Below are 144,179 nucleotides of genomic sequence, written 5' to 3'. Positions count from 1 at the left end.
TGGAATTGTCCAACACCTGACAACAGACAGGTTCAGCACAAAGCCATGAAGAAGGGACGACCTGAAGCAACATTCAGTTTTAATAAACAGGAAAGCCAAGGAAATGCAGATTTTGAAAACGATTGTGAAATGCAATGCCAGGAATAGTTGGAATTGTCCAACAATTGAGAATGGGGAGGTTCAGCACAAAGCCCCGAAGAAACTCAACGCACTGAAGACGAGATTAACTGAGGCAACATACAGATTTACTAGGGAAGAAAAGCGTAGAAATAGAGAATTTGAAAGCAATTGTGATATACAATGTCAGGAAGGGTTGGAATTGTCCAACACCTAAAAATGGGGAGGTTCAGCAAAAGCCACGTAGAAGAGATGAACTGAAACAACATTCTGATTTACTAAACAAGGAAGCAGAAGAAATGGAAAATATTAAAGCTATTGGGAAATACAATACCAGTAATAGTTGGAATTGTCCAACACCTGACAACAGGGAGGTTCAACACAAAACCACGAAGAAACTCATTGGAGTGAAGAAGCGATTAACTGAGGCAACATTCCGATTTACTAGAGAAGAAAACAGAAGAAATGCAGAATTTGAAAACAATGTCAAATACAATAGTAGTAAAGGTTGGAATTGTCCAACACCTAACAACAGACAGGTTCAGCAAAAAACCACGAAGAAAGTGAACGGAATGAAGAAGAGATTAGCTGATGAAACATTCAGATTTACTGAAGAAGAAAGCAGAAGAAATAGTGACTTTGAAAACAATTGTGATATACAATACCAGGAAGGGTTGGAATTGTCCAACACCTGACAACAGAGAGGTTCATCACAAAGTCATGAAAAAGAGACGACCTGAAGCAACATTCAGTTTTAATAAACTGGAAAGCCAAGGAAATGCAGATTTTGAAAAAAAATTTGAAATACAATGCCAGGAATAGTTGGAATTGTCCAACAATTGAGAATGGGGAGGTTCAGCACAAAGCCACGAAGAAACTCATTGGAGTGAAGAAGAGATTAACTGAAGCAACATTCCGATTTACTAGAGACGAAAACAGAAGAAATGCAGAATTTGAAATGATTGTGAAATACAATACCAGGAATGGTTGGAATTGTCCAACACCTGACAACAGAGAGGTTCATCACAAAGCCACGAAGAAGAGGTGACCTGAAGCAACATTCAGTTTTAATAAAAAGGTAAGCCAAGGAAATGCAGATTTTGAAAACGCTTGTGAATTACAATGCCAGGAATGGTTGGAATTGTCCAACAATTGAGAATGGGGAGGTTCAGCACAAAACCACGAAGAAGAGACGACCTGAAGCAACATTCTGTTTTAAGAAACCGAAAAGCCAAGGAAATGCAGATTTTGAAAACGATTGTGAAACAAAATACCAGTAAGGGTTGGAATGGTCCAACACTTGACAACAGAGAGGTTTATCACAAAGCCACGAAGAAGAGACAACCTGAACCAACATTCAGTTTTAATAAACCGAAAAGCCATGGAAATGGAGATTTTGAAAACGATTGTGAAATACAATGCCAGGAATAGTTAGAATTGTCCAACAATTGAGAATAGGGATGTTCAGCACGAAGCCATGAAGAAACTCATTGGAGTGAAGAAGAGATTAACTGAGACAACACTCCGATTTACTAGAGAAGAAAACAGAAGAAATGCAGAATCTGAAAACAATTGTCAAATACGATACCAGGAAGGGTTGGAATTGTCCAACACCTGCCACAGGGATGTTCAGCACAAAGCCATGAAGAAGAGATGAACTGAAGCAGCATTTAGATTTACGAAAGAGGAGAGCAGAGTAAATGCAGAATTTGAACATGATATTTTCTATGTTTTCTTTCAAGGTAGTATGCTGACCTACTAAAGGAAACTCTTAAAGAACTCTGAAAGAGGTCCAATCTTAAAATGTCTTCACTACCTTTTGCTTAATTACAGTTGCTGAGACAGGGTCTTTAGTAATTAGAGGACAAGGATAGGGAACTTCATTCAGTAACTCCTGAGGTTGAAAATATCATCTACTTACCTACTGTAGCAATTCTGCCCCACAGTCCTCATTTCAGTAGATCACACATTTGAGTCTCTTCCTCATTGTCACTGCCTTGACACTCATTCCCACTGGGATTTTAGCAAGAACATCATGCTACTTTACTACGGCAAGAAAGAATCACGGTAAGTTTTTTTTTTTTTTTTTTCCCTTTCATCTGGGCCAGAAGAAGAAGAACAGAAGTTACTGCTTTCTATTCCACAAATTTGATGTCAAAGGGAAAAAAGAAAATCCACAAATTCAGATATTTCTCTAGTACATACCAACAACTTTTAAGGAGAGTTATGTATTTCTCCAAAATTATTTTGCTACATTCACTTAAGTGGAGCCTGCTTTAGATGCTGGGAATAGCAGGTAGCCAAAGAAAATATAATCTCTAAAAGAATAATTTCTTTTAAGAATAACTTATTATTCATATAGCTTATATTATTTATATTGCCTATATACAGACAATCATCAGGAGGTTTTTTCTTAAACCTAATTCTCAAAAGAAAAAAAAATCCCCACCAAAATTCTTCCCTCAAATAACTTCCCCCTCAAAATAATTCCCTTTCAACACCCCTCAAGAACATTCCTAACAAATAATTTTCTATAAAGAAACACTAAAAAAAAATCCGTTCCAAAAAACTATGCCTGACCAAATATTTCCTTCTGATTTTTTTTTCCCATCCAGATCATTTTATCCTCTGAAAAAAATCACACAAAACACACACACAACTTTTATTTTTTGACAAAACCCTTTCCCTTCCAATAAGGTTTTACCCTCCAAAGGCTGTTGCACATGGCTCGGGATTGGGCAATAATCACGCAAAATCAGGTGGCTACGTCAAGCATTATTTCAGGTGAAAGCACATAAACGGAGGAGCAAAATACAGATAGTTGCTCACAACTTAGTACTTGCTAGCAGGATACTGAGCCTGAACATCCTCTCGAGCTGGTGGATTGGAGGGTTGCTGACAGGCTCCCAACTTGGCGGGCGTCCCTGCGGAGACAACGTAGACCTCGGTGTTAGGTGTCTCCCCGTTCCCCTCCCCGCACTGTCTTTTTACGCACGGTGCCTCCCGCCCCGTAGGGCCAGTACATGCCAGGAGGCAGGCCGGGGGGCGGACAAACTCCACCCTCAGCCACATAACCTTCCCTCCCAGGTGCGCAAGCGCGCATACTGGTAGGGGGTCCCAGCCCTCAGTCTGAGGGTCCTGCCTTCCTCATCTTCCTCCTCCTCCTGGTGCGGCTGACCTTCAAACTGGGTTAGAAGACATCTGCGGTTAAGCTGGCTGCAAGTCCGGTCCAGCAGCCACCTTCAACTGGTTTTGGACGGAGTCGGCTGTGAACGTGGCTGAGCAGCCGCCTCCATGATCCTTATCGTTCCGCCCAAATGGGCAAACATCTGATTTCTCAAGGTCTGGATTCTGTTTCGCACAATAGTCTTATGAGCTTACAGAGCATAAATAATCATAAAAATATCTACCTCCTATACATGCCGCCCCGTGATCTGTAGAGGTCAATCTATTGTAGCGAAGCACCCGAAGAGATAACATTTTCATAGCAGTTTCAACCATACCTCGTGTCAGCATCATTACACAAGGGATACAGTACATAACACAGACAAATACAGCAAATAGAAATAATAGCCCCAATAGCAGTTTCTGTAGCCATGGCCAACCCCACTTCCACTGTCCGACTGCATTCCAGTCATCAGCATCTCTCAGTTGATGAGTCAGATCCTGTAAGGCCTGGATCTGGCAATGTATAGACTTGGAGTGGTCGCTTGGATTCATATAGCACATGCCTCCTACCTCTTCACACCCATGGCCATGCATAAGCAATAACATATCTATGGCAGTGTGGTCTTGTACAGTTGCGTGCTGAATCGAGTCCACTTCTACTCACAATGAGGACAAAGCTGTCGTTGTAGCATTGCTGGACTTTGCTAGCCAGCATCCCAGTCTGCACAACGTGGTCAATGCTTGCTTGGCAGCGATCCCCGGAGCCAATGGCAACGCTATAATATTTTTCTCTGTTGTCCCAAAGTCATTTAGGTTGGTAGAGGCGATAGACACAGACAGATGCAACCATTTTAAGGGAAAGTTCCTTCAAGGTATCATGATTGCCCTGGGGATTCAAGGGGACTTGCATACCCCTTGGCATCTCCAGAGCTCTGGTACAGTGCGAAGGATGAATGGGAACATTAAAAGGCATCTTCTAAAATTGGTGTTAGAAGCTAAAACACCATGGAGACAACTTCTACCATTCAAGAATGAGAACAAAACCTAGGGGAGACATTTAACTGTTCTCCTTTGAAAGAATATTCGAGATTCCCCACCCTACTAACACCCAAGCTGCCGGGAAGGTAGAGATGAGTGATCAATATGTGGGCAGAATACTTTCCCGTGTAAAGGATCTCCAACAGGAAGTCCAGCTCGCACAGATCCTGCCCTTGGATTTTGCAGTACCAGGAGATCGGGTCTTGGTCAAAAAGCAGAAAAAGCACCACTGGCAGCAAAGTGCAGTGGACCTTAGAACCACAGAAACATCAGTCAATACAGCTGAGCATGGATGGCCATGATGCCTGAAATCTGGACTTCTCAGTTGAAGGAAAAGGATGGAAAGCCCCGGATAACTCTCCTTAGAGCTGTAACGCTGTCTGGGGTTGGGTCAGGAGAATAAATGCTGGGTCTGTGGGAGTCCAGGAGGATATGAAGACTAGCCATGGGTGCCAGCCCTATGGAACACAGGTGCTTAGTTAATAACTTATGCAGAGTTCACTATGCTTCTAAAGATGGGTGTAGAGGTTTGTAAAAACAAATATTGAAAAAAAAGAGAGGGAGGGATTGAGCAGAATACACAAGTTTGTGTATTCACAAATAAGGGGACTTCCCCACAGTCTTTGGCTGATGAGTGGGACAAAGGAATATATGCAGGAGAGGAGACTGAGCGGAGCCATGAGTGAGTGGGACAGGAGAGCATAGGCCAAAAAGAGGGTGAGCTCAGGTTGAGAGCAGATGGAAGGAGGCAGGAGTTTGGTGTAGGCAGGCCGGGAAGGATGTAACTTCTGAGCACCTTGGCCAACGGGGAAAAGGAGAGGGCGTCCCTCACTCGAGAAAGTAGGATAAAAGGGGGCTGCATCCTCCAGCAGTTGGAGAGACCCCACAGGAATATGCCCGGTGGACTCTTCCTTTATTCAAATAAAGTTTTAAGATTCCTCTGTCTCCTTTTTGGACATGCAGCTCTTGACAGTGAGATTTTCCGCACACAAGTTACTTACACTGTTGTTTTGCAGAATTAAATTAGCCTGTTAGTAACCACTGTTAATAAAGGGAACATTAAATCCACTCATATTCTCAATATTGAACAATGCTGACCATAATAGAACGGGAATGTAAAAGATCTTTGTGCAAGTATTCTGAGAGACCAAATTATCAAGTGGATATAGAACTGTATGTAACAACCATACTTAGAAAAGCATTTATAGAGTCTAGTGAAAAATGAGCTTCAAGCTGAACAAATTCTGCAAGGCATTGCAATATCAAAGAAAAAGACAGCTTTCAAGCCATGAATTTGAAGGAAAACTAACATTTTGCAGAGGCCTTTTCTGATACTTCTATGCCTCTTTTTCATCATAGTTCTTCTTGATAACATTCAGATCTATTTTTAAAATAAACTCTTTTTTTCTTTTTTTTTTTCTTGATAATGTGCCAATATTTTGTGAGAGAATTAATTATTCCTGAAGTGATTTAAAAGACTCAAATACTTTGTCATCTTTTTCCCCCCAAAATCCTTCCCATTCTGGCATGATGCATGTCACGTGCCTAAAAGTGTGGAGAACTACAGCATAAATCCAAAAATTATCTTCATTTCCTGATATACAGAAATAACATCAAGCTAGAAGAACGCTTCTGCATTAACAGGATAACTGAAAAAACACTGTAATGATATCCATTTAAAAAGAATTCTAGAACAGCAGTTACTGAATTCCATTCATTACAAATAACACTATAAAGCCATGAATTGGAATCAATTTACACGCTGACACCTGAGAAATGTATTGTTTGTATTTTTCCATCCTGTGCCAAGTGCATAGAGGTATTTTCTTTCATTCATTTCTCAAAAATACAAACATCTCTTCCTTGAAATTCTGTAAATTTGATGGCTTCACAAGTATATGCAAAATAATTTTCACAAGCTTGTTATGCACTGTTAGCAATGTTCTTCATGTGTAGATTTTATTGAGTATTTCATTGTTAAATTCCTACAAGCAGTAAAAAAGAGACCTGATTTACAGTGTTTCCATATCTGTTGCAGAAGAACAAATACTGGCATTGTGTCATTAATACAGAACTTCAATACAGAACTGCTGCTTGTTAAAAAAAACGCCCTATATAAATTGCCCTATATAGATAACAAAATACATAAAAAATACATGAAGAACACTGGCAGGTTACAGGAAAGATGTGTTGTCTTACAAGCAGCTCCGAAAGCATGAGATAAGTAGGGATCATAAATATGGATCAGAACAGGGTGATCCATAGGCCTCCTATCAGGGCCAGCTGCCAGGCCCCAGAAGCCCAGGCACCCCAAGGCCTTTGAGGCAGCCCCAAGTGCTTCTAGGGCTGCCTTTAACCACAACCCACCAGAGTCCTCTCACTGGAGGTGAAAACTGCACAGAATTCCTCCAGGGGGTACTGATCCCAGCTTCGGGTGTAGCCACACAGCTACAACTGTGATAGATACAGGAGCTTGGGATAAAGAGCTGTAACTCGGCCTGTGTAGACTTAGTCACGATGTGGCAGAGATGACTCACATCCTAATGCTTGCTTCAAATGGGAGATGGGTTTTCTTAACATTCAACTTCCTTAAGTAGGCACTGCTGTAATGGCAACGTTTTGACTATTGCTTTTTTCTCCTCTCAACCCTGGGCTTTTCACTCCCACTGCTTTTTGATCTTGGTTCCTATTTGCTATGGAGGAGAAAGTAGAAGGCAAGTATTTCTCAGTGAACAAATAACAGGGAACCGTAGAGAAAGATTGGATGCCACTTGTGGGATAGCTGATGGATAGCCATGTTCCGGAGAAAGAGAAATCATGACTTAAGAAAATGTTTTCATCCCAGAAACTTACATGCGTCATGAGAGTCCGGTGGGAATTCCTGAGGAGCCGGATCCCCCCGTTGTGGTGGATTACAGCAAGCTTGTGGTATGTCTGTTTTCAGTTTTCTTTAGAACAAGGTAGGGAACTTTCTCCCCTCACTGCTGTGAGGGAAGCGGAGCTTGATGGGCAGTTGTGGGCAGTATTTCCACTTGCCTGGTTGCTGTGTGTGGGTCCACTCCAACAGCCTCACTCCACGCACAGCTCCTGGACAGTGTTGGCAGTCAGTTGTGCTGTGATGGATTGTTTAGCTCCTGAAGCCTTCAAGAGCTTTTGCAGAAGGTCTCGTGCTATTTTCAACTCGTGTTGTCTCCATTTGGTTTTCAGCATCTGCTGGATTCTGTCACTAAGAGGACAAGGACCTTCAACATCTTTTACCTAGAAAAAAATATACGCTCTCTTCTGCCAGTGCATTTACAAGCACTGGAACAATTATGACAAAACTAAACTCAATATGGTAAATTTTATATATGTTTTCTAATGGTTATATATAGTATTCTGTCATGGTTACACAGTCTGCATGCCCTCTGAATATCATGCTTATTTCATATTCATTGCTTTAGTGCTTAGCTGTCATGTTATAAGACTTACTTATTTCCATCTGGAAGACATTTACCCATATTGCAAAACCATTGTTATATTTGGCATAACACTTTTCAGTTTCAGCAGGAAAAAGAGATTGGACTTGAAGACAACGGTTCCACCCACCCAGCTCCTTCAAAGCAATTAACCTTGGAGACTGTGGATGGCTGTTCTTGCTATCCACAAGTGTATCCAAGGTGTAGGGGGACCATGAAAGGAGGGTGCTCTTCTCAGTCTGTTACTTCCTCTTTCTCCCCCTCCTACAAGCAGGCAAACATTTGCAGATGTCTTCAGGAGGCATCCACCACCCAAGCCGGGCAATCCCAGTGTTCATTTGGTTTAGATATGCTGGAAATGGAGTGTTCAGGTCCAAAGAAGCCATGAGCCCACTCGTCCCTGAGGCACCTGTGTGTTAGAATAGATGAAATTCTTGGTCCCTCTGCAGTTTACCTTGAAAAGAAGGAGCCTCTTTGCTTAGGCACTGGTATCTCCATCTCTTCCCTCACATCTGATTGAGAGGTAGAACGGACACTCTGTTCTTACTGTGCAAGAATGGGGATATTTTGGATTCAGGGAGGTCACGCCTGACAGACGTTCCCTTCTCACCTGGTATAATGCCACGTACTAGCTTGAGAAGGGAAAATATTGATGTTATCCCAGCACTTGTGGGCTTCTGGAACTTAAAGTTGGAATGCTCAAACTAAATGTGCCTGGATTTCTTTGTTTCCTCCCTTTTTCTTTAGCTCTAAGTACAGTTCTCTCTTCTTCTGAGTGCACTGGGCAAGTAGCAAAGGTAAATTAATTATGGAGCATCCAGCAAGTAACTTTCTCAGCTTTTAGCTGTGGTTGCTCAGGGAGGATCTCTTCCGACCTGTTTTAACAAATGTTGCTCCAGGCTCTGTGTCCTCTACTCTTTTGCACACATAGGGATGTCTCTGAAGCTACAGAGAATAGAGAAGCATTGTGATGCTTTTAGCACATGATATAGCTAAATATCACCAACAGGGGAATGTATTTACAGATGCTTTAACTTTGTGTGAAGAAAGAAACTACCAGGTTCTTAAACTATTATTTGTGCTTATTGATAATTCTTCTTTTCTTTATTATCAGGAAATGAAGAAAATCATTAGGAACTTCTACTGTGCTTCATAATGTGATCTTGAGAACACTTCCACTTTATTTAAAATAAAATTTTAATTGCATTCTCTTATTAGCTGTGTATAGTTCAGTAAAGAGTACTTTTAAATATATTACATACATACAGATATGGATGTATAAGGCATAAATGTATATAAAATCTATATAAAACAAATTAAGATATATTTTATAGCTGTATTATAATTATAAATATTACATATTTTAATAGATATAAATATATAAAATACATATAAAATAAGTCTTAAGATATGTTTTTATACATCCATATTTATAAAACAAATATATATTTTTTATTGTTTGAATTGTATTGTTTTAATAAAAACCTATTTTAAGTGAAACAGCATTCAAGTTTGTCTGTTTTAATTGTAGAATAATTTCAGCAGTAAAAATCTTCCTTGTTCCTGGTATATTAAGTAGATCATGGGAAAGTTTACCTCCATCTTGGTTTATCAGTTATATAACTGAGGCAAACAAGAAAAATGCATAGGGAAGAAAACAGGAAGCTCTCATCTTGCCCTGGCTTGATCTCCAACTTAGCTGGCTGCTGCCTTCGATTGACAAGACTGGTCTGTATGGATCTTAGAGAATAGGACGGTTTTCCTTTTTTTTAAAAAAAAAAAAAAAAAAAAAACAGAAGTCAACAAACTGTGCAGTAGGGGTGAAGCTGAGAAATTATGAGAATGATGCCTGAAAGTAGCTTCTGAGAAGCCCGAGAGAGTACACACTGAACACGTCCAGTTTTGCTTCCCTCCTCGTTTGCTTTTTCTGTGTCCTCGTGTTTCTCCTCTAGTTGGGCTCTGCAGGCTACATTGCTGGGATGCTAAATAGCCCACAAGAGCAAGCAAGCGTTGGCTCTGCTTCCCAGGCCGAGCTAAGGAGCTTCTCCCACCCCTGAGACACGAGGCCTCACCTGCAGAGTGTACAAATTCACTTCTTAACCATTACTAGAGCTACTTGTCTCATATATTCTGGGTAAATCAGGGCAAAGCGTGTGCCAGATAAGCTCTGTGTTTTATATCTCAGTTGTTTTCTTGGATGGGTTACAGATGCAGGCTTTGTCCAGGCTTCACTTAAGCGTGGAAAATAAAATGTCCAGATTTCTAAAGTGGATGCCTGTAAGTTAAGTGAAGGCAATTCTTGTCTATTGGTGCTTTGTGTGAAAGCCACGGGCCTGCACGTGCTTGCACCACTGGGCACCAGGAAGGTTTCCTTGCATCTCCAGGGAGAGGAGAGGGAAAAAATTATAGAAGCAAAAATCTGTTTCTTAGCCCTTGAAGATGGTGTTGAAATCCTGACATCTTAAATGCACCTTTCACCAGGGAGTCGCTGTTGGTTCATTCTGTGGTAACAGGGAAACTTCTTACACTGAAAAAGAAGGGACAGGGTGGGAAAGGCAGACCCAGAAACAATCTTCTGGTAACACTTTTGCACTTCAAACTTTTGGTTCAACTTTTTTTGTACTGCTGCTCTCGGCAGGAAACTGTTGCTATGGTGTTTTAGAAGTGTATGTGTATAAATGGGCAAATAGCGGTGGTCTTCCCTCATGTGATGCTATGGGGGTGATCCTTCCTAAAAGTCACTCTTTGTTTCTTCCTACCTCTGCTGCTGTTCCCAGAGTTGGGTGTCTGACCTCAAAACCGCATAACCCTGTTAAAAACAGCGAGGAGAAGCACATCACTGCAGGAAGAGCGCGGGGCAAGAGCTAAAACTAAACCCTAAACTAAATCCTAAAACTCACCCTGTGAGTGCATATTGACGGAAGAGGTCCTCTCAGCTCTCAACAGGTATATACAGAAATGTTTTTTGGATCTGTATGGCTTTTCCCACCCTAAATCTTTAATTCTGGGCCAGTTCGTTAAAGGCCGTGGGTGGTGGGCCTGGGCCCTCCCAAACTCCCCTCCCTGCTGACAGACGCGGGGGAACTGCTGCAATCTCGGACTCGTGACGGGACAGCCATTTGTTGAAAACGGAATTATATAAAAGCACAATAAAGAACATGTATCATGCTGCTATTGCACATGGCATGGGACATAACACCTAGCAATGCTCAATGTCCAACTGTGCAATCTTTGCATGTAAGTTTTAGTCGTCGTGCCATCTTTATCTCTAGCATCTCTTTATCTCTATCTTTATCTATTATCTTTATCTATTATTTTTATCTCTAACATCTCTTTATCTAGCCACTTCCTAAGCTGATCTTAGGTCAAGACTGCCTGTGTGTAAATGGGAAGAGTCCTGCATTATAGCAAATCTACCCAACCCTGCTTTTTATGCTGGGGTCAGCGTTGTACTGCACAAAGCTTCCTTTTTCAGGTGAAACTTCTAATTGTGAACAGAGTTGCTGCATTAAGAAAGAGGTATTTCTTACATTCTAACTACTCTATGAGCAGTTCTTCTAGCGCTATTTATTTTTCTTTCATATAGGTTTTTTTTTTTAAAAAATGAAATGCTTGATGTTATTAGCTGCCCTGTAGATAGGGGCCTTCAGTAGTAGGCCCCTGCAGTGGGCATGGGAGGCAGGGGCTCCCCTTAGAGTGGGTCAAAGAATTGGATGTGTGAATATTGGAGAATTTTTGGGCAAAAGTCGTCTCTCTCTTCCTGTTAAGGTAAGGCATAAAAGGGGTGCGTGCTTTGGGAAGAGTTCCTGTTAGTGTTTTTGGCGGGGGGCGGGGGGGGGAGGGGGCGCTTAATTTGGCTGCCTAGCCGAGGCGTCCGGCCTCGGGGAATTCTGTGTGCGTGGACGAGCTCAGCTCAGCACTTAGTGCCCAGCGTGGCCTGCAGCGGTGCCGGCAGGCTGGAGTTAACGCTCCGCTTCCCGCTGGGAGAGGCTGGTTTCAGAGCTGGTGCGTGAGCAGGGTGGGCAGAGCAGGGGGTCCGAGCGGTGCCCGCTTGTGGTTCTGGGATTCTTGGTGCCCGCCTGTGGTTATGGAGCTGACCCTGCTGCTTCTTGGTGGCGATGGGCTCTTGCTTTTTCTCTTTGAGTAGAGGGTTATAAACTCCGTGTTTCCAGGGGAACAACTGCGGAACAACAACAAAACCCTATATGAAAAAAAAAGAATAAATAGCGCTAGAAGAACTGTTCATAGAGTAGCTAGAATGCAAGAAATACCTCTTTCTTAATGCAGCCACTCTGTTTACAATTAGAAGTTTCACCTGAAAAAGGAAGCTTTGTGCAGTACAACACAGCATAAAAAGCAGGGTTGGGTGGCCTTAGGCCTAGATTTGCTATAATGCAGGACTCTGCCCTTTTATACATGGGCAGTCCTGACCTAAGATTAGCGTAGGAAGCAGAGCCAACGCTTGCTTGCTCTGGTGGGCCATTTAGCATCCCAACAATGTAGCCTGCAGAGCCCAGCTAGAGGAGAAACACGAGGACACAGAAAAAGCAAACGAGGAGGGAAGCAAAACTGGACGTGTTCAGTGTGTACTCTCTTGGGCTTCTCAGAAGCTACTTTCAGGCATCATTCTCGTAATTTCTCAGCTTCACCCCTATGCACAGTTTGTCTTTTGTATTTTTTAAAAAATGGAAAGCCATCCTATTCTCTAAGATCCATACAGACCCATCTTGTCAATCAAAAGCAGCAGCCAGCTAAGTTGGAGATCAAGCCAAGGCAAGATGGGAGCTTCCTGTTTTCTTCATTATGCATTTTTCTTGTTTGTCTCAGTTATATAACTGATAAACCAGAAAGAAGGTAAACTTTCACATGAACAGGAACAAGGAATATTTCTAATGCTGAAATTATTCTACAATTAAAACAGACAAACTCGAATGCTGTTTTACTTTTAATAAAAACCTATTTTAACAATATTTTTTTAATTGTTTGAAATGTATATTTGCTTTATAAATATGGAGGTGTAAAAGACATAACTTATTTTAATAGATATAAATATATAAAATAAAAAATAAAATATGTAATATATATAATTATAGTACAACTATTAAATATATCTTATTTGTTTTATATATATTTTATATACGTATATGTCTTATACATCCATATCTGTATGTAATAAATATATTTACAAGTACTCTTTACTGAACTATACACAGCTAACAAGAGAATGCAATTAAAGTATAAAATTTTATTTAAAATAAGTGAAGTGTTCTGAAGATCACATTATGAAGCACAGTAGAAGTTCCTAATGATTTTCTTCATTTCCTGATAATAAAGAAGAATTATCAATAAGCACAAATAATAGTTTAAGAACCTGATAGTTTCTTTCTTCACACAAAGTTAAAGCATCTGTAAATACATTCCCCTGTTGGTGATATTTAGCTATATCATATGCTAAAAGCATCACAATGCTTCTCTATTCTCTGTAGCTTCAGAGACATCCCTATGTGTCCAAAAGAGTAGAGGACACAGAGCCTGGAGCAACAGTTGTTAAAACAGGTCGGAAGAGATCCTCCCTGAGCAACCACAGCTAAAAGCTGAGAACGTTACTTGGTGGATGCTCCATAATTAATTTACCTTTGCTACTTGCCCAGTGCACTCAGAAGAAGAGAGAACTGTACTTAGAGCTAAAGAAAAAGGGAGGAAACAAAGAAATCCAGGCACATTTAATTTGAGCATTCCAACGTTAAGTTCCAGAAGCCCACAAGTGTTGGGATAACATCAATATTTTCCCTTCTCAAGCTAGTACGTGGCATTATACCAGGTGAGAAGGGAACGTCTGTCAGGCATGACCTCCCTGAATCCAAAATATCCCCATTCTTGCACAGTGAGAACAGAGCATCCCTTCTACCTCTCAATCAGATGTGAGGGAAGAGATGGAGATACCAGTGCCTAAGCAAAGAGGCTCCTTCTTTTCAAGGTAAACTGCAGAGGGACCAATAATCTTATCTATTCTCACACACAAGTGCCTCAGGGACGAGTGGGCTCATGGCTTCTTTGGACCTGAACACTCCATTTCCAGCATATCTAAACCAAATCAACACTGGGATTGCCCGGCTTGGGTGGTGGATGCCTCCTGAAGACATTTGCAAATGTTTGCCTGCTTGTAGGAGGGGGAGAAAGAGGAAGTAACAGACTGAGAAGAGCACCCTCCTTTCATGGTCCCCCTACACCTTGGATACACTTGTGGATAGCAAGAACAGCCATCCACAGTCTCCAAGGTTCATTGCTTTGAAGGAGCTGGGTGGGTGGAACCGTTGTCTTCAAGTCCAATCTCTTTTTCCTGCTGAAACTGAAAAGAGTTATGCCAAATATAACAATGGTTTTGCAATATGGGTAAATGTCTTCCAGATGGAAATAAGTAAGTCTTATAACATGATAGCTAAGCACTAAAGCAATGAATATGAAATAAGCATGATATTCAGAGGGCATGCAGACTGTGTAACCATGACAGAATACTATATATAACCATTAGAAAACATATATAAAATTTACCATAATGAGTTTAGTTCTGTCGTAATAATTCTGGTGCTTGTAAATGCACTGGCGGAGGAGAGCATCTTTTTTTTCTAGGTAATTCAGGAATTCCCACCGGACTCTCATGACGTCCGGCCAGACTCTCATGACGCATGTAAGTCTCTGGGATGAAAACACTTTCTTAAGTCATGATTTCTCTTTTTCCAGAACATGGCTATCCATCAGCTATCCCACAAGTGGCATCCAATCTTTCTCTACGGTTTCCTGTTATTTGTTCACTGAGAAATACTTGCCTTCTACTTTCTCCTCCATAGCAAATAGGAACCAAGATCAAAAAGCAGTGGGAGTGAAAAGCCCAGGGTTGAGAGGAGAAAAAAGCAATAGTCAAACGTTGCCATTACAGCAGTGCCTACTTAAGGAAGTTGAATGTTAAGAAAACCCATCTCCCATTTGAAGCAAGCATTAGGATGTGAGTCATCTCTGCTACATCGTGACTAAATGTACACAGACCGAGTTACAGCTCTTTATCCCAAGCTGCTCCTTATCAGAAAGATGCACGTGCCATAAAAGAAAGCAAATGATTGTTGGTTTGCGAGGAGATAGAATTACAAAACTGATTTCAAAATCAGAAGAGCAGCAGCTTAAGAAAAATGACTTTGGTGGCATAAAGGAACATAATCTTAATGGAAGCAACACAGTGCAGTGATTTGTAAAGAAATAATAGAATGAAATTAAAGGAGGCTAATGTAAACCCCTCAGCAACAAAATTGAGCTAACTGGTCTGCTGGACCTTTCGCTTACCTTCTGAATCACCCTCTTGCAAACTTGCTGTATTTTGGGAATCCAAAGTGTCATTTCAATTTCTTAGCCCTGAATTGGGAGAAAACTGGGCTCTTTTCTTTTCAGAGCCAGATTTAGTCGCAGAGGAAAAATCTCTTGTTTTCTGTCTCATGTTTATTTTCATAGACATTTGTCTGTCGCCGTGGAAGACTATTGTGGCTTTCTTCCACACGAGAACCTCCTATGAACTCATCTTCAGTCTGCTGCATGCTAGAAGCACCGTTTTCCAGGAACTCTTCTCCCTCACTGTCTACTTCCTCTTGGTCTTCTCCACTTCTATTCACTTTACTCCACTGCAAAATCTTTCTCCTCTTTGTTTCACCACTGGAAGCGCAATTGTTCCTTTTGCGTTTTCTTTTGGACGGAACTGCAATAAGATATTAGGAAAAAACAACGCAAAATATAAGCAAAGAAGCTCCTCCTTTAAAATCTGCTCTTCTTATCTTCCTCGTATGTCAAGTAAAACAATCAAAGAACTGAACGTACTGACAAATCTCACTACACATGTAGGTCTAAAGAAAAGGTTGCAAGTTCATGTGGTCCATTTGCTGTTAGATTTTTAAATTTATTCAAGACTTTAAACTAGATTTGAAACTTTTAAGCCCAGAAAATTCCTACTTTAGCCTTGCTTTGCAGTCCTATTGTCTGCCTATTGGGTAAAGTTGCTTACTGTCTCATTACATGAACTAATAGAGATGAATAGCAAAAAAGCCTTTGGAGAAAAGCTCTTCTTCAAATCTCTTATAAAACCAGTAAAGATCAAAAGCAGAATGAATGCTGGGAAGAGTTAAAAAGAGACCATTTCAAGAAAGTAACTGAAGGATAAAGAAAATTCTCAGTAAAGTTTTATGATTCAGATAACCTGTTTAAAGCAGTCTTTGCCCTTCTGCCTTCCACAAAGGAAAACAAAAAACCCCACCCTTCTTTCTATTTACAGAATATTGCACAAAACAGACGTGTGAAATCCTTGGCATTGTTTCCACCGGCAGAAACCTTGTCACAAGAAGGATACGAATGGCATTAGCAATATCACCCAGAAAGACTGTTGGTGGGGAGAAAAAAAGAAAAAAAAATCTAAAAAGAAAAAGCAACTTGCCATTAGGCAATGGTGTAGGGCAGGCTCCAGGCATCACTGGCATCTCTATTCTTTCGTTACACTTGTTATCTTGTTTATTACATCCAGAAACAGAGGGCTGCTGTGGCATCACCTCGTAGTGAGATGGCACATCCTGTGAAGAGCTGCAGCCTTGCAATGAAGAACAGACAGCAAAAAAGTTGGTCTCACGTTTCTACTTACAAATACTGAGGCAAGTCTTCAAATCCCGAGGGTTGGAATACATACCTCTTTTCTCACGAGACTCTTTAATTTCTTCACAAAGTTGTTCCAAGTCTTTATCCATTTCCTCCTTCACTATGGCATGGGCAGCATCTCTCAGAGCACAAGCTTTGTCTCTAAGGAGACGATCTGAAAGTTGACAGTCAGAACTGAGTGTTTGCCACTAGCTAAGTGAAATCCTTGATTTGGATCATATGGAAAGGATGAACTCTTTTCCCAAAGAGGTTTTGCAAGCTATTTCAGTGAATAGTTTTGGCAGAAGAACATAAAAGTTAATAATGAAGGCAGAGGCACTACATCTTCATTAGCACCTATTGCACATAATTTCATCTCTAAATAATTTAACACTACACCAATTTTTAAAGTGGCAAGAAATGCTCTCTGTGGATGTTTCAAGTGAGCTAATCCCAAGGCCATTGTAAAGAGACGACTCTTCTCAATCTATACATTTTAAATTTTGTCTAAATGAGGGATAAAGAGCTATCCTCACCTCCAGCTTCTCTATCTGGCTTGAATTCTAAGGCACTGCTACAGATTAGATCAAGATCTTTCAGAAAATCTCCTGCAGTTACATATTGGTGCAAGTCAATTTTAGAGAGAATTGTCGAAAGGTCCATTGGCTGTTTAATAACTGTGATATAATCAGGCTCCTACAAATTAAATAGATGGGTTCAGAGGTTGTATTAGACTTACACAGTATCTACCCACATTATTTTAATAAATTCAAATAAATGACTTCTTAAAAACCCTGAATATTTGTGACATTATGAGCAGATAGTGGAACTAACCACTTAGCTGCTTGAAAAAGGAAGGGCTCTTTCAAACGGCTTTGAAGAGACACACTGGAAGGGAGAAGAAAAGCAGCAGGAAGCTGGGGAGTGTGTGTGGGACAGCGAAGGGAACAGACATGCAGAGCAGGATTTGCTTCCTTCAGCTTCAAAACATCACAGTAAATACACTGGATTGAGCCACCCGAGCCAGGCTCTGCTCTGGGCAGCAGGAAATCCGCTGCCGGAATTGCCCTTTGGAAGCAGCTGCTCTAGGCATCTCCCTTAGGAGGAGATACCTGGAGCAGAGCTAATTATGTCTTTACTGGGAGCGTGAGAGGAGCCTCAAGGCTAGTTTAGGTGAGGACACCTCTATTTGTTTAGACTATTCACATGTCAAGAGCCTGGAAGGGAAAGACGAGGGATGCCCAGAGGAACAGGGCCCTTGCTGATACACAGCTGTATTAAAATTGCATCTGACTCTGAAGTATAAGTCTGTTAAGATGGGGGCACAGTCAGTAAATTAAATGAGTAAAAGAGGGACTTGGAAGCTTTGGGGGAAGATGAAACCACATGTCATTTATGGCTGATCCTGTACTGGGGAGCCAGAAACAAAATGGCAGGCGGAATCTTGAATTTTTTTTCAAACATCTGCTCTTCTCCTGTTCCCAGAGGAACCACTGACAGCCAACAAACACGTAGCAATACCTTTAGGCTTTATTCCAACAGCCCCAAAGAAATCTGACTGTTTATTTCAGAGTTGTAGCATACCTACATATCAAAGTCTTTCCCCAGGCAAACTCTGGTGGTAGCTGCTCTGACTTTCTAGGAGGAAACCAGGGCTTCCAGTGACTACTCAAAAAAAGGACATTGAAGAGCCTCAGGGAGTCAGCAAAATAAAATACAAAATACTTTTTGCTCCTCCAAAAAGAAATTCTTCTAGTGCAGTGCTAAAGATAAGCCTTTCGCTAGAGCACACCAACACTGGGCAGTTAAAAATACACCCAGTATTACAGACCCAGAGCAGTTTACCTCATCTGCATCAACAGGGTTTGTGAAGGCCTTGAAACGTCCGTCAGTAGCAAGTCTGAGAGTAACATCCCTTAAGAAAACGCTAAGTGCACCAAGGGACTCCTCCTCCTGCTCCTCTGCCCCTTGCGTTTCTCCCCGTGGTGGTTCCCGAGGTTCAGGCGGCGGCGCCACCGGCAGCACTTCCAGGGCCTGCCGAGCTTAAGGGAACCAGAAAAGTTTATTCCATCCGCAGCACTCAAATAGGAGCACACACAGAGTTACTGATAGGAAACCCACTACCAAAACAAATACTGTAAGGCTGTTAACATACAGTTAGCAAATTTTTATCTATAGGATAGGCTCACCTGCTTTCTTTCTAGATGCAGGAGGTTTAGCAGCTTGATTTAAGTCCTCAAAAAAGTTGCTTCTCTCTTCCTTAGTAGGCAATGGGATATCGAAAACTTCTCCATAATCTTCAATAAACAACTCCTGTATCTATGGCATGAGAAGGAAAGACATTTCAGGCACAAGATCACTATGCCAAAAACAGGATTTTTTAAATTAAGCTTAATAATGATCTGAAAAATAATATCCTCCCCTAGACAGCTGAATTAGAGTTTTGTAAAGGTGTGTTACCTTGGGGGCTGAATTTTGAATTTCTCAACGACTTCCGGATAAAGCAGCGGAAAAATCACCATCTCTTTTAACATTGCAACGTGGTCAGAAAGACCACCCACACCAAATCGGACCTAAAGATCAAGACAACAGAATAAGTTTACACCTTAAAGAAAGCTGCAGCCTACAGAAGGTTCCATCAGAAACCCTGGAAAAATCCCTCTAACACAACGAGTTAAAATCACTTACGGCCCTGTCCATTTGCATGGCACCGGCATCAGCCAGACTTGCTCTCATGCTTGTTCGAGCCTCGTGAACCCCCTTTCAGTCGTCTTTCCAAACGTTAATGGGAAGACACTTGACTGGAATTAAAAAGAAAGTCTCCTCCTAACTGAAGGGAAAGCTGGAAGACTTTTATTTTTAAGCGTTGGAAAGCAAATGTGTGTAACAAAAGACAGGCATTTCAGAAACATGTGCCTGAAAACATATTTGCTAAACACTTAATACAACAAATGATATTAAAAGATATTAAGTACCAAAAATGCTTTTTCTGTATTTTTAACTTCATGCTAGAGTGGGTTTCATTCTAAATAAGCTAAAGAAGCAGGCGAAAAAAATCCCCACGGCAGCTGGCCATTATTATCATTATTATTATCATTATTATTAATTTCTTTTTCTAATTATTTCTTTTTAATTTTTATTATTTTAGTTCTTCTTTCAGGGGTGTCCCGCAGCCCTCGGTGCGAGTGATGTTGAGGGTAAGAAAGCATGTGTGTGGGTGCAGGGGAAGAACCACACACCTGGGGGGAAATCCGGGCTCCTTTTATGTCCCCGTTCTTTCTACATTCCTGTGTCGCAGCTTAAGTGTCGTGTGTTCTTTCCCAGGCAGCTCAGGCCCAAAAATGATCCCCAGCGGCCACTGGGGATTATTATTATTATTATTATTAATATTAATATTAATTATTAATATTAATTAATATTATTTCTTATTATTATTTCCTCTTATTATTATTATTTCCTCTTATTGTTATTACTTCTTATTGTTATTATTTCTTCTTTTTATTATTATTATTTTACTTTTTCTATCCACCCCAAATCCCTCCCGGTCCCGCTCTTCCCGCCCGTGTTTCCAGGGCGACAGTAAAGGCCGTTGCGCAACCGGCTCCGCTGTGTCCATGGCGACCGCGGGGGACGGGCAACCGCCTCCCGGTGCCGCGCGATCCGCCCCGCCCCGGCATGGAGGGGAGGGGCGCACTGCGCATGCGCGCACGTCCCCCCACCCCGGGAGGACTCCCTCCCTCCCCCGCCCTGCCCGCGGCTACCGAGAGGCCGCGTGCGCAGTGGGCAGGAGCCGCAGTCCCCACCCCCGCGCACGCGCAGTGCCCTTCCGCCATGAGGCGCGGCCAGCGCAGCCGCGAGCTGAGAAGCGGCCGTGAAAGATGGCCGAAAAACGGCCAAAAGAGAGCGAAAAGCACGAGGATAAGGAAAGCTGAGGAGGCCCCGCCAGGGGAAGAGGGCCCCCGCCGCGGCATTTTGGCGGAAAAGAACCATCCCGACCCAGTAAAGTGGTGGTGTGGGCGGGGGGGGGCGGTGCGGGACCCAGGGCCGGGCCGGTGGGAAAAGCAGTGGAACGACTAACGTGGGGGCGAGGGAGTGCGTGTGTCTGCAGAGATGGAAGCCGCGGTGTCAGGGCAGGTTTTGATACGATCCCAAGAGCGAGATTAAAACACAAATGGGTCAAATGTGAAAAAAGCTTGTAAGTTTTATTCTCATATGCGCGATAGGCCAGGGCGAAAAAGAAGGGAAAAGGAAGGAAAAGAGAAGCAAGCGGGAGAGATGCAGCAGGATTGCAGTTGCCACCACCCCAGTGCAGCTGAGTGTCACTGGCTACGCTTGGGTGCGGGCACAGGTGCCTGGGTGCAGGCGCTGTCCCGCAGCCCTCGGTGCACGGGATGTTGAGGGCCAGAAAGCGTGCGAGTGGGTGCAGGGGATGAACCACACACCTGGGGGGAAATAGCACACAGCGGCGGAGGGGGGAAATCCTTGCTGCTTTTATGTGTCCGTTCTTGCAGAGTCTGCCCCTTTGTGCGTGCTCTGGTGCTCCTCTTCCTCCAGCTCCAGTGCCAGCGCCGCTCCGTAGACGCTGCAGAGCATCATTTGGGCCTGGTGCTGATGGAGATAGAACACCTGGAGCTGATGCCACAGTCCTCCCAGAAGCAGAATCCCAAGTTGAAAAAGTCGTAAATCGTATGGAGATAAGAGATCCCGGTCTTCTCGGAGACGGGATGCGGAGGCCAAGGAGTCGTAAATTGTATGGAGATATCCCAGTCCTTGCAGAGACGGGATGTCAAGGCGTCAAGTGTCTAGAGACAAGACACGTGGAGCTGATAGATGGGAGGCCTGGGTCAAGAAGTCCTAAAGGGTAGAGCAACAACGTGGAGCCCACCACGATGCAGGGCTCAAAGCAGAGCCCCGAGCGGAGCCCGGCCTGTGGGCAGGCAGGCGGCAGCCGTGCCAGGGCGCTGCCTGAGGAGCCCTCCTTGGCAGCCAGCAAGGCTGAGGCTGCACGTTGCTCTCTGCCACCGGGCTCATCCGTGCCAGGAGGAGCCCAGCACAGCAGCAGCCTTCCTCACGGCGGCCCCCTGGCCCCTGCCGCTGCTGTCACCCCCCGGCAAGCACGGAACATTCCAGAGGGGCAGTTATCGCCACGGGAACACCGATGCTCCCCAGGGCTCCGTGGAGCAGTGGCCCCAGCGCTGGCCACGCAGCAGCAAGGCCAGGTGAGCAGCAGGTCTGCGCAGCACCAGGGCCACTCGTGGTGCCCACAGGGTGCGGGGCAGCTGCGGGGCTCCGGGGCAGCCTGCGCGACGCCTCCCAAGGGAGGCCCCAAAGCCCCGCGCCCCCCTCGGCGCTGGCACCGCTGCCCTTGCCCTGTTCTCTGCTCCGCTTGGCACTGGGCTCCCCGCGTCCCTGCCAGAGGGGCTGCCGGGGGAAGGAGGCTGCTGCGGGCAGGCCCGGCACTGCCTGCTCCGGGCCCCACCGCTCGGCACAGAGAGACCCCTGGCACAGAGAGCCCTGCTCTCGGGGCTGCGAATGCCAACGGCTCCTTGGCCCTTGCAGGCCACGGGCCCCTTCACCCTGGCTGCTGCCAGCAAGTGCTGGGCCCACAGACGCCGTCACGAACGTGGTATGGAAATGTTTCTTTCTTGATTTTTCAAGTAGTGTTTTTTGTTGCTTATGTTCTTGTTAATGTTCTTGTTATTGTTAAGGAGATGGTTCTTATTTGTATTCTTGTTGTTCTCTTTCATATTCTTTTCATGCTTTTGATTTCAATCTATATGTTGAGGTCAGGAAAGGCCCACTGTGAGGTCACAGGAGGCCCACTGCGAGGTCGTCCATTGTGAGGTCGTGAGAGGCCCATTGTGAGGTCGTCCATTCTGAGGTCGTCCATTGTGAGCTCACAAGAGCGCCATGGTGAGGTAATCCATTTTAAGGTCGTGCATTGTGAGGTCACGAGAGGCCTATTGTGAGCTCGTCCACTGTGAGGTCATCCATTGTGAGGTCACAAGAGGGCCATTGTGAGGTCGTCCGTTGTGAGCTCACGAGAGGCCCATTGTGAGGTCATGAGAGGCCCATTGTGAGGTAATCCATTGTGAGGTCACAAGAGTCCCATTGTCAGGTCGTCCATTGTGAAGTCATCCATTATGAGGTCACTAGAGGCCCATTGTGAGGTCGTCCATTATGAGGTCATCCATTGTGAGGTCCTGAGCGGCGCATCCTGGGGTCGTGCATCGTGAGGTCGTCCATTGTGATGTCATCCATTGTGAGGTCGTCCATTGTGAGGTCATCCATTCTCAGGTCGTGAGAGGCCCATTGTGAGCTCGTCCATTGTGAGGTCACTAAAAGAACATTGTGACGTTGTCCATTGTGAGGTCACGGGAGGCCCATTGTGAGCTCGTCCATGGTGAGGTTGTCCATTGTGAGGTCATGAGAGGCCCATTGTGAGGTCGTCCATTGTGAGGTCGTCCATTGTGAGGTCACGAGAGGCCCATTGTGAGGTCGTCTGTTGTGAAGTCACGAGAGGCCCATTGTGAGGTCGTCCATTGTGAGGTACTCCATTGTGAGGTCACGGGAGACCCATTGTGAGTTTGTCCATTTTGACGTCGTCCATTGTGAGGTCACCAGAGGCCCATTGTGAGGTCGTCCATTGTGAGGTCACAAGAGTCCCATTGTGAGGTCATGCATTGTGAGGTCGTGAGAGGCCCATTGTGAGGTAGTCCATTGTGAGGTCACAAGAGGGCCATTCTTAGGTCATCCAATGTGAGGTCCTTAGAGGCACATTGTGGGGTCGTCCATTCTGAGGTCGTCAACTGTGATGTCATCCATTGTGAGGTCATGAAAGGCCCATGGTGAGGCCGTCCATGGTGAGGCCGTCCATGGTGAGGCCGTCCATGGTGAGGCCGTCCATGGTGAGGCCGTCCATGGTGAGGCCGTCCATTGTGATGTCATTAGAGGCCCATTGTGAGGTCATCCATTGTGAGGTCATCCATTGTGAGGTCATCCATTGTGAGGTCTTTCATTGTGAGGTCGTCCATTGTGGGGTCGTCCATTGTGGGGTCGTCCATTGTGGGGTCGTCCATTGTGGGGTCGTCCATTGTGGGGTCGTCCATTGTGGGGTCACAAGAGTCCCACTGTGAGGTCGTCCACTGTGAGGTCGTCCATTGTGAGGTCATCCATTGTGAGGTCACAAGAGTCCCACTGTGAGGTCATCCATTGTGATGTCGTCCATTGTGAGGTCATCCATTGTGAGGTCACAAGAGTCCCACTGTGAGGTCATCCATTGTGATGTAATTAGAGGTCCATTGTGAGGTCATCCATTGTGAGGTCGTCCATTGTGAGGTCGTCCATTGTGAGGGGACAAGGGCCCCATTTTGAGGTCATCCATTGTGAGGTCGTCCATTGTGAGGTCATCCATTGTGATGTCAGTAGAGGACCATTGTGAGGTCGTCCATTTTGAGGTCATCCATTCTGAGGTCGTGAGAGGCCCATTGTGAGGTCACTAAAAGAACATTGTGACGTTGTCCATTGTGATGTCATTGGAGGCCCATTGTGAGCTCGTCCATTGTGAGGTTGTCCATTGTGAGGTCATGAGAGGCCCATGGTGAGGTCATCCATGGTGAGGTCTTCCATTGTAAGGGGACAAGAGTCCCATTGTGAGGTCATCCATTGTGATGTCATTAGAGGCCCATTTTGAAGTCGTCCATTGTGATGTCGTCGCTTCCACTTCAGCAGGAAACCTCGAAGGTGGGGAATGTCATCACTCTGTCAGTGCATCTCTGCTCGTCCATTCCCTGAGCTTAAATTCTAGAGCTTTTCCTCAAGAAGATATTTTATTTGCCATCCTGACCTAAAGAAATCTAGCCTTTGATCACCAGGAAGATAAGATTATTATTATTATTATTATTATTATTATTATTATTATTATTATTATTCAGATCATTATTAAGCTTAATTTAAAAAATCCTCTTTTTGATGTAGTGATCTTTTACCTGAAATGTCTTTCCTTCTCATGCCATAGATACAGGAGTTGTTTATTGAAGATTATGAAGAAGTTTTCGATATCCCGTTGCCTGCTAAGGAAGAGAGAAGCAACTTTTTTGAGGACTTAATTTTAAGTCAAGCCGCTAAACCTCCTGCATCTAGAAAGAAAGCAGGTGAGCCTATTCTATAGATAAAAATTTGCTAACTGTATGTTAACAGCCTTACAGTATTTGTTTTGGTAGTGGGTTTCCTATCAGTAACTCTGTGTGTGCTCCTATTTGAGTGCTGCCGATGGAATAAACTTTTCTGGTTCCCTTAAGCTCGGCAGGCCCTGGAAGTGCTGCCGGTGGCGCCGCCGCCTGAACCTCGGGAACCACCACGGGGAGAAACGCAAGGGGCAGAGGAGCAGGAGGAGGAGTCCCTTGGTGCACTTAGCGTTTTCTTAAGGGATGTTACTCTCAGACTTGCTACTGACGGACGTTTCAAGGCCTTCACAAACCCTGTTGATGCAGATGAGGTAAACTGCTCTGGGTCTGTAATACTGTACTGTCTGGGTGTATTTTTAAGTGCCCAGTGTTGGTGCGCTCTAGCGAAAGGCTTATCTTTAGCACTGCACTAAAAGGATTTCTTTTTGGAGGAGCAAAAAGTGTTTTGTATTTTATTTTGCTGACTCCCTGAGGCTCTTCAATGTCCTTTTTTTGAGTAGTCACTGGAAGCCCTGGTTTCCCCCTAGAAAGTCAGAGCAGCCTACCACCAGAGTTTGCCTGGGGAAAGACTTTGATATGTAGGTATGCTACAACTCTGAAATAAACAGTCAGCTTTCTTTGGGGCTGTTGGAATAAAGCCTAAAGGTATTGCTACGTGTTTGTTGGCTCTCAGTGGTCCCTCTGGGAACAGGAGAAGAGCAGATGTTTGAAAAAAAATTGAAGATTCCGCCTGCCATTTTGTCTCTGGCTCCCCAGTACAGGATCAGCCATAAATGACATGTGGTTTCATCTTCCCCCAAAACTTCCAAGTCCCTCTTTTTCTCACTTAATTTACTGAATTAGCCTGTTAAGATGGGGGCATATACTTCAGAGTTAGTTGCAATTTTAATACAGCTGTGTATCAGCAAGGGCCCTGTTCCTCTGGGCATCCCTCGTCTTTCCCTTCCAGGCTCTTGACATGTGAATAGTCTAAACAAATAGAGGTGTCCTCACCTAAACTAGCCTTGAGGCTCCTCTCACACTCCCAGTAAGGACATAATTAGCTCTGCTCCAGGTATCTCCTCCTAAGGGAGATGCCTAGAGCAGCTGCTTCCAAAGGGCAATTCCGGCAGCGGATTTCCTGCTGCCCAGAGCAGAGCCTGGCTCGGGTGGCTCAATCCAATGTATTTACTGCGATGTTCTGAAGCTGAAGGAAGCAAATCCTGCTCTGCATGTCTGTTCCCTTCGCTGTCCCACACACACTCCCCAGCTTCCTGCTGCCTTTCTTCTCCCTTCCAGTGTGTCTCTTCAAAGCCCTTTGAAAGAGCCCTTCCTTTTTCAAGCAGCTAAGTGGTTAATTCCACTATCTGCTCATAATGTCACAAATATTCAGGGTTTTTAAGAAGTCATTTATTTGAATTTATTAAAATAATGTGGGTAGATACTGTGTAAGTCTAATAAAACCTCTGAACCCATCTATTTAATTTGTAAGTACCTGATTATATCACAGTTATTAAACAGCCAATGGACCTTTCAACAATTCTCTCTAAAATTGACTTGCACCAATATATAACTGCAGGAGATTTTCTGAAAGATCTTGATCTAATCTGTAGCAGTGCCTTAGAATACAAGCCAGATAGAGAAGCTGGAGGTGAGGATAGCTCTTTATCCCTCATTTAGACAACCTTTAAAATGCATAGATTGAGAAGAGTTGTCTCTTTACAATGGCCTTGGGATTAGCTCCCTTGAAACATCCACAGAGAGCATTTCTTGCCACTTTAAAAATTGGTGTAGTGTTGAATTATTTAGCGATGAAATTATGTGCAATAGGTGCTAATGAAGATGTAGTGCCTCTGCCTTGATTATTAACTTTTATGTTCTTCTGCCAAAACTATTCACTGAAATAGCTTGCAAAACCTCTTTGGGAAAAGAGTTCATCCTTTCCATATGATCCAGATCAAGGATTTCACTTAGCTAGTGGCAAACACTCAGTTCTGACTGTCAACTTTCAGATCGTCTCATTACACACAAAGCTTGTGCTCTGAGAGATGTTGCCCATGCCATAGTGAAGGAGGAAATGGATAAAGACTTGGAACAACTTTGCGAAGAAATGAAAGAGTCTCGTGAGAAAAGAGGTATGTATTCCAACCCTCGGGATTTGAAGACTTGCCTCAGTATTTGTAAGTAGAAACGTGAGACCAACTTTTTTGCTGTCTGTTCTTCATTGCAAGGCTGCAGCTCTTCACAGGATGTGCCATCTCACTACGAGGTGATGCCACAGCAACCCTCTGTTTCTGGATGTAATAAACAAGATAACAAGTGTAACGAAAGAATAGAGATGCCAGTGATGCCTGGAGCCTGCCCTACAGCACTGCCTAATGGCAAGTTGCTTTTTCTTTTTAGATTTTTTTTTTCTTTTTTTTTTCTCCCCACCAACAGGCTTTCTGGGTGTTACTGCTAATGCCATTGATATCCTTCTTGTGACAAGGTTTTTGCCAGTGGAAACTTTGCCAAGGATTTCACACGTCTGTTTTGTGCAATATTCTGTAAATAGAAAGAAGGGTGGGGTTTTTTGTTTTCCTTTGTGGAAGGCATAAGGACAAAAACAGTTTTAAACAGGTTATCTGAATCATAAAACTTTACTGAGAATTTTCTTTATCCTTCAGTTACTTTCTTGAAATGGTCTCTTTTTAACTCTTCCCAGCATTCACTCTGCTTTTGATCTTTACTGGTTTTATAAGAGATTTGAAGAAGAGCTTTTCTCCAAAGGCTTTTTGCTATTCATCTCTATTAGTTCATGTAATGAGACAGTAAGCAACTTTACCCAATAGGCAGACAATAGGACTGCAAAGCAAGGCTAAAGTAGGAATTTTCTGCGCTTAAAAGCTTCAAATCTAGTTTAAAGTCTTGAATAAATTTAAAAATCTAACAGCAAATGGACCACATGAACTTGCAACCTTTTCTTTAGAGCTACATGTGTAGTGAGATTTGTCAGTACTTTCAGTTCTTTGATTGTTTTACTTGACATACGAGGAAGATAAGAAGAGCAGATTTTAAAGGAGGAGCTTCTTTGCTTATATTTTGCGTTGTTTTTTCCTAATATCTTATTGCAGTTCCGTCCAAAAGAAAACGCAAAAGGAAGAATTGCACTTCCAGTGGTGAAACAAAGAGGAGAGATTTTGCAGTGGAGTAAAGTGAATAGAAGTGGAGAAGACCAAGAGGAAGTAGACAGTGAGGGAGAAGAGTTCCTGGAAAACGGTGCTTCTAGCATGCACCAGACTGAAGGTGAGTTCATAGGAGGTTCTCGTGTGGAAGAAAGCCACAATAGTCTTCCACGACGACAGACAAATGTCTATGAAAATAAACATGAGACAGAAAACAAGAGATTTTTCCTCTGTGACTAAATCTGGCTCTGAAAAGAAAAGAGCCCAGTTTTCTCCCAATTCAGGGCTAAGAAATTGAAATGACACTTTGGATTCCCAAAATACAGCAAGTTTCCAAGAGGGTGATTCGAAATGTAAGCGAAAGGTCCAGCAGACCAGTTAGCTCCATTTTGTTGTTGAGGGGTTTACATTAGCCTCCTTTAATTTCATTCTATTATTTCTTTACAAATCACTGCACTGTGTTGCTTCCGTTAAGATTCTGTCCCTCTGATTATGCAACCAAACTAATTTTCTTAAGCTGCTGCTCTTCTGATTCTGAAATCAGTTTTGTAATTCTATCTCCTCGCAAACCAACAATCATTTGCTTTCTTTTATGGCACGTGCATCTTTCTGATAAGGAGCAGCTTGGGATAAAGAGCTGTAACTCGGCCTGTGTAGACTTAGTCATGATGTGGCAGAGATGACTCACATCCTAATGCTTGCTTCAAATGGGAGATGGGTTTTCTTAACATTCAACTTCCTTAAGTAGGCACTGCTGTAATGGCAACGTTTTGACTATTGCTTTTTTCTCCGCTCAACCCTGGGCTTTTCACTCCCACTGCTTTTTGATCTTGGTTCCTATTTGTTGTGGAGGAGAAAGTAGAAGGCAAGTATTTCTCAGTGAACAAATATCAGGGAACGGTAGGGAAAGATTGGATGCCACTTGTGGGATAGCTGATGGATAGCCATGTTCTGGAAAAAGAGAAATCATGACTTAAGAAAGTGTTTTCATCCCAGAGACTTACATGCGTCATGAGAGTCTGGCCGGACGTCATGAGAGTCCGGTGGGAATTCCTGAATTACCTAGAAAAAATATACGCTCTCCTCCGCCAGTGCATTTACAAGCACCAGAATTATTATGACAGAACTAAACTCATTATGGTAAATTTTATATATGTTTTCTAGTGGTTATATATAGTATTCTGTCATGGTTACACAGTCTGCATGCCCTCTGGATATCATGCTTATTTCATATTCATTGCTTTAGTGCTTAGCTGTCATGTTATAAGACTTACTCATTTCCATTTGGAAGACATTTACCCACATTGCAAAACCATTGTTATATTTGGCATAACTCTTTTCAGTTTCAGCAGGAAAAAGAGATTGGACTTGAAGAACTTCTTTACTGTGAGGGTGACAGAGCACTGCAACAGGTTGCCAAGAGAGGTTGTGGAGTCTCCTTCTCTGGAGATCTTCAAAACTTGCTTGGATGCAGTCCTGTGCCACGTGCCCTAGGTGTCCCTGCTGGAGCAGGGGTGTTGGACTAGACGATCTCTAGAGGTCCCTTCCAACCTCAACCACTCTGTGATTCTGTGACAACGGTTCCACCCACCCAGTTCCTTCAAAGCAATTAACCTTGGAGACTGTGGATGGCTGTTCTTGCTATCCACAAGTGTATCCAGGGTGTAGGGGGACCATGAAAGGAGGGTGCTCTTCTCAGTCTGTTACTTCCTCTTTCTCCCCCTCCTACAAGCAGGCAAACATTTGCAGATGTCTTCAGGAGGCATCCACCACCCAAGCCGGGCAATCCCAGTGTTCATTTGATTTAGATATGCTGGAAATGGAGTGTTCAGGTGCAAAGAAGCCATGAGTCCACTCGTCCCTGAGGCGCTTGTGTGTGAGGATAGATAAAATTCTTGGTCCCTCTGCAGTTTACCTTGAAAAGAAGGAGCCTCTTTGCTTAGGCACTGGTATCTCCATCTCTTCCCTCACATCTGATTGAGAGGTAGAAGGGATGCTCTGTTCTCACAGTGCAAAAATGGGGATATTTTGGATTCAGGGAGGTCACGCCTGACAGACGTTCCCTTCTCACCTGGTATAATGCCACGTACTAGCTTGAGAAGGGAAAATATTGATGTTATCCCAGCACTTGTGGGCTCCTGGAACTTAACGTTGGAATGCTCAAATTAAATGTGCCTGGATTTCTTTGTTTCCTCCCTTTTTCTTTAGCTCTAAGTACAGTTCTCTCTTCTTCTGAGTGCACTGGGCAAGTAGCAAAGGTAAATTAATTATGGAGCATCCACCAAGTAACTTTCTCAGCTTTTAGCTGTGGTTGCTCAGGGAGGATCTCTTCTGAACTGTTTTAACAACTGTTGCTCCAGGCTCTTGTCCTCTACTCTTCTGGACACATAGGGATGTCTCTGAAGCTACAGAGAATAGAGAAGCATGGTGATGCTTTTAGCACATGATATAGCTAAATATCACCAACAGGGGAATGTATTTACAGATGCTTTAACTTTGTGTGAAGAAAGAAACTATCAGGTTCTTAAACTATTATTTGTGCTTATTGATAATTTGTCTTTTCTTTATTATCAGGAAATGAAGAAAATCATTAGGAACTTCTACTGTGCTTCATAATGTGATCTTCAGAACACTTCTACTTTATTTAAAATAAAATTTTAATTGCATTCTCTTGTTAGCTGTGTATAGTTCAGTAAAGAGTACTTCTAAATATATTACATACATACAGATATGGATGTATAAGGCATATATGTATATAAAATATATATAAAACAAATTAAGATATATTTTATAGCTGTATTATAAATATTACATATATTAATAGATATAAATATATAAAATACATATAAAATAAGTCTTAAGATATGTTTTTATACATCCATATTTATAAAACAAATATTTTTTTTTATTGTTTGAATTGTATTGTTTTAATAAAAACCTATTTTAAGTGAAGCAGCATTCGAGTTTGTCTGTTTTAATTGTAGAATAATTTCAGCAGTAAAAATCTTCCTTGTTCCTGGTATATTAAGTAGATCATGGGAAAGTTTACCTCCTTCTTGGTTTATCAGTTATATAACTGAGGCAAACAAGAAAAATGCATAGTGAAGAAAACAGGAAGCTCTCATCTTGCCCTGGCTTGATCTCCAACTTAGCTGGCTGCTGCCATCAATTGACAAGACTGGTCTGTATGGATCTTAGAGAATAGGATGGTTTTCCTTTTTTTAAAAAAATAATAATAATAATAAACAAAAAAAAAAAACAGAAGACAACAAACTGTGCAGTAGGGGTGAAGCGGAGAAATTACGAGAATGATGCCTGAAAGTAGCTTCTGAGAAGCCCGAGAGAGTACACACTGAACACGTCCAGTTTTGCTTCCCTCCTCGTTTGCTTTTTCTGTGTCCTCATGTTTCTCCTCTAGTTGGGCTCTGCAGGCTACATTGCTGGGATGCTACATGGCCCACAAGAGCAAGCAAGCGTTGGCTCTGCTTTCCAGGCCGAGCTAAGGAGCTTCTCCCACCCCTGAGACACAAGGCCTCACCTGCAGAGTGTACAAATTCACTTCTTAACCATTACTAGAGCTACTTGTCTCATATCTTCTGGGTAAATCAGGGCAAAGCATGTGCCAGGTAAGCTCTGTGTTTTATATCTGAGTTGTTTTCTTGGATGGGTTACAGATGCAGGCTTTGTCCAGGCTTCACTTAAGCGTGGAAAATAAAATGTCCAGATTTCTAAAGTGGATGCCTGTAAGTTAAGTGAAGGCAATTCTTGTCTATTAGTGCTTTGTGTGAAAGCCACGGGCCTGCACGTGCTTGCACCACTGGGCACCAGGAAGGTTTCCTTGCATCTCCAGGGAGAGGAGAGGGAAAAAATTATAGAAGCAAAAATCTGTTTCTTAGCCCTTGAAGATGGTGTTGAAATCCTGACATCTTAAATGCACCTTTCACCAGGGAGTCGCTGTTGGTTCATTCTGTGGTAACAGGGAACCTTCTTACACTGAAAAAGAAGGGACAGGGTGGGAAAGGCAGACCCAGAAACAATCTTCTGGTAAAGCTTTTGCACTTCAAACTTTTGGTTCAACTTTTTTTGTACTGCTGCTCTCAGCAGGAAACTGTTGCTATGGTGTTTTAGAAGTGTATGTGTATAAATGGGCAAATAGGGGTGGTCTTCCCTCATGTGATGCTATGGGGGTGATCCTTCCTAAAAGTCACTCTTTGTTTCTTCCTACCTCTGCTGCTGTTCCCAGAGTTGGGTGTCTGACCTCAAAACCGCATAACCCTGTTAAAAACAGCGAGGAGAAGCACATCACAGCAGGAAGAGCGCGGGGCAAGAGCTAAAACTAAACCCTAAACTAAATCCTAAAACTCACCCTGTGAGTGCGTATTGACGGAAGAGGTCCTCTCAGCTCTCAACAGGTATATACAGAAATGTTTTTTGGATCTGTATGGCTTTTCCCACTCTAAATCTTTAATTCTGGGCCAGTTCGTTAAAGGCCGTGGGTGGTGGGCCTGGGCCCTCCCAAACTCCCCTCCCTGCTGACAGACGCGGGGCAACTGCTGCAATCTCGGACTCGTGACGGGACAGCCATTTTTTGAAAACGGAATTATATAAAAGCACAATAAAGAACATATATCATGCTGCTATTGCACATGGCATGGGACATAACACCTAGCAATGCTCAATGTTCAACTGTGCAATCTTTGCATGTAAGTTTTAGTCGTCATGCCATCTTTATCTCTAGCATCTCTTTATCTCTATCTTTATCTATTATCTTTATCTCTATCTATTATTTATATCTCTAATATCTCTTTATCTAGCCACTTCCTAAGCTGATCTTAGGTCAAGACTGCCTGTGTGTAAATGGAAAGAGTCCTGCATTATAGCAAATCTACCCAATCCTGCTTTTAATGCTGGGGTCAGCGTTGTACTGCACAAAGCTTCCTTTTTCAGGTGAAACTTCTAATTGTGAACAGAGTTGCTGCATTAAGAAAGAGGTATTTCTTACATTCTAGCTACTCTATGAACAGTTCTTCTAGCAGTATTTATTTTTCTTTCATATAGGGTTTTTTTTTTAAAAAAAATGAAATGCTTGATGTTATTAACTGCCCTGTAGATAGGGGCCTTCAGTAGTTCATATGAAAAAGAACCACAAGTTTTTAGTACGCACATCCTCTGCTACTTTCCATTTCACCCACAGCAGGTTCAAGCAAGAAGAACAAGAACAGGAGGAAGAAAGCAACTGCAAGATGGTAGAGGGAGTTCTGCTGGTAGAGTAGGCAGGGTTCATTCCAGGAAAAGAAAAGGAGAACCTGCAGGATTCTCTATCTCACCCACTAAGAGAGAGGGATACACTGCTGAGAATAGGAATATACAACCAGGGAGACCCTACTGGCAGGGAACTTGATTGTCAAATGAGAGGCTTTTGCAAAAAGGAGGAGCACTAGATGAAAGTATGTAGACAAATTGGCATAACTCAGTCCTCAGCGCTGCCCTCGCGTGCCCACAAATCAGCGCTGCTGCTCTGGCGCATCTAGAAAGCAGAACTGTGAGCGGAGGGGGCAGCAGCGCGGCCGCTCTGACAGCTCCTCGAGGGTGGCGCACGGCATGGGAAGCTCCTGCAAAAACAGCAGGTTCAGAGTGGGAGGCAGCCTTGTTCTTGGAGCCGCCCTTGAAGATGCTGCCTGCATCAGCCCAGGTAGGACTGGGGGAAACAGCCATAGCAACATGAAAGCACAGGATCTCATTATTGAGACGCTACTGGCTGTTAGACTGCAGCCACTGTTTTCAAGAAACAAAAGCAGAGACCAAAGCACAACCGCAGGCAGCAGCACCTGCGGGGCTGGAGAGCGCGTGGGGCCCCGCGCGGGTCGGTACTGCAGAGCGGCCGGGAGGAGGCGGCGCGCATGCGCCCTGCGTTGCGCAGGCTCCCTGCTGCCCCCCGCGCTCAAGGAGCGAGACAGCCATGGGGGGTGCGTGCATGCGCCCTGCGCGCCGCCGGGCTCGCTGCTGCCCTCGCGTGCCGGGGCGGAGGGGCTGCAGGAGCGGGGGTGTGCGTGTGTGCAGCGCCTCGGGCGGCCCTGTGTGGCGCAGGGCGCATGCGCAGCGGCCGGCAGGTGTGCAGGTGTCCCTGGAGGGCTGCGCTCGGGCCCCGGGACGGGAGGAGGCGGAGGGAGGCCGGGGAGCAGTGAGAGCAGGGGCAGCGCTGGTGGAGGATGTGGCCGCAGGAATATATTCCCTGGAAAAGTGACTTTCATCGACATTTTCATTTCCCATTCCCATGCCAAATGAAGGGGGTGGAAGCGCGTCTGAGTCGGATGTCATGTGTGAAGCGGATGGAGGCGTTTCTCCTGTTGCCATTGCCCTGTGTTCCGCGCGCCCGCATGCCCATACGGCAGGGACGTGGGGGCTGCTGCGCCCCGATGGTGAGGCGTAGCGCCGCGCGGGCCGCAGCTCCTGGCTGCGCTGTGGGGGCTGCGGGCAGGGCGGCCCCCCGTGAGCGAGCAGGGCTGGGAGGGCCGGGCCACGGCCTGGCCACGACTCCTGGTTCCCGGGGCCGAGAGGCCGAGGAACAGGAATGTGCGTGACGCGGCTGGGTTAGCGCCTGCGGTGCCTGGGGTGGGCTCGGGGGAGCGCAGCCCTGTGCCATGCAGGGGGGCGACTCTGGCGTGTGCTCGGCCTGCGGAGCGAGCTGAGGTCTGACGCAGCGTGACGGGCAGGCTTAGTGTTAAGAGCAGGAGAAAGCCTAGAGCTCTGTGGGGAGCGGTGCCAGAAAGGGCTGCCTGAGGAAACGCAGCGCGGTATCCAGCCTGGTCCTGGGACGCCCTTTAGCTTGGAGGCAGTCGGGGAGTGATGGCCTCAGCCTCCGGAGCGAGCTGGGGTTTGGCGTTCGGGGCCACGTGGGTGATTGTCGCTCTTTTCTTCCGAGCCGCCTCTCGGCTCCCTCCATACGTGCAGGACGCAGCCTTTCCGTGATAACCCTGCTGCGCGGGCACCCATGGAGCGCACGAGCATCTAAGGGCCGAGCTGTCGGCAGCGCTAGTGCTGAGGAGTGTGCTCGGCCGTAGGGCAGTGGCTGCAAAAGTGAGTTTGCTCTAGCAGAGAATGGGGCTTACACAGATCCGAGCAGCAGCTCCGGAGCCAAAAGGGCTGTTTGCCCAGTACTAACTGGGAAAAGCAGTAAGCACTTTAGTGTTGTAAGACTTTTAGAGGGGAAATTGATTTTGGAAGGGAAATGATTTTGACAGAGAAAGAAAATAGGAGTGGGTGGGTAACTTTTTCAGAGGATAAAATATTTGGAGGGAAACCAAATCACAGGGAGACATTTGGGGGGGGAACATTTTTTGGAAGGAATATTTTTCAGGGAATTTTTAAAGGAGGAATGGGAAAATTGTTTGGGGGAAACTTTCTTGCGGGTTGTTGAGAGATAATTATTTTGGTGGGGGGAAGTTATTTGAGGGAAGAATTTTGGTGCAGTTTTTTTTTTTTTTTAATGAGAATTAGGTTTAAGAAAAAGCTCCTGATATTTGGGTATGTAAAGGCAATATAAATAATATAGGCTCTATAAATAATATTTTGAAGGAAAGGTATTCTTTTGGAGATGGTGTTTTCTTTGGCTTTGTTTTGTATTCTCAACATCTAAAGTACGCTCCACTTAAGTGAACGTAACAAAATAATTTTGGAGAAATATATAACTCTTCCTAAAAGTTGTTGCTATGTACTAGGCAAATATCTGAATTTGGGGATTTTGTTTCTTTCCCTTTGGCAACTCTGTTGTCAAAGAGAAGCCAATAACTACTGCTGTTCTTCTCCTGAGCCAGATAAAAATAAAAGCTTTCTCGTGGTTCTTTCTTGTAGTTGTAAGGTAGCATTATGTTCTTGCTGAAATGAGTGGAATTGTTGGAATGAGTGTCAAAGCAGTGAAATTAAGGAGGAGACCCCAAATGTGTGATCTCCTGAAATGAGGGCTGGGGAGCAGCATTGCTCTGGTGAGGCAGTAGATGGTATTTCCAACCTCTGGAGTTGGTGGAAACAGTTCCCTGTCCTTGTCCTTTGAATTACTTAATCCCATGTGTCAGAAATTCTAATGAAGAAAAAGGTAACGAAGACCTTTGAAGTTTGGCTGGCCTTCAGTGTTCTTTAAGTGTTTCCTTTAGTAGGTCCAGATACTATGAAAGAAAAAGCAGAAAATATACCAATGCTTCCTCTTGGAAAGCTGGCACAAGCTGCACCGTTTAATTAGCAATGTTGAGGGTGTTAGTAATCTTCGTGCTTTGAGTCATTTTGTTCTTCCTTTACAGAGCTCCTATAGCCACCAGTAAATTCTGCTGGGAGGCTCCATGGGGGAGATTTCCTACAGAAGGGATGAGGGAAGACGGCTTTGGAAACGGGAGGAATGCGCCGTTGTGGCCTGCTCAGTGCCAGGACACAGCTGGGGCCTTCGCTAGCGGCGTTTTCATTTTCGCATGGCCCAGTTTGAGCTGTTTCTGCTGATGCCAAAGGAAGTCGTGCGGGTGGAGCGCCGCCAGCTCAGCAGGGCCGGTCAAGCAAAGAGCAGGAGAGAGCAGGTGAGAGCCGGGCACGGCTCGGTGGGGGTCAGGCCCCAGCCTGCGGGGAAGAGGTTCTTCCAGGTCTGCAGTGGTCATGGGAGGCAGGGGCTCCCCTTAGAGTGGGTCAAAGAATTGGATGTGTGAATATTGGAGAATTTTGGGGCAAAAGTCGTCTCTCTCTTCCTGTTAAGGTAAGGCGTAAAAGGGGTGCGTGCTTTGGGAAGAGTTCCTGTTAGTGTTTTTGGTGGGGGGGGGGGGCTTAATTTGGCTGCCTAGCCGAGGCGTCCGGCCTCGGGGAATTCTGTGTGCGTGGGCGAGCTCAGCTCAGCGCTTAGTGCCCAGTGTGGCCTGCAGCGGTGCCGGCAGGCTGGAGTTAACGCTCCGCTTCCCGCTGGGAGAGGCTGGTTTCAGAGCTGGTGTGTGAGCAGGGTGGGCAGAGCAGGGGGTCTGAGCAGTGCCCGCTTGTGGTTCTGGGATTCTTGGTGCCCGCCTGTGGTTATGGAGCTGACCCTGCTGCTTCTTGGTGGGGATGGGCTCTTGCTTTTTCTCTTTGAGTAGAGGGTTATAAACTCCGTGTTTTCAGGGGAACAACTGGGGAACAACAACAACAAAAAAACCCTCTATGAAAAAATAAATACCGCTAGAAGAACTGTTCATAGAGTAGCTAGAATGCAAGAAATACCTCTTTCTTAACGCAGCCACTCTGTTTACAATTAGAAGTTTCACCTGAAAAAGGAAGCTTTGTGCAGTACAACACAGCATAAAAAGCAGGGTTGGGTGGCCTTAGGCCTAGATTTGCTATAATGCAGGACTCTGCCCTTTTATACATGGGCAGTCCTGACCTAAGATTAGCGTAGGAAGCAGAGCCAACGCTTGCTTGCTCTGGTGGGCCATTTAGCATCCCAGCAATGGAGCCTGCAGAGCCCAGCTAGAGGAGAAACACGAGGGCACAGAAAAAGCAAACGAGGAGGGAAGCAAAACTGGACGTTTTCAGTGTGTACTCTCTCGGGCTTCTCAGAAGCTACTTTCAGGCATCAATCTCGTAATTTCTCAGCTTCACCCCTACTGCACAGTTTGTCTTTTGTATTTTTTAAAAAATGGAAAGCCATCCTATTCTCAAAGATCCATACAGACCCATCTTGTCAATCGAAGGCAGCAGCCAGCTAAGTTGGAGATCAAGCCAAGACAAGATGGGAGCTTCCTGTTTTCTTCACTATGCATTTTTCTTGTTTGCCTCAGTTATATAACTGAGAAACCAAAAAGGAGGTAAACTTTCCCATGATCTACTTAATATACCAGGAACAAGGAAGATTTCTAATGCTGAAATTATTCTACAATTAAAACAGACAAACTCGAATGCTGTTTTACTTAAAATAGGTTTTTATTAAAACAATATTTTTTTATTGTTTGAAATGTATATTTGCTTTATAAATATGGAGGTGTAAAAGACATATCTTAAAACTTATTTTAATAGATATAAATATATAAAATACATATAAAATATGTAATATATATAATTATAGTACAACTATTAAATATATCTTATTTGTTTTATATATATTTTATATATGTATATGCCTTATACACCCATGTCTGTATGTATGTAATAAATATATTTACAAGTACTCTTTACTGAACCATACACAGCTAACAAGAGAATGCAATTAAAATTTTATTTTAAATAAAGTAGAAGTGAAGTGTTCTGAAGATCACATTATGAAGCACAGTAGAAGTTCCTAATGATTTTCTTCATTTCCTGATAATAAAGAAAAGACAAATTATCAATAAGCACAAATAATAGTTTAAGAACCTGATAGATTCTTTCTTACACAAAGTTAAAGCATCTGTAAATACATTCCCGTGTTGGTGATATTTAGCTATATCATGTGCTAAAAGCATCACAATGCTTTTTTTTTTAAAGAAAAATGGAGGAAACAAAGAAATCCAGGCACATTTAATTTGAGCATTCCAATGTTAAGTTCCAGAAGCCCACAAGTGCTGGGATAACATAAATATTTTCCCTTCTCAAGCTAGTACGTGGCATTATACCAGGTGAGAAGGGAACGTCTGGCAGGTGTGACCTCCCTGAATCCAAAATATCCCCATTTGTGCACAGTGAGAACAGAGCGTCCGTTCTACCTCTCAATCAGATGTGAGGGAAGAGATGGAGATACCAGTGCCTAAGCAAAGAGGCTCCTTCTTTTCAAGGTAAACTGCAGAGGGACCAAGAATTTTATCTATCCTCACACACAAGCGCCTCAGGGACGAGTGGGCTCATGGCTTCTTTGGACCTGAACACTCCATTTCCAGCATATCTAAACCAAATGAACACTGGGATTGCCCGGCTTGGGTGGTGGATGCCTCCTGAAGACATCTGCAAATGTTTGCCTGCTTGTAGGAGGGGGAGAAAGAGGAAGTAACAGACTGAGAAGAGCACCCTCCTTTCATGGTCCCCCTACACCCTGGATACACTTGTGGATAGCAAGACCAGCTATCCACAGTCTCCAAGGTTAATTGCTTTGAAGGAGCTGGGTGGGTGGAACCGTTGTCTTCAAGTCGAATCTCTTTTTCCTGCTGAAACTGAAAAGAGTTATGCCAAATATAACAATGGCTTTGCAATATGGGTAAATGTCTTCCAAATGGAAATGGGTAAGTCTTATAACACGACAGCTAAGCACTAAAGCAATGAATATGAAATAAGCATGATATCCAGAGGGCATGCAGACTGTGTAACCATGACAGAATACTATGTATAACCATTAGAAAACATATATAAAATTTACCATATTGAGTTTAGTTTTGTCATAATTGTTTCGGTGCTTGTAAATGCACTGGCTGAGGAGAGCGTATATTTTTTCTAGGTAAAAGATGTCGAAGGTCCTTGTCCTCTTAGTGACAGAATCCAGCAGATGCTGAAAACAAAATGGAGACAACACGAGTTGAAAATAGCACGAGACCTTCTGCAAAAGCTCTTGAAGGCTTCAGGCGCTAAACAGTCCCATCACAGCACAACTGACTGCCAACACTGTCCAGGAGCTGTGCGTGGAGTGAGGCTGTCGGAGTGGACCCACACACAGCAACCAGGCAAGTGGAAATACTGCCCACAACTGCCCATCAAGCTCCGCTTCCCTCACAGCAGTGCGGGAAGAAAGTTCCCTACCTTGTTCTAAAGAAAACTGAAAACAGACATACCGCAAGCTTGCTGTAATCCACCACAACGGGGGGATCCGGCTCCTCAGGAATTCCCACCGGACTCTCATGACATCCGACCAGACTCTCTTGACGCATGTAAGTCTCTGGGATGAAAACACTTTCTTAAGTCATGATTTCTCTTTTTCTAGAACATGGCTATCCATGAGCTATCCCACAAGTGGCATCCAATCTTTCTCTACGGTTCCCTGTTATTTGTTCACTGAGAAATACTTGCCTTCTACTTTCTCCTCCATAGCAAATAGGAACCAAGATCAAAAAGCAGTGGGAGTGAAAAGCCCAGGGTTGAGAGGAGAAAAAAGCAATAGTCAAAACGTTGCCATTACAGCAGTGCCTACTTAAGGAAGTTGAATGTTAAGAAAACCCATCTCCCATTTGAAGCAAGCATTAGGATGCGAGTCATCTCTGCCACATCGTGACTAAATCTACACAGGCCGAGTTACAGCTCTTTATCCCAAGCTGCTCGTTATCAGAAAGATGCACGTGCCATAAAAGAAAGCAAATGATTGTTGGTTTGCGAGGAGATAGAATTACAAAACTGATTTCAGAATCAGAAGAGCAGCAGCTTAAGAAAAATGACTTTGGTGGCATAATCAGAGGGACAGAATCTTAATGGAAGCAACACAGTGCAGTGATTTGTAAAGAAATAATAGAATGAAATTAAAGGAGGCTAATGTAAACCCCTCAACAACAAAATGGAGCTACCTGGTCTGCTGGACCTTTCGCTTACCTTTTGAATCACCCTCTTGCAAACTTGCTGTATTTTGGGAATCCAAAGTGTCATTTCAATTTCTGAGCCCTGAATTGGGAGAAAACTGGGCTCTTTTCTTTTCAGAGCCAGATTTAGTCACAGAGGAAAAATCTCTTGTTTTCTGTCTCATGTTTATTTTCATAGACATTTGTCTGTCGCCGTGGAAGACTATTGTGGCTTTCTTCCACACGAGAACCTCCTATGAACTCACCTTCAGTCTGGTGCATGCTAGAAGCACCGTTTTCCAGGAACTCTTCTCCCTCCCTCTCTACTTCCTCTTGGTCTTCTCCACTTCTATTCACTTTACTCCACTGCAAAATCTTTCTCCTCTTTGTTTCACCACTGGAAGTGCAATTCTTCCTTTTGCACTTTCTTTTGGACGGAACTGCAATGACATATTAGAAAAAAACAACCCAAAATATAAGCAAAGAAGCTCCTCCTTTAAAATTTGCTCTTCTTATCTTCCTCGTATGTATGTCAAGTAAAACAATCAAAGAACTGAAAGTACTGACAAATCTCACTACACATGTAGGTCTAAAGAAAAGGTTGCAAGTTCATGCGGTCCATTTGCTGTTAGATTTTTAAATTTATTCAAGACTTTAAACTAGATTTGAAGCGCAGAAAATTCCTACTTTAGCCTTGCTTTGCAGTCCTATTGTCTGCCTATTGGGTAAAGTTGCTTACTGTCTCATTACATGAACTAATAGAGATGAATAGCAAAAAAGCCTTTGGAGAAAAGCTCTTCTTCAAATCTCTTATAAAACCAGTAAAGATCAAAAGCAGAGTGAATGCTGGGAAGAGTTAAAAAGAGACCATTTCAAGAAAGTAACTGAAGGATAAAGAAAATTCTCAGTAAAGTTTTATGATTCAGATAACCTGTTTAAAACTGTTTTTGTCCTTATGCCTTCCACAAAGGAAAACAAAAAAACCCCACCCTTCTTTCTATTTACAGAATATTGCACAAAACAGACGGGTGAAATCCTTGGCAAAGTTTCCACCGGCAGAAACCTTGTCACGAGAAGGATACCAATGGCATTAGCAACATCACCCAGAAAGCCTGTTGGTGGGGAGAAAAAAAGAAAAAAAAATCTAAAAAGAAAAAGCAACTTGCCATTAGGCAGTGCTGTAGGGCAGGCTCCAGGCATCACTGGCATCTCTATTCTTTCGTTACACTTGTTATCTTGTTTATTACATCCAGAAACAGAGGGCTGCTGTGGCATCACCTCGTAGTGAGATGGCACATCCTGTGAAGAGCTGCAGCCTTGCAATGAAGAACGGACAGCAAAAAAGTTGGTCTCACATTTCTACTTACAAATACTGAGGCAAGTCTTCAAATCCCGAGGGTTGGAATACATACCTCTTTTCTCACGAGACTCTTTCATTTCTTCACAAAGTTGTTCCAAGTCTTTATCCATTTCCTCCTTCACTTCATGGGCAGCATCTCTCAGGGCACAAGCTTTGTCTCTAATGAGACGATCAGTTGACAGTCAGAACTGAGTGTTTGCCACTAGCTAAGTGAAATCCTTGATTTGGATCATATGGAAAAGATGAACTCTTTTCCCAAAGAGGTTTTGCAAGCTATTTCAGTGAATAGTTTTGGCAGAAGAACATAAAAGTTAATAATCAAGGCAGAGGCACTACATCTTCATTAGCACCTATTGCACATAATTTCATCTCTAAATAATTTAACATTACACCAGTTTTTAAAGTGGCCAGAAATGCTCTCTGTGGATGTTTCAAGGGAGCTAATCCCAAGGCCATTGTAAAGAGACAACTCTTCTCAATCTATACATTTTAAATGTTGTCTAAATGAGGGATAAAGAGCTATCCTCACCTCCAGCTTCTCTATCTGGCTTGTATTCTAAGGCACTGCTACAGATTAGATCAATATCTTTCAGAAAATCTCCTGCAGTTATATATTGGTGCAAGTCAATTTTAGAGAGAATTGTTGAAAGGTCCATTGGCTGTTTAATAACTGTGATATAATCATGTACCTACAAATTAAATAGACGCGTTCAGAGGTTTTATTAGACTTACACAGTATCTACCCACATTATTTTAATAAATTCAAATAATGACTTCTTAAAAACCCTGAATATTTGTGACATTATGAGCAGATAGTGGAATTAACCACTTAGCTGCTTGAAAAAGGAAGGGCTCTTTCAAAGGGCTTTGAAGAGACACACTGGAAGGGAGAAGAAAGGCAGCAGGAAGCTGGGGAGCGTGTGTGGGACAGCAAAGGGAACAGACATGCAGAGCAGGATTTGCTTCCTTCAGCTTCAGAACATCGCAGTAAATACATTGGATTGAGCCACCCGAGCCAGGCTCTGCTCTGGGCAGCAGGAAATCCGCTGCCGGAATTGCCCTTTGGAAGCAGCTGCTCTAGGCATCTCCCTTAGGAGGAGATATCTGGAGCAGAGCTAATTCTGTCCTTACTGGGAGCGTGAGAGGAGCCTCAAGGCTAGTTTAGGTGAGGACACCTCTATTTGTTTAGACTATTCACATGTCAAGAGCCTGGAAGGGAAAGATGAGGGATGCCCAGAGGAACAGGGCCCTTGCTGATACACAGCTGTATTAAATTTGCAACTAACTCTGAAGTATATGCCCCCATCTTAACAGGCTAATTCAGTAAATTAAATGAGAAAAAGAGGGACTTGGAAGTTTTGGGGGAAGATGAAACCACATGTCATTTATGGCTGATCCTATACTGGGGAGCCAGAGACAAAATGGCAGGCGGAATCTTCAATTTTTTTTGCAAACATCTGCTCTTCTCCTGTTCCCAGAGGAACCACTGACAGCCAACAAACACGTGGCGAGAGCTTTAGGCTTTATTCCAACAGCCCCAAAGAAATCTGACTGTTTATTTCAGAGTTGTAGCATACCTACATATCAAAGTCTTTTCCCAGGCAAACTCTGGTGGTAGCTGCTCTGACTTTCTAGGAGGAAACCAGGGCTTTCAGTGACTACTCAGAAAAAGGACATCGAAGAGCCTCAGGGAGTCAGCAAAATAAAATACAAAACACTTTTTTCTCCTCCAAAAAGAAATCCTTTTAGCGCAGTGCTAAAGATAAGCCTTTCGCTAGAGCACACCAACACCGGGCAGTTAAAAATACACCCAGACAGTACAGTATTACAGACCCAGAGCAGTTTACCTCATCTGCATCAACAGGGTTTGTGAAGGCCTTGAAACGTCCGTCAGTAGCAAGTCTGAGAGTAACATCCCTTAAGAAAACGGTAAGTGCACCAAGGGCCTCCTCCTCCTGCTCCTCTGCCCCTTGCGTTTCTCCCCGTGGTGGTTCCCGAGGTTCAGGCGGCGGCGCCACCGGCAGCACTTCCAGGGCCTGCCGAGCTTAAGGGAACCAGAAAAGTTTATTCCATCCGCAGCACTCAAATAGGAGCACACACAGAGTTACTGATAGGAAACCCACTACCAAAACAAATACTGTAAGGCTGTTAACATACAGTTAGCAAATTTTTATCTATAGAATAGGCTCACCTGCTTTCCTTCTAGATGCAGGAGGTTTAGCAGCTTGACTTAATAAGTCCTCAAAAAAGTTGCTTCTCTCTTCCTTAGCAGGCAATGGGATATCGAAAACTTCTCCATAATCTTCAATAAACAACTCCTGTATCTATGGCATGAGAAGGAAAGACATTTCAGGTAAAAGATCACTACATCAAAAAGAGGATTTTTTAAATTAAGCTTAATAATGATCTGAATAATAATAATAATAATAATAATAATAATGTTATCTTCCCGGTGATCAAAGGCTAGATTTCTTTAGGTCAGGATGGCAAATAAAATATCTTCTTTGAGGAAAAGCTCTAGAATTTAAGCTCAGGGAATGGACGAGCACACGATGCACTGACAGAGTGATGACATCCCCCACCTTTGAGGTTTCCTGCTGAAGTGGAAGCGAGTCCCTTGACTCACAAAACAACCGAGACAAACGTTCTCAGCGCTGTTTTGTGTCTAAGCAAATCTACATGATTCAGAAGGGTGTCCTCGTAATAAAAGGATCCATTTGCTTGAGGGAGGACAGTATTTGTATACTTAAAAGATTCATAAAATTAAACTGAATAGAAGAATTGGGAAAAGTGTTGACAGAAATACCTCCTCTTGGAGATCCATGTACGATACGTTTGCTGTTGCAAGCAACAAATCCGGAGCAAATGCTGGAATGTTCTCTAATAACGTTGTAAAAGTAGTTTTCAATGCAACGCCAGCTGTTTCCCACCATACATCGATCCGTGGAATATAAATTATACTTGATGCTGTGCTCTGAGCTTCTCGGATAAACTAGTAAAATGAAAGCTTTGGTAAGAGCAATGAACCAGGAGCACAGGCTGCTCATAAATAACTACGCATCAAACTGGCCTAATAAAATAGAAGTGCATACAGGCAAAGTACAAAAAACAAAAACAACCAACCAAAAAAAAATCCCAAAAAAACAAAAAGCCCCACACACCTCACCATGCAAAACTTATTAATAGTAGAGTAAAATTTCTGATTTGACTCAAAAATTGAGAGAGCTACACAGACAGAGATCCAGATTGCTGCCTGATTGCAAGACTGCTTACATGTAAGTTAACTTCTAAAGAGCCGCACGACTCAATAGAACATCTGTGCTTACGTGTCCATCTCTCATCAAAGGTCATAATGTTATAATATAGTAGCAAAGTACAGTAAAAGCAGACCACCTCCATTAACAATTTCACTTACCTCACTTGAGCAGTTTACAGACAGACAGTGAATCTCATGAGATCAAAGAAAGAAGGAAAAAAAAAAAGATACCTGTGCACATATTTCCTCTGGTGATGAGGCACTAGCAAGCAGAACTGGCAGGTCCAGGGTATAAACTGGAAACTTTTCCAGGGCGTGTATGACTGCAGGGGCCAAGTGGGAGCTTTGCCCACGGTCTGGCTCTCCAGAGAGCAAGAGCCTTGGCCTGTGACACCTTGGCTGGTGAGAAGCATTTCTGGAACAAAATTAGAAAATAGCAAGTTTAAAACACATAGTGATGAATAAAGACATAAATGTTAATTTGCTCTGTTTCAAGTTTCTCTTGAGAGAAGACACAAGCAGCATAATCTCTTTCCAAAGACACAGCAAGCTGAAGATTCTGAACCTAAAAGGGGACAGGCATTTACCTCTTGAAGTCAAGGAAGTTTTTCTTCTTTCGACAAGTCTTTTCAGGAAAAGTCTCCTCATCTTCAAAGGCTGAAAGTGACTCCTCATCACTCCAGATGAAATCGCTTTGTAAAGTAGCATTCATATCATCTGGAAGACAAGAAGGGTTTGTTAACTTGCCTGGATAGTCTGCATGTCTCACTCTAATACAGCTTCCAAAGCAGCCCCAAAACCCACTGATCTTCTCTTTCTCCCTTGGATGGGCTCACACTAAATGCGATTTTTGAAGACTTGATCCTACCACAGGTCTAAAGAGATTGCTCAAGGCTCTACAAAGTTCGCCTAAGTCTTATGTTTTGCAAAAGTTATATTTCTTTATTGGGAAAAAGTCCCTTTTTTGCCCCAAGAACAAAGAAATGTGATTATCAGCAACAACTCCTGTACTTGCTAGACACCCACACAACCCACCAGGCTGTGTGTGTCTGGAATCTGTGTCCCACAGTAAAAGTATGGGAATTAAGTGAATGTGATGGCCACCAACTGGCCTTTGTCTCAAGACTCCTAAGCCAGGGTGTGTAGATCAACACATCTTCTGCATAAAGATCCTCCAAGATCACTCAGGGAGGAGAAGGTAGAAGCAGAGAAGAGAGAGGGGAAATAATTATGGATCACCTAGCATCTCTGCTTGCATTTGTTGTGGCTTTCTGCCTGTTCTACCAATAAAAATGAACCTAGCAAGTCTCCAGGTAGAAAAGCCAGCAGGATGTTGCCAGGAAATCTGATGCATGTGATCTCACACATCGCACAGTGTGATCCACAAATACTTCAATTCATATGAGGTGAAATGATGATAGCTAAAACAACAAGTAGTTTTAACCAGCTGTACATGTTATGGTCCTGCCTTGCTGCTGGTCCTTCTTTAGGACAAGTTCTGCGTGGGGAAATACTCTCTGCAGGACTCGTAAAGTTCTCTGAAAAGTCTTATTAAGCAGTGGTTTAAAAATGGGTGATAATGCCTGTCCGGGCAAAGCCGCAAACCTCTGTGAAACTGGTACAATTCTTTCCATAGCCATGAAAAAATCTTTTGCTGTTATTTTAATTGAAGAGACATCTAGCTGCAGTTTCTCAGGGGTTCTGTGTATCTGAGGGTAGCGGCGTCGCAAAGCACGGAGGGCGGCTTCAGCACATGCGGACTTGATATCAGCACCACAGTATCCTAATAAAACAGAACATCAAATGGAGCATTATGTCAGGCTGTGGCAACACAGAAAGGTCAAGGTGCCAAAGTGCAACATGCAAAGACTTTGCATGCAGGTTAAAACAGTCTAATAGGAAATGTGAAAAGTGTTGCTGCACTACAGAGGTTTTGTTAGCCACCCTGCACGCTTACAAACCAGCCAGACTTTTCTCCTGAACCTTCTAAGCAAAACTTTTCTCCCGAGGAAGTTGCCCCAAAAGCCACTTGCTGTTTGGAGAGACAGAAAGTAAAGCAATAAGTGGATGGAAGTGTCTCACTCTGATGGCTTTGAGGACACGCAGCTGGCTCCCTGGCTAGTTGTGCAGCGAGGTGCAAGAGCCTGGTTCCCCCCTGCCACGCGCCACGAGCTGAAACTCCTGCAGACTCAGTCACATGCAGGAACTCGCTTCATTTTTGAACTTACCAGCAGCTTTTTCAGCCAGCTCATCAAGGAACGTGTCACGTGGTTTAGGGGTCCAGTTTCGTGTGTGAATCTTGAAAATCTCTTTTCTAGCCTAGAAACAAAGTGCTTGCATTATAGCTTGTCTTGAGTCAAAAGGCAGAGGCAGAACCCCTAGTATTAATAGATTAAGGCAAGTGATACTCCCTTTTTATAGCACCACAAACCAGGTCTTCTATCATGCCAAGGCCTTTGCTTACATTTTGAACCTGTGTATACTCAAGATTTTATACATTTTAAATAAATTATTTTTACTACTAAAAAAAAAAAAAAACTCAACAATGCCCAAATGTTTGTAGCACAGAAAAAATATATTGATGCCTCAGTGTATCCTCCCCTAGACAGCTGAATTAGAGTTTTGTAAAGGTGTGTTACCTTGGGGGCTGAATTTTGAATTTCTCTTCCGGATAAAGCAGCAGAAAAATCACCATCTCTTTTAACACTGCAACATGCTCAGAAAGACCACCCACACCAAACTGGACCTAAAGATCAAGTCAACAGAATAAGTTTACACCTTAAAGTAAGCTGCAGCCTACAGAAGGTTCCATCAGAAACCCTGGAAAAATCCCTCTAACACAATGAGTTAAAATCACTAACGGCCATGTCCATTTGCATGGCACTGGCATCAGCCAGACTTGCTCTCATGCTTGTTCGAGCCTCGTGAACCCCCTTTCAGTCGTCTTTCCAAACGTTAATGGGAAGACACTTGACTGCAATTAAAAAGAAAGTCTCCTCCTAACTGAAGGGAAAGCTGGAAGACTTTTATTTTTAAGCGTTGGAAAGCAAATGTGTGTAACAAAAGACAGGCATTTCAGAAACATCTGCCTGAAAACATATTTCCTAAATACTTAATACAACAAATGATATTAAAAGATATTAAGTAGCAAAAATGCTTTTTCTGTATTTTTAACTTCATGCTAGAGTGGGTTTCGTTCTAAATAAGCTAAAGAAGCAGGCCCCAAAAAATCCCCATGGCAGCTGGCCATTATTATCATTATTATTATTATTATTTATTTCTTTTTCTAATTATTTCTTTTTAATTTTTATTATTTTTGTTCTTCTTTCAGGGGTGTCCCGCAGCCCTCGGTGCGAGTGATGTTGAGGGCAAGAAAGCATGTGTGTGGGTGCAGGGGAAGAACCACACACCTAGGGGGGAAATCCGGGCTCCTTTAATGTCCCCCTTCTTTCTACATTCCTGTGTTACAGCTTAAGTGTCGTGTGTTCTTTCCCAGCCAGCTCAGGCCCAAAAATGACCCCCAGCGGCCACTGCAGATTATTATTATTATTAATATTAATATTATTTCTTCTTATTATTATTTCCTCTTATTATTATTATTTCCTCTTATTATTATTACTTCATATTGTTATTATTTCTTCTTTTTATTATTATTATTTTACTTTTTCTATCCACCCCAAATCCCTCCCGGTCCCGCTCTACCCGCCCGTGTTTCCAGGGCGACAGTAAAGGCCGTTCCGCAACCGGCTCCGCTGTGTCCATGGGGACCGCGGGGGACCGGCAACTGCCTCCCGGTGCCGCACGGTTCCGCCACAACCCGGCATGGAGGGGAGGGGTGCACTGCGCATGTCCCATTGTGAGCTCATCCATTGTGATGTCGTCCATTGTGAGGTCATCCATTGTGATGTCATTAGAGGCCCATTGTGAGGTCGTCAATTGTGAGGTCATCCATTGTGAGGTCTTCCATTGTGAGGTGGCAAGAGTCCCATTGTGAGGTCATCCATTGTGATGTCGTCCATTGTGAGGTCATCCACTGTGAGGTCATCCATTGTGATCTCATTAGAGGCCCATTGTGAGGTCATCCAATGTGAGGTCATCCACTGTGAGGTCATCCATTGTGATGTCACTAGGGACCCATTGTGAGGTCATCCATTGTGAGGACATCCATTGTGAGGTCTTCCATTGTGAGGTCACAAGAGTCCCATTGTGAGGTCATCCATTGTGATGTCGTCCATGGTGAGGTCATCCATTGTGATGTCTTCCATTGTGAGGTTATCCATTGTGAGGTCACAAGAGTCCCATTGTAAGGTCATCCATTGTGATGTTGTCCATTGTGAGGTCAGCCACTGTGATGTCATTAGAGGCCCATTGTGAGGTCTTCCATTGTGAGGTCATCCGTTCTGATGTCGTCCACTGTGAGGTCATCCATTGTGATGCCTTCCATTGTGAGGTCATCCACAGTGAGGTCAATAGAGACCCATTGTGAGGTCATCCATTGTGAGGTCATCCATTGTGAGGTCATCCATTGTGAGGTCACAAGAGCCCCATTGTGAGGTCATCCATTGTGATGTCGTCCATTGTGAGGTCATCCATAGTGATGTCATTAGAGGCCCATTGTGAGGTCATCCATTGTGATGTTGTCCATTGTGAGGTCTTCCATTGTGATGTCACAAGAGTCCCATTGTGAGGTCATCCATTGTGATGTCGTCCATTCTGAGGTCATCCATTGTGATGTCATTAGAGGCCCATTGTGAGGTCATCCATTGTGAGGTCTTCCATTGTGCGGTCTTCCATTGTGAGGTCTCAAGAGTCCCACTGTGAGGTCATCCGTTGTCATGTTGTCCATTGTGAGGTCATCCATTGTGAGGTCATCGCTTGTGAGGTCACAAGAGTCCCACTGTGAGGTCATCCGTTGTGATGTTGTCCATTGTGAGGTCATCCATTGTGAGGTCATCGCTTGTGAGGTCACAAGAGTCCCATTGTGAGGTCATCCGTTGTGATGTTGTCCATTGTGAGCTCATCCATTGTGAGGTCATCGCTTGTGAGGTCACAAGAGTCCCATTGTGAGGTCATCCATTGTGAGGTCATGCATTGTGAGGTCATGCATTGTGAGGTCTTCCATTGTGAGGTCACAAGAGTCCCATTGTGAAGTCATCCATTGTGATGTAGCCCGCTGTGAGGTCATCTATTGTGAGGTGTTCTATTGTGAGGTCACAAGTGTCCCATTGTGAGGTCATCCATTGTGATGTCATTAGAGACCCATGGTGAGGTCGTCCATTGTGATGTCGTACATTGTGAGGTCTTCCATTGTGAGGTTACAAGAGTCCCATTGTGATGTAGTCCATTGTGATGTCATTAGAGACCCATTTTGAGGTCGTCCATTGTGATGTCGTCCATTGTGAGGTCTTCCATTGTGAGGTCACAAGAGTCCCATTGTGAGGTCATCCATTGTGCTGTCGTGCATTGTGAGGTCATCCATTGTGAGGTCATTAGAGGACCATTGTGAGGTTGTCCATTGTGATGTCCTGCACTGTGAGGTCTTCCATTGTGAGGTCACAAGAGTCCCATTGTGAGGTCATCCATTGTCATGTTGTCCATTGTGAGGTCATCCATTGTGAGGTGATTAGAGGCCCATTGTAAGGTCATCCATTGTGAGGTCATCCATTGTGTTGTCATGAGAGGGCTAGAACAATGGAAGACCTCACAATGGAAGACCTCACAATGGAAGTCCTCACAGTGGATGACCTCACAATGGACGACCTCACAATGGGCCTCTAATGACATCACAATGGATGACCTCATAATGCAAGACCTCACAATGGATTACCTCACTATGGACGACAAAACAATGGATGACCTCACAATGGACGACATCACAATGGATGACCTCACAATGGACGACATCACATTGGATGACCTTACAATGGGACTCTTGTAACCTCATAATGGATGACCTCACAATAGATGACCTCACAATGGACGACCTAACAATGGGGCTCTAATGACATCCCAATGGATGACCTCACAATGGATGACATCACAATGGATGACCTCACAATGGGGCTCTTGTGACCTCACAATGGAAGACCTCACAATGGATGACCTCATAATGGACGACCGCACAATGGGCCTCTAATGACATCACAATGGATGACGTCACAATGGACGACATCACAAAGGATGACCTAACAATGGGACTCTTGGGACCTCACAATGGAAGACGTCACAATGGATGACCTCACAATAGACGACCTCACAATGTGTCTCTAAGGACATCACAATGGAGGACCTCACAATGAAGGACATCACAATGGATGACCTCACAATGGGCCTCTAATGACATCACAATGGATGACCTCACAAAGGATGACCTCACAATGGACGACATCACAATGGATAACCTCACAATGGGACACTTGTGACCTCACAATGGATGAACTCACAATGGATGACCTCACAATGGATGACCTCACAATGGGCCTCTAATGACATCACAGTGGATGACGTCACAATGGACGACATCACAATGGATGACCTCACAATGGGACTCTTGCCACCTCACAATGGATGACCTCACAATGGACGACATCACAATGGATGACCTCACAATGGATGACCTCACAATGGAAGACCTCACAATGGACGACCTCACAATGGGTCTCTAGTGACATCACAATGGATCACCTCACAACGGATGACATCACAATGGATGACCTAACAATGGGACTCTTGTTACCTCACAATAGAACACCTCACAAAGGATGACCTCACAATGGATGACCTCACAATGGATGACCTCACAATGCATGACCTCACAATGCATGACCTCACAATGCATGACCTCACAATGCATGACCTCACAATGGGCCTCTTGTGACCTCACAATGGATGACCTCACAATGGGACTCTTGTGACCTCGCAATGGATGACCTCACAATGGAAGACATCACAATGGATGACCGCACAATGGGACTCTTGAGACCTCACAATGGAAGACCTCACAATGGATGAACTCACAATGGAAGACCTCACAATGGATGACCTCACAATGGACGACATCACAATGGACGACCTCACAATGGGCCTCTAATGACATAAGAATGGATGACCTCACAATGGGAGACATCACAATGGATGACCTCACAATGTGACTCTTGTGACCTCACAATGGAAGACCTCACAATGGATGACCTCACAATGGGCCTCTAATGACATCACAATGGATCACCTCACAATGGATGACATCACAATGGATGACCTCCCAATGGGACTCTTGTGACCTCTCAATGGAAGACCTAACAATGCATGACCTCACAATGGACGACATCACAATGCATGACCTCACAATGGGACTCTTGTGACCTCACAATGCAAGACTTCACAATGCATGACCTCATAATGGACGACCTCACAATGGGCCTCTAATTACATCATAATGGATGATCTCACAATGGACGACATCACAATGGAAGACCTTATAATGGTACTCTTGTGACCTCACTATGGATGACCTCACAATGGAAGACATCACAAGAGATGACCTCACAATAGACGACATCGCAAGGGATGACCTTACAATGGGACTCTTGTGACCTCACAATGGAAGACCTCACACTAGATGACGTCACAATGGATGACCTCATAATGGGCCTCTTGTGACCTCACAATGGAAGACCTCACAATGGATGACCTCACAATGGACGACCTCACAATGGGCCTCTAATGACATCACAATGGATGACCTCACAATGGACGACATCACAATGGATGACCTCACAATGGGATTCTAGTGACCTCACAATGGAAGACCTCAAAATGGATGACATCACAATGGATGACATCACAATGGGCCTCTAATGACATCACAATGGATGACCTCACAATGGACGACATCACAATGCATGACCTCACAATGGGACTCTTGTGACCTCACAATGGAAGACCTCACAATGCATGACCTCATAATGGATGACCGGACAATGGGCCTCTAATGACATCACAATGGATGACCTCACAATGGACGACATCACAATGGATGACCTCACAATGGGACTCTTGTGACCTCACAATGGAAAACCTCACAATGGATGGCATCACAGTGCATGACCTCACAATGGGACTCTTGTGACCTCAGAATGGATGACCTCACAATGGAAGACCTCACAATGGATGACTTCACAATGGACGACATCAGAATGGATGACCTCTCAATGAGACTCTTGTGACCTCACAAAGGAAGACCTCACAATGGACGACATCACACTGGATGAACTCACAATGGAATTCTTGTGACCTCACAATGGATGACCTCACAATGGACGACATCACGATGGATGACCTCACAATGGGCCTCTGATGACATCACAGTGGATGACGTCACAATGGACGACATCACAATGGATGACCTCACAATGGGACTCTTGTGACCTCACAATGGACGACATCACAATGGATGACCTCACAATGGGTCTCTAATGACATCACAATGGATCACCTCACAACGGATGACATCACAATGGATGACCTCACAATGGGACTCTTGTGACCTCACAATAGAACACCTCACAAAGGATGACCTCACAATGGGCCTCTAATGACATCAGAATGGATGACCTCACAATGGATGACCTCACAATGGGCGACATCAAAATGGATGACCTCACAATGGGAATCTTGTGACCTCACAATGGAAAACCTCACAATGGATGATCTCACAATGCATGACCTCACAATGGACGACATCACAATGGATGACCTCACAATGGGACTCTTGTGACCTCACAATGGAAGACCTCACAATGGATGACCTCACAATGGACGACCTCACAATGGGCCTGTAATGACATCAGAGTGGATGACGTCACAATGGACGACATCACAATGGATGACCTCACAATAGGACTCTTGTGACCTCACACTGGATGACCTCACAATGGACGACATCACAATGGATGACCTCAAAATGGGACTCTTCTGACCTGACAATAGAAGACCACACAATGGATGACCTCACAATGGATGACCTGACAATGGGCCTCTAATGACATCACAATGGATGACCTCACAATGGACGACATCACAATGGACGACATCACAATGGACGACCTCACAATGGGACTCTTGTGACGTCGCAATGGTTGACCTCACAATGGAAGACATCACAATGGATGACCGCACAATGGAAGACATCACAATGGATGACCTGACAATGGGACTCTTGAGACCTCACAATGGAAGACCTCACAATGGATGACCTCACAAAGGATGACTTCGCAATGGACGACATCACAATGGATGACCTTACAATGGGACTCTTGTGACCTCACAATGGAAGACCTAACAATGGATGACCTCAAAATGGATGACCTCACAATGGGTCTCTAGCGACATCACAATGGATGATCTCACAGTGGACGACATCACAATGGATGACCTCACAATGGGAATCTAATGACATCACAGTGGATGACCTCACAATGGGACTCTTGTGACCTCACAATGGAAGACCTCACAATGGATGAGCTCACAATGGATGACCTCACAATGTACGAAATCACAATGGATGACCTCACAATGGGACTCTTGCGACCTCACAACAGAACATCTCACAATGGATGACCTCACAATGGAAGACCTCAAAATGCATGACCTCATATTGGACGACCTCACAATGGGTCTCTAATGACCTCACAATGGACGACATCACAATGGATGACCTCAAAATGGGACTCTTCTGACCTGACAATAGAAGACCACACAATGGATGACCTCACAATGGATGACCTGACAATGGGCCTCTAAGGACATCACAATGGATGACCTCACAATGGACGACATCACAATGGATGACTTCACAATGAGACTCTTCCAACCTCACATTGGAAGACCTAACAATGGACGACCTCACAATGGATGACCTCACAATGGGAGTCTTGTTACCTCACAATAGAACACCTCACAAAGAATGACCTCACAATGGACGACATCACAATGGATGACCTCACAATGGACGACCTCACAATGGGCCTCTAATGACATCACAGTGGATGACCTCACAATGGACGTCATCACAATGGATCACCTCACAATGGGACTCTTGTGACCTCACAATGGATGACCTCACAATGGACGACATCATAACGCACGACCTCATAATGGGCCTCTAATGACATTACAATGGATGACCTCACAATGGACGACATCACAATGGACAACCTCACAATGGGACTCTTGAGACCTCACAATGGATGACCTCGCAATGGAAGACATCACAATGGACAACCTCACAATGGGAATCTAAAGACATCACAATGGATGACCTCACAATGGGACTCTTGTGACCTCACAATGGAAGACCTCACAATGGATGACCTCACAATGGGACTCTTGCGACCTCACAATAGAACATCTCACAATGGATGACCTCACAATGTACGACATCACAATGGATGACCTCACAATGGGACTCTTGCGACCTCACAATAGAACATCTCACAATGGATGACCTCACAATGTACGACATCACAATGGATGACCTCACAATGGGACTCTTGCGACCTCACAAAAGAACATCTCACAATGGATGACCTCACAATGGAAGACCTCAAAATGCATGACCTCATACTGGACGACCTCACAATGGGTCTCTAATGACCTCACAATGGATGACCTCACAATGGATGACCTCACAATGGGTCTGTAGTCACATCACAATGGATGACCTCACAATGGGACCCTTACGACCTAACAAGAGAACATCTCACAATGGATGACCTCACAATGGACGACATGACAATGGATGACCTCACAATGGGACTCTTGTGACCTCACAATGGAAGACCTCACAATTGATGACCTCACAATGGGTCTCTAATGACATCACAATGGATGACCTCACAATGGATGACATCACAATGGATGACCCCACAATGGATGACCTCTTGTGACCTCACAATAGAACACCTCACAGTGGATGACCTCACAATGGAAGACGTCACAATGGATGACCTCACAATAGATGACCTCACAATGTGCCTCTAATGAAATCACACTGGATGACCTCACAATGGACGACATCACAATGGATGACCTCAAAATGGGACTCTTCTGACCTGACAATAGAAGACCACACAATGGATGACCTCACAATGGATGACCTGACAATGGGCCTCTAATGACATCACAATGGATGACCTCACAATGGACGACATCACAATGGACGACCTCACAATGGGACTCTTGTGACGTCGCAATGGTTGACCTCACAATGGAAGACATCACAATGGATGACCGCACAATGGAAGACATCACAATGGATGACCTGACAATGGGACTCTTGAGACCTCACAATGGAAGACCTCACAATGGATGACCTCACAAAGGATGACTTCGCAATGGACGACATCACAATGGATGACCTTACAATGGGACTCTTGTGACCTCACAATGGAAGACCTAACAATGGATGACCTCAAAATGGATGACCTCACAATGGGTCTCTAGCGACATCACAATGGATGATCTCACAGTGGACGACATCACAATGGATGACCTCACAATGGGAATCTAATGACATCACAGTGGATGACCTCACAATGGGACTCTTGTGACCTCACAATGGAAGACCTCACAATGGATGAGCTCACAATGGATGACCTCACAATGTACGAAATCACAATGGATGACCTCACAATGGGACTCTTGCGACCTCACAACAGAACATCTCACAATGGATGACCTCACAATGGAAGACCTCAAAATGCATGACCTCATATTGGACGACCTCACAATGGGTCTCTAATGACCTCACAATGGACGACACCACAATGGATGACCTCAAAATGGGACTCTTCTGACCTGACAACAGAAGACCACACAATGGATGACCTCACAATGGATGACCTGACAATGGGCCTCTAAGGACATCACAATGGATGACCTCACAATGGACGACATCACAATGGATGACTTCACAATGAGACTCTTCCAACCTCACATTGGAAGACCTAACAATGGACGACCTCACAATGGATGACCTCACAATGGGAGTCTTGTTACCTCACAATAGAACACCTCACAAAGAATGACCTCACAATGGACGACATCACAATGGATGACCTCACAATGGACGACCTCACAATGGGCCTCTAATGACATCACAGTGGATGACCTCACAATGGACGTCATCACAATGGATCACCTCACAATGGGACTCTTGTGACCTCACAATGGATGACCTCACAATGGACGACATCATAACGCACGACCTCATAATGGGCCTCTAATGACATTACAATGGATGACCTCACAATGGACGACATCACAATGGACAACCTCACAATGGGACTCTTGAGACCTCACAATGGATGACCTCGCAATGGAAGACATCACAATGGACAACCTCACAATGGGAATCTAAAGACATCACAATGGATGACCTCACAATGGGACTCTTGTGACCTCACAATGGAAGACCTCACAATGGATGACCTCACAATGGGACTCTTGCGACCTCACAATAGAACATCTCACAATGGATGACCTCACAATGTACGACATCACAATGGATGACCTCACAATGGGACTCTTGCGACCTCACAATAGAACATCTCACAATGGATGACCTCACAATGTACGACATCACAATGGATGACCTCACAATGGGACTCTTGCGACCTCACAAAAGAACATCTCACAATGGATGACCTCACAATGGAAGACCTCAAAATGCATGACCTCATACTGGACGACCTCACAATGGGTCTCTAATGACCTCACAATGGATGACCTCACAATGGATGACCTCACAATGGGTCTGTAGTCACATCACAATGGATGACCTCACAATGGGACCCTTACGACCTAACAAGAGAACATCTCACAATGGATGACCTCACAATGGACGACATGACAATGGATGACCTCACAATGGGACTCTTGTGACCTCACAATGGAAGACCTCACAATTGATGACCTCACAATGGGTCTCTAATGACATCACAATGGATGACCTCACAATGGATGACATCACAATGGATGACCCCACAATGGATGACCTCTTGTGACCTCACAATAGAACACCTCACAGTGGATGACCTCACAATGGAAGACGTCACAATGGATGACCTCACAATAGATGACCTCACAATGTGCCTCTAATGAAATCACAATGGATGACCTCACAATGGACGACATCACAATGGACGACATCACAATGGATGACCTCACGATGGATGACCTCACGATGGATGACCTCACGATGGATGACCTCACGATGGATGACATCACGATGGATGACCTCACGATGGGCCTCTAATGACATCACAATGGATGACCTCACAATGGACGACATCACAATGGATGATCTCACAATGGGCCTCTAATGACATCACAATGGATGACCTCACAATGGATGACCTTACAATGGATGACCTCACAACGGGACTCTTGTGAGCTGACAATGTGAGACCTGCCAATGGATGACCTCACAATGGACGACATCACAATGGATGACCTTACAATGGGACTCTTGTGACCTCACAATGGAAGACCTAACAATGGATGACCTCACAATGGATGACCTCACAATGGGTCTCTAGCGACATCACAATGGATGACCTCACAGTGGACGACATCACAATGGATGACCTCACAATGGGACTCTTGTGACCTCACAATGGAAGACTTCACAATGGATGACCTCATAATGGACGACGTAACAATAAGCATCTAATGACCTCACAATGGATGACATCACAATGGATGACCTCACAATGGACGACATCACAATGGATGACCTCACAATGGGCCTTTAATGACATCACAATGGATGACCTCACAATGGATGACCTCACAATGGGACTCTTGTGACCTCACAATGGAAGACCTAAAAATGGATGACCTCACGATGGATGACCTCACAGTGGATCTCTAGTGACATCACAATGGATGACCTCACAATGGATGACATCACAATGGATGACCCCACAATGGATGACCTCTTGTGACCTCACAATAGAACACCTCACAGTGGATGACCTCACAATGGAAGACGTCACAATGGATGACCTCACAATAGATGACCTCACAATGTGCCTCTAATGAAATCACAATGGATGACCTCACAATGGACGACATCACAATGGACGACATCACAATGGATGACCTCACGATGGATGACCTCACGATGGATGACCTCACGATGGATGACATCACGATGGATGACATCACGATGGATGACATCACGATGGATGACCTCACGATGGGCCTCTAATGACATCACAATGGATGACCTCACAATGGACGACATCACAATGGATGATCTCACAATGGGCCTCTAATGACATCACAATGGATGACCTCACAATGGATGACCTTACAATGGATGACCTCACAACGGGACTCTTGTGAGCTGACAATGTGAGACCTGCCAATGGATGACCTCACAATGGACGACATCACAATGGATGACCTTACAATGGGACTCTTGTGACCTCACAATGGAAGACCTAACAATGGATGACCTCACAATGGATGACCTCACAATGGGTCTCTAGCGACATCACAATGGATGACCTCACAGTGGACGACATCACAATGGATGACCTCACAATGGGACTCTTGTGACCTCACAATGGAAGACTTCACAATGGATGACCTCATAATGGACGACGTAACAATAAGCATCTAATGACCTCACAATGGATGACATCACAATGGATGACCTCACAATGGACGACATCACAATGGATGACCTCACAATGGGCCTTTAATGACATCACAATGGATGACCTCACAATGGATGACCTCACAATGGGACTCTTGTGACCTCACAATGGAAGACCTAAAAATGGATGACCTCACGATGGATGACCTCACAGTGGATCTCTAGTGACATCACTATGGATGACCTCACAGTGGACGACATTACAATGGATGACCTCACAATGGGCCTTCAATGACATCACAATGGATGACCTCACAATGGATGACCTCACAATGGGCCTCTAATGACATCACAATGGATCACCTCACAATGGATGACCTCACAATGGATGACCTCACAATGGACAACATCACAATGGATGACCTCACAATGGGACTCTTGTGACCTCACAATAGAGGACCACACAATAGATGACCTCACAATGGATGACCTCACAATGGGCCTTTAATGACATCACAATGGATCACCTCACAATGGATGACATCACAATGGATGACCTCACAATGGGACTCTTGTGAGCTGACAATGTGAGACCTGCCAATGGAAGACCTCACAATGGACGACATCACAATGGATGACCTCACAATGGGACTCTTGTGACCTCACAATGGAAGACCTCACAATGGATGACCTCATAATGGACGACCTCACAATGGGTCTCTTGTGAGCTCAGAATGGATGACCTCACAATGGACGACATCACAATGGACGACCTCACAATGGGACTCTTGTGACATCGCAATGGTTGACCTCACAATGGAAGACATCACAATGGATGACCGCACAATGGAAGACATCACAATGGATGACCTGACAATGGGACTCTTGAGACCTCACAATGGAAGACCTCACAATGGATGACCGCACAAAGGATGACTTCACAATGGATGACATCACAATGGATGACCTTACAATGGGACTCTTGTGACCTCACAATGGAAGACCTAACAATGGATGACCTCACAATGGATGACCTCACAATGGGTCTCTAGCGACATCACAATGGATGACCTCACAGTGGACGACATCACAATGGATGACCTCACAATGGGACTCTTGTGACCTCACAATGGAAGACCTCACACTAGATGACGTCACAATGGATGACCTCATAATGGGTCTCTTGTGACCTCACAATGGAAGACCTCACAATGGATTACCTCACAATGGACGACCTCACAATGGGCCTCTAATGACATCACAATGGATGACCTCACAATGGACGACATCACAATGGATGACCTCACAATGGGATTTTTGTGAACTTACAATGGAAGACCTCAAAATGGATGACCTCACAATGGATGACCTCACAATGGGCCTCTAATGACATCACAATGGATGACCTCACAATGGACGACATCACAATGGATGACCTCACAATGGGATTTTTGTGAACTTACAATGGAAGACCTCACAATGCATGACCTCATAATGGATGACCTCACAATGGGCCTCTAATGACATCACAATGGATCACCTCACAATGGACGACACCACAATGGATGACCTCACATTGGGACTCTTGTGACCTCACAATGGAAGACCTCACAATGGATGACCTCACAATGGATGACCTCACAATGGATGACCTCACAATGGGCCTCTAATGACATCACAATGGATGACCTCACAATGGGACTCTTGTGACCTCACAATGAAAGACCTCACAATGGATGACCTCACAATGGATGACCTCACAATGGGCCTCTAATGACATCACAGTGGATGACCTCACAATGGACGACATCACAATGGATGACCTCACAATGGGACTCTTGTGACCTCACAAAGGAAGACCTCACAATGGACGACATCACACTGGATGACCTCACAATGGAATTCTTGTGACCTCACAATGGATGACCTCACAATGGACGACATCACAATGGATGACCTCACAATGGGCCTCTGATGACATCACAGTGGATGACGTCACAATGGACGAATTCACAATGCATGACCTCAAAATGGGACTCTTGTGACCTCACAATGGATAACCTCACAATGGACGACATCACAATGGATGACCTCACAATGGGTCTCTAATGACATCACAATGGATCACCTCACAACGGATGACATCACAATGGATGACCTCACAATGGGACTCTTGTTACCTCACAATAGAACACCTCACAAAGGATGACCTCACAATGGGCCTCTAATGACATCAGAATGGATGACCTCACAATGGATGACCTCACAATGGGCGACATCAGAATGGATGACCTCACAATGGGAATCTTGTGACCTCACAATGGAAAACCTCACAATGGATGACCTCACAATGCATGACCTCACAATGGACGACATCACAATGGATGACTTCACAATGGGACTCTTGTGACCTCACAATGGAAGACCTCACAATGGATGACCTCAAAATGGACGACCTCACAATGGGTCTGTAATGACATCACAGTGGATGACGTCACAATGGACGACATCACAATGGACGACCTCACAATAGGACTCTTGTGACCTCACACTGGATGACCTCACAATGGACGACATCACAATGGATGACCTCACAATAGGACTCTTGTGACCTCACACTGGATGACCTCACAATGGACGACATCACAATGGATGACCTCAAAATGGGACTCTTCTGACCTGACAATAGAAGACTACACAATGGATGACCTCACAATGGATGACCTGACAATGGCCCTCTAATGACATCACAATGGATTACCTCACAATGGACGACATCACAATGGATGACTTCACAATGAGACTCTTCTAACCTCACATTGGAAGACCTAACAATGGACGACCTCACAATGGATGACCTCACAATGGGAGTCTTGTTACCTCACAATAGAACATCTCACAAAGAATGACCTCACAATGGACGACATCACAATGGATGACCTCACAATGGACGACCTCACAATGGGTCTCTAATGACATCACAATGGATGACCTCACAATGGACGTCATCACAATGGATCACCTCACAATGGGACTCTTGTGACCTCACAATGGATGACCTCACAATGGACGACATCATAACGAACGACCTTACAATGGGACTCTAATGACATTACAATGGATCACCTCACAATGGACGACATCACAATGGACAACCTCACAATGGGAATCTAATGACATCACAATGGATGACCTCACAATGGGACTCTTGTGACCTCACAATGGAAGACCTCACAATGGATGAGCTCACAATGGATGACCTCACAATGTACGACATCACAATGGATGACCTCACAATGGGACTCTTCCGACCTCACAATAGAACATCTCACAATGGATGACCTCACAATGGAAGACCTCAAAATGCATGACCTCATATTGGACGACCTCACAATGGGTCTCTAATGACATCACAATGGATGACCTCACAATGGATGACCTCACAATGGATGACCTCACAATGGGTCTCTAATGACATCACAATGGATGACCTCACAATGGACAACATCACAATGGATGACCTCAAAATGGGACTCTTGTGACCTCACAATAGAAGACCTCACAATTGATGACCTCACAATGGGTCTCTAATGACATCACAATGGATGACCTCACAATGGATGACATCACAATGGATGACCCCACAATGGATGACCTCTTGTGACCTCACAATAGAACACCTCACAGTGGATGACCTCACAATGGACGACATCACAATGGATGACCTTACAATGGGCCTCTAATGACATCACAATGGACGACCTCACAATGGACAACCTCACAATGGACGACATCACAATGGACGACATCACAATGGACGACATCACAATGGACGACCTCACAATGGACGACCTCACAATGGATGACCTCACAATGGGTCTGTGGTGACATCACAATGGATGACCTCACAATGGGACTCTTGCGACCTCACAATAGAACATCTCACAATGGATGACCTCAAAATGGAAGACCTCAAAATGCATGACCTCATGTTGGACCACCTGACAATGGGTCTCTAGTGACATCACAATGGATGACCTCGCAATGGATGACCTCACAGTGGATGACCTCACAGTGGGTCTGTAGTCACATCACAATGGATGACCTCACAATGGGACTCTTGCGACGTCACAATAGAACATCTCACAATGGATGACCTCACAATGGACGACATGAGAATGGATGACCTCACAATGGGACTCTTGTGACCTCACAATGGAAGACCTCACAATTGATGACCTCACAATGGGTCTCTAATGACATCACAATGGATGACCTCACAATGGATGACCCCACAATGGATGACCTCTTGTGACCTCACAATAGAACACCTCACAATGGATGACCTAACAATGGACGACATCACAATGGATGACCTCACAATGAGGCTCTAATGACATCACAATGGATGACCTCACAATTGACGACCTCACAATGGGTCTCTAATGACATCACAATGGATGACCTCACAATGGATGACCCCACAATGGATGACCTCTTGTGACCTCACAATAGAACACCTCACAATGGATGACCTAACAATGGACGACATCACAATGGATGACCTCACAATGGGACTCTTGTGACCTCACAATGGAAGACCTCACAATGGATGACCTCACAATGGACGACCTCACAATGGGCCTCTAATGACATCACAGTGGATGACCTTACAATGGACGACATCACAATGGATGACCTCACAATGGGACTCTTGTGACCTCACAATGGAAGACCTCAGAATGGACGACATCACAATGGATGACCTCCCAATGGGAATCTTGTGACCCCACAATGGAAGACCTCACAATGGATGACCTCACAATGGGCCTCTAATGAAATCACAATGGATCACCTCACAATGAATGACATCACAATGGATGACCTCACAATGGGCCTCTAATGAAATCACAATGGATCACCTCACAATGGATGACATCACAATGGATGACCTCAGAATGGGTCTCTAGTGACATCACAATGGAAAACCTCACAATGGATGACCTCACAATGGATGACCTCACAATGGGACTCTTGTGACCTCACAATGGAAGACCTAAAAATGGATGACCTCACAGTGGATCTCTAGTGACATCACTATGGATGACCTCACAGTGGACGACATTACAATGGATGACCTCACAATGGGACTCTTGTGACCTCACAATGGAAGACTTCACAATGCATGACCTCATGACAATGGATGACCTCACAATAGGCCTCTAATCACATCACAATGGATGACCTCACAATGGACGACATCACAATGGATGACCTTACAATGGGATTCTTGTCACCTCACAATGGATGACCTCAGAATGGACGAAATCACAATGGATGACCTCACAATGGGACTCTAATGACATCACAGTGGATGACCTCACAATGGATGACCTCACAATGGATGACCTCACAATGGATGACCTCACAATGGGTCTCTAATGACATCACAATGGATCACCTCACAACGGATGACATCACAATGGATGACCTCACAATGGGACTCTTGTTACCTCACAATAGAACACCTCACAAAGGATGACCTCACAATGGACCTCTAATGACATCAGAATGGATGACCTCACAATGGATGACCTCACAATGGGCGACATCAAAATGGATGACCTCACAATGGGAATCTTGTGACCTCACAATGGAAAACCTCACAATGGATGACCTCACAATGCATGACCTCACAATGGACGACATCACAATGGATGACCTCACAATGGGACTCTTGTGACCTCACAATGGAAGACCTCACAATGGATGACCTCACAATGGACGACCTCACAATGGGCCTGTAATGACATCACAGTGGATGACGTCACAATGGACGACATCACAATGGATGACCTCACAATAGGCCTCTTGTGACCTCACACTGGATGACCTCACAATGGACGACATCACAATGGATGACCTCAAAATGGGACTCTTCTGACCTGACAATAGAAGACCACACAATGGATGACCTCACAATGGATGACCTGACAATGGGCCTCTAATGACATCACAATGGATGACCTCACAATGGACGACATCACAATGGATGACCTCACAATGAGACTCTTCTAACCTCACATTGGAAGACCTAACAATGGACGACCTCACAATGGATGACCTCACAATGGGAGTCTTGTTACCTCACAATAGAACACCTCACAAAGAATGACCTCACAATGGACGACATCACAATGGATGATCTCACAATGGACGACCTCACAATGGGCCTCTAATGACATCACAGTGGATGACCTCATAATGGACGTCATCACAATGGATCACCTCACAATGGGACTCTTGTGACCTCACAATGGATGACCTCACAATGGAAGACATCATAACGCACGACCTCACAATGGGCCTCTAATGACATTACAATGGATGACCTCACAATGGACAACATCACAATGGATGACCTTACAATGGGACTCTTGTGACCTCACAATGGATGACCTCACAATGGAAGACATCACAATGGACAACCTCACAATGGGAATCTAATGACATCACAATGGATGACCTCACAATGGGACTCTTGTGACCTCACAATGGAAGACCTCACAATGGATGAGCTCACAATGGATGACCTCACAATGTACGACATCACAATGGATGACCTCACAATGGGACTCTTCCGACCTCACAATAGAACATCTCACAATGGATGACCTCACAATGGAAGACCTCAAAATGCATGACCTCATATTGGACGACCTCGCAATGGGTCTCTAATGACATCACAATGGATGACCTCACAATGGATAACCTCACAATGGGTCCGTAGTCACATCACAATGGATGACCTCACAATGGGACCCTTGCGACCTAACAATAGAACATCTCACAATGGATGACCTCACAATGGACGATATGACAATGGATGACCTCACAATGGGACTCTTGTGACCTCACAATGGAAGACCTCACAATTGATGACCTCACAATGGGTCTCTAATGACATCACAATGGATGACCTCACAATGGATGACATCACAATGGATGACCCCACAATGGATGACCTCTTGTGACCTCACAATAGAACACCTCACAGTGGATGACCTCACAATGGACGACATCACAATGGATGACCTTACAATGGGCCTCTAATGACATCACAATGGACGACCTCACAATGGACGACCTCACAATGGACGACCTCACAATGGACGACCTCACAATGGATGACCTCACAATGGGTCTGTGGTGACATCACAATGGATGACCTCACAATGGGACTCTTGCGACCTCACAATAGAACATCTCACAATGGATGACCTCAAAATGGAAGACCTCAAAATGCATGACCTCATGTTGGACCACCTGACAATGGGTCTCTAGTGACATCACAATGGATGACCTCGCAATGGATGACCTCACAGTGGATGACCTCACAGTGGGTCTGTAGTCACATCACAATGGATGACCTCACAATGGGACTCTTGCGACGTCACAATAGAACATCTCACAATGGATGACCTCACAATGGACGACATGAGAATGGATGACCTCACAATGGGACTCTTGTGACCTCACAATGGAAGACCTCACAATTGATGACCTCACAATGGTCTCTAATGACATCACAATGGATGACCTCACAATGGATGACCCCACAATGGATGACCTCTTGTGACCTCACAATAGAACACCTCACAATGGATGACCTAACAATGGACGACATCACAATGGATGACCTCACAATGAGGCTCTAATGACATCACAATGGATGACCTCACAATTGATGACCTCACAATGGGTCTCTAATGACATCACAATGGATGACCTCACAATGGATGACCCCACAATGGATGACCTCTTGTGACCTCACAATAGAACACCTCACAATGGATGACCTAACAATGGACGACATCACAATGGATGACCTCACAATGGGACTCTTGTGACCTCACAATGGAAGACCTCACAATGGATGACCTCACAATGGACGACCTCACAATGGGCCTCTAATGACATCACAGTGGATGACCTCACAATGGACGACATCACAATGGATGACCTCACAATGGGACTCTTGTGACCTCACAATGGAAGACCTCAGAATGGACGACATCACAATGGATGACCTCCCAATGGGAATCTTGTGACCCCACAATGGAAGACCTCACAATGGATGACCTCACAATGGGCCTCTAATGAAATCACAATGGATCACCTCACAATGAATGACATCACAATGGATGACCTCACAATGGGCCTCTAATGAAATCACAATGGATCACCTCACAATGGATGACATCACAATGGATGACCTCAGAATGGGTCTCTAGTGACATCACAATGGAAAACCTCACAATGGATGACCTCACAATGGATGACCTCACAATGGGACTCTTGTGCCCTCACAATGGAAGACCTAAAAATGGATGACCTCACAGTGGATCTCTAGTGACATCACTATGGATGACCTCACAGTGGACGACATTACAATGGATGACCTCACAATGGGACTCTTGTGACCTCACAATGGAAGACTTCACAATGCATGACCTCATGACAATGGATGACCTCACAATAGGCCTCTAATCACATCACAATGGATGACCTCACAATGGACGACATCACAATGGATGACCTCACAATGGGATTCTTGTCACCTCACAATGGATGACCTCAGAATGGACGAAATCACAATGGATGACCTCACAATGGGACTCTAATGACATCACAGTGGATGACCTCACAATGGATGACCTCACAATGGATGACCTCACAATGGATGACCTCACAATGGGTCTCTAATGACATCACAATGGATCACCTCACAACGGATGACATCACAATGGATGACCTCACAATGGGACTCTTGTTACCTCACAATAGAACACCTCACAAAGGATGACCTCACAATGGGCCTCTAATGACATCAGAATGGATGACCTCACAATGGATGACCTCACAATGGGCGACATCAAAATGGATGACCTCACAATGGGAATCTTGTGACCTCACAATGGAAAACCTCACAATGGATGACCTCACAATGCATGACCTCACAATGGACGACATCACAATGGATGACCTCACAATGGGACTCTTGTGACCTCACAATGGAAGACCTCACAATGGATGACCTCACAATGGACGACCTCACAATGGGCCTGTAATGACATCACAGTGGATGACGTCACAATGGACGACATAACAATGGATGACCTCACAATAGGCCTCTTGTGACCTCACACTGGATGACCTCACAATGGACGACATCACAATGGATGACCTCAAAATGGGACTCTTCTGACCTGACAATAGAAGACCACACAATGGATGACCTCACAATGGATGACCTGACAATGGGCCTCTAATGACATCACAATGGATGACCTCACAATGGACGACATCACAATGGATGACCTCACAATGAGACTCTTCTAACCTCACATTGGAAGACCTAACAATGGACGACCTCACAATGGATGACCTCACAATGGGAGTCTTGTTACCTCACAATAGAACACCTCACAAAGAATGACCTCACAATGGACGACATCACAATGGATGATCTCACAATGGACGACCTCACAATGGGCCTCTAATGACATCACAGTGGATGACCTCATAATGGACGTCATCACAATGGATCACCTCACAATGGGACTCTTGTGACCTCACAATGGATGACCTCACAATGGACGACATCATAACGCACGACCTCACAATGGGCCTCTAATGACATTACAATGGATGACCTCACAATGGACGACATCATAACGCACGACCTCACAATGGGCCTCTAATGACATTACAATGGATGACCTCACAATGGACAACATCACAATGGATGACCTTACAATGGGACTCTTGTGACCTCACAATGGAAGACCTCACAATGGATGAGCTCACAATGGATGACCTCACAATGTACGACATCACAATGGATGACCTCACAATGGGACTCTTCCGACCTCACAATAGAACATCTCACAATGGATGACCTCACAATGGAAGACCTCAAAATGCATGACCTCATATTGGATGACCTCGCAATGGGTCTCTAATGACATCACAATGGATGACCTCACAATGGATGACCTCACAATGGGTCCGTAGTCACATCACAATGGATGACCTCACAATGGGACCCTTGCTACCTAACAATACAACATCTCACAATGGATGACCTCACAATGGACGATATGACAATGGATGACCTCACAATGGGACTCTTGTGACCTCACAATGGAAGACCTCACAATTGATGACCTCACAATGGGTCTCTAATGACATCACAATGGATGACCTCACAATGGATGACATCACAATGGATGACCCCACAATGGATGACCTCTTGTGACCTCACAATAGAACACCTCACAGTGGATGACCTCACAATGGACGACATCACAATGGATGACCTTACAATGGGCCTCTAATGACATCACAATGGACGACCTCACAATGGACGACCTCACAATGGACGACCTCACAATGGACGACATCACAATGGATGACCTCACAATGGGTCTGTGGTGACATCACAATGGATGACCTCACAATGGGACTCTTGCGACCTCACAATAGAACATCTCACAATGGATGACCTCAAAATGGAAGACCTCAAAATGCATGACCTCATGTTGGACCACCTGACAATGGGTCTCTAGTGACATCACAATGGATGACCTCACAATGGATGACCTCACAGTGGATGACCTCACAGTGGGTCTGTAGTCACATCACAATGGATGACCTCACAATGGGACTCTTGCGACGTCACAATAGAACATCTCACAATGGATGACCTCACAATGGACGACATGAGAATGGATGACCTCACAATGGGACTCTTGTGACCTCACAATGGAAGACCTCACAATTGATGACCTCACAATGGGTCTCTAATGACATCACAATGGATGACCTCACAATGGATGACCCCACAATGGATGACCTCTTGTGACCTCACAATAGAACACCTCACAATGGATGACCTAACAATGGACGACATCACAATGGATGACCTCACAATGAGGCTCTAATGACATCACAATGGATGACCTCACAATTGATGACCTCACAATGGGTCTCTAATGACATCACAATGGATGACCTCACAATGGATGACCCCACAATGGATGACCTCTTGTGACCTCACAATAGAACACCTCACAATGGATGACCTAACAATGGACGACATCACAATGGATGACCTCACAATGGGACTCTTGTGACCTCACAATGGAAGACCTCACAATGGATGACCTCACAATGGACGACCTCACAATGGGCCTCTAATGACATCACAGTGGATGACCTCACAATGGACGACATCACAATGGATGACCTCACAATGGGACTCTTGTGACCTCACAATGGAAGACCTCAGAATGGACGACATCACAATGGATGACCTCCCAATGGGAATCTTGTGACCCCACAATGGAAGACCTCACAATGGATGACCTCACAATGGGCCTCTAATGAAATCACAATGGATCACCTCACAATGAATGACATCACAATGGATGACATCACAATGGACGACATCACAATGGATGACCTCACAATGGGACTCTTGTGACCTCACAATGGAAGACCTCAGAATGGACGACATCACAATGGATGACCTCCCAATGGGAATCTTGTGACCCCACAATGGAAGACCTCACAATGGATGACCTCACAATGGGCCTCTAATGAAATCACAATGGATCACCTCACAATGAATGACATCACAATGGATGACCTCACAATGGGCCTCTAATGAAATCGCAATGGATCACCTCACAATGGATGACATCACAATGGATGACCTCAGAATGGGTCTCTAGTGACATCACAATGGAAAACCTCACAATGGATGACCTCACAATGGATGACCTCACAATGGGACTCTTGTGCCCTCACAATGGAAGACCTAAAAATGGATGACCTCACAGTGGATCTCTAGTGACATCACTATGGATGACCTCACAGTGGACGACATTACAATGGATGACCTCACAATGGGACTCTTGTGACCTCACAATGGAAGACTTCACAATGCATGACCTCATGACAATGGATGACCTCACAATAGGCCTCTAATCACATCACAATGGATGACCTCACAATGGACGACATCACAATGGATGACCTTACAATGGGATTCTTGTCACCTCACAATGGATGACCTCAGAATGGACGAAATCACAATGGATGACCTCACAATGGGCCTCTAATGACATCAGAATGGATGACCTCACAATGGATGACCTCACAATGGGCGACATCAAAATGGATGACCTCACAATGGGAATCTTGTGACCTCACAATGGAAAACCTCACAATGGATGACCTCACAATGCATGACCTCACAATGGACGACATCACAATGGATGACCTCACAATGGGACTCTTGTGACCTCACAATGGAAGACCTCACAATGGATGACCTCACAATGGACGACCTCACAATGGGCCTGTAATGACATCACAGTGGATGACGTCACAATGGACGACATCACAATGGATGACCTCACAATAGGCCTCTTGTGACCTCACACTGGATGACCTCACAATGGACGACATCACAATGGATGACCTCAAAATGGGACTCTTCTGACCTGACAATAGAAGACCACACAATGGATGACCTCACAATGGATGACCTGACAATGGGCCTCTAATGACATCACAATGGATGACCTCACAATGGACGACATCACAATGGATGACCTCACAATGAGACTCTTCTAACCTCACATTGGAAGACCTAACAATGGACGACCTCACAATGGATGACCTCACAATGGGAGTCTTGTTACCTCACAATAGAACACCTCACAAAGAATGACCTCACAATGGACGACATCACAATGGATGATCTCACAATGGGACTCTTGTGACCTCACAATGGATGACCTCACAATGGACGACATCATAACGCACGACCTCACAATGGGCCTCTAATGACATCACAGTGGATGACCTCATAATGGACGTCATCACAATGGATCACCTCACAATGGGACTCTTGTGACCTCACAATGGATGACCTCACAATGGACGACATCATAACGCACGACCTCACAATGGGCCTCTAATGACATTACAATGGATGACCTCACAATGGACGACATCATAACGCACGACCTCACAATGGGCCTCTAATGACATTACAATGGATGACCTCACAATGGACAACATCACAATGGATGACCTTACAATGGGACTCTTGTGACCTCACAATGGATGACCTCACAATGGAAGACATCACAATGGACAACCTCACAATGGGAATCTAATGACATCACAATGGATGACCTCACAATGGGACTCTTGTGACCTGACAATGGAAGACCTCACAATGGATGAGCTCACAATGGATGACCTCACAATGGGACTCTTGTGACCTCACAATGGAAGACCTCACAATGGATGAGCTCACAATGGATGACCTCACAATGTACGACATCACAATGGATGACCTCACAATGGGACTCTTCCGACCTCACAATAGAACATCTCACAATGGATGACCTCACAATGGAAGACCTCAAAATGCATGACCTCATATTGGACGACCTCGCAATGGGTCTCTAATGACATCACAATGGATGACCTCACAATGGATGACCTCACAATGGTTCCGTAGTCACATCACAATGGATGACCTCACAATGGGACCCTTGCGACCTAACAATAGAACATCTCACAATGGATGACCTCACAATGGACAATATGACAATGGATGACCTCACAATGGGACTCTTGTGACCTCACAATGGAAGACCTCACAATTGATGACCTCACAATGGGTCTCTAATGACATCACAATGGATGACCTCACAATGGATGACATCACAATGGATGACCTCACAATGGATGACCTCACAATGGGTCTGTGGTGACATCACAATGGATGACCTCACAATGGGACTCTTGTGACCTCACAATAGAACACCTCACAGTGGATGACCTCACAATGGACGACATCACAATGGATGACCTTACAATGGGACTCTTGTGACCTCACAATGGAAGACGTCACAATGGATGACCTCACAATAGATGACCTCACAATGTGCCTCTAATGACATCACAATGGATGACCTCACAATGGACGACATCACAATGGATGACCTCACAATGGATGACCTCACAATGGATGACCTCACAATGGGTCTGTGGTGACATCACAATGGATGACCTCACAATGGGACTCTTGCGACCTCACAATAGAACATCTCACAATGGATGACCTCACAATGGAAGACCTCAAAATGCATGACCTCATGTTGGACGACCTGACAATGGGTCTCTAGTGACATCACAACGGAGGACCTCACAATGGATGACCTCACAATGGATGACCTCACAATGGGTCTGTAGTGACATCACAATGGAAGACTTCACAATGCATGACCTCCTAATGGACGACGTCACAATAAGCCTCTAATGACCTCACAATGGACGACATCACAATGGATGACCTCACAATGGATGACCTCACAAGGGCCTCTAATGACATCACAATGGATGACCTCACAATGGATGACCTCACAATGGATGACCTCACAATGGGCCTCTAATGACATCACAATGGATGACCTCACAATGGACAACATCACAATGGATGACCTCACAATGGGACTCTTGTGACCTCACAATAGAGGACCACACAATAGATGACCTCACAATGGATGACCTCACAATGGGCCTCTAATGACATCACAATGGATCAATTCACAATGGATGACATCACAATGGATGACCTCACAATGGGAATCTTGTGACCTCACAATGGAAGACCTAACAATGGATGACCTCACAATGGACGACATCACAATGGATGACCTCACAATGGGACTCTTGTGACCTCACAATGCAAGACTTCACAATGCATGACCTCATAAAGGACCACCTCACAATGGGCCTCTAATGACATCAAAATGGATGATCTCACACTGGATGACCTCACAATGGATGACCTCATAATGGGCCTCTTGTGACCTCACAATGGAAGACCTCACAATGGATTACCTCACAATGGATGACCTCACGATGGGCCTCTAATGACATCACAATGGATGACCTCACAATGGACGACATCACAATGGATGATCTAACAATGGGCCTCTAATGACATCACAATGGATGACCTCACAATGGATGACCTCACAATGGGCGACCTCACAATGGGCGACCTCACAATGGGCGACCTCACAATGGGCGACCTCACAATGGGCGACCTCACAATGGGACTCTTGTGACCTCACAATGGAAGACCTCACAATGGACGACATCACAATGGATGACCTCACAATGGGCCTTTAATGACATCACAATGGATCACCTCACAATGGATGACCTCAGAATGGATGACCTCACAATGGGCCTCTAATGACATCACAATGGATGACCTCACAATGGACAACATCACAATGGATGACCTCACAATGGGACTCTTGTGACCTCACAATAGAGGACCACACAATAGATGACCTCACAATGGATGACCTCACAATGGGCCTCTAATGACATCAGAATGGATGACCTCACAATGGACGACATCACAATGGATGACCTCACAATGGGACTCTTGTGACCTCACAATGGAAAATCTCACAATGGATGACCTCCCAATGGGACTCTTGTGACCTCACAATGGAAGACTTAACAATGCATGACCTCATAATGGACGACCTCACAATGGGCCTCCAATGACATCACAATGGATGACCTCACAATGGACGACATCACAATAGATGACCTCACAATGGGACTCTTGTGACCTCACAATGGAAAATCTCACAATGGATGACCTCAGAATGGATGACCTCACAACGCATGACCTCACAATGAGCGACATCACAATGGATGACATCACAATGGGACTCTTCTGACCTCACAATGGAAAAGCTCACAATGGATGACCTCACGATGCATGACGTCACAATGGACGACATCACAATGGACGACGTCACAATGGGTCTCTAGTGACCTCACAATGGACGACCTCACAATGGGCCTCCTGTGACCTCACAATGGGCCTTTACTGACCTCAAAATACAGATTGAAACCAAAAGCATTAAAATAATATGAAAGAGATCAACAAGAATACAAATAAGAACAATCTCCTTAACAATAACAGGAACATTAACAAGAACATAAGCAACAAAAAACACTACTTGAAAAATCAAGAAAGAAACATTTCCATACCACGTTCATGACGGCGTCTGTGGGCCCAGCACTTGCTGGCAGCAGCCAGGGTGAAGGGGCCCGTGGCCTGCAAGGGCCAAGGAGCCGTTGGCATTCGCAGCCCCGAGAGCAGGGCTCTCTGTGCCAGGGGTCTCTCTGTGCCGAGCGGTGGGGCCCGGAGCAGGCAGTGCCGGGCCTGCCCGCAGCAGCCTCCTTCCCCCGGCAGCCCCTCTGGCAGGGACGCGGGGAGCCCAGTGCCAAGCGGAGCAGAGAACAGGGCAAGGGCAGCGGTGCCAGCGCCGAGGGGGGCGCGGGGCTTTGGGGCCTCCCTTGGGAGGCGTCGCGCAGGCTGCCCCGGAGCCCCGCAGCTGCCCCGCACCCTGTGGGCACCACGAGTGGCCCTGGTGCTGCGCAGACCTGCTGCTCACCTGGCCTTGCTGCTGCGTGGCCAGCGCTGGGGCCACTGCTCCACGGAGCCCTGGGGAGCATCGGTGTTCCCGTGGCGATAACTGCCCCTCTGGAATGTTCCGTACTTGCCGGGGGGTGACAGCAGCGGCAGGGGCCAGGGGGCCGCCGTGAGGAAGGCTGCTGCTGTGCTGGGCTCCTCCTGGCACGGATGAGCCCGGTGGCGGAGAGCAACGTGCGGCCTCGGCCTTGCTGGCTGCCAAGGAGGGCTCCTCAGGCAGCGCCCTGGCACGGCTGCCGCCTGCCTGCCCACAGGCCGGGCTCCGCTCGGGGCTCTGCTTTGAGCCCTGCATCGTGGTGGGCTCCACGTTGTTGCTCTACCCTTTAGGACTTCTTGACCCAGGCCTCCCATCTATCAGCTCCACGTGTCTTATCTCTAGACACTTGACGCCTTGACATCCCGTCTCTGCAAGGACTGGGATATCTCCATACAATTTACGACTCCTTAGCCTCCGCATCCCGTCTCCGAGAAGACCGGGATCTCTTATCTCCACCTGATTTACGGCTTTTTCACCTTGGGATCCTGCTTCTGGGAGGACTGTGGCATCAGCTCCAGGTGTTCTATCTCCACCAGCACGAGGCCCAAATGATGCTCTGCAGCGTCTACGGAGCGGCGCTGGCACTGGAGCTGGAGGAAGAGGAGCACCAGAGCACGCACAAAGGGGCAGACTCTGCAAGAACGGACACATAAAAGCAGCACGGATTTCCCCCTCTGCCGCTGTGTGCTATTTCCCTCCCAGGTGTGTGGTTCATCCCCTGCACCCACTCGCACGCTTTCTGGCCCTCAACATCCCTTGCACCGAGGGCTGCGGGACAGCGCCTGCACCCAGGCACCTGTGCCCGCACCCAGGCGCAGCCAGCGACACTCAGCTGCACTGGGGTGGTGGCAACCACAATCCTGCTGCATCTCTCCCGCTTGCTTCTCTTTTCCTTCCTTTTCCGTTCTTTTCCGCCCTGGCCTATTGTGCGTATGAGAATAAAACTTACAAGCTTTTTTGACATTTGACCCAGTTTGTGTTTTAATCTCGCTCTTGGGATCGTATCAAAACCTGCCCTGACACCGCGGCTTCCACCGCGGTCGAGGGAGGTGATCCTGCCTCTCTACTCAGCCCTGGTGAGGCCGCATCTGGAGTACTGTGTCCAGTTCTGGGCTCCACAGTACAAGAGGGATGTGGAGCTGCTGGAGAGAGTCCAGCGCAGGGCTACAAGGATGATCAGGGGCCTGGAACATCTGCCCTATGAGGAGAGGCTGAGGGAGCTGGGCCTGTTCAGCCTGGAGAAGAGAAGGCTGAGAGGGGATCTAATCAGTGTATATAAATACCTCAAGGGAGGGAGTGCAGAGGACGGTCATGGTCTCTTTTCAGTGGTGGCCACTGATAGGACTAGAGGAAATGGCCGGAAACTGAAACATCAAAAATTCCATAGGAACTTAAGGAAAAATTTCTTAACAGTGAGGGTGACAGAGCACTGGAACAGGCTGCCCAGAGAGGTTGTGGAGTCTCCTTGTCTGGAGATCTTCAAAACCCGCTTGGATGCAGTCCTGTGCCACGTGCTTTAGGTGTCCCTGCGTATGCAGGGGGGTTGGACTAGATGATCTCTAGAGGTCCCTTCCAACCCTAAGCATTCTATGATTCTATGATTCTATGATCTCTGCAGACACACGCACTCCCTCGCCCCCACGTTAGTCGTCCCACTGCTTTTCCCACCGGCCCGGCCCTGGGTCCCGCACCGCCCCCCCCCGCCCACACCACCACTTTACTGGATCGGGATGGTTCTTTTCCGCCAAAATGCCGCGGCGGGGGTGCTCGTCCGCTGACGGGGCCTCCTCAGCTTTCCTTATCCTCGTGCTTTTCGCTCTCTTTTGGCCGTTTTTCGGCCATCTTTCACGGCCGCTTCTCGGCTCGCGGCTGCGCCAGCGGCGCCTCATGGCGGAAGGGCACTGCGCGTGCGCGGGGGCGGGGATTGCGGTTCCTGCCCACTGCGCACGCGCCCTCTCGGTAGCCGCGGGCGGGCGGGGGAAGGAGGGAGTCCTCCCGGGGTGGGGGGGCGGCCACGTGGCCCCGGGAGGCGGTTGCCCCCCCCTGCGGTCGCCATGGACGCAGCGGAGCCGGTTGCGCAATGGCCTTTATGGTCGCCCTGGAAACACGGGCGGGGCGAAGGGGAGAGGGGGACCAGGAGGGATTTGGGGTGGATAGAAAAAGGAAAATAATAAAAATAATAAGAATAATTAGAGTAAGAAGAAGAAGATGAAGATGAAGAAGAAATAATAATAATAATAATAATAATAATAATAATAATAATAATAATAATAATAATAATAATAATAATAATAATACTATGACAAGGAAAACTAAGGCGCGGTTGGAACGCAATCTGGCAAGGGACGTTAAAAAAAAAACAACAAAAACATCTTCAAATACATTAACAGCAAAAGGAAGATCAGGGAAAACGTGGGTCCTCTGGCGGACGAAATGGGCACCCTGGTTACAAATAACACAGAAAAAGCAGAGTTCTGAATGCCTTCTTTGCTTTGGTGTTTACCAAGGGCAGCCCTTTAGAGCCCCAGGCCCTAGGGACAAGAGAAGAAGCCGGGGAAGACTTGCCCTGGGTAGAGGAAGATTGGGTCAGAGAGCACCTAAGGAACCTCGATACCCACAAATCCATGGGCCCTGATGGGATGCACCCCAGAGTGCTGCAGGAGCTTGCAGAGGTCATAGCTAAGCCGCCCTCCATCATCTTTGAAAGATCCTGGAGAACCGGGGAGGTGCCAGAAGACCGGAAGAAGGCCAATGTCACGCCAGTCTTCAAAAAAGGCAAGAAGGAGGACCCAGGTAACTACAGGCCAGTGAGCCTCACCTCCATCCCTGGAAAAGTGATGGAACGGCTCATACTGGCCGTTGTCTCCAGGCACATGGAGGACAAGAAGGTGCTCAAGAGTAGTCAGCATGGATTCACCAAGGGGAAATCTTGCTTGACTAATCTGATAGCCTTCTGTGATGAAATGACCAGCTGGATAGATGAGGGGAGAGCGGTGGATGTCGTCTATCTCGACTTCAGCCAGGCTTTTGACACCGTCCCTCACAACATCCTCCTGGGCAAGCTCCGGAAGTGTGGGATAGATGAGTGCACAGTGAGGTGGATTAGGAACTGGCTGGATGGCAGAGCTGTCACGGAACGAGTGGTGGTGGGGGGGGCTGAGTGACACAATGCACTTCACTCGTGGGAAAGAAATAGGTTTTATTGGTAATGACAATGGTTTCACGAGATTCTATGGCAAGGTCACTTATTAGTTACTGCATGGAGGTTCAAGATATACACAGAATTATCAAGGACACCCTCCCGTTGGGTCACGAGGTTCAGACTGGACCCCCTTGCTTTCCAAACTCCTTCTGAGAGGAATCTGGGTGCGGCTGGATCCAGTCCTAGTCCCAGACCTGGTCAACGGTTTATGTCTAAGGGATTTGTGCACAGTTACAAAGTAAGGTTTACAAATTCAGAAAGAGAAAGGCGCGCTATAGTCACTTACCACGAATCTGTAGTGGAAAGGATCTCTTAACCTCGAGGAGTATCCTTGAGAGGCGTCCCTGCTCAAGAGGAGATCCCAGCGTGCAGCCCGCTGCCATGCAAGGAGAGCTCAATGGGCTCTTGGGCTGTTGGGCTGTATTTGTGGGATAAGATGATTGACTGATAGTCATTCTTTCAATTCAGAAATGACTGTTGGCTGATATACTCACAGTTAGCCTTATCTCTCCATCAGGATAGGGCCATCAGGACTGTTATTGATGGTTGATGTCTGGGTGGGGGAAGAAATCAGGGAAGCAACTACCAGGATCAGATAATGTGGTAGTTAACACCTGAACAGGGCTACCTGTGAGAAGTCAGGATGAGCTGGGGAAGGAGCATATCCGTCACAAGAGCTCAGAGGGTGGTGATCAGTGGTGCAGAGTCTGGTTGGAGGCCTGTAGCTAGCGGGGTCCCCCAGAGGTCAGTCCTTGGTCCTGTCCTGTTCAATTTATTCATCAATGACCTGGATGAAGGCACAGAGTGCTCCCTCAGCAAGTTTGCTGATGACACCAAACTGGGAGGAGTAGCCGATACCCCAGAGGACTGCGCTGCCATCCAGAAAGACCTGGACAGACTGGACAGTGAAAAACCTCATGAAATTCAACAAGGCCAAGTGCAAGGTTTTGTACCTGGGGAGGAATAACCCCAGACACCAGTACAGGCTGGGGACTGACCTTCTGGAGAGCAACTCTGCAGAGAAAGACCTGGGTGTCATGGTGGACGACAAGTTGACCATGAGGCAGCAGTGTGCTCTGGTGGCCAAGAAGGCCAATGGGATCCTGGCGTGCATTAAGAAGAGCATCTCCAGCAGGTCGAGGGAGGGGATCCTGCCCCTCTACTCAGCCCTGGTGGGGCCACATCTGGAGTATTGTGTCCAGTTCTGGGCCCCACAGTACAAGAGGGATGTGGAGCTGCTGGAGAGAGTCCAGCGCAGGGCCACAAGGATGATCAGGGGCCTGGAACATCTGCCCTATGAGGAGAGACTGAGGGAGCTGGGCCTGTTCAGCCTGGAGAAGAGAAGGCTGAGAGGGGATCTAATCGGTGTATAAAAGTACCTCAAGGGAGGGAGTAAAGAGGATGGTGCTGGTCTCTTTTCAGTGGTGGCCACCGACAGAACTAGAGCTAATGGCCACAAACTGAAGCACCAAAAGTTCCACAGGAACTTAAGGAAAAGTTTTTTAACAGTGAGGGTGACAGAGCGCTGGAACAGACCGCCCAGAGAGGTTGTGGAGTCTCTTTCTCTGGAGATCTTCAAAACCTGCTTGGATGCAGTCCTGTGCCACGTGCTCTAGGTGACCCTGCGTGTGCAGGGGGGTTGGACTAGATGTTCTCTAGAGGTCCCTTCCAACCTTAAGCATTCTATGCTTCTATGAAACAGCAGAAGTCAGATTCTGCAATTCTGCAATAAAAGGCACGGCCAAACACTGCCATGCACACGCACAGTGTGCATTCATGCACCAAGTTGATGACAGAGGGATTGCCACATTGTTATTCTGACATATTTCTACTTCAGCATTTTTAAGTTATAAGTCTTCTGCAAGAAATAGTCTTGCAGATGAAATGAGAATGACACGACTTTGCGGGTCGCCAGTGGGAATGACACAGAAGGGTGGTCGCCATGGGAATGACACGGTGCAGGGGTCGCCATGGGAATGACATGACAGGGGGATCACAATGGGAATGACATGTCGGGGGCGGATCACAATGGGAATTACATGGCAGGGTGGTCGCAAAGGGAATGACACGGTGCAGGGGTTGCCATGGGAATGACATGTCGGGAGGAGGTCACAATGGAATTTATATGGCAGGGTGGTCGCCAATGGGAATGACACAGTGGACTGGGCTGTCTACGTACCAGGCTAGAGGCTGGGGCTGGGCTGAGGCGCCGGCGGAGAGGAGGCCAGAGGGGAGCCCAGCGCAGGCCGGCACGCTGGTAGAGAGGGCAGAGCAGAGCAGCGGGTGGAGGGCCGGGCTGGGGGAGGAAGCTCCGGGCAGGCTTCGGTGAGGGCCGGAGTAGGGCATCATCGGCCCAAGGCTGATGACCTGGAGGAAGGGATGGAGTGCTCCCTCAGCAAGTTTGCTGATGCTACCAAATTGGGAGGAGTAGCTGATATCCTAGAGGGCTGCGCTGCCATGCAGAGGGACCTGGACAGACTAGGTGGTGAGAAAACTTATGAAATTCAGCAAGGGCAAGTGCAAGGTCCTGCACCTGGGGAGGATTAACCCCAGTCACCAGTACAGGCTGGGGACTGACCTTCTGGAGAACAGCTCTGCAGAGAAGGACCTGAGTGACAAGTCGACCATGAGGCAGCAATGTGTCCGTGGCCAAGAAGGCCAATGGGACCCTGGGGTGCGTTAAGAAGAGCATCTCCAGCAGGTCGAGGGAGGTGATTCTGCCCCTCTACTCGGGCCTGGGGAGGCCGTATCTGGAGAACCGTGTCCAGTTCTGGGCTCCGCAGTCCAGAACTCCCTCCGCAGAGGGATGTGGAGCTACTGGAGAGAGTCCAGCACAGAGCTACAAGGATGATGAGGGGCCTGGAGCATCTGCCCTATGAGGAGAGACTGAGAGAGCTGGGCCTGTTCAGCCTGAAGAAGAGAAGGCTGAGAGGGGAACTGATCACTGTATAGAAATACCTCAAGAGAGGCAGTGAGGAGGAACGGGCGGCCTCTTTTCAGTGGTGGCCACTGGCAGTACTAGAGGAAAGGGCCACAAACTGAAACATGAGAAGTTCCACAGGAACTTAAGGAAAATTTTCTTGACAGTGAGGGTGACAGAGCACTGGAACAGGTTGCCAAGAGACATTTTGGAGTCTCCTTCCTTGGAGATCTTCAAAACCAACTTGGACGCAATCCTGTGCCACATGCTCTGCATGACCCTGCGTGTGCAGGGGGGTTGGACTGGATGATCTCTAGAGGACCCTTCCAACCTTAACGATTCTATGATTCTATGATAGGTAGGCTTAGGCTAGGTGAGGCTGGGCTTCACGCTGCCAAAAGTCCTTGGAACGAGTGGAAGGCACCACCTGCTGATTGTTATAACCCTGTGACTTACAGGCAAAGAGACTTTCCCTTTGTGCTTCTTTTGCTGACCTCTTCCTTTCATAGAGCTGGTCAGCACCAGTGGGACAATCTTGCGTGGGGGTCAACCTACATCTCTGAGATAGTAACATGCTTCTGGTTGTTGCTAGCGCTGCTGCTGCGACGCTAGTTTCAATCGTGCGGCTATTCAAGCTGGAACGGACAGGACACCCCTCTCGCTGGGATTACAAATTCTGAGCAGGCAGCACCACTTTGCACTTCAGGGAACGCTTGGGATTTTGTGTTTCCTTCTTTCCTTCCTTCCTTCCTTGCTTCCTCCCTTCCTTCCTTTTTTCTCAGCTGCCAAACATTCACTTCTAAATGCAGCTCTCGTCACAGAATTGAATATTGCATTTCTTTAGCCCTTAGACTTTGGGTGGTATTTACAGACTCTATGGCCAACTGATTCTCTCACATTTAGCTGGTTACAAAACTGGAGACAAGAGTACTGAGAACGGCACAGGGTTTTGAATAAGAGGGCTGCTAAACAGCAACTGTAAGGTAAAGTCCATAACTGTTTGTTATGGACTAGAAGTCTTGGACTGGGAATCTTTGCCAGTTTTTGAATTCTTTGCAGCTTTTCTTTTGTGCCTTCTTAGAAGTGCACGAGAGGGTTTAAACTGACACGGGCCAGTAGAGCTTGCAAATTTCTTGCAAGCTTCAGGCAAGGAAGAGCTTCAAAGCAGGAGAAATGCATGAGCTGAAAATGATGGTGAAATAAAATATCGGAAATGGCTGGAATTGTTTGACATTGAGAATGGGGAGGTTCAGCACAAAACCACGAAGAAACTTAAGGGAATGAAGAAGAGATGAAGTGAAGCAACATACAGATTTACTAGAGAAGAAAAGAGAAGAAATGCAGAATTTGAAAACGATTGTGAAATGCAATGCCAGGAATAGTTGGAATTGTCCCACAGTTGAAAACGGCAAGCTTCAGCACAAAGCCCCGAACAAACTCAATGGAATGAAGAAGAGATTATCTGAGGCAACATACAGATTTACTAGAGAAGAAAAGAGAAGAAATAGAGAATTTGAAACGATTGTGAAATACAATACGAGGAAGGGTTGAATTGTCCAACACCTGACAACAGACAGGTTCAGCACAAAGCCACAAAGAAAGTGAACAGAATGAAGAAGAGATTAGCTGATAAAACATTCAGATTTACTGAAGAAGAAAGCAGAAGAAATAGAGAATGTGAAAACAACTGTGATACACAATACCAGTAATAGTTGGAATTGTCAAACACCTGACAACAGGGAGGTTCAGCACAAAACCACGAAGAAACTCATTGGAGTGAAGAAGCGATTACCTGAGGCAACATTTCGATTTACTAGAGAAGAAAACAGAAGGAATGCAGAATTTGAAAACAATGTCAAATACAATAGTAGTAAAGGTTGGAATTGTCCAACACCTAACAACAGACAGGTTCAGCAAAAAACCACGAAGAAAATGAACGGAATGAAGAAGAGATTAGCTGATGAAACATTCAGATTTACTGAAGAACAAAGCAGAAGAAATAGTGACTTTGAAAACAATTGTGATATACAATACCAGGAAGGGTTGGAATTGTCCAACATCTGACAACAGAGAGGTTCAGCACAAAGCCATGAAGAAGAGACGACCTGAAGCAACATTCAGTTTTAATAAACTGGAAAGCCAAGGAAATGCAGATTTTGAAAACAATTTTGAAATACAATGCCAGGAATAGTTGGAATTGTCCAACAATTGAGAATGGGGAGGTTCAGCACAAAGCCACGAAGAAACTCATTGGAGTGAAGAAGAGATTAACTAAGGCAACATTCCGATTTACTAGATAAGAAAACAGAAGAAATGCAGTATTTGAAAATGAATGTGAAATACAATACCAGGATAATTGGAATTGTCCAACACCTGACAACAGACAGGTTCATCACAAAGCCACGAAGAAGAGGTGACCTGAAGCAACATTCAGTTTTAATGAACAGGTAAGCCAAGGAAATGCAGATTTTGAAAACGCTTGTGAATTACAATGCCAGGAATGGTTGGAATTGTCCAACACTTGAGAACGGCGAGGTTCAGCACAAAACCACGAAGAAACTCTTTGGAGTGAAGAAGAGATTAACTGAAGCAACATACAGATTTACTAGAGAAGATAACAGAAGAAATGCAGAATTTGAAAACAATGTCAAATACAATAGTAGTAAAGGTTGGAATTGTCCAACACCTAACAACAGACAGGTTCAGCAAAAAACCACAAAGAAAGTGAATGGAATGAAGAAGAGATTAGCTGATGAAACATTCAGATTTACTGAAGAAGAAAGCAGAAGAAATAGTGACTTTGAAAACAATTGTGATATACAATACCAGGAAGGGTTGGAATTGTCCAACACCTGACAACAGAGAGGTTCAGCACAAAGCCATGAAGAAGAGACGACCTGAAGCAACATTCAGTTTTAATAAACTGGAAAGCCAAGGAAATGCAGATTTTGAAAACAATTTTGAAATACAATGCCAGGAATAGTTGGAATTGTCCAACAATTGAGAATGGGGAGGTTCAGCACAAAGCCACGAAGAAACTCATTGGAGTGAAGAAGAGATTAACTAAGGCAACATTCCGATTTACTAGATAAGAAAACAGAAGAAATGCAGTATTTGAAAATGAATGTGAAATACAATACCAGGATAATTGGAATTGTCCAACACCTGACAACAGACAGGTTCATCACAAAGCCACGAAGAAGAGGTGACCTGAAGCAACATTCAGTTTTAATGAACAGGTAAGCCAAGGAAATGCAGATTTTGAAAACGCTTGTGAATTACAATGCCAGGAATGGTTGGAATTGTCCAACATTTGAGAACGGCGAGGTTCAGCACAAAACCACGAAGAAACTCTTTGGAGTGAAGAAGAGATTAACTGAAGCAACATACAGATTTACTAGAGAAGATAACAGAAGAAATGCAGAATTTGAAAACAATGTCAAATACAATAGTAGTAAAGGTTGGAATTGTCCAACACCTAACAACAGACAGTTTCAGCAAAAAACCACAAAGAAAGTGAATGGAATGAAGAAGAGATTAGCTGATGAAACATTCAGATTTACTGAAGAAGAAAGCAGAAGAAATAGTGACTTTGAAAACAATTGTGATATACAATACCAGGAAGGGTTGGAATTGTCCAACACCTGACAACAGAGAGGTTCAGCACAAAGGCACGAAGAAGAGACGACCTGAAGCAACACTCAGTTTTAATAAACAGAAAGCCAAGGAAATGCAGATTTTGAAAACGATTGTGAAATACAATGCCAGGAATAGTTGGAATTGTCCAACAATTGAGAATAGGGAGGTTCAACACGAAGCCACGAAGAAACTCATTGGAGTGAAGAAGAGATTTACTGAGGCAACTTTCCGATTTACTAGAGAAGAAAACAGAAGAAATGCAGAATTTGAAAACAATTGTCAAATAGAATACCAGGAAGGGTTGGAATTGTCCAACACCTGCCACAGGGATGTTCAGCACAAAGCCATGAAGAAGAGATGAACTGAAGCAGCATTTAGATTTACTAAAGAGGAGAGCAGAGTAAATGCAGAATTTGAACATGATATTTTCTATGTTTTCTTTCAAGGTAGTATGCTGACCTACTAAAGGAAACTCTTAAAGAACCCTGAAAGAGTTCCAATCTTAAAATATCTTCATTACCTTTTTCTTAATTACAGTTGCTGAGACAGGGGCTTTAGTAATTAGAGGACAAGGAAGGGAACTTCTTTCAGTAACTCCTGAGGTTGAAAATATCATCTACTTACCTACTGTAGCAATTCTGCCCCACAGTCCTCATTTCAGTAGATCACACATTTGAGTCTCCTCCTTAATGTCACTGACTTGACACTCATTCCCACTGGGATTTTAGCAAGAACATCATGCTACTTTACTACGGCAAGAAAGAATCACAGTAAGTTGTTTTTTTTTTTCCCTTTCATCTGGGCCAGAAGAAGAAGAACAGAAGTTACTGGTTTCTATTCCACAAATTTGATGTCAAAGGGAAAAAAGAAAATCCACAAATTCAGATATTTCTCTAGTACATACCAACAACTTTTAAGGAGAGTTATGTATTTCTCCAAAATTATTTTGCTACATTCACTTAAGTGGAGCCTGCTTTAGATGCTGGGAATAGCAGGTAGCCAAAGAAAATATAATCTCTAAAAGAATAATTTCTTTTAAGAATAACTTATTATTCATATAGCTTATATTATTTATATTGCCTATATACAGACAATCATCAGGAGGTTTTTTCTTAAACCTAATTCTCAAAAGAAAAAAAAATCCCCACCAAAATTCTTCCCTCAAATAACTTCCCCCTCAAAATAATTCCCTTTCAACACCCCTCAAGAACATTCCTAACAAATAATTTTCCATAAAGAAACATGGTTCTTGGCCAAAAAGCGGAAAAAGCAGGACTGGCAGCAAAGTGCAGTGGACCTTAGAACCACAGAAACATCAGTCAAGACAGCTGAGCATGGATGGCCATGATGCCTAAAATCTGGACTTCTCAGTTGAAGGAAAAGGATGGAAAGCCCCGGATAACTCTCCTTAGAGCTGTAACGGTATCTGCGGTTGGGTCAGGAGAATAAATGCTGGGTCTGTGGGAGTCCAGGAGGATATGAAGACTAGCCATGGGTGCCAGCCCTATGGAACCCAGGTGCTTAGTTAATAACTTATGCAGAGTTCACTATGCTTCTGAAGATGGGTGTAGAGGTTTGTAAAAACAAATATTGAAAAAAAAGAGAGGGAGAGCGCTATTTCAAGGCGCCCCTTCTGCAGGTCTGTGTACTTTATCCTCCCAGAAGTTGGACACAAGGGTGTAGTGCAGCTCAAAGAAAGCTACGGCAGAACTGCTCTGGCCTATAAACTACTGCTCTCAACCACTGCACAGATAAACCGCTAGCTTTCCTGCCAAAGGATGAAGTTAGCTTAGCTACTAATGCAGCAGGTCCTCGTTCTGAAATTGTGTCTAAAGGGGCAAGTCTTGCAGTCACCCGTTGAAGGAGTTATGATTCTCACAAATAACCTTTGGCAGGGATTGGCAGCACAGTGGCTTCTCCACTGCACAGAGGAATTAGACACTGGACAAACGCTGCCTTTGAGTGTGGAACTATACATTTGAATGCCTGGGATGTGTGCGCCCTCACATTTACCCTCTATCATTTCTCCTACGTCACTTCTCATATCTGAACAGGCTTCTCCATCTTCTCGGGTTGTTAGTGGACAGATGCCCTGTGAGAAAGCAAGGAGAGGAAGACATTGAAAAGGAAATTAAACAGATTCATGTAGCCTCAAAGGCTTTCACTCTTTCACCCCACCCTTGCCCTAAATGTTATTATTTGTTGGGCAAATGTTTTCTATTTGCTTATCATCTACCTGCTATCATCCAGGAAAAGGGAAAGAAGCAAAACTTTCTTTCAAGATTAATTTCCCGAGCTGAAGTTAGAGAGGAGCGCAACATGTAAGTAGAGAGTAGAAGCAAGACATAGAGCCAATTTAAAGTTGTCTCCCCTCCAAAGAGGAGAAACTCCACACATCTCTCCATGAGGACACACGTCCCTACCAGTATTGGCTACTGGGATTAAAAGAGCAGCAACATGAAAAGCACAGAATGGAAAAGAATATGCGTGCACGCACCCATACATGCACACAGAACTTAGAAGCCCTCAGGCTTCTGAGAGCCACGAGAAGCCCAGGGCAATGTGTTCTGTCTAGGAAAGCTTCCGGCAGCACACAGGACCTTAACATATTGTATTCCATTAAATGCAGCCTTGCAACACTGGGGCTGGGAGACCGCCCCTGCACACAACCTTGCTCTGCAGGAGCAGGGCTCTTCACAGGCAGCTCAATATTGTAAACAAATCTGCAGAGAAAGACCTGGGTGTCATGGTGGACGACAAGTTGACCATGAGGCAGCAGTGTGCTCTTGTGACCAAGAAGGCCAATGGGATCCTGGGGTGCATTAACAAGAGCGTCTCCAGCAGGTCGAGGGAGGGGATCCTGCCCCTCTACTCAGCCCTGGTGAGGCCACATCTGGAGTATTGTGTCCAGTTCTGGGCCCCACAGTACAAGAGGGATGTGGAGCTGCTGGAGAGAGTCCAGCGCAGGGCCACAAGGATGATGAGGCGCCTGGAACATCTGCCCTATGAGGAGAGGCTGAAGGAGCTGGACCTCTTTAGCCCGGAGAAGAGAAGGCTGAGAGGGGATGTCATCAGTGTCTAGAAGTAGCTCAAGGGAGGGAGTGAGGAGGATGGTGCTGGCCTCTTTTCAGTAGTGGCCACTGACAGAACGAGAGGTAATGGCCACAAACTGAAGCACCAAAAGTTCCACAGGAACTTAAGGACAAATTTTTTAACAGTGAGGGTGACAGAGCACTGGAACAGACCGCCCGGAGAGGTTGTGGAGTCTCCTTCTCTGGAGATCTTCAAAACCCGCTTGGATGCAGTCCTGTGCCACGTGCTCTAGGTGACCCTGCGTGTGCAGGGGGGTTGGACTAGATGTTCTCTAGAGGTCCCTTCCAACCTTAAGCATTCTATGCTTCTATGAAACAGCAGAAGTCAGATTCTGCAATAAAAGGCACGGCCAAACACTGCCATGCACACGCACAGTGTGCATTCATGCACCAAGTTGATGACAGAGGGATTGCCACATTGTTATTCTGACATATTTCTACTTCAGCATTTTTAAGTTATAAGTCTTCTGCAAGAAATAGTCTTGCAGATGAAATGAGAATGACACGACTTTGCGGGTCGCCAGTGGGAATGACACAGAAGGGTGGTCACCATGGGAATGACACGGCGCAGGGGTCGCCATGGGAATGACACGGCGCAGGGGTCGCCATGGGAATGACATGACAGTGGGATCACAATGGGAATGACATGTCGGGGGCGGATCACAATGGAATTTACACAGCAGGGTGGTCGCCAATGGGAATGACACAGTGGACTGGGCTGTCTACGTACCAGGCTAGAGGCTGGGGCTGGGCTGAGGCGCCGGCGGAGAGGAGGCCAGAGGGGAGCCCAGCGCAGGCCGGCACGCTGGTAGAGAGGGCAGAGCAGAGCAGCGGGTGGAGGGCCGGGCTGGGGGAGGAAGCTCCGGGCAGGCTTCGGTGAGGGCAGGAGCAGGGTATCATCGGCCCAGGGCTGATGACCTGGAGGAAGGGATGGAGTGCTCCCTCAGCAAGTTTGCTGATGCTACCAAGCTGGGAGGAGTAGCTGATACCCTAGAGGGCTGCGCTGCCATGCAGAGGGACCTGGACAGACTAGGTGGTGAGAAAACTTATGAAATTCAGCAAGGGCAAATGCAAGGTCCTGCACCTGAGAAGGATTAACCCCAGTCACCAGTACAGGCTGGGGACTGACCTTCTGGAGAGCAGCTCTGCAGAGAAGGACCTGAGTGACAAGTCGACCATGAGGCAGCACTGTGTCCGTGGCCAAGAAGGCCAATGGGACCCTGGGGTGCGTTAAGAAGAGCATCTCCAGTAGGTCGAGGGAGGTGATTCTGCCCCTCTACTCAGGCCTGGGGAGGCCGTATCTGGAGAACCGTGTCCAGTTCTGGGCTCCGCAGTCCAGAACTCCCTCCGCAGAGGGATGTGGAGCTACTGGAGAGAGTCCAGCACAGAGCTACAAGGATGATGAGGGGCCTGGAGCATCTGCCCTATGAGGAGAGACTGAGAGAGCTGGGCCTGTTCAGCCTGAAGAAGAGAAGGCTGAGAGGGGAACTGATCACTGTATAGAAATACCTCAAGAGAGGCAGTGAGGAGGAACGGGCGGCCTCTTTTCAGTGGTGGCCACTGGCAGTACTAGAGGAAAGGGCCACAAACTGAAACATGAGAAGTTCCACAGGAACTTAAGGAAAATTTTCTTGACAGTGAGGGTGACAGAGCACTGGAACAGGTTGCCAAGAGACATTTTGGAGTCTCCTTCCTTGGAGATCTTCAAAACCAACTTGGACGCAATCCTGTGCCACATGCTCTGCATGACCCTGCGTGTGCAGGGGGGTTGGACTGGATGATCTCTAGAGGACCCTTCCAACCTTAACGATTCTATGATTCTATGATAGGTAGGCTTAGGCTAGGTGAGGCTGTGCTTCAGGCTGCCAAAAGTCCTTGGAACGAGTGGAAGGTACCACCTGCTGATTGTTATAACCCTGTGACTTACAGGCAAAGAGACTTTCCCTTTGTGCTTCTTTTGCTGACCTCTTCCTTTCATAGAGCTGGTCAGCACCAGTGGGAGAATCTTGCGTGGGGGTCAACCTACATCTCTGAGATAGTAACATGCTTCTGGTTGTTGCTAGCGCTGCTGCTGTGACGCTAGTTTCAATCGTGAGGCTGTTCAAGTTGGAATGGACAGGATGCCATTGAGAAGGGCCCAAAGGAACATCATGGTGTCACATCAGGTTCCACTGGATCTGAAACTCGTCGCGTATGATGAGCTCTCTTCAGGGAAAGTACTTAGTTTTTCCTGGTTGGAGTTACAGGTCTCTCTGAAATGAGTTCAACTGGAAGGAGCCACCTTTCATGCCTTGAATTCATCTCAACTTGGAGCCAGAAAGAGCTCAGGTCAACTACGTAGCACAAAGGGCTGGCATGCTCCAAGCTGATCTTTGTGCACAGCCAAAACTGCAGAGAAGCTACTTCTTCTCAGACATAAATATGTAAATTCGACAAATTTCACCCCACGCGCTAATATTTTAAGGAATTTCTATTTCCAAAGCTAGACTTTATTGCAGCCCTTTTGCCCCAAGTATCAAGTGATTCTTCCCCTGCAAAACAAAATTGATAGGACAGAGACCCTAGCAGTAAGTTTCTCAGCTCAGAGCGAGGAGGCTCTCTGCAATGTGGCAGCTCTAGCAAGCCGGCACAGTGGCAGCTCCTGACAAAAGACTTGCTGCAGCGCCGAGCCTCTAAAGGGCTCCTCGAGCATCCTCAGCAGCTCTGAGCGCCGGCACCTCCTCTGCACTCGCAGCACGTGCAAGCCGCAGTCCTGCTCACCACGGCCTGCAGACCCTGTCCTGCGCCCACTGCTCAGCTCCCCGGAGGCTCTCGCTGGGATTACAAATTCCGAGCCAGCAGCACCACTCTGCACTTCAGGGAACGCTTGGGATTTTGTATTTCCTTCTTTCCTTCCTTCCTTCCTTGCTTCCTCCCTTCCTTCCTTTTTTCTCAGCTGCCAAACATTCACTTCTAAATGCAGCTCTCGTCACAGAATTGATAGGGAATATTGCATTTCTTTAGCCCTTAGACTTTGGGTGGTATTTACAGACTCTATGGCCAACTGATTCTCTCACATTTAGCTCGTTACAAAACAGGAGACAAGAGCACTGAGAACGGCACAGGGTTTTGAATAAGAGGGCTGCTAAACAGCAACTGTAAGGTAAAGTCCATAACTGTTTGTTATGGACTAGAAGTCTTGGACTGAGAATCTTTGCCAGTTTTTGAATTCTTTGCAGCTTTTCTTTTGTGCCTTCTTAGAACTGCACGAGAGGTTTTAAATTGACATGGGACAGTAGAGCTTACAAATTTCTTGCAAGCTTCAGGCAAGGAAGAGCTTCAAAGCAGGAGAAATGCATGAGCTGAAAATGATGGTGAAATAAAATATCGGAAATGGCTGGAATTGTTCGACATTGAGAATGGGGAGGTTCAGCACAAAACCACGAAGAAACTTAAGGGAATGAAGAAGAGATGAAGTGAAGCAACATACAGATTTACTAGAGAAGAAAAGAGAAGAAATGCAGAATTTGAAAACGATTGTGAAATGCAATGCCAGGAATACTTGGAATTGTCCCACATCTGACAACAGGGAGGCTCAGCACAAATCCATGAAGAAGAGAGGACCTGAAGCAACATTCAGTTTTAATAAGCAGGAAAGACAAAGAAATGCAGATTTTGAAAACGATTGTGAAATACAATGCCAGGATTAGTGGGAATTGTCCCACAGTTGAGAATGGCAAGTTTTAGCACAAAGCCCCGAAGAAACTCAACGGAATGAAGAAGAGATTAACTGAGGCAACATACAGATTTACTAGAGAAGAAAAGAGAAGAAATAGAGAATTTGGAAACGATTGTGAAATACAATACGAGGAAGGGTTGGAATTGTCCAACACCTGACAACAGACAGGTTCAGCACAAAGCCATGAAGAAGGGACGACCTGAAGCAACATTCAGTTTTAATAAACAGGAAAGCCAAGGAAATGCAGATTTTGAAAACAGATGTCAAATACAATAGCAGTAAGGGTTGGAATTGTCCAACAATAGAGAATGGGGAGGTTCAGCACAAAGCCCCGAAGAAACTCAACACACTGAAGACGAGATTAACTGAGGCAAACTACAGATTTACTAGTGAAGAAAAGCGTAGAAATAGAGAATTTGAAAGCAATTGTGATATACAATGTCAGGAAGGGTTGGAATTGTCCAACACTTAAAAATGGGGAGGTTCAGCAAAAGCCACGTAGAAGAGATGAACTGAAACAACATTCTGATTTACTAAACAAGGAAGCAGAAGAAATGAAAAATATTAAAGCTATTGGGAAATACAATACCAGTAATAGTTGGAATTGCCCAACACCTGACAACAGGGAGGTTCAACACAAAACCACGAAGAAACTCATTGGAGCGAAGAAGCGATTAACTGAGGCAACATTCCGATTTACTAGAGAAGAAAACAGAAGAAATGCAGAATTTGAAAACAATGTCAAATACAATAGTAGTAAAGGTTGTAATTGTCCAACACCTAACAACAGACAGGTTCAGCAAAAAACCACGAAGAAAATGAACGGAATGAAGAAGAGATTAGCTAATGAAACATTCAGATTTACTGAGGAAGAAAGCAGAAGAAATAGTGACTTTGAAAACAATTGTGATATACAATACCAGGAAGGGTTGGAATTGTCCAACACCTGACAACAGAGAGGTTCATCACAAAGTCATGAAAAAGAGACGACCTGAAGCAACATTCAGTTTTAATAAACAGGAAAGCCAAGGAAATGCAGATTTTGAAAAAAAATTTGAAATACAATGCCAGGAATAGTTGGAATTGTCCAACAATTGAGAATGGGGAGGTTCAGCACAAAGCCACGAAGAAACTCATTGGAGTGAAGAAGAGATTAACTGAGGCAACATTCCGATTTACTAGAGAAGAAAACAGAAGAAATGCAGAATTTGAAAACAATGTCAAGTACAATAGTAGTAAAGGTTGGAATTGTCCAACACCTGACAACAGACAGGTTCAGCACAAAACCACGAAGAAACTCATTGGAGTGAAGAAGAGATTAACTGAAGCAACATTCTGATTTACTAGAGAAGAAAACAGAAGAAATTCAGAATTTAAAATGATTGTGAAATACAATACCAGGAATGGTTGGAATTGTCCAACACCTGACAACAGAGAGGTTCAGCACAAAGCCACGAAGAAGAGGTGACCTGAAGCAACATTCAGTTTTAACAAAAAGGTAAGCCAAGGAAATGCAGATTTTGAAAACGCTTGTGAATTACAATGCCAGGAATGGTTGGAATTGTCCAACAATTGAGAATGGGGAGGTTCAGCACAAAACCACGAAGAAGAGACGACCTGAAGCAACATTCTGTTTTAAGAAACCGAAAAGCCAAGGAAATGCAGATTTTGAAAACGATTGTGAAATAAAATACCAGTAAGGGTTGGAATTGTCCAACACTTGACAACAGAGAGGTTTATCACAAAGCCACGAAGAAGAGACAACCTGAACCAACATTCAGTTTTAATAAACCGAAAAGCCATGGAAATGGAGATTTTGAAAACGATTGTGAAATACAATGCCAGGAATAGTTAGAATTGTCCAACAATTGAGAATAGGGATGTTCAGCACGAAGCCATGAAGAAACTCATTGGAGTGAAGAAGAGATGAACTGAAACAACATTCTGATTTACTAAACAAGGAAGCAGAAGAAATGAAAAATATTAAAGCTATTGGGAAATACAATACCAGTAATAGTTGGAATTGCCCAACACCTGACAACAGGGAGGTTCAACACAAAACCACGAAGAAACTCATTGGAGCGAAGAAGCGATTAACTGAGGCAACATTCCGATTTACTAGAGAAGAAAACAGAAGAAATGCAGAATTTGAAAACAATGTCAAATACAATAGTAGTAAAGGTTGTAATTGTCCAACACCTAACAACAGACAGGTTCAGCAAAAAACCACGAAGAAAATGAACGGAATGAAGAAGAGATTAGCTAATGAAACATTCAGATTTACTGAGGAAGAAAGCAGAAGAAATAGTGACTTTGAAAACAATTGTGATATACAATACCAGGAAGGGTTGGAATTGTCAAACACCTGACAACAGAGAGGTTCATCACAAAGTCATGAAAAAGAGACGACCTGAAGCAACATTCAGTTTTAATAAACAGGAAAGCCAAGGAAATGCAGATTTTGAAAAAAAATTTGAAATACAATGCCAGGAATAGTTGGAATTGTCCAACAATTGAGAATGGGGAGGTTCAGCACAAAGCCACGAAGAAACTCATTGGAGTGAAGAAGAGATTAACTGAGGCAACATTCCGATTTACTAGAGAAGAAAACAGAAGAAATGCAGAATTTGAAAACAATGTCAAATACAATAGTAGTAAAGGTTGGAATTGTCCAACACCTGACAACAGACAGGTTCAGCACAAAACCACGAAGAAACTCATTGGAGTGAAGAAGAGATTAACTGAAGCAACATTCTGATTTACTAGAGAAGAAAACAGAAGAAATTCAGAATTTAAAATGATTGTGAAATACAATACCAGGAATGGTTGGAATTGTCCAACACCTGACAACAGAGAGGTTCAGCACAAAGCCACGAAGAAGAGGTGACCTGAAGCAACATTCAGTTTTAATAAAAAGGTAAGCCAAGGAAATGCAGATTTTGAAAACGCTTGTGAATTACAATGCCAGGAATGGTTGGAATTGTCCAACAATTGAGAATGGGGAGGTTCAGCACAAAACCACGAAGAAGAGACGACCTGAAGCAACATTCTGTTTTAAGAAACCGAAAAGCCAAGGAAATGCAGATTTTGAAAACGATTGTGAAATAAAATACCAGTAAGGGTTGGAATTGTCCAACACTTGACAACAGAGAGGTTTATCACAAAGCCACGAAGAAGAGACAACCTGAACCAACATTCAGTTTTAATAAACCGAAAAGCCATGGAAATGGAGATTTTGAAAACGATTGTGAAATACAATGCCAGGAATAGTTAGAATTGTCCAACAATTGAGAATAGGGATGTTCAGCACGAAGCCATGAAGAAACTCATTGGAGTGAAGAAGAGATTAACTGAGACAACACTCCGATTTACTAGAGAAGAAAACAGAAGAAATGCAGAATTTGAAAACAATTGTCAAATACGATACCAGGAAGGGTTGGAATTGTCCAACACCTGCCACAGGGATGTTCAGCACAAAGCCATGAAGAAGAGATGAACTGAAGCAGCATTTAGATTTACGAAAGAGGAGAGCAGAGTAAATGCAGAATTTGAACATGATATTTTCTATGTTTTCTTTCAAGGTAGTATGCTGACCTACTAACGGAAACTCTTAAAGAACTCTGAAAGAGGTCCAATCTTAAAATGTCTTCATTACCTTTTTCTTAATTACAGTTGCTGAGACAGGGGCTTTAGTAATTAGAGGACAAGGATAGGGAACTTCATTCAGTAACTCCTGAGGTTGAAAATATCATCTACTTACCTACTGTAGCAATTCTGCCCCACAGTCCTCTCATTTCAGTAGATCACACATTTGAGTCTCTTCCTCATTGTCACTGCCTTGACACTCATTCCCACTGGGATTTTAGCAAGAACATCATGCTACTTTACTACGGCAAGAAAGAATCACGGTAAGTTTTTTTTTTTTTTTTTTTTCCCTTTCATCTGGGCCAGAAGAAGAAGAACAGAAGTTACTGGTTTCTATTCCACAAATTTGATGTCAAAGGGAAAAAAGAAAATCCACAAATTCAGATATTTCTCTAGTACATACCAACAACTTTTAAGGAGAGTTATGTATTTCTCCAAAATTATTTTGCTACATTCACTTAAGTGGAGCCTGCTTTAGATGCTGGGAATAGCAGGTAGCCAAAGAAAATATAATCTCTAAAAGAATAATTTCTTTTAAGAATAACTTATTATTCATATAGCTTATATTATTTATATTGCCTATATACAGACAATCATCAGGAGGTTTTTTCTTAAACCTAATTCTCAAAAGAAAAAAAAATCCCCACCAAAATTCTTCCCTCAAATAACTTCCCCCTCAAAATAATTCCCTTTCAACACCCCCCAAGAACATTCCTAACAAATAATTTTCTATAAAGAAACACTAAAAAAAAATCCGTTCCAAAAAACTATGCCTGACCAAATATTTCCTTCTGATTTTTTTTTCCCATCCAGATCATTTTATCCTATGAAAAAATCACACAAAACACACACACAACTTTTATTTTTTGACAAAACCCTTTCCCTTCCAATAAGGTTTTCCCCTCCAAAGGCTGTTGCAGATGGCTCGGGATTGGGCAATAATCACGCAAAATCAGGTGGCTACGTCAAGCATTATTTCAGGTGAAAGCACATAAACGGAGGAGCAAAATACGGATAGTTGCTCACAACTTAGTACTTGCTAGCAGGATACTGAGCCTGAACATCCTCTCGAGCTGGTGGATTGGAGGGTTGCTGACAGGCTCCCAACTTGGCGGGCGTCCCTGTGGAGACAACGTAGACCTCGGTGTTCGGTGTCTCCCCGTTCCCCTTCCCGCACTGTCTTTTTACGCACGGTGCCTCCTGCCCCATAGGGCCAGTACGTGCCAGGAGGCAGGCCGGGGGGCGGACAAACTCCACCCTCAGCCACATAACCTTCCCTCCCGGGTGCGCAAGCGCGCATACCGGTAGGGGGTCCCAGCCCTCAGTCTGAGGGTCCTGCCTTCCTCATCTTCCTCCTCCTCCTGGTGCGGCTGACCTTCAAACTGGGTTAGAGCACATCTGCGGTTAAGCTGGCTGCAAGCCCGGTCCAGCAGCCACCTTCAACTGGTTTTGGACGGAGTCGGCTGTGAACGTGGCTGAGCAGCCGCCTCCGTGTTCCTTATCGTTCCGCCCAAATGGGCAAACATCTTATTTCTCAAGGTCTGGATTCTGTTTCGCACAATAGTCTTATGACCTTACAGAGCATAAATAATCATAAAAATATCTACCTCCTATACATGCCGCCCCGTGATCTGTAGAGGTCAATCTATTGTAGCGAAGCACCCGAAGAGATAACATTTTCATAGCAGTTTCAACCATACCTCGTGTCAGCATCATTACACAAGGGATACAGTACATAACACAGACAAATACAGCAAATAGAAATAATAGCCCCAATAGCAGTTTCTGTAGCCATGGCCAACCCCACTTCCACTGTCCGAATGCATTCCAGTCATCAGCATCTCTCAGTTGATGAGTCAGATCCTGTAAGGCCTGGATCTGGCAAGGTATAGACTTGGAGTGGTCGCTTGGATTCATATAGCACATGCCTCCTACCTCTTCACACCCATGGCCATCCATAAGCAATAACATATCTATGGCAGTGTGGTCTTGTACAGTTGCGTGCTGAATCGAGTCCACTTCTACTCACAATGAGGACAAAGCTCTCGTTGTAGCATTGCTGGACTTTGCTAGCCAGCATCCCAGTCTGCACAACGTGGTCAATGCTTGCTCGGCAGCGATCCCCGGAGCCAATGGCAACGCTATAATATTTTTCTCTGTTGTCCCAAAGTCATTTATGTTGGTAGAGGCGATAGACACAGACAGATGCAACCATTTTAAGGGAAAGTTCCTTCAAGGTATCATGATTGCCCTGGGGATTCAAGGGGACTTGCATACCCCTTGGCATCTCCAGAGCTCTGGTACAGTGCGAAGGATGAATGGGAACATTAAAAGGCATCTTCTAAAATTGGTGTTAGAAGCTAAAACACCATGGAGACAACTTCTACCATTCAAGAATGAGAACAAAACCTAGGGGAGACATTTAACTGTTCTCCTTTGAAAGAATATTCGAGATTCCCCACCCTACTAACACCCAAGCTGCCGGGAATGTAAAGATGAGTGATCAATATGTGGGCAGAATACTTTCCCGTGTAAAGGATCTCCAACAGGAAGTCCAGCTCGCACAGATCCTGCCCTTGGATTTTGCAGTACCAGGAGATCGGGTCTTGGTCAAAAAGCAGAAAAAGCACCACTGGCAGCAAAGTGCAGTGGACCTTAGAACCACAGAAACATCAGTCAAGACAGCTGAGCATGGATGGCCATGATGCCTAAAATCTGGACTTCTCAGTTGAAGGAAAAGGATGGAAAGCCCCGGATAACTCTCCTTAGAGCTGTAACGCTGTCTGGGGTTGGGTCAGGAGAATAAATGCTGGGTCTGTGGGAGTCCAGAAGGATATGAAGACTAGCCATGGGTGCCAGCCCTATGGAACCCAGGTGCTTAGTTAATAACTTATGCAGAGTTCACTATGCTTCTAAAGATGGGTGTAGAGGTTTGTAAAAACAAATATTGAAAAAAAAGAGAGGGAGGGATTGAGCAGAATACACAAGTTTGTGTATTCACAAATAAGGGGACTTCCCCACAGTCTTTGGCTGATGAGTGGGACAAAGGAATATATGCAGGAGAGGAGACTGAGCGGAGCCATGAGTGAGTGGGACAGGAGAGCATATGCCAAAAGGAGGGTGAGCTCAGGTTGAGAGCAGATGGAAGGAGGCAGGAGTTTGGTGTAGGCAGGCCGGGAAGGATGTAACTTCTGAGCACCTTGGCCAACGGGGAAAAGGAGAGGGCGTCCCTCACTCGAGAAAGTAGGATAAAAGGGGGCTGCATCCTCCAGCAGTTGGAGAGACCCCACAGGAATATGCCCGGTGGACTCTTCCTTTATTCAAATAAAGTTTTAAGATTCCTCTGTCTCCTTTTTGGACATGCAGCTCTTGACAGTGAGATTTTCTGCACACAAGTTACTTACACTGTTGTTTTGCAGAATTAAATTAGCCTGTTAGTAACCACTGTTAATAAAGGGAACATTAAATCCACTCACATTCTCAATATTGAACAATGCTGACCATAATAGAACGGGAATGTAAAAGATCTTTGTGCAAGTATTCTGAGAGACCAAATTATCAAGTGGATATAGAACTGTATGTAACAACCATACTTAGAAAAGCATTTATAGAGTCTAGTGAAAAATGAGCTTCAAGCTGAACAAATTCTGCAAGGCATTGAAATATCAAAGAAAAAGACAGCTTTCAAGCCATGAATTTGAAGGAAAACTAACATTTTGCAGAGGCCTTTTCTGATACTTCTATGCCTCTTTTTCATCATAGTTCTTCTTGATAACATTCAGATCTATTTTTAAAATAAACTCTTTTTTTCTTTTTTTTTTTCTTGATAATGTGCCAATATTTTGTGAGAGAATTAATTATTCCTGAAGTGATTTAAAAGACTCAAATACTTTGTCATCTTTTTCCCCCCAAAATCCTTCCCATTCTGGCATGATGCATGTCACGTGCCTAAAAGTGTGGAGAACTACAGCATAAATCCAAAAATTATCTTCATTTCCTGATATACAGAAATAACATCAAGCTAGAAGAACGCTTCTGCATTAACAGGATAACTGAAAAAACACTGTAATGATATCCATTTAAAAGGAATTCTAGAACAGCAGTTACTGAATTCCATTCATTACAAATAACACTATAAAGCCATGAATTGGAATCAATTTACACGCTGACACCTGAGAAATGTATTGTTTGTATTTTTCCATCCAGTGCCAAGTGCATAGAGGTATTTTCTTTCATTCATTTCTCAAAAATACAAACATCTCTTCCTTGAAATTCTGTAAATTTGATGGCTTCACAAGTATACGCAAAATAATTTTCACAAGCTTGTTATGCACTGTTAGCAATGTTCTTCATGTGTAGATTTTATTGAGTATTTCATTGTTAAATTTCTACAAGCAGTAAAAAAGAGACCTGATTTACAGTGTTTCCATATCTGTTGCAGAAGAACAAATACTGGCATTGTGTCATTAATACAGAACTTCAATACAGAACTGCTGCTTGTTAAAAAAAACGCCCTATATAAATTGCCCTATATAGATAACAAAATACATAAAAAATACATGAAGAACACTGGTAGGTTACAGGAAAGATGTGTTGTCTTACAAGCAGCTCCGAAAGCATGAGATAAGTAGGGATCATAAATATGGATCAGTACAGGGTGATCCATAGGCCTCCTATCAGGGCCAGCTGCCAGGCCCCAGAAGCCCACGCACCCCAAGGCCCTTGAGGCAGCCCCAAGTGCTTCTAGGGCTGCCTTTAACCAAGCAAGCTTGTGGTATGTCTGTTTTCAGTTTTCTTTAGAACAAGGTAGGGAACTTTCTCCCCTCACTGCTGTGAGGGAAGCGGAGCTTGATGGGCAGTTGTGGGCAGTATTTCCACTTGCCTGGTTGCTGTGTGTGGGTCCACTCTGACAGCCTCACTCCACGCACAGCTCCTGGACAGTGTTGGCAGTCAGTTGTGCTGTGATGGGACTGTTCAGCTCCTGAAGCCTTCAAGAGCTTTTGCAGAAGGTCTCGTGCTATTTTCAACTCGTGTTGTCTCCATTTTGTTTTCAGCATCTGCTGGATTCTGTCACTAAGAGGACAAGGACCTTCAACATCTTTTACCTAGAAAAAAATATACGCTCTCTTCTGCCAGTGCATTTACAAGCACCGGAACGATTATGACAAAACTAAACTCAATATGGTAAATTTTATATATGTTTTCTAATGGTTATATATAGTATTCTGTCATGGTTACAGAGTCTGCATGCCCTCTGAATATCATGCTTATTTCATATTCATTGCTTTAGTGCTTAGCTGTCATGTTATAAGACTTACTTATTTCCATCTGGAAGACATTTACCCATATTGCAAAACCATTGTTATATTTGGCATAACACTTTTCAGTTTCAGCAGGAAAAAGAGATTGGACTTGAAGACAACGGTTCCACCCACCCAGCTCCTTCAAAGCAATTAACCTTGGAGACTGTGGATGGCTGTTCTTGCTATCCACAAGTGTATCCAAGGTGTAGGGGGACCATGAAAGGAGGGTGCTCTTCTCAGTCTGTTACTTCCTCTTTCTCCCCCTCCTACAAGCAGGCAAACATTTGCAGATGTCTTCAGGAGGCATCCACCACCCAAGCTGGGCAATCCCAGTGTTGATTTGGTTTAGAGATGCTGGAAATGGAGTGTTCGGGTCCAAAGAAGCCATGAGCCCACTCGTCCCTGAGGCACCTGTGTGTGAGAATAGATGAAATTCTTGGTCCCTCTGCAGTTTACCTTGAAAAGAAGGAGCCTCTTTGCTTAGGCACTGGTATCTCCATCTCTTCCCTCACATCTGATTGAGAGGTAGAACGGACACTCTGTTCTCACTGTGCACAAATGGGGATATTTTGGATTCAGGGAGGTCACGCCTGACAGACGTTCCCTTCTCACCTGGTATAATGCCACGTACTAGCTTGAGAAGGGAAAATATTGATGTTATCCCAGCACTTGTGGGCTTCTGGAACTTAAAGTTGGAATGCTCAAACTAAATGTGCCTGGATTTCTTTGTTTCCTCCCTTTTTCTTTAGCTGTAAGTACAGTTCTCTCTTCTTCTGAGTGCACTGGGCAAGTAGCAAAGGTAAATTAATTATGGAGCATCCAGCAAGTAACTTTCTCAGCTTTTAGCTGTGGTTGCTCAGGGAGGATCTCTTCCGACCTGTTTTAACAAATGTTGCTCCAGGCTCTGTGTCCTCTACTCTTTTGGACACATAGGGATGTCTCTGAAGCTACAGAGAATAGAGAAGCATTGTGATGCTTTTAGCACATGATATAGCTAAATATCACCAACAGGGGAATATATTTACAGATGCTTTAACTTTGTGTGAAGAAAGAAACTATCAGGTTCTTAAACTATTATTTGTGCTTATTGATAATTCTTCTTTTCTTTATTATCAGGAAATGAAGAAAATCATTAGGAACTTCTACTGTGCTTCATAATGTGATCTTGAGAACACTTCCACTTTATTTAAAATAAAATTTTAATTGCATTCTCTTATTAGCTGTGTATAGTTCAGTAAAGAGTACTTTTAAATATATTACATACATACAGATATGGATGTATAAGGCATAAATGTATATAAAATCTATATAAAACAAATTAAGATATATTTTATAGCTGTATTATAATTATAAATATTACATATTTTAATAGATATAAATATATAAAATACATATAAAATAAGTCTTAAGATATGTTTTTATACATCCATATTTATAAAACAAATATATATTTTTTATTGTTTGAATTGTATTGTTTTAATAAAAACCTATTTTAAGTGAAACAGCATTCAAGTTTGTCTGTTTTAATTGTAGAATAATTTCAGCAGTAAAAATCTTCCTTGTTCCTGGTATATTAAGTAGATCATGGGAAAGTTTACCTCCTTCTTGGTTTATCAGTTATATAACTGAGGCAAACAAGAAAAATGCATAGGGAAGAAAACAGGAAGCTCTCATCTTGCCCTGGCTTGATCTCCAACTTAGCTGGCTGCTGCCTTCGATTGACAAGACTGGTCTGTATGGATCTTAGAGAATAGGACGGTTTTCCTTTTTTTTTAAAAAAAAAAAAAGAAAAAAAAACAGAAGTCAACAAACTGTGCAGTAGGGGTGAAGCTGAGAAATTATGAGAATGATGCCTGAAAGTAGCTTCTGAGAAGCCCGAGAGAGTACACACTGAACACGTCCAGTTTTGCTTCCCTCCTCGTTTGCTTTTTCTGTTTCTCCTCTAGTTGGGCTCTGCAGGCTACATTGCTGGGATGGTAAATGGCCCACAAGAGCAAGCAAGCGTTGGCTCTGCTTCCCAGGCCGAGCTAAGGAGCTTCTCCCACCCCTGAGACACGAGGCCTCACCTGCAGAGTGTACAAATTCACTTCTTAACCATTACTAGAGCTACTTGTCTCATATATTCTGGGTAAATCAGGGCAAAGCGTGTGCCAGATAAGCTCTGTGTTTTATATCTCAGTTGTTTTCTTGGATGGGTTACAGATGCAGGCTTTGTCCAGGCTTCACTTAAGCGTGGAAAATAAAATGTCCAGATTTCTAAAGTGGATGCCTGTAAGTTAAGTGAAGGCAATTCTTGTCTATTGGTGCTTTGTGTGAAAGCCACGGGCCTGCACGTGCTTGCACCACTGGGCACCAGGAAGGTTTCCTTGCATCTCCAGGGAGAGGAGAGGGAAAAAATTATAGAAGCAAAAATCTGTTTCTTAGCCCTTGAAGATGGTGTTGAAATCCTGACATCTTAAATGCACCTTTCACCAGGGAGTCGCTGTTGGTTCATTCTGTGGTAACAGGGAAACTTCTTACACTGAAAAAGAAGGGACAGGGTGGGAAAGGCAGACCCAGAAACAATCTTCTGGTAACGCTTTTGCACTTCAAACTTTTGGTTCAACTTTTTTTGTACTGCTGCTCTCAGCAGGAAACTGTTGCTATGGTGTTTTAGAAGTGTATGTGTATAAATGGGCAAATAGCGGTGGTCTTCCCTCATGTGATGCTATGGGGGTGATCCTTCCTAAAAGTCACTCTTTGTTTCTTCCTACCTCTGCTGCTGTTCCCAGAGTTGGGTGTCTGACCTCAAAACCGCATAACCCTGTTAAAAACAGCGAGGAGAAGCACATCACTGCAGGAAGAGCGCGGGGCAAGAGCTAAAACTAAACCCTAAACTAAATCCTAAAACTCACCCTGTGAGTGCGTATTGACGGAAGAGGTCCTCTCAGCTCTCAACAGGTATATACAGAAATGTTTTTTGGATCTGTATGGCTTTTCCCACCCTAAATCTTTAATTCTGGGCCAGTTCGTTAAAGGCCGTGGGTGATGGACCTGGGCCCTCCCAAACTCCCCTCCCTGCTGACAGACGCGGGGGAACTGCTGCAATCTCGGACTCGTGACGGGACAGCCATTTTTTGAAAACGGAATTATATAAAAGCACAATAAAGAACATGTATCATGCTGCTATTGCACATGGCATGGGACATAACACCTAGCAATGCTCAATGTCCAACTGTGCAATCTTTGCATGTAAGTTTTAGTCGTCGTGCCATCTTTATCTCTAGCATCTCTTTATCTCTATCTTTATCTATTATCTTTATCTATTATTTTTATCTCTAACATCTCTTTATCTAGCCACTTCCTAAGCTGATCTTAGGTCAAGACTGCCTGTGTGTAAATGGGAAGAGTCCTGCATTATAGCAAATCTACCCAACCCTGCTTTTTATGCTGGGGTCAGCGTTGTACTGCACAAAGCTTCCTTTTTCAGGTGAAACTTCTAATTGTGAACAGAGTTGCTGCATTAAGAAAGAGGTATTTCTTACATTCTAACTACTCTATGAGCAGTTCTTCTAGCGCTATTTATTTTTCTTTCATATAGGTTTTTTTTTAAAAAAAATGAAATGCTTGATGTTATTAGCTGCCCTGTAGATAGGGGCCTTCAGTAGTAGGCCCCTGCAGTGGGCATGGGAGGCAGGGGCTCCCCTTAGAGTGGGCCAAAGAACTGGATGTGTGAATATTGGAGAATTTTTGGGCAAAAGTCGTCTCTCTCTTCCTGTTAAGGTAAGGCGTAAAAGGGGTGCATGCTTTGGGAAGAGTTCCTGTTAGTGTTTTTGGCGGGGGTGGGGGGGGCTTAATTTGGCTGCCTAGCCGAGGCGTCCGGCCTCGGGGAATTCTGTGTGCGTGGGCGAGCTCAGCTCAGCACTTAGTGCCCAGCTTGGCCTGCAGCGGTGCCGGCAGGCTGGAGTTAACGCTCCGCTTCCCGCTGGGAGAGGCTGGTTTCAGAGCTGGTGCGTGAGCAGGGTGGGCAGAGCAGGGGGTCCGAGCGGTGCCCGCTTGTGGTTCTGGGATTCTTGGTGCCCGCCTGTGGTTATGGAGCTGACCCTGCTGCTTCTTGGTGGGGATGGGCTCTTGCTTTTTCTCTTTGAGTAGAGGGTTATAAACTCCGTGTTTTCAGGGGAACAACTGGGGAACAACAACAAAAAAACCCTATATGAAAAAAAAATAAATAGCGCTAGAAGAACTGTTCATAGAGTAGCTAGAATGCAAGAAATACCTCTTTCTTAACGCAGCCACTCTGTTTACAATTAGAAGTTTCACCTGAAAAAGGAAGCTTTGTGCAGTACAACACAGCATAAAAAGCAGGGTTGGGTGGCCTTAGGCCTAGATTTGCTATTATCCAGGACTCTGCCCTTTTATACATGGGCAGTCCTGACCTAAGATTAGCGTAGGAAGCAGAGCCAACGCTTGCTTGCTCTGGTGGGCCATTTAGCATCCCAGCAATGGAGCCTGCAGAGCCCAGCTAGAGGAGAAACACGAGGGCACCGACAAAGCAAACGAGGAGGGAAGCAAAACTGGACGTTTTCAGTGTGTACTCTCTCGGGCTTCTCAGAAGCTACTTTCAGGCATCATTCTCGTAATTTCTCAGCTTCACCCCTACTGCACAGTTTGTCTTTTTTTTTAAAAAAATGGAAAGCCATCCTATTCTCTAAGATCCATACAGACCCATCTTGTCAATCAAAGGCAGCAGCCAGCTAAGTTGGAGATCAAGCCAAGGCAAGATGGGAGCTTCCTGTTTTCTTCACTATGCATTTTTCTTGTTTGCCTCAGTTATATAACTGATAAACCAAAAAGGAGGTAAACTTTCCCATGATCTACTTAATATACCAGGAACAAGGAAGATTTCTAATGCTGAAATTATTCTACAATTAAAACAGACAAACTCGAACGCTGTTTTACTTAAAATAGGTTTTTATTAAAACAATATTTTTTTATTGTTTGAAATGTATATTTGCTTTATAAATATGGAGGTGTAAAAGACATATCTTAAAACTTATTTTAATAGATATAAATATATAAAATACATATAAAATATGTAATATATATAATTATAGTACAACTATTAAATATATCTTATTTGTTTTATATATATTTTATATATGTATATGCCTTATACATCCATATCTGTATGTATGTAATAAATATATTTACAAGTACTCTTTACTGAACCATACACAGCTAACAAGAGAATGCAATTAAAATTTTATTTTAAATAAAGTAGAAGTGAAGTGTTCTGAAGATCACATTATGAAGCACAGTAGAAGTTCCTAATGATTTTCTTCATTTCCTGATAATAAAGAAAAGACAAATTATCAATAAGCACAAATAATAGTTTAAGAACCTGATAGATTCTTTCTTCACACAAAGTTAAAGCATCTGTAAATACATTCCCCTGTTGGTGATATTTAGCTATATCATGTGCTAAAAGCATCACAATGCTTTTTTTTTTTTTAAAGAAAAATGGAGGAAACAAAGAAATCCAGGCACATTTAATTTGAGCATTCCAACGTTAAGTTCCAGAAGCCCACAAGTGCTGGGATAACATCAATATTTTCCCTTCTCAAGCTAGTACGTGGCATTATACCAGGTGAGAAGGGAACGTCTGTCAGGCGTGACCTCCCTGAATCCAAAATATCCCCATTTGTGCACAGTGAGAACAGAGCGTCCGTTCTACCTCTCAATCAGATGTGAGGGAAGAGATGGAGATACCAGTGCCTAAGCAAAGAGGCTCCTTCTTTTCAAGGTAAACTGCAGAGGGACCAAGAATTTCATCTATTCTCACACACAAGCACCTCAGGGACGAGTGGGCTCATGGCTTCTTTGGACCTGAACACTCCATTTCCAGCATATCTAAACCAAATGAACACTGGGATTGCCCGCCTTGGGCGGTGGATGCCTCCTGAAGACATCTGTAAATGTTTGCCTGCTTGTAGGAGGGGGAGAAAGAGGAAGTAACAGACTGAGAAGAGCACCCTCCTTTCATGGTCCCCCTACACCTTGGATACACTTGTGGATAGCAAGACCAGCTATCCACAGTCTCCAAGGTTAATTGCTTTGAAGGAGCTGGGTGGGTGGAACTGTTGTCTTCAAGTCCAATCTCTTTTTCCTGCTGAAACTGAAAAGAGTTATGCCAAATATAACAATGGTTTTGCAATATGGATAAATGTCTTCCAAATGGAAATGGGTAAGTCTTATAACATGACAGCTAAGCACTAAAGCAATGAATATGAAATAAGCATGATATCCAGAGGGCATGCAGACTGTGTAACCATGACAGAATACTATATATAACCACTAGAAAACATATATAAAATTTACCATAATGAGCTTAGTTTTGTCATAATCGTTCCGGTGCTTGTAAATGTACTGGCTGAGGAGAGCGTACATTTTTTTCTAGGTAAAAGATGTTGAAGGTCCTTGTCCTCTTAGTGACAGAATCCAGCAGATGCTGAAAACAAAATGGAGACAACACGAGTTGAAAATAGCACGAGACCTTCTGCAAAAGCTCTTGAAGGCTTCAGGAGCTGAACAGTCCCATCACAGCACAACTGACTGCCAACACTGTCCAGGAGCTGTGCGTGGAGTGAGGCTGTCGGAGTGGACCCACACACAGCAACCAGGCAAGTGGAAATACTGCCCACAACTGCCCATCAAGCTCCGCTTCCCTCACAGCAGTGAGGGGAGAAAGTTCCCTACCTTGTTCTAAAGAAAACTGAAAACAGACATACCGCAAGCTTGCTGTAATCCACGACAACGGGGGGATCCGGCTCCTCAGGAATTCCCACCGGACTCTCATGACGTCCGGCCAGACACTCTTGACGCATGTAAGTCTCTGGGATGAAAACACTTTCTTAAGTCATGATTTCTCTTTTTCCAGAACATGGCTATCCATCAGCTATCCCACAAGTGGCATCCAATCTTTCCCTACCGTTCCCTGATATTTGTTCACTGAGAAATACTTGCCTTCTACTTTCTCCTCCATAACAAATAGGAACCAAGATCAAAAAGCAGTGGGAGTGAAAAGCCCAGGGTTGAGAGGAGAAAAAAGCAATAGTCAAAACGTTGCCATTACAGCAGTGCCTACTTAAGGAAGTTGAATGTTAAGAAAACCCATCTCCCATTTGAAGCAAGCATCAGGATGTGAGTCATCTCTGCCACATCGTGACTAAGTCTACACAGGCCGAGTTACAGCTCTTTATCCCAAGCTGCTCGTTATCAGAAAGAGGCACGTGCCATAAAAGAAAGCAAATGATTGTTGGTTTGCGAGGAGATAGAATTACAAAACTGATTTCAGAATCAGAAGAGCAGCAGCTTAAGAAAAATGACTTTGGTGGCATAATCAGAGGGACAGAATCTTAATGGAAGCAACACAGTGCAGTGATTTGTAAAGAAATAATAGAATGAAATTAAAGGAGGCTAATGTAAACCCCTCAACAACAAAATGGAGCTACCTGGTCTGCTGGACCTTTCGCTTACCTTTTGAATCACCCTCTTGGAAACTTGCTGTATTTTGGGAATCCAAAGTGTCATTTCAATTTCTTAGCCCTGAATTAGGAGAAAACTGGGCTCTTTTCTTTTCAGAGCCAGATTTAGTCACAGAGGCAAAATCTCTTGTTTTCTGTCTCATGTTTATTTTCATAGACATTTGTCTGTCGCCGTGGAAGACTATTGTGGCTTTCTTCCACACGAGAACCTCCTATGAACTCACCTTCAGTCTGGTGCATGCTAGAAGCACCGTTTTCCAGGAACTCTTCTCCCTCACTGTCTACTTCCTCTTGGTCTTCTCCACTTCTATTCACTTTACTCCACTGCAAAATCTTTCTCCTCTTTGTTTCACCACTGGAAGTGCAATTCTTCCTTTTGCGTTTTCTTTTGGACGGAACTGCAATAAGATATTAGAAAAAAACAACCCAAAATATAAGCAAAGCAGCTCCTCCTTTAAAATTTGCTCTTCTTATCTTCCTCGTATGTATGTCAAGTAAAACAATCAAAGAACTGAAAGTACTGACATATCTCACTACACATGTAGGTCTAAAGAAAAGGTTGCAAGTTCATGTGGTCCATTTGCTGTTAGATTTTTAAATTTATTCAAGACTTTAAACTAGATTTGAAGCGCAGAAAATTCCTACTTTAGCCTTGCTTTGCAGTCCTATTGTCTGCCTATTGGGTAAAGTTGCTTACTGTCTCATTACATGAACTAATAGAGATGAATAGCAAAAAAGCCTTTGGAGAAAAGCTCTTCTTCAAATCTCCTATAAAACCAGTAAAGATCAAAAGCAGAGTGAATGCTGGGAAGAGTTAAAAAGAGACCATTTCAAGAAAGTAACTGAAGGATAAAGAAAATTCTCAGTAAAGTTTTATGATTCAGATAACCTGTTTAAAACTGTTTTTGTCCTTATGCCTTCCAAAAAGGAAAACAAAAAAACCCCACCCTTCTTTCTATTTACAGAATATTGCACAAAACAGACGGGTGAAATCCTTGGCAAAGTTTCCACCGGCAGAAACCTTGTCACGAGAAGGATACCAATGGCATTAGCAATATCACCCAGAAAGACTGTTGGTGGGGAGAAAAAAAAGAAAAAAAAAATCTAAAAACAAAAAGCAACTTGCCATTAGGCAGTGGTGTAGGGCAGGCTCCAGGCATCACTGGCATCTCTATTCTTTCGTTACACTTGTTATCTTGTTTATTACATCCAGAAACAGAGGGCTGCTGTGGCATCACCTCGTAGTGAGATGGCACATCCTGTGAAGAGCTGCAGCCTTGCAATGAAGAACAGACAGCAAAACAGTTGGTCTCACGTTTCTACTTACAAATACTGAGGCAAGTCTTCAAATCCCGAGGGTTGGAATACATACCTCTTTTCTCACGAGACTCTTCAATTTCTTCACAAAGTTGACCCAAGTCTTTATCCATTTCTTCCTTCACTATGGCATGGGCAACATCTCTCAGAGCACAAACTTTGTCTCTAAGGAGACGATCTGAAAGTTGACAGTCAGAACTGAGTGTTTGCCACTAGCTAAGTGAAATCCTTGATTTGGATCATATGGAAAAGATGAACTCTTTTCCCAAAGAGGTTTTGCAAGCTATTTCAGTGAATAGTTTTGGCAGAAGAACATAAAAGTTAATAATGAAGGCAGAGGCACTACATCTTCATTAGCACCTATTGCACATAATTTCATCTCTAAATAATTTAACACTACATGAGTTTTTAAAGTGGCAAGAAATGCTCTCTGTGGATGTTTCAAGGGAGCTAATCCCAAGGCCATTGTAAAGAGACAACTCTTCTCAATCTATGCATTTTAAATGTTGTCTAAATGAGGGATAAAGAGCTATCCTCACCTCCAGCTTCTCTATCTGGCTTGTATTCTAAGGCACTGCTACAGATTAGATCAAGATCTTTCAGAAAATCTCCTGCAGTTATATATTGGTGCAAGTCAATTTTAGAGAGAATTGTTGAAAGGTCCATTGGCTGTTTAATAACTGTGATATAATCAGGTACTTACAAATTAAATAGATGGGTTCAGAGGTTTTATTAGACTTACACAGTATCTACCCACATTATTTTAATAAATTCAAATAATGACTTCTTACAAACCCTGAATATTTGTGACATTATGAGCAGAGAGTGGAATTAACCACTTAGCTGCTTGAAAAAGGAAGGGCTCTTTCAAAGGGCTTTGAAGAGACACACTGGAAGGGAGAAGAAAGGCAGCAGGAAGCTGGGGAGTGTGTGTGGGACAGCGAAGGGAACAGACATGCAGAGCAGGATTTGCTTCCTTCAGCTTCAGAACATCACAGTAAATACATTGGATTGAGCCACCCGAGCCAGGCTCTGCTCTGGGCAGCAGGAAATCCGCTGCCGGAATTGCCCTTTGGAAGTAGCTGCTCTAGGCATCTCCCTTAGGAGGAGATACCTGGAGCAGAGCTAATTCTGTCCTTACTGGGAGCGTGAGAGGAGCCTCAAGGCTAGTTTAGGTGAGGAGACCTCTATTTGTTTAGACTATTCACATGTCAAGAGCCTGGAAGGGAAAGACGAGGGATGCCCAGAGGAACAGGGCCCTTGCTGATACACAGCTGTATTAAAATTGCATCTGACTCTGAAGTATAAGTCTGTTAAGATGGGGGCACAGTCAGTAAATTAAATGAGTAAAAGAGGGACTTGGAAGTTTTGGGGGAAGATGAAACCACATGTCATTTATGGCTGATCCTGTACTGGGGAGCCAGAGACAAAATGGCAGGCGGAATCTTGAATTTTTTTTCAAACATCTGCTCTTCTCCTGTTCCCAGAGGAACCACTGACAGCCAACAAACACGTAGCAATACCTTTACGCTTTATTCAAACAGCCCCAAAGAAATCTGACTGTTTATTTCAGAGTTGTAGCATACCTACATATCAAAGTCTTTCCCCAGGCAAACTCTGGTAGCAGCTGGTCTGACTTTCTAGGAGGAAACCAGGGCTTCCAGTGACTACTCAAAAAAAGGACATTGAAGAGCCTCAGGGAGTCAGCAAAATAAAATACAAAACACTTTTTGCTCCTCAAAAATAAATCCTTCTAGTGCAGTGCTAAAGATAAGCCTTTCGCTAGAGCACACCAACACTGGGCAGTTAAAAATACACCCAGACAGTACAGTATTACAGACCCAGAGCAGTTTACTTCATCTGCATCAACAGGGTTTGTGAAGGTCTTGAAACGTCCGTCAGTAGCAAGTCTGAGAGTAACATCCCTTAAGAAAACGCTAAATGCACCAAGGGCCTCCTCCTCCTGCTCCTCTGCCCCTTGCGTTTCTCCCCGTGGTGGTTCCCGAGGTTCAGGCAGCGGCGCCACCGGCAGCACTTCCAGGGTCTGCCGAGCTTAAGGGAACCAGAAAAGTTTATTCCATCGGCAGCACTCAAATAGGAGCACACACAGAGTTACTGATAGGAAACCCACTACCAAAACAAATACTGTAAGGCTGTTAACATACAGTTAGCAAATTTTTATCTATAGAATAGGCTCACCTGCTTTCTTTCTAGATGCAGGAGGTTTAGCAGCTTGACTTATAATTAAGTCCTCAAAAAAGTTGCTTCTCTCTTCCTTAGCAGGCAACGGGATATCGAAAACTTCTTCATAATCTTCAATAAACAACTCCTGTATCTATGGCATGAGAAGGAAAGACATCTCAGGTAAAAGATCACTACGTCAAAAAGAGGATTTTTTAAATTAAGCTTAATAATGATCTGAATAATAATAATAATAATAATAATAATAATAATAACAACAATAATAATAATAATAATAATCTTATCTTCCTGGTGATCAAAGGCTAGATTTCTTTAGGTCAGGATGGCAAATAAAATATCTTGTTTGAGGAAAAGCTCTAGAATTTAAGCTCAGGGAATGGACGAGCAGAGATGCACTGACAGAGTGATGACATCCCCCACCTTTGAGGTTTCCTGCTGAAGTGGAAGCGAGTCCCTTGACTCACAAAACAACCGAGACAAACGTTCTCAGCGCTGCTTTGTGTCTAAGCAAATCTACATGATTCAGAAGGGTGCCCTAGTAATAAAAGGATCCATTTGCTTGAGGGAGGACAGTATTCGTATACTTAAAGGATTCATAAAACTAAACTGAATAGAAGAATTGGGAGAAGTGTTGATAGAAATACCTCATCTTGGAGATCCATGTACGATACGTTTGCTGTTGCAAGCAACAAATCCGGAGCAAATGTTGGAATGTTCTCTAGGAACGTTGTAAAGGTAGTTTTCAATGTAATGCCAGCTGTTTCCCATCACACATTGATCCGTGGAATATAAATTATAATTGGTGCTGTCCTCTGAGCTTCTCGTATAAACAAGTAAAATGAAAGCTTTGGTAACAGCAATGAACCAGCAGCACAGGCTGCTCATAAATAACTACACATCAAACTAGCCTAATAAAATAGAAGTTCAATAAAGAAGTCCAAAAAAAAAAAAAAAAAAAAAACACAAAAAGCCTCACCATGCAAAACTTATTAATAGTAGAGTAAAATTTCTGATTTGACTCAAAAATTGATAGAGCTACACAGAGATCCAGAATGCTGGATCTAATGTGAGGCCTCTAATGACCTCACAATGGACGACCTCACAATGGACGACCTCACAATGGGACTCTTGTCACCTCACAATGGAAGACCTCACAATGGATGACCACAAAATGGGCCTCTAACGACATCACAATGGATGACCTCACAATGGACGACATCACAATGGATGAGCTCTCAATGGGACTCTTATGACCTCACAATGGACGACCTCACAATGGGCCGCTAATGACTTCGCAATGGATGACGTAACAATGGATGACTTCACAATGCATGACCTCACAATGGGACTCTTGTCACCTCACAATGGAAGACCTGACAATGGATGACCTCATAATGGAGGACCTCACAATGGGCCTCTAATGACATCACAATGGATGACCTCACAATGGACGACGTCACAATGGGACTCTTGTGACCTCACAATGGATGACCTCACAATGGATGACCTCAGAATGGATGACCTCACAATGGGACTCTTTGGCCTCACAATGGAAGAGCTCACAATGGATGACCTCACAATGGACGACATCACAATGGGCCTTGAATGACATCACAATGGATGCCCTCACAATGGACGACCCCATAATGGATGACCTCACAAAGGACGACATCACAATGGATGAACTCACAATAGGAAGCTTGTGACCTCACAATAGAAAACTTCACCATGGATGACCTCACCATGGGCCTTTCATGACTTCACAATGGATGACATCACAATGGACGACCTCACAATGGGCCTCTAATGACATCACAATGGATGACCTCACAATGGACGACATCACAATGGACGACCTCACAATGGGACTCTTGTGACCTCACAATGGACGACCTCACAATGGATTATCTCACAATGGGCCTCTAATGACATCACAATGGATGACCTCACAATGGACGACATCACAATAGATGACCTCAAAATGGGACTCTTGTGACCTCACAATGGACGACCTCACAATGGACGACCTCACAATGGACGACCTCACAATGGGCCTCTAATGAGATCAAAATGGATGATCTCACAAAGGACGACCTCACAAAGGACGACCTCACAATGGACGACCTCACAATGGACGACCTCACAATGGGCCTCTAATGACATCACAATGGATGACGTCACAATGGACGACATCACAATGGACGACCTCGCAATGGGACTCTTGTGACCTCAAAATGGGTGATCTCACAATGGATGACCTCACAATGGCGCTCTAATGACATCACAATGGATGACCTCACAATGCGACTCTTGTGACCTCACAAAAAAGACCTCACAATGGATGACCTCACAATGGGACTCTTGTGACGTCACAATGGACGACCTCACAATGGAACATCACAATGGACGACCTCACAATGGACGACGTCACAATGGGACTCTTGTGACCTCACAAAGAAGACCTCACCATGGATGACCTCACCATGGATGACCTCACCCTGGGCCTTTCATGACCTCACCATGGATGACATCACAATGGACGACCTCACAATGGGCCTCTAATGACATCACGATGGATGACCTCACAATGGACGACATCACAATGGATGACCTCGCAATGGGACTCTTGTGACGTCACAATGGATGACCTCGCAATGGGACTCTTGTGACCTCACAATGGACGACCTCACAATGGACGACCTCACAATGGTCTCTAATAACATCACAATGGATGACGTCACTATGGACGACATCACAATGGAAGACCTCATAATGGGACTCTTGTGACCGCACACTGGACGACCTCACACTGGACGACCTCACAATGGACGACCTCACAATGGACGACCTCACAATGGACGACCTCACAATGGGACTCTTGTGACCTCACCATGGACGACCTCACCATGGACGACCTCACCATGGACGACCTCACCATGGGCCTCTAATAACATCACAATGGATGACCTCACTATGGACGACATCACAATGGAAGACCTCATAATGGGACTCTTGTGACCTCACCATGGACGACCTCACCATGGACGACCTCACCATGGGACTCTTGTGACCTCGCAAAGAAGACCTCACCATGGACGACCTCACCATGGACGACCTCACCATGGACGACCTCACCATGGACGACCTCACCATGGGACTCTTGTGACCTCGCAAAGAAGACCTCACCATGGACGACCTCACCATGGACGACCTCACCATGGACGACCTCACCATGGACGACCTCACCATGGACGACCTCACCATGGACCTCTTGTGACCTCGCAAAGAAGACCTCACCATGGACGACCTCACCATGGACGACCTCACCATGGACGACCTCACCATGGACGACCTCACCATGGACGACCTCACCATGGGCCTCTAATAACATCACAATGGATGACCTCACTATGGACGACATCACAATAGAAGACCTCATAATGGGACTCTTGTGACCTCACCATGGACGACCTCACAATGGACGACCTCACCATGGGACTCTTGTGACCTCACCATGGACGACCTCACCATGGACGACCTCACCATGGACGACCTCACCATGGGACTCTTGTGACCTCACCATGGACGACCTCACCATGGACGACCTCACCATGGGAGTCTTGTGACCTCACCATGGACGACCTCACCATGGACGACCTCACCATGGGAGTCTTGTGACCTCACCATGGACGACCTCACCATGGACGACCTCACCATGGACGACCTCACCATGGGACTCTTGTGACCTCGCAAAGAAGACCTCACCATGGACGACCTCACCATGGACGACCTCACCATGGACGACCTCACCATGGGACTCTTGTGACCTCGCAAAGAAGACCTCACCATGGACGACCTCACCATGGACGACCTCACCATGGGACTCTTGTGACCTCGCAAAGAAGACCTCACCATGGACGACCTCACCATGGACGACCTCACCATGGGACTCTTGTGACCTCGCAAAGAAGACCTCACCATGGACGACCTCACCATGGACGACCTCACCATGGACGACCTCACCATGGGACTCTTGTGACGTCACAAAGAAGACCTCACCATGGATGACCTCACCATGGATGACCTCACCATGGACCATATCACAATGGATGACCTCACAATGGGACTCTTGTGACGTCACAATGGACGACCTCACAATGGACGACCTCACAATGGACGACCTCACAATGGACGACCTCACAATGGGGCTCTAATGACATCACCATGGACGACCTCACCATGGACGACCTCACCATGGACGACCTCACCATGGACGACCTCACCATGGGACTCTTGTGACCTCACAAAGAAGACCTCACCATGGATGACCTCACCATGGATGACCTCACCATGGACCATATCACAATGGATGACCTCACAATGGGACTCTTGTGACGTCACAATGGACGACCTCACAATGGACGACCTCACAATGGACGACCTCACAATGGACGACCTCACAATGGGGCTCTAATGACATCACAATGGACGACCTCACAATGGACGGCCTCACAATGGACAGCCTCACCATGCGACTCTTGTGACCTCACAATGCACGGCCTCACAATGGACGACCTCACAATGGACGACCTCACAATGGACGACCTCACAATGGACGACCTCACAATGGACGACCTCACAATGGGACTCTTGTGACCTCACAAAGAAGACCTCACCATGGATGACCTCACCATGGATGACCTCACCATGGATGACCTCACCCTGGGCCTTTCATGACCTCACCATGGATGACATCACAATGGACGACCTCACAATGGGCCTCTAATGACATCACGATGGATGACCTCACAATGGACGACATCACAATGGATGACCTCGCAATGGGACTCTTGTGACGTCACAATGGACGACCTCACAATGGACGACCTCACAATGGTCTCTAATAACATCACAATGGATGACGTCACTATGGACGACATCACAATGGAAGACCTCATAATGGGACTCTTGTGACCGCACACTGGACGACCTCACACTGGACGACCTCACAATGGACGACCTCACAATGGGACTCTTGTGACCTCACCATGGACGACCTCACCATGGACGACCTCACCATGGGCCTCTAATAACATCACAATGGATGACCTCACTATGGACGACATCACAATGGAAGACCTCATAATGGGACTCTTGTGACCTCACCATGGACGACCTCACAATGGACGACCTCACAATGGGACTCTTGTGACCTCACCATGGACGACCTCACCATGGACGACCTCACCATGGGACTCTTGTGACCTCGCAAAGAAGACCTCACCATGGACGACCTCACCATGGACGACCTCACCATGGACGACCTCACCATGGGACTCTTGTGACCTCGCAAAGAAGACCTCACCATGGACGAGCTCACCATGGACGAGCTCACCATGGACGACCTCACCATGGGCCTCTAATAACATCACAATGGATGACCTCACTATGGACGACATCACAATAGAAGACCTCATAATGGGACTCTTGTGACCTCACCATGGACGACCTCACCATGGACGACCTCACCATGGACGACCTCACAATGGGACTCTTGTGACCTCACCATGGACGACCTCACCATGGACGACCTCACCATGGGACTCTTGTGACCTCACCATGGACGACCTCACCATGGACGACCTCACCATGGGACTCTTGTGACCTCACCATGGACGACCTCACCATGGACGACCTCACCATGGACGACCTCACCATGGGACTCTTGTGACCTCGCAAAGAAGACCTCACCATGGACGACCTCACCATGGACGACCTCACCATGGACGACCTCACCATGGACGACCTCACCATGGGACTCTTGTGACCTCGCAAAGAAGACCTCACCATGGACGACCTCACCATGGACGACCTCACCATGGACGACCTCACCATGGGCCTCTAATAACATCACAATGGATGACCTCACTATGGACGACATCACAATAGAAGACCTCATAATGGGACTCTTGTGACCTCACCATGGACGACCTCACCATGGACGACCTCACCATGGACGACCTCACCATGGACGACCTCACAATGGGACTCTTGTGACCTCACCATGGACGACCTCACCATGGACGACCTCACCATGGACGACCTCACCATGGGACTCTTGTGACCTCACCATGGACGACCTCACCATGGACGACCTCACCATGGACGACCTCACCATGGGACTCTTGTGACCTCACCATGGACGACCTCACCATGGACGACCTCACCATGGGACTCTTGTGACCTCGCAAAGAAGACCTCACCATGGACGACCTCACCATGGACGACCTCACCATGGACGACCTCACCATGGACGACCTCACCATGGGACTCTTGTGACCTCGCAAAGAAGACCTCACCATGGACGACCTCACCATGGACGACCTCACCATGGACGACCTCACCATGGACGACCTCACCATGGACGACCTCACAATGGGACTCTTGTGACGTCACAAAGAAGACCTCACCATGGATGACCTCACCATGGATGACCTCACCATGGACCATATCACAATGGATGACCTCACAATGGGACTCTTGTGACGTCACAATGGACGACCTCACAATGGACGACCTCACAATGGACGACCTCACAATGGACGACCTCACAATGGACGACCTCACAATGGGGCTCTAATGACATCACAATGGACGGCCTCACAATGGACGGCCTCACAATGGACGGCCTCACAATGGACGGCCTCACCATGCGACTCTTGTGACCTCACAATGCACGGCCTCACAATGGACGACCTCACAATGGACGACCTCACAATGGACGACCTCACAATGGACGACCTCACAATGGACGACCTCACAATGGGACTCTTGTGACCTCACAAAGAAGACCTCACCATGGATGACCTCACCATGGATGACCTCACCATGGATGACCTCACCCTGGGCCTTTCATGACCTCACCATGGATGACATCACAATGGACGACCTCACAATGGGCCTCTAATGACATCACGATGGATGACCTCACAATGGACGACATCACAATGGATGACCTCGCAATGGGACTCTTGTGACGTCACAATGGACGACCTCACAATGGACGACCTCACAATGGTCTCTAATAACATCACAATGGATGACGTCACTATGGACGACATCACAATGGAAGACCTCATAATGGGACTCTTGTGACCGCACACTGGACGACCTCACACTGGACGACCTCACAATGGACGACCTCACAATGGGACTCTTGTGACCTCACCATGGACGACCTCACCATGGACGACCTCACCATGGGCCTCTAATAACATCACAATGGATGACCTCACTATGGACGACATCACAATGGAAGACCTCATAATGGGACTCTTGTGACCTCACAATGGACGACCTCACAATGGACGACCTCACAATGGACGACCTCACAATGGACGACCTCACAATGGGACTCTTGTGACCTCACCATGGACGACCTCACCATGGACGACCTCACCATGGACGACCTCACCATGGGACTCTTGTGACCTCGCAAAGAAGACCTCACCATGGACGACCTCACCATGGACGACCTCACCATGGACGACCTCACCATGGGCCTCTAATAACATCACAATGGATGACCTCACTATGGACGACATCACAATAGAAGACCTCATAATGGGACTCTTGTGACCTCACCATGGACGACCTCACCATGGACGACCTCACCATGGACGACCTCACAATGGGACTCTTGTGACCTCACCATGGACGACCTCACCATGGACGACCTCACCATGGACGACCTCACCATGGGACTCTTGTGACCTCGCAAAGAAGACCTCACCATGGACGACCTCACCATGGACGACCTCACCATGGACGACCTCACCATGGGCCTCTAATAACATCACAATGGATGACCTCACTATGGACGACATCACAATAGAAGACCTCATAATGGGACTCTTGTGACCTCACCATGGACCACCTCACCATGGACCACCTCACCATGGACCACCTCACCATGGACCACCTCACCATGGACCACCTCACCATGGGACTCTTGTGACCTCACCATGCACCACCTCACCATGGACCACCTCACCATGGACCACCTCACCATGGACCACCTCACCATGGGACTCTTGTGACCTCGCAAAGAAGACCTCACCATGGACGACCTCACCATGGACCACCTCACCATGGACCACCTCACCATGGACCACCTCACCATGGACCACCTCACCATGGACCACCTCACCATGGGACTCTTGTGACCTCACCATGGACGACCTCACTACGGACAACCTCACCACGGACGACCTCACCACGGACGACCTCACCATGGGACTCTTGTGACGTCACCATGGACGACCTCACCATAGACGACCTCACCATGGACGACCTCACCATGGACGACCTCACCATGGACGACCTCACCATGGACGACCTCACCATGGGACTCTTGTGACCTCGCAAAGAAGACCTCACCATGGACGACCTCACCATGGGACTCTTGTGACGTCACCATGGACGACCTCACCATGGACGACCTCACCATGGACCATATCACAATGGATGACCTCACCATGGGACTCTTGTGACCTCACCATGGACGACCTCACCATGGACGACCTCACCATGGACGACCTCACCATGGGACTCTTGTGACGTCACCATGGACGACCTCACCATGGACGACCTCACCATGGGACTCTTGTGATGTCACCATGGACGACCTCACCATGCACGACCTCACCATGGACGACCTCACCATGGACCATATCACAATGGACGACCTCACCATGGGACTCTTTTGACCTCACCATGGACGACCTCACCATGGACGACCTCACCATCGGACTCTTGTGACCTCACCATGGATGACCTTACCATGGGACTCTTGTGACGTCACCATGGACGACCTCGCCATGGACGACCTCGCCATGGACGACCTCGCCATGGACGACCTCACCATGGGACTCTTGTGACCTCACCATGGACGACCTCACCATGGGACTCTTGTGACCTCACCATCGACGACCTCACCATCGACGACCTCACCATGGACGACCTCACCATGGACGACCTCACCATGGGACTCTTGTGACCTCACCATGGACGACCTCACCATGGACGACCTCACCATGGACGACCTCACCATGGGACTCTTGTGACCTCACCATGGACGACCTCACCATGGACGACCTCACCATGGACGACCTCACCATGGACCACCTCACCATGGACGACCTCACCATGGACCACCTCACCATGGGACTCTTGTGACCTCACCATGGACGACCTCACTACGGACAACCTCACCACGGACGACCTCACCACGGACGACCTCACCATGGGACTCTTGTGACGTCACCATGGACGACCTCACCATGGACGACCTCACCATGGACGACCTCACCATGGACGACCTCACCATGGACGACCTCACCATGGGACTCTTGTGACCTCGCAAAGAAGACCTCACCATGGACGACCTCACCATGGGACTCTTGTGACGTCACCATGGACGACCTCACCATGGACGACCTCACCATGGACCATATCACAATGGATGACCTCACCATGGGACTCTTGTGACCTCACCATGGACGACCTCACCATGGACGACCTCACCATGGGACTCTTGTGACGTCACCATGGACGACCTCACCATGGACGACCTCACCATGGGACTCTTGTGATGTCACCATGGACGACCTCACCATGCACGACCTCACCATGGACGACCTCACCATGGACCATATCACAATGGACGACCTCACCATGGGACTCTTTTGACCTCACCATGGACGACCTCACCATGGACGACCTCACCATCGGACTCTTGTGACCTCACCATGGATGACCTTACCATGGGACTCTTGTGACGTCACCATGGACGACCTCGCCATGGACGACCTCGCCATGGACGACCTCGCCATGGACGACCTCACCATGGGACTCTTGTGACCTCACCATGGACGACCTCACCATGGGACTCTTGTGACCTCACCATCGACGACCTCACCATCGACGACCTCACCATGGACGACCTCACCATGGACGACCTCACCATGGACGACCTCACCATGGGACTCTTGTGACCTCACCATGGACGACCTCACCATGGACGACCTCACCATGGGACTCTTGTGACCTCACCATGGACGACCTCACCATGGACGACCTCACCATGGACGACCTCACCATGGGACTCTTGTGACCTCACCATGGACGACCTCACCATGGACGACCTCACCATGGACGACCTCACCATGGACGACCTCACAATGCGACTCTTGTGACGTCACCATGGGCGACCTCACCATGGGCGACCTCACCATGGGCGACCTCACCATGGGCCTCTAATAACATCACAATGGATGACCTCACTATGGACGACATCACAATGGACGACATCACAATGGACGACCTCATAATGGGACTTTTGTGACCTCGCAATGGACGACCTCGCAATGGACGACCTCGCAATGGACGACCTCGCAATGGGACTCTTGTGACCTCACAATGGACGACCTCACAATGGACGACCTCACAATGGACGACCTCACAATGGGACTCTTGTGACCTCACAATGGATGACCTCACAATGGACGACCTCACAATGGGCGTCTAATGACATCACAATGGATGACCTCACAATGGACGACATCACAATGGATGACCTCGCAATGGGACTCTTGTGACCTCACAATGGACGACCTCACCATGGACGACCTCACCATGGACGACCTCACCATGGGCCTTTCATGACCTCACCATGGATGACCTCACAATGGACGACCTCACAATGGTCCTCTAATGACATCACAATGGATGACCTCACAATGGACGACATCACAATGGATGACCTCGCAATGGGACTCTTGTGACGTCACAATGGACGACCTCACAATGGACGACCTCACAATGGGACTTTTGTGACCTCACAATGGATGACCTCACAATGGACGACCTCACAATGGACGACCTCACTCTGGGCCTTTCATGACCTCACAATGGTGACATCACAATGGACGACCTCACAATGGGCCTCTAATGACATCACAATGGATGACATCACTATGGACGACATCACAATGGAAGACCTCACAATGGGACACTTGTGACCTCACAATGGAAGACCTCACAATGGATGACCTCAGAATGGGGCTCTAATGACATCACAATGGATGACCTCACAATGGACGACCTCACAATGGATGACCTCACCATGCGACTCTTGTGACCTCACAAAGAAGACCTCACCATGGATGACCTCACCATGGATGACCTCACCATGGATGACCTCACCATGGATGACCTCACCATGGACCATATCACAATGGATGACCTCACAATGGGACTCTTGTGACGTCACAATGGACGACCTCACAATGGACGACCTCACAATGGGGCTCTAATGACATCACAATGGACGACCTCACAATGGACGACCTCACAATGGACGACCTCACAATGGACGACCTCACAATGGGACTCTTGTGACCTCACAAAGAAGACCTCACCATGGATGACCTCACCATGGATGACCTCACCATGGATGACCTCACCATGGATGACCTCACCATGGATGACCTCACCCTGGGCCTTTCATGACCTCACCATGGATGACATCACAATGGACGACCTCACAATGGGCCTCTAATGACATCACGATGGATGACCTCACAATGGACAACATCACAATGGATGACCTCGCAATGGGACTCTTGTGACGTCACAATGGTTGACCTCGCAATGGGACTCTTGTGACCTCACAATGGACGACCTCACAATGGACGACCTGACAATGGTCTCTAATAACATCACAATGAATGACGTCACTATGGACGACATCACAATGGAAGACCTCATAAGGGGACTCTTGTGACCGCACACTGGACGACCTCACACTGGACGACCTCACAATGGACGACCTCACAATGGGACTCTTGTGACCTCACCATGGACGACCTCACCATGGACGACCTCACCATGGGCCTCTAATAACATCACAATGGATGACCTCACTATGGACGACATCACAATGGAAGACCTCATAATGGGACTCTTGTGACCTCACAATGGACGACCTCACAATGGACGACCTCACAATGGACGACCTCACAATGGGACTCTTGTGACCTCACCATGGACGACCTCACCATGGACGACCTCACCATGGGACTCTTGTGACCTCGCAAAGAAGACCTCACCATGGACGACCTCACCATGGACGACCTCACCATGGACGACCTCACCATGGGACTCTTGTGACCTCGCAAAGAAGACCTCACCATGGACGACCTCACCATGGACGACCTCACCATGGACGACCTCACCATGGGCCTCTAATAACATCACAATGGATGACCTCACTATGGATGACATCACAATAGAAGACCTCATAATGGGACTCTTGTGACCTCACAATGGACGACCTCACAATGGACGACCTCACAATGGACGACCTCACAATGGACGACCTCACAATGGGACTCTTGTGACCTCACCATGGACGACCTCACCATGGACGACCTCACCATGGACGACCTCACCATGGGACTCTTGTGACCTCACCATGGACGACCTCACCATGGACGACCTCACCATGGACGACCTCACCATGGGACTCTTGTGACCTCACCATGGACGACCTCACCATGGACGACCTCACCATGGGACTCTTGTGACCTCGCAAAGAAGACCTCACCATGGACGACCTCACCATGGACGACCTCACCATGGACGACCTCACCATGGACGACCTCACCATGGACGACCTCACCATGGGACTCTTGTGACCTGGCAAAGAAGACCTCACCATGGACGACCTCACCATGGACGACCTCACCATGGACGACCTCACCATGGACGACCTCACCATGGGACTCTTGTGACCTCGCAAAGAAGACCTCACCATGGACGACCTCACCATGGACGACCTCACCATGGACGACCTCACCATGGACGACCTCACCATGGACGACCTCACCATGGGACTCTTGTGACCTCGCAAAGAAGACCTCACCATGGACGACCTCACCATGGACGACCTCACCATGGACGACCTCACCATGGGACTCTTGTGACCTCGCAAAGAAGACCTCACCATGGACGACCTCACCATGGACGACCTCACCATGGACGACCTCACCATGGGACTCTTGTGACCTCGCAAAGAAGACCTCACCATGGATGACCTCACCATGGACGACCTCACCATGGACCATATCACAATGGATGACCTCACAATGGGACTCTTGTGACGTCACAAAGAAGACCTCACCATGGATGACCTCACCATGGATGACCTCACCATGGACCATATCACAATGGATGACCTCACAATGGGACTCTTGTGACGTCACAATGGACGACCTCACCATGGACGACCTCACCATGGACGACCTCACCATGGACGACCTCACCATGGGGCTCTAATGACATCACAATGGACGACCTCACCATGGACGACCTCACCATGGACGACCTCACCATGGACGACCTCACCATGGGACTCTTGTGACCTCACAAAGAAGACCTCACCATGGATGACCTCACCATGGATGACCTCACCATGGATGACCTCACCATGGATGACCTCACCATGGATGACCTCACCATGGACCATATCACAATGGATGACCTCACAATGGGACTCTTGTGACGTCACAATGGACGACCTCACCATGGACGACCTCACCATGGACGACCTCACCATGGACGACCTCACCATGGGGCTCTAATGACATCACAATGGACGACCTCACAATGGACGGCCTCACAATGGACGGCCTCACCATGCGACTCTTGTGACCTCACAATGCACGGCCTCACAATGGACGACCTCACAATGGACGACCTCACAATGGACGACCTCACAATGGACGACCTCACAATGGGACTCTTGTGACCTCACCATGGATGACCTCACCATGGATGACCTCACCATGGATGACCTCACCCTGGGCCTTTCATGACCTCACCATGGATGACATCACCATGGACGACCTCACAATGGGCCTCTAATGACATCACGATGGATGACCTCACAATGGACGACATCACAATGGATGACCTCGCAATGGGACTCTTGTGACGTCACAATGGACGACCTCACAATGGACGACCTCACAATGGACGACCTCACAATGGGACTCTTGTGACCTCACCATGGACGACCTCACCATGGACGACCTCACCATGGGCCTCTAATAACATCACAATGGATGACCTCACTATGGACGACATCACAATGGAAGACCTCATAATGGGACTCTTGTGACCTCAGAATGGACGACCTCACAATGGACGACCTCACAATGGACGACCTCACAATGGGACTCTTGTGACCTCACCATGGACGACCTCACCATGGACGACCTCACCATGGGACTCTTGTGACCTCGCAAAGAAGACCTCACCATGGACGACCTCACCATGGACGACCTCACCATGGACGACCTCACCATGGGACTCTTGTGACCTCACCATGGACGACCTCACCATGGACGACCTCACCATGGACGACCTCACCATGGGACTCTTGTGACCTCGCAAAGAAGACCTCACCATGGACGACCTCACCATGGACGACCTCACCATGGACGACCTCACCATGGACGACCTCACCATGGACGACCTCACCATGGACGACCTCACCATGGGACTCTTGTGACCTCGCAAAGAAGACCTCACCATGGACGACCTCACCATGGACGACCTCACCATGGACGACCTCACCATGGACGACCTCACCATGGACGACCTCACCATGGGACTCTTGTGACCTCGCAAAGAAGACCTCACCATGGACGACCTCACCATGGACGACCTCACCATGGACGACCTCACCATGGACGACCTCACCATGGACGACCTCACCATGGGACTCTTGTGACCTCGCAAAGAAGACCTCACCATGGACGACCTCACCATGGACGACCTCACCATGGACGACCTCACCATGGACGACCTCACCATGGACGACCTCACCATGGGACTCTTGTGACCTCGCAAAGAAGACCTCACCATGGACGACCTCACCATGGACGACCTCACCATGGACGACCTCACCATGGACGACCTCACCATGGACGACCTCACCATGGACGACCTCACCATGGGACTCTTGTGACCTCGCAAAGAAGACCTCACCATGGACGACCTCACCATGGACGACCTCACCATGGACGACCTCACCATGGACGACCTCACCATGGGACTCTTGTGACCTCGCAAAGAAGACCTCACCATGGACGACCTCACCATGGACGACCTCACCATGGACGACCTCACCATGGGACTCTTGTGACCTCACAATGGAAGACCTCAGAATGGAAGACATCACAATGCACGACCTCACAATGGGCCTGTAATGACATCATAATGGATGACCTCACAATGTACGACATCACAATGGATGACCTCACAATGGGACTCTTCTGACCTCACAATGGAAGACCTACCAATGGATGACCTCACAATGGATGACCTCACAATGGATGACCTCACAATGGGTATCTAGTGACATCACAATGGATGACCTCACAATGGACGACATCACAATGGATGACCTCACAATGGGACTCTTGTGACCTCACAATGGATCACATCACAATGAATGACCTCATAATGGACGACATCACAATAGGCCTCTAATGACCTCACAATGGACGACCTCAAAATGGATGACCTCACAATGGATGACCTCACAATGGATGACCTCACAATGGGCCTCTAATGACATCACAATGGATCACCTCACAATGGATGATCTCACAATGGAAGACCTCACAAGGCATGACCTCATATTGGACGACCTCACAATGGGCCTCTTGTGACCTCACAATGGATGACCTCACAATGGACGACATCACAATGGATGACCTCACAATGGATGATGTCACAATGGATGACCTCACAATGGGAGTCTTGTGACCTCACAATGGAAGACCTAACAATGGATGACCTCACAAAGGATGACCTCACAATGGGTCTCTAGTGACATCACAATGGATGACGTTACAGTGGACGACATCACAATGGATGACTTACAAAGGGACTCTTGTGACCTCACAATGGAAGACTTCACAATGCATGACCTCATAATGGACGACGTCACAATAAGCCTCTAATGACCTCACAATGGATGACATCACAATGGATGACCTCACAATGGAAGACCTCATAATGCATGACCTCATAATGGACGACCTCACAATGGGCCTGTAATGACATCACAGTGGATGACCTCACAATGGAAGACATCACAATGGACAACCTCACAATGGGTCTCTAATGACATCACAATGGAAGACCTCACAATGGGACTCTTGCAACCTCACAATAGAACATCTCACAATGGATGACCTCACAATGGACGACATCACAATGGATGACCTCAGAATGGATGACCTCAGAATGGATGACCTCACAATGGGACTCTTGTGACCTCACAATGGAAGACCTCACAATGGACGACCTCACAATGGGCCTCTAATGACATCACAGTGGATGACCTCACAATGGACGACATCACAATGGAGGACCTCACAATGGGACTCTTGTGACCTCACAAAGGAAGACCTCACAATGTACGACATCACAATGGATGACCTCACAAACGGACTCTTTTGATCTCACAATGGAAGACCTCACAATGCATGACCTCATAATGGACGAGCTCACAATGGGCCTCTTGTGACCTCACAATGGATAACCTCACAGTGGATGACATCACAATGGATGACCTCACAATGGGACTCTTGTGACCTCACAATGGATGACCTCAGAATGGAGGACCTCACAATGGAGGACCTCACAATGGAGGACCTCACAATGGGCCTCTAATGAAATCACAATGGATCACCTCACAATGGATGACATCAAAATGGATGACCTCACAATAGGACTCTTGTGACCTCACAATGGATGACCTCAGAGTGGAAGACATCACAATGCACGACCTCACAATGGGCCTGTAATGACATGATAATGGATGACCTCACAATGGACGACATCACAATGGAGGACCTCACAATGAGACTCTTCTGACCTCACAATGGAAGACCTACCAATGGACGACCTCACAATGGACGACCTCACAATGGACGACCTCACAATGGACGACCTCACAATGGACGACCTCACAATGGGCCTCTTGTGACCTCACAATGGATGACCTCACAATGGACGACATCACAATGGATGACCTCACAATGGATCACATCACAATGAATGACCTCATAATGGACGACATCACAATAGGCCTCTAATGACAGCACAATGGATGACCTCACAATGGACGACCTCACAATGGAAGACCTCACAAGGCATGACCTCATATTGGACGACCTCACAATGGGCTCTTGTGACCTCACAATGGATGACCTCACAATGGACGACATCACAATGGATGACCTCACAATGGGACTCTTGTGACCTCGCAATGGATGACCTCACAATGGAAGACATCACAATGGATGACCGCACAATGGAAGACCTCACAATGGACGACCTCACAATGGGCCTCTAATGACATCATAATGGATGACCTCACAATGGACGACATCACAATGGATGACCTCAGAATAGGATTCTTGTGACCTCACAATGGAAGACCTCACAATGGACGACATCACAGTGCATGATCTCACAGTGGGACACTTGTGACCTCAACAATGGATGACCTCACAATGGAAGACCTCACAATGGAAGACCTCACAATGGGCCTCTAATGACATCACAATGGATCACCTCACAATGGACGACATCACAATGGATGTCCTCAGAATGGGACTGTTGTGACCTCACAATGGAAAATCTCACAATGGATTACCTCACAATGGACGACCCCACAAAGGGCGACATCACAATGAGCGACATCACAATGGATGACCTCACAATTGGACTTTTGTGACCTCACAATAGAAGACCACACAATGGATGACGTCACAATGGATGACCTCACAATGGGCCTCTAATGACATCACAATGGATGACCTCACAATGGACGACATCACAATGGATGACCTCACAATGGGACTCTTGTGACCTCACAATCGAAAATCTCACAATGGATGACCTCAGAATGGTTGACCTCACAACGCATGACCTCACAATGGGCGACATCACAATGGATGACCTCACAATGGGATTCTTGTGACCTCACAATGGATGACCTCACAAACGACAACCTCACAATGGGCCTCTAATGACATCACAGTGGATGACCTCACTAGGGAAGACCTCGCAATGGATGACCGCACAATGGAGGACATCACAATGGATGACCTCACAATGGGACTCTTGTGACCTCACAATAGAAGACCACACAATGGATGACCTCAGAATGGGCCTCTAATGACATCACAATGGATGACCACACAATGGGAGATATCACAATGGATGACCTCACAATGGGACTCTTGTGACCTCACAATGGAAGACCTCACAATGGATGACCTCACAATGGGCCTCTAATGACATCAGAATGGATCACCTCACAATGGATGACATCACAATGGATGACCTCACAATGGTACTCCTGTGACCTCACAATGGAAGATCTAACAATGGATGACCTCACAATGGACGACATCACAATGGATGACCTCACAATGGGCCTCTAAAGACATCACAATGGATGACCTCACAATGGACGACATCACAATGGATGACCTCACAATGGATGACATCAGAATGGATGACCTCACCATGGGACTCTTGTGACCTCACAATGGATGACCTCACAATGGAAGACATCACAATGGATGACCTCACAATGGATGACCTCACAATGGATGACCTCACAATGGATGACCTCACAATGGGACTCTTGTGACCTCACAATGGATGACCACACAATGGAAGACTTCACAATGGATGACCTCACAATGGGACTCTTGTTACCTCACAATAAAACACCTCAAAATGGATGACCTCACAATGGACGACATCACAATGGATGACCTCAAAATTGGATTCTTGTGACCTCACAATGGAAGACCTCAAAATGGATGACCTCACAATGGACGACCTCAGAATGGGCCTCTAATGACATCACAATGGATGACCTCACAATGGAAGACATCAAAATGGATGACCTCACAATGGGGCTCTTGTGACCTCACAATGGAAGACCTCACAATGGACGACCTCACAATGGGCCTCTAATGACATCATAATGGATGACCTCACAATGGACGACATCACAATGGATGACCTCAGAATGGGATTCTTGTGACCTCAAAATGGAAGACCTCACAATGGACGACATCACAGTGCATGACCTCACAATGGGACTCTTGTGACCTCACAATGGATGACCTCGCAATGGAAGACCTCACAATGAATGACTTCACAATGGACGACATCACAATGGATGACCTCACAATGGGATTCTTGTGACCTCACAATGGAAGACCTCACAATGGAAGACCTCACAATGGAAGACCTCACAATGGAAGACCTCACAATGGGCCTCTAATGACATCACAATAGATCACCTCACAATGGACGACATCACAATGGATGTCCTCAGAATGGGACTCTTGTGACCTCACAATAGAAAATCTCACAATGGATTACCTCACAATGGACGACCCCACAAAGGGCGATATCACAATGAGCGACATCACAATGGATGACCTCAAAATGGGACTCTTTTGACCTCACAATAAAAAATCTCACAATGGATGACCTCACAATGGACGACATGACAATGGATGACCTCACAATGGGACTCTTGTGACCTCACAATGGATGACCTCACAATGGAAGACATCACAATGGATGACCTCACAATGGGACTCTTGTGACCTCACAATGGATGACGTCACAATGGATGACCTCACAATGGACGAACTCACAATGGGCATCTAATGACATCACAGTGGATGACCTGACAATGGACGACATCACAATGGATCACCTCACAATCGCACTCTTGTGACCTCACAATGGCTGACCTCATAATGGGTCTATAATGACATCACAATGGATGACCTCACAATGCACGACCTCATAATGGACGACCTCACAATGGGCCTCTAATGACATCACAATGGATGACCTCACAATGGACGACATCACAATGGATGAACTTACAATGGGACTCTGGTGACCTCACAATGGATGACCTCACAATGGGACTCTTGTGACCTCACAATAGAACACCTTCAAAATGGATGACCCCACAATGGACGACATCACAATGGATGACCTCACAATTGGATTCTTGTGACCTCACAATGGAAGACCTCAAAATGGATGACCTCACAATGGGCCTCCAATGACATCACAATGGGTGACCTCACAATGGATGACCTCACAATGGATGACCTCACAATGGGACTCTTGTGACCTCACAATAGAACACCTCAAAATGTATGACCTCAGAATGGACGACATCACAATGGATGACCTCACAATGGGACTCTTGTGACCTCACAATGGAAGACCTCACAATGGATGACCTCACAATGGGCCTCTAATGACATCACAGTGGATGACCTCACAATGGACGACATCACAATGGATGACCTCACAATGGGACTCTTGTGACCTCACAATGGATGACCTCACAATGGGACTCTTGTGACCTCACAATGGATGACGTCACAATGGAAGACATAACAATGGATGACCTCACAATGGGTCTCTAATGACATCACAATGGATGACCTCACAATGCATGACCTCATATGGACGACCTCACAATGGGCCTCTAAAGACATCACAATGGATTACCTCACAATGGACGACATCACAATAGATGAGCTTACAATGGGACTCTTGTGACCTCACAATGGATGACCTCACAGTGGAAGACATCACAATGGATGAGTTCACAATGGACGACATCACAATGGATAACCTCACAATCTGACTCTTGTGACCTCACAATGGAATACCTCACAATGGATGACCTCACAATGGGCAACATCGCAATGGATGACCTCACAATGGGACTCTTGTGAACTCACAATGGAAGACCTCACAATGGACGACCTCACAATAGGCCTCTAATGACATCACAGTGGATGACATCATAATGGACGACATCACAATGGACGACCTCACAATGGGACTCTTGTGACCTCACAATGGAAGACCTCACAATGAACGACCTCACAATAGGCCTCTAATGACATCACAGTGCATGACCTCATAATGGAAGACCTCACAATGGATGACCTCACAATGGGACTCTTGTGACCTCACAATGGAGGACCTCACAATGGATGCCCTCACAATGGACGACCTCACAATGGGTCTCTAGTGACCACACAATGGAAAACCTCACAGTGGATGACATCACAATGGATGACCTCACAATGGGACTCTTGTGACCTCACAATGGATGACCTCACAATGGAGGACCTCACAAAGGACCTCACCAAAAGCATTAAAATAATATGAAACAGATCAACAAGAATACAAATAAGAACAATCTCCTTAACAATAACAGGAACATTAACAAGAACATAAGCAACAAAAAACACTTCTTGAAAAATCAAAAAAGAAACATTTCCATACCACGTTCGTGACGGCGTCTGTGGGCCCAGCACTTGCTGGCAGCAGCCAGGGTGAAGGGGCCCGTGGCCTGCAAGGGCCAAGGAGCCGTTGGCATTCGCAGCCCCGAGAGCAGGGCTCTCTGTGCCAGGGGTCTCTCTGTGCCGAGCGGTGGGGCCCGGAGCAGGCAGTGCCAGGCCTGCCCGCAGCAGCCTCCTTCCCCCGGCAGCCCCTCTGGCAGGGACGCGGGGAGCCCAGTGCCAAGCGGAGCAGAGAACAGGGCAAGGGCAGCGGTGCCAGCGCCGAGGGGGGCGCGGGGCTTTGGGGCCTCCCTTGGGAGGCGTCGCGCAGGCTGCCCCGGAGCCCCGCAGCTGCCCCGCACCCTGTGGGCACCACGAGTGGCCCTGGTGCTGCGCAGACCTGCTGCTCACCTGGCCTTGCTGCTGCGTGGCCAGCGCTGGGGCCACTGCTCCACGGAGCCCTGGGGAGCATTGGTGTTCCCGTGGCGATAACTGCCCCTCTGGAATGTTCCGTATTGCCGGGGGGTGACAGCAGCGGCAGGGGCCAGGGGGCCGCCGTGAGGAAGGCTGCTGCTGTGCTGGGCTCCTCCTGGCACGGATGAGCCCGGTGGCAGAGAGCAACGTGCGGCCTCGGCCTTGCTGGCTGCCAAGGAGGGCTCCTCAGGCAGCGCCCTGGCACGGCTGCCGCCTGCCTGCCCACAGGCCGGGCTCCGCTCGGGGCTCTGCTTTGAGCCCTGCATCGTGGTGGGCTCCACGTTGTTGCTCTACCCTTTAGGACTTCTTGACCCAGGCCTCCCATCGATCAGCTCCACGTGTCTTATCTCTAGACACTTGACGCCTTGACATCCCGTCTCTGCAAGGACTGGGATATCTCCATACAATTTACGACTCCTTGGCCTCCGCATCCCGTCTCCGAGAAGACCGGGATCTCTTATCTCCATACGATTTACAACTTTTTCACCTTGGGATCCTGCTTCTGAGAGGACTGTGGCATCAGCTCCAGGTGTTCTATCTCCATCAGCACGAGGCCCAAATGATGCTCTGCAGTGTCTACGGAGCGGCGCTGGCACTGGAGCTGGAGGAAGAGGAGCACCAGAGCACGCACAAAGGGGCAGACTCTGCAAGAACGGAGACATAAAAGCAGCACGGATTTCCCCCTCTGCCGCTGTGTGCTATTTCCCTCCCAGGTGTGTGGTTCATCCCCTGCACCCACTCGCACGCTTTCTGGCCCTCCACATCCCTTGCACCGAGGGCTGCGGGACAGCGCCTGCACCCAGGCACCTGTGCCCGCACCCAAGCGTAGCCAGTGACACTCAGCTGCACTGGGGTGGTGGCAACTACAATCCTGCTGCATCTCTCCCGCTTGCTTCTCTTTTCCTTCCTTTTCCCTTCTTTTCCGCCCTGGCCTATTGTGCGTATGAGAATAAAACTTACAAGCTTTTTTGACATTTGACCCAGTTTGTGTTTTAATCTCGCTCTTGGGATCGTATCAAAACCTGCCCTGACACCGCGGCTTCCATCTCTGCAGACACACGCACTCCCTCGCCCCCACGTTAGCCGTCCCACTGCTTTTCCCACCGGCCCGGCCCTGGGTCCCGCACCGCCCCCCCCCGCCCACACCACCACTTTACTGGATCGGGATGGTTCTTTTCCGCCAAAATGCCGCGGCGGGGGTGCTCGTCCGCTGACGGGGCCTCCTCAGCTTTCCTTATCCTCGTACTTTTCGTTCTCTTTTGGCCGTTTTTCGCGGCCGCTTCCCGGCTCGCGGCTGCGCCGGCGGCGCCTCATGGCGGAAGGGCACTGCGCGTGCGCGGGGGCGGGGATTGCGGTTCCTGCCCACTGCGCACGCGCCCTCTCGGTAGCCGCGGGCGGGCGGGGGAAGGAGGGAGTCCTCCCGGGGTGGGGGGGCGGCCACGTGGCCCCGGGAGGCGGTTGCCCCCCCCTGCGGTCGCCATGGACGCAGCGGAGCCGGTTGCGCAATGGCCTTTATGGTCGCCCTGGAAACACGGGCGGGGCGAAGGGGAGAGGGGGACCAGGAGGGATTTGGGGTGGATAGAAAAAGGAAAATAATAAAAATAATAAGAATAATTAGAGTAAGAAGAAGAAGATGAAGATGAAGAAGAAATAATAATAATAATAATAATAATATTAATAATACTATGACAAGGAAAACTAAGGCGCGGTTGGAACGCAATCTGGCAAGGGACGTTAAAAAAAAAACAACAAAAACATCTTCAAATACATTAACAGCAAAAGGAAGATCAGGGAAAACGTGGGTCCTCTGGCGGACGAAATGGGCACCCTGGTTACAAATAACACAGAAAAAGCAGAGTTCTGAATGCCTTCTTTGCTTTGGTGTTTACCAAGGGCAGCCCTTTAAAGCCCCAGGCCCTAGGGACAAGAGAAGAAGCCGGGGAAGACTTGCCCTGGGTAGAGGAAGATTGGGTCAGAGAGCACCTAAGGAACCTCGATACCCACAAATCCATGGGCCCTGATGGGATGCACCCCAGAGTGCTGCAGGAGCTGGCAGAGGTCATAGCTAAGCCGCCCTCCATCATCTTTGAAAGATCCTGGAGAACCGGGGAGGTGCCAGAAGACTGGAAGAAGGCCAATGTCACGCCAGTCTTCAAAAAAGGCAAGAAGGAGGACCCAGGTAACTACAGGCCAGTCAGCCTCACCTCCGTCCCTGGAAAAGTGATGGAACGGCTCATACTGGCTGTTGTCTCCAGGCACATGGAGGACAAGAAGGTGCTCAAGAGTAGTCAGCATGGATTCACCAAGGGGAAATCTTGCTTGACTAATCTGATAGCCTTCTGTGATGAAATGACCAGCTGGATAGATGAGGGGAGAGCGGTGGATGTCGTCTATCTCGACTTCACCAAGGCTTTTGACACCGTCCCTCACAACATCCTCCTGGGCAAGCTCCGGAAGTGTGGGATAGATGAGTGCACAGTGAGGTGGATTAGGAACTGGCTGGATGGCAGAGCTGTCACGGAACGAGTGGTGGTGGGGGGGGCTGAGTGACACAATGCACTTCACTCGTGGGAAAGAAATAGGAATAGGTTTTATTGGTAATGACAATGGTTTCACGAGATTCTATGGCAAGGTCACTTATTAGTTACTGCATGGAGGTTCAAGATATACACAGAATTATCAAGGACACCCTCCCGTTGGGTCACGAGGTTCAGACTGGACCCCCTTGCTTTCCAAACTCCTTCTGAGAGGAATCTGGGTGCGGCTGGATCCAGTCCTAGTCCCAGACCTGGTCAACGGTTTATGTCTAAGGGATTTGTGCACAGTTACAAAGTAAGGTTTACAAATTTAGAAAGAGAAAGGCGCGCTATAGTCACTTACCACGAATCTGTAGTGGAAAGGATCTCTTAACCTCGAGGAGTATCCTTGAGAGGCGTCCCTGCTCAAGAGGAGATCCCAGCGTGCAGCCCGCTGCCATGCAAGGAGAGCTCAATGGGCTCTTGGGCTGTTTCCGTATTTGTGGGATAAGATGATTGACTGATAGTCATTCTTTCAATTCAGAAATGACTGTTGGCTGATATACTCACAGTTAGCCTTATCTCTCCATCAGGATAGGGCCATCCGGACTGTTATTGATGGTTGATGTCTGGGTGGGGGAAGAAATCAGGGAAGCAACTACCAGGATCAGATAATGTGGTAGTTAACACCTGAACAGGGCTACCTGTGAGAAGTCAGGATGAGCTGGGGAAGGAGCATATCCGTCACAAGAGCTCAGAGGGTGGTGATCAGTGGTGCAGAGTCTGGTTGGAGGCCTGTAGCTAGCGGGGTCCCCCAGGGGTCAGTCCTTGGTCCTGTCCTGTTCAATTTATTCATCAATGACCTGGATGAAGGCACGGAGTGCTCCCTCAGCAAGTTTGCTGATGACATGAAACTGGGAGGAGTAGCCGATACCCCAGAGGACTGCACTGCCATCCAGAAAGACCTGGACAGACTGGACAACTGGACAGTGAAAAACCTCATGAAATTCAACAAGGCCAAGTGCAAGGTTCTGCACCTGGGGAGGAATAACCCCAGACACCAGTACAGGCTGGGGACTGACCTTCTGGAGAGCAACTCTGCAGAGAAAGACCTGGGTGTCATGGTGGACGACAAGTTGACCATGAGGCAGCAGTGTGCTCTGGTGGCCAAGAAGGCCAATGGGATCCTGGCGTGCATTAAGAAGAGCATCTCCAGCAGGTCGAGGGAGGGGATCCTGCCCCTCTACTCAGCCCTGGTGAGGCCACATCTGGAGTACTGTGTCCAGTTCTGGGCCCCACAGTATAAGAGGGATGAGGAGCTGCTGGAGAGAGTCCAGCGCAGGGCCACAAGGATGATGAGGGGCCTGGAACATCTGCCCTATGAGGAGAGGCTGAGGGAGCTGGGCCTGTTCAGCCTGGAGAAGAGAAGGCTGAGAGGGGATCTAATCGGTGTATAAAAGTACCTCAAGGGAGGGAGTAAAGAGGATGGTGCTGGTCTCTTTTCAGTGGTGGCCACCGAGAGAACGAGAGGTAATGGCCACAAACTGAAGGACCAAAAGTTCCACAGGAACTTAAGGACAAATTTTTTAACGGTGAGGGTGACAGAGCGCTGGAACAGACCGCCCGGAGAGGTTGTGGAGTCTCCTTCTCTGGAGATCTTCAAAACCCGCTTGGATGCAGTCCTGTGCCACGTGCTCTAGGTGACCCTGCGTGTGCAAGGGGGTTGGACTAGATGTTGTCTAGAGGTCCCTTCCAACCTTAAGCGTTCTATGCTTCTATGAAACAGCAGAAGTCAGATTCTGCAATTCTGCAATAAAAGGCACGGCCAAACACTGCCATGCACACGCACAGTGTGCATTCATGCACCAAGTTGATGACAGAGGGATTGCCACATTGTTATTCTGACATATTTCTACTTCAGCATTTTTAAGTTATAAGTCTTCTGCAAGAAATAGTCTTGCAGATGAAATGAGAATGACACGACTTTGCGGGTCGCCAGTGGGAATGACACAGAAGGGTGGTCGCCATGGGAATGACACGGTGCAGGGGTCGCCATGGGAATGACATGACAGGGGGATCACAATGGGAATGACATGTCGGGGGCGGATCACAATGGGAATTACATGGCAGGGTGGTCACAAAGGGAATGACACGGTGCAGGGGTCGCCATGGGAATGACATGTCGGGGGTGGTCACAATGGAATTTACATGGCAGGGTGGTCGCCAATGGGAATGACACAGTGGACTGGGCTGTCTACGTACCAGGCTAGAGGCTGGGGCTGGGCTGAGGCACCGGCGGAGAGGAGGCCAGAGGGGAGCCCAGCGCAGGCCGGCACGCTGGTAGAGAGGGCAGAGCAGAGCAGCGGGTGGAGGGCCGGGCTGGGGGAGGAAGCTCCGGGCAGGCTTCGGTGAGGGCCGGAGTAGGGCATCATCGGCCCAAGGCTGATGACCTGGAGGAAGGGATGGAGTGCTCCCTCAGCAAGTTTGCTGATGCTACCAAACTGGGAGGAGTAGCTGATACCCTAGAGGGCTGCGCTGCCATGCAGAGGGACATGGACAGACTAGGTGGTGAGAAAACTTATGAAATTCAGCAAGGGCAAGTGCAAGGTCCTGCACCTGGGGAGGATTAACCCCAGTCACCAGTACAGGCTGGGGACTGACCTTTTGGAGAGCAGCTCTGCAGAGAAGGACCTGAGTGACAAGTCGACCATGAGGCAGCAATGTGTCCGTGGCCAAGAAGGCCAATGGGACCCTGGGATGCGTTAAGAAGAGCATCTCCAGTAGGTTGAGGGAGGTGATTCTGCCCCTCTACTCAGCCCTGGGGAGGCCGTATCTGGAGAACCGTGTCCAGTTCTGGGCTCCGCAGTCCAGAACTCCCTCCGCAGAGGGATGTGGAGCTACTGGAGAGAGTCCAGCACAGGGCTACAAGGATGGTGAGGGGCCTGGAGCATCTGCCCTATGAGGAGAGACTGAGAGAGCTGGGCCTGTTCAGCCTGAAGAAGAGAAGGCTGAGAGGGGAACTGATCACTGTATAGAAATACCTCAAGAGAGGCAGTGAGGAGGAACGGGCGGCCTCTTTTCAGTGGTGGCCACTGGCAGAACTAGAGGAAAGGGCCACAAACTGAAACATGAGAAGTTCCACAGGAACTTAAGGAAAATTTTCTTGACAGTGAGGGTGACAGAGCACTGGAACAGGTTGCCAAGAGACATTTTGGAGTCTCCTTCCTTGGAGATCTTCAAAACCAACTTGGACGCAATCCTGTGCCACATGCTCTGCATGACCCTGCGTGTGCAGGGGGGTTGGACTGGATGATCTCTAGAGGACCCTTCCAACCTTAACGATTCTATGATTCTATGATAGGTAGGCTTAGGCTAGGTGAGGCTGTGCTTCAGGCTGCCAAAAGTCCTTGGAACGAGCGGAAGGCACCACCTGCTGATTGTTACAACCCTGTGACTTACAGGGAAAGAGACTTTCCCTTTGTGCTTCTTTTGCTGACCTCTTCCTTTCATAGAGCTGGTCAACACCAGTGGGAGAATCTTGCGTGGGGGTCAACCTACATCTCTGAGATAGTAACATGCTTCTGGTTGTTGCTAGCGCTGCTGCTGCGACGCTAGTTTCAATCGTGAGGCTGTTCAAGTTGGAATGGACAGGACGCCATTGAGAAGGGCCCAAAGGAACATCATGGTGTCACATCAGGTTCCATTGGATCTGAAACTCGTCGCGTATGATGAGCTCTCTTCAGCGAAAGTACTTAGTTTTTCCTGGTTGGAGTTACAGGTCTCTCTGAAATGAATTCAACTGGAAGGAGCCACCTTTCATGCCTTGAATTCATCTCAACTTGGAGCCAGAAAGAGCTCAGGTCAACTACGTAGCACAAAGGGCTGGCATGCTCCAAGCTGATCTTTGTGCACAGCCAAAACTGCAGAGAAGCTACTTCTTCTCAGACATAAATATGTAAATTCGACAAATTTCACCCCACGCGCTAATATTTTAAGGAATTTCTATTTCCAAAGCTAGACTTTATTGCAGCCCTTTTGCCCCAAGTATCAAGTGATTCTTCCCCTGCAAAACAAAATTGATAGGACAGAGACCCTAGCAGCAAGTTTCTCAGCTCAGAGCGAGGAGGCTCTCTGCAATGTGGCAGCTCTAGCAAGCCGGCACAGTGGCAGCTCCTGACAAAAGACTTGCTGCAGCGCCGAGCCCCTATAGGGCTCCTCGAGCATCCTCAGCAGCTCTGAGCGCCGGCACCTCCTCTGCACTCGCAGCACGTGCAAGCCGCAGTCCTGCTCGCCACGGCCTGGAGACCCTGTCCTGCGCCCACTGCTCAGCTCCCCGGAGGCTCTCGCTGGGATTACAAATTCCGAGCCAGCAGCACCACTCTGCACTTCAGGGAACGCTTGGGATTTTGTATTTCCTTCTTTCCTTCCTTCCTTCCTTGCTTCCTCCCTTCCTTCCTTTTTTCTCAGCTGCCAAACATTCACTTCTAAATGCAGCTCTCGTCACAGAATTGATAGGGAATATTGCATTTCTTTAGCCCTTGGACTTTGGGTGGTATTTACAGACTCTATGGCCAACTGATTCTCTCACATTTAGCTCGTTACAAAACAGGAGACGAGAGCACTGAGAACGGCACAGGGTTTTGAATAAGAGGGCTGCTAAACAGCAACTGTAAGGTAAAGTCCATAACTGTTTGTTATGGACTAGAAGTCTTGGACTGAGAATCTTTGCCAGTTTTTGAATTCTTTGCAGCTTTTCTTTTGTGCCTTCTTAGAACTGCACGAGAGGTTTTAAATTGACATGGGACAGTAGAGCTTGCAAATTTCTTGCAAGCTTCAGGCAAGGAACAGCTTCAAAGCAGGAGAAATGCTTGAGCTGAAAATGATGGGGAAATAAAATATCGGAAATGGCTGGAATTGTTCGACATTGAGAATGGGGAGGTTCAGCACAAAACCACGAAGAAACTTAAGGGAATGAAGAAGAAATGAAGCAACATACAGATTTACTAGAGAAGAAAACAGAAGAAATGCAGAATTTGAAAACGATTGTGAAATGCAATGCCAGGAATAGTTGGAATTGTCCCACATCTGACAACAGGGAGGCTCAGCACAAATCCATGAAGAAGAGAGGACCTGAAGCAACATTCAGTTTTAATAAGCAGGAAAGACAAAGAAATGCAGATTTTGAAAACGATTGTGAAATACAATGCCAGGATTAGTGGGAATTGTCCCACAGTGGAGAATGGCAAGTTTTAGCACAAAGCCCCGAAGAAACTCAACGGAATGAAGAAGAGATTAACTGAGGCAACATACAGATTTACTAGAGAAGAAAAGAGAAGAAATAGAGAATTTGAAAACGATTGTGAAATACAATACGAGGAAGGATTGGAATTGTCCAACACCTGACAACAGACAGGTTCAGCACAAAGCCATGAAGAAGGGACGACCTGAAGCAACATTCAGTTTTAATAAACAGGAAAGCCAAGGAAATGCAGATTTTGAAAACAGATGTCAAATACAATAGCAGTAAGGGTTGGAATTGTCCAACAATTGAGAATGGGGAGGTTCAGCACAAAGCCCCGAAGAAACTCAACGCACTGAAGATGAGATTAACTGAGGCAACATACAGATTTGCTAGGGAAGAAAAGCGTAGAAATAGAGAATTTGAAAGCAATTGTGATATACAATGTCAGGAAGGGTTGGAATTGTCCAACACCTGACAACAGACAGGTTCAGCACAAAGCCACGAAGACAGTGAACGGAATGAAGAAGAGATTAGCTGATGAAACATTCAGATTTACTGAAGAAGAAAGCAGAAGAAAGAGAGAATGTGAAAACAATTGTGATATACCATACCAGGAATGGTTGGAATTGTCCAACACCTAAAAATGGGGAGGTTCAGCACAAAGCCACGTAGAAGAGATGAACTGAAACAACATTCTGATTTACTAAACAAGGAAGCAGAAGAAATGGAAAATATTAAAGCTATTGGGAAATACAATACCAGTAATAGTTGGAATTGTCAAACACCTGACAACAGGGAGGTTCAACACCAAACCACGAAGAAACTCATTGGAGCGAAGAAGCGATTAACTGAGGCAACATTCCGATTTACTAGAGAAGAAAACAGAAGAAATGCAGAATTTGAAAACAATGTCAAATACAATAGTAGTAAAGGTTGGAATTGTCCAACACCTAACAATAGACAGGTTCAGCAAAAAACCACGAAGAAAGTGAACGGAATGAAGAAGAGATTAGCTGATGAAACATTCAGATTTACTGAGGAAGAAAGCAGAAGAAATAGTGCCTTTGAAAACAATTGTGATATACAATACCAGGAAGGGTTGGAATTGTCCAACACCTGACAACAGAGAGGTTCAGCACAAAGCCACGAAGAAGAGGTGACCTGAAGCAACATTAAGTTTTAATAAAAAGGTAAGCCAAGGAAATGCAGATTTTGAAAACGCTTGTGAATTACAATGCCAGGAATGGTTGGAATTGTCCAACAATTGAGAATGGGGAGGTTCAGCACAAAACCACGAAGAAGAGACGACCTGAAGCAACATTCAGTTTTAATAAACAGGAAAGCCAAGGAAATGCAGATTTTGAAAACAATTTTGAAATACAATGCCAGGAATAGTTGGAATTGTCCAACAATTGAGAATGGGGAGGTTCAGCACAAAGCCACGAAGAAACTCATTGGAGTGAAGAAGAGATTAACTGAGGCAACATTCCGATTTACTAGAGAATAAAACAGAAGAAATGCAAAATTTGAAAACAATGTCAAATCCAATAGTAGTAAAGGTTGGAATTGTCCAACACCTGACAACAGACAGGTTCAGCACAAAACCACGAAGAAACTCATTGGAGTGAAGAAGAGATTAACTGAAGCAAAATTCTGATTTACTAGAGAAGAAAACAGAAGAAATTCAGAATTTAAAATGATTGTGAAATACAATACCAGGAATGGTTGGAATTGTC

The 144,179-nt window shown here is 45.9% G+C and overlaps 1 protein-coding gene across 1 annotated transcript; it reads right to left on the bottom strand.

The window, feature by feature from the left end:
• Positions 1-33,525: 33,525 nt before the first annotated feature.
• LOC148594385 (ATPase family AAA domain-containing protein 2-like) lies at positions 33,526-135,999 on the bottom strand. The gene is made up of 9 exons (XM_088526644.1): positions 135,932-135,999; positions 45,071-45,254; positions 44,390-44,575; positions 43,775-43,907; positions 43,431-43,627; positions 42,115-42,272; positions 41,636-41,757; positions 41,427-41,539; positions 33,526-33,549 (listed from the first exon to the last, which is right to left on the bottom strand). Exons 1-9 carry the CDS (start codon positions 135,997-135,999, stop codon positions 33,526-33,528), a joined length of 1,185 nt encoding a protein of 394 aa, XP_088382770.1.
• Between the last annotated feature and the right edge of the window lie 8,180 nt (positions 136,000-144,179).

This window comes from Tinamus guttatus, unplaced genomic scaffold, assembly GCF_059628265.1.
Source record: "Tinamus guttatus ecotype Peru unplaced genomic scaffold, ASM5962826v1 Tinamus_guttatus_pri_ptg000248l, whole genome shotgun sequence".
Taxonomy (NCBI): Eukaryota; Metazoa; Chordata; class Aves; order Tinamiformes; family Tinamidae; genus Tinamus; species Tinamus guttatus.
Note: the sequence above shows the minus strand (reverse complement) of the source record. Positions and strands in the feature narration are given on the sequence as shown.

Coding starts and splice junctions, on each gene's coding strand:
- LOC148594385 (XM_088526644.1), bottom strand. CDS start 135,999: ATGAGGCGCCGCCGGCGCAGCCGCGAGCCGGGAAGCGGCCGCGAAAAA. Junction 41,758..42,114: donor AAGCCAGATAGAGAAGCTGG/AGGTGAGGATAG, acceptor CTGACTGTCAAC/TGATCGTCTCATTAGAGACA. Junction 41,540..41,635: donor AGAGTCTCGTGAGAAAAGAG/GTATGTATTCCA, acceptor CTTCATTGCAAG/GCTGCAGCTCTTCACAGGAT.